This window comes from Ovis canadensis, chromosome 22 (assembly GCF_042477335.2).
Source record: "Ovis canadensis isolate MfBH-ARS-UI-01 breed Bighorn chromosome 22, ARS-UI_OviCan_v2, whole genome shotgun sequence".
NCBI lineage: Eukaryota > Metazoa > Chordata > Mammalia > Artiodactyla > Bovidae > Ovis > Ovis canadensis.
In genome coordinates this window covers 46,005,504-46,149,682 of record NC_091266.1, presented here as the reverse complement: position 1 = coordinate 46,149,682, position 144,179 = coordinate 46,005,504, and the positions used below count along the sequence as shown (strand labels likewise).

Here is a 144,179-nt window from a genome sequence, read left to right as displayed (position 1 = left end):
TGGCTCACCTGACTCCAGCTCTGTACCCACCCAGCTCTGGAAGATAGAAGGCGGAGTGGCAGCAAGAGCAGGGATGTTCGAGAGGACAGCTCAGGCGGGGATGGCACAGAGGCATCTCTTCAAAATTAATCACGACTCACACCTGTTCAGCATGGTGAGCCAAATCTTTCCACAGGTTCCATCTTTCCTGGTTCAAGTTGGTCTCTAAGTTCAGAGAATCACTTTCTTAGTATCAGTTTTACAGTTTTCTCTTCATGGTGAATCTGAAATCAATAATGCTGATGAGCTGGAAATGACTGCAAGCAAAATACAATGTTTGGAAGACATTTGGACCTTGTTTAGGCAGATGAGTTGCTTAAACCCAACCCATTCTAGATAGACCCATATGCTGCTACTGCTACTGCTAAGTCGCTTCAGTCGTGTCCAACTCTGTGCGACCCCATAGACGGCAGCCCACCAGGCTCCCCCCGTCCCTGGGATTCTCCAGGCAAGAACACTGGAGTGGGTTGCCATTTCCTTCTCCAATGCATGAAATGAAAATTGAAAGTGAAGTCACTCGGTCGTGTCCAACTCTTAGTGACCCCATGGACTGCAGCCTACCAGGCTCCTCTGCCCGTGGGATTTTCTAGGCAAGAGTACTGGAGTGGGGAGCCATTGCCTTCTCCAGACCCATAAGGGGGTCTACTAAATCTAGGTTAGACGAAAAGACCCAAGAAATATGAATGATGGGCATGAATATCCTTCTTCCTCCTCTTCCCCAGTGTTTTCATGTTTCTGTTGGGTTATTTATCTGTTTTCTTAATGATACACAGGATTTTTTTTAAGTCACTTCTGACTCTTTGTGACCCCATGGACTGTATAGTCCATAGAATTCTCTAGGCCAGAATACTTGAGTGGGTAGCCTTTCCCTTCTCCAGGGGATACTCCCAACCCAGGGATTGAACCCAGGTCTCCCGCACAGAAGGCAGATTCTTAACAGCTGAGCCACAAAGGAAGCGATACACAGGATTTAAAAAAAAATATTCTGCAAATATTTTCTTGTGGCCTGCGGCTTGTCTTTAACTTTGTAATGCTACTTTTGGTTGTACGCATGATTTAAATTTTAATACAGTCATACTTTTTCAATCTTTTTGAGAATGAATTAACAGATTATTTTTAGGTGTATGTGCTGGAGGAGGAAGTTATCAAAGAAAATTCTTGACAAATGACCTTTCTTTTCTCTGTAAAATAAATAGAATCAACTCTTAATAGATAGCTGCAGAGTCCTTAAGCTTCCTCCTTCAGCCAACACATATGAACTGAGTCTACAGCAGATGCCTAGACCTGGGAGTTGGCCAGGTTGGGGGCATGGAGGCAGGGGGATGAGATGGGATTTCATACATGGAACCCTGCCTTACTAGAGCTTATCATCAGAGGACTAATGTGTGTTAGATTGTGTAGCTTTGATATACTTCAGTAGAACCTCAGAGGAAGGAGAAATGTCGATAAGATTGAGTGATTGTATATGGACTGGATCTATCAGGGAACATCATACGTCAGCTTTCTTGACTTCCTGATGGTGGCGGTGGTTTAGTCGTTCAGTCACGTCTGACTCTTTGTGACCCCATGGACTGTAGCCCACCAGGCTCCTCTGTCCATGGAATTCTCCAGGTATGAATACTGGAGTGGGTTGTCATTTCCTTCTCCATAAACTAAGAATCGCAGAATCTCAGAACTGAAAGGAAAAATGGAAATGGAGGCTGGACAAAGTTAAGGTCTTCCTGCCGAAGGCCTCACAGCTAGTGAGAGGCAGGATCCACACTAGAACTACAGATCCTAGGTCCAGGGTGCTGTTTTACCTGCCAGTGAAGCAAGCTGTCGTGTTTTCCTTTGATCATAAAACAGAGATCCGAGAGCAATGCCAAAGAAAAACCAAGTCAAACAAGACAGGGCATCAATTACAACCAAAACAAGCCCACGGCCGTTTACTCTGGGCTCGCAAACTGCTAGAAGCAGCTGTTATATTCACATCAAATGATTGTCTTATGAGGATACAGCAAATATGTTATCTTTTTTTCTTTTTTAGATGGGACAGAAAAAAGTAAAGTGGCTTAACCTGGGCCACTTTACAAGTCACAGCAAAAATGAGAGTAAATAAACATGTGCTCTGTGTTCAATATTTTTCTCTTCATAAACCATAAAACAAATGGCCACATATATCTGTAAACTGTAGTCACTTTCTCGTATCAGTTACAGGAGTCTTGCTCGTCCACACTCAGGTTAATTGGTTCTATTCACTCCGCCTGTGGAGCAAGCATCAAATTAGGCACCAACTCGGTAACACTTAAAACAACAACAAAAAAAGAGAGATACTTTGATTGCTCATAATCAAGCAATTACAGTCAGGTTTTTCCTACCTAGATACTTAGCAGCAAACACAAAAGTAAAAATCACTTTCAACTCCCTGCAAAGAGACACATCATTAATTAGGATCAATCAGAAGTTTCTCTCCATCAAGAAAATGCCTCAAAATATTAATTCCTTATACCTTACTGTAGTAATAATCATATGTGGCAACTGATATTATGGGTCTATGTGTCAGAGAAATACCACAATGCTAATTACAAGAAATCTTTAGGATGCTCTCCAAAGTCAAATATAATGTTCACTGCTATCAAAAGTTTGCTTTTGATATCAAACTCCATGTTTCTCAAGGAGACCGAATTCTACTAGTCCCAGGCACACCTTGCCAAATGTAGACAATGCAAAGAACAAGATTAACCACTGCCCCTTAGACACGATGTCCTGTGTGTGTGCATGGTGAGTTGCTTCTTTAATGTCCCTATAGAGTAGCCCGGCTGGCTCCTCTGGCCATAGGTTCTCCAGGCAAGAATGCTGGAGTGGGTTGCCATGCCCTCCTCTAGGGGATCTTCCTGATCCAGGGATTGAACCCATGTCTCTTACATCTCCAACACTGGCAGGCAGTTTCTTTACCACTAACGCCATCTGGGAAGCCTGAGGCCCAAGAGTTGCTCCATTCTAAACACCAAGACTGAGCGACTTCACTTTCACTTTTCACTTTCATGCATCGGAGAAGGAAATGGCAACCCACTCCAGTGTTCTTGCCTGGAGAATCCCAGGGACGGGGGAACCTGGTGGGCTGCTGTCTATGGGGTCGCACAGAGTTGGACACGACTGACGTGACTTAGAAGAAGAAACACCAAGAGCCCAGGATGTTTGCTGCTGGATGCAAAACACTAAGGGAGCAGACATGGGAAACAAGGAGTTCTGGAAGCTGGTGAGCAGTCACCAAAGTCCCATCAGAACTGGGTTATTAAAGGCATTTTTCCAGGCAGGAAAGTGGGAAAGGCATGTGACGCGAATCAGACACTAGGGGCAAAGCAGCAACGCATGAAAGGAAAGGGTAGGTTCCTACATGGCGAGTATGGTCCATGCTCAGGCTGAGAAGCATGCTGTGACCATATTGCCCATGGCCTTCTATGCTAGGCTAACAAATGGGATGTTAACAAGCAGGTATGAGTATGTTTGGAAGATGCAGAAGGGTGGGCATGTGGAAGACCAGTCTGGGAGCCAAGTGTGGAAGATGCATCTTGGGGAAAGATTCCCAGTCTTAGGCGACTGCCTCAGCCTAGGTGAGAAATGATGGATGACAGCTTGGTCTGCAGCACTGGCACAGAGAAGAAGAAATACACCCAAAAAGACACTGAGAGGGTAGAATTAATCAAATTACTATAAGGGTGGGGGGAGTGATTCCTTCTGCTGGAAAAAAATAAGAAGGACATCAGTATCACAGAATACAAAAGAAGGCAAAGTCAGGCAAATTAGAAAAATTTTAAAACTTCTTCATAAATAGTTGATCATGTATTTTTCTGCCTGCAAAAAGGCTATTTTCAGGACATATCATTTATTCCTCCTTTAAAATAAAAAAACTTACCCTGAAGGCTTTTCTTTTTATAAAATTTGCCCTATTGGCTTTTGGTGTGCCAGAGTAAATGATAACCAGTCGTGCTAAAAACTTTTGGAGCATCCTTCAACAACGGAAATCCTTAATCTTTGTACCTGGAATGCTTAAGCATGAGCAAGCTCTCCTATAGTGTGCACGTGTGCACACACACACACACACACACACACACACAAGAAATCAATTCAAAACAAACATCATCTGCAGGAAGAGCTAAGGTATTGTTCCATGAGCTTTTAACACAAAGAAAACAAGATGAGAAGGTGGTTTCATGGCTTCTAAAATGAGTAGCTTCTGCAGGAGGGGCAGCCTCAGAGGTGCCAAAAATGAGGGTGCAATGGGGAGAGCACACCTTCTTCTCTAATGTGGGTGCTGTGGTGTGCTGCCCAGATTCCCCCTTCAGGACGGAGGGGGCTCGTCCTCCCAGAGGCAGGGAGTGTCAGTGGTTGACAGCTTTCAGCTTTTAGCCCCCTTCACAGGGCAGCCCATATCTGTGGCTGATTATATGGGATTGGGTGGGTATAAAGTTCTGGCTCCCTTGACTTGAGGTGAGGAGTATCTCTGCAGGGTCACCCTAACTCCAGAGCTCCTACAGGATTGGTTGATGCCTTTGTTGCAACTGTTTTGCAGCTCCTCCTTTCTCCCTCTGCCCCATCCTGCTCCTGTCACCTCTCACAGGTGATGTTGCCAAGGGTTCAGTTTCAGTTCAGTCACTCAGTCGTGTCCGACTCTTTGCAACCCCAAGAATCGCAGCACGCCAGGCTTTCCTGTACATCACCAACTCCCGGAGTTCACTCAAACTCACGTCCATCGAGTCTGCGATGCCATCCAGCCATCTCATCCTCTGTCGTCCCCTTTTCCTCCTGCCCCTAGTCCCTCCCAGGTAGACCCCAGTAAACCTTCCACACAGAAATCTGAGTTCTTTTCCCAGGGACCCTAACAAATGACCCCTATGAGGACCACAAAAAGCCCTTCGTGATCACTAATCACAGAGAATGAAGGTGTCCCTATAAAAGCATGTATTAAATGTTCTGAGTTTCGAAAAACATGAGCCACACTTCCTACTTATATTCCAGCTTATATTCTAAAGCTGACAACAGAGAGATGTTGTAAACAGCACACAAGTGATCTAAAGGACTTTGGATATAAACTATTTTATTAAAAAATTATAGCAAGTACACATAAAAATGTGTATATTAAAACCAAGAATGGAAGTTGAGTACAGATGACCAGCAGGCCTTCATCACTTGGATGCTATAAACCATAGTTGCTGGGTTTTTGGGTTTTTTTTTTGGCTGTTTATTTTTCCCTTTCTCTTCCCGGACAAAGCAGTTCGGCAATGTTGTTTCACTAAGGCTCCATCACTGGGGGAGCAGGGGAGAAAATCGGATATCAAAGGATGCTTGTATCTGAGACTTCCCTGGTAATCCAGTGGTTAAGACTATGGTTCCAAGGCAGGGGGCGTGGATTTGATCCCTGGTCTGGGGACTAAGATCCTACACGCTCCACATGTTCCTCGGCCAAAATGAAAAACCAACCAAACAAAAAAATATGTGTGTCCCTGCTGCCACCTAATGGTTCTCTGAGCATTACCATCTCCATTGTGTAGGGTTTTTTTTTTGTTTTTTTTTTTTCTGACTGCTGACACTATACCAATAAAACGGCTAAATGGGACCATATCAAACTACAGACCACTAGTCTTGCTGTGGCTAAACTCTGGGGCTCATTCTGGCTTCTGGAAAGAGTCATGCTGTCTCCTTTTTCCTCTTTACGTCTGGGAATGTATACCCACCTACCGCCCATTGTTGTTTGGTCTATGATTATCCTTTTTTTTTTTAAAAAAAAAATTGTTTTATTATCTACTGTGCGATTAAAGTGATGTGGGCTGTACCAGGTTTTTCCTGCCTTTTTTGGGATAAGCTTTTTCTAAGATAGATAAATAAACAGGCAACTTGAATCTGGGAGTGGGAAACACACAGATAATAAGGGTAGCTTCAGGGGCTGTGATGCAGATGAATCCCATTAACTCTGGGTTTAAAAGACCATCTTAAGACCACTGATGGAGGCTATATATAAGAAAGCCAAATAGAACCAAAAAATTTTAAAAAGCTCCTGTCACCACATCAGAGGGCAAGGCCCATTGGACTCTCTCCTGCCTGTGGGGAAGTCAAAGCAATTCTTTCTCAAGTTTTCCTTCCTGACCTTCAAAGGGCTCTGGTGACTGCTTCCGCCTCCACTGCCCACACCTTTCTGCTAAGCTTTGACCCATCCAGCTTTCTGTGACCTTCTGTTTCCGATAATCACATAAGCTTTTGAAATCTTGTATATTACTTCCGAGGTTGCTAAACTGCTGCTGGCTCCTAGATTTCCCCTAACCTATCCTGTCTGCTGCTTTTCGCCACCATCCCCCTTCAACACACGCAACACACAACAAAGCTATTCTAACTACTCTATGAACACTGTTTTCCATCTTTTGAAAATTTTGAAACACAATTCTTCAACCAAATCTGAAAGACTAGTACCATCAGCAGAAACATACATCCTCCACAATGACTGTTCAATATTTTGCCATGTTTTAATTCTTTATCTGTCCATGTGTGTATGTGTATGTATATACACAAAATGAATTTCCCAATGTTTTATATAATTTTTTGATGGAACTATTTGAAGGTAAGTCATAGATGTAATGGTACTTGGCCCCTAATTACCTGAATAGGACATTCTCCTAAGTAACTTAATTCCACAGTAATAAAATGAACCATAATTCAGTATCAACTGATATCCAGTCTATAAAGAAATTTCCTAAAGCATCCTCAAATATTCTTTTAATAGCTTCATTTTTCCACACCAAAACCCAATCAAGATTTACTCACTGCATTTAATTATTACATCTTTTGTCTCATAATCTAGAGCAGTACTCCACTCTTCTTAATGACAGTACTTTCTGAAGGATTTAGGCCAGTTTTTGTACGTTACAAATTCTGAATCTGATTCTACCATCATGGTCATTTTACTTGTTTTTCTCTCCCTGTATTTCCTATAAACTAGAATTTGGGTCAAAAGGCTTCATTATGTTTAAGTTAAGCATCTTGGGCAAGGTTCCTTCATAGGTAACGCTGTTTACTTCAGTTTGGTTCAGTCGCTCAGTCATGTCCGACTCTTTGCAACTCCATGGACTGCAGCACGCCAGGCTTCCCTGTCCATCACCAACTCCTGGAGCTTTCTCAGACTCATGTCCATTGAGTCAGTGATGCCATCTAACCATCTCATCCTCTGTTGTCCCCTTCTCCTCATGCTGTCAATCTTACCCAGCCTCAGGGTCTTTTCAAATGAGTCAGTTCTTTGCATCAGGTGACCAAAGTATTGGAGTTTCAGCTTCTGCATCAGTCCTTCCAATGAACATTCAGGACTGATTTCCTTTACGATTGACTGGTTGGATCTCCTTGCAGTCCAAGGGACTCTCAGGAGTCTTCTCCAACACCACAGTTCAAAAGCAGCAATTCTTCGGTGCTCAGCTTTCTTTATGGTCCAACTCTCACATCCATACGTGACTACTGGAAAAACCATAGCTTTGACTAGATGGACCTTTGTTGGCAAAGTAATGTCTCTGCTTTTTAACATGCTATCTAGGTTGGTCATAACTTTTCTTTCAAGGAGCAAGCGTCTTTTAATTTCAAGGCTGCAGTTACCATCTGCAGTGATTCTGGAGCCCCCCAAAATAAAAGTCTGTCATTGTTTCCATTGTTTCCCCATCTATTTGCTGTGATGAGACCAGATGCCATGATCATGGTTTTTTGAATGTTGAGGGTTTTTTTTTTAATGTATTAATTTATTTATTTCTGGCTGAGCTGGGTCTTCATTGCTGTGCACGGGCTTTCTCTAGGTGTAGGAGTGGGGTCTACTCTCCAGTTGCGGAGAGGGCTTCTCCAGTTGGGAGGGCTTCTCTTGCTGCAGATCATGGGCTCCAGGCACAGGCTCAGTAGTTGTGGCGCATGAGCTTAGTTGCCCTGCAGCATGTGGGATCTTCCCAGACCAGGGATGGAACCCATGTCCCCTGCATTGGCAGGCAGATTCTCAACCACTGGACTACCAGGGAAGTTCTGAATGTTGAGTTTTAGCCCAACTTTTTCGCTCTCCTCTTTCACTTTCATCAAGAGCTCTTCAGTTCCTCTTCACCTTCTGCCATAAGGGTGGTGTCATCTGCATATCTGAGGTTATTGATAATTCTCTTGGCAATCTTGATTCCAGCTTGTGCTTCATCCAGCTTGGCATTTCACATGATGTACTCTGCACATAAGTTAAATAAGCAGGGTGACAATATACAGCCTTGACGTACTCCCTTCCCAATTTGGAACAAGTCCGTTGTTCCACGTCTGGTTTGAACTGTTGCTTCTTGACCTGCATACAGATTTCTCAGGAGGCAGCTAGGGTGGTCTGGTATCCCCATCTCTTGAAGAATTTTCCACAGTTTGTTGTGATCCACACAGTCAAAGGCTTTGGCACAGTCAATAAAGCAGAAGTAGATATTTTTCTTGAGCTCTCTTGCTTTTCCCATGATTCAACAGAGGTTGACAATTTGATCTCTGGCTCCTCTGCCTTTTCTAAATCCAGCTTGAATATCTGGAAGTTCTCTGTTCACATACTATTGAAGCCTGGCTTTGAGAATTTTGAGCGTTACTTTGCTAGTGGGTGAGATGAATACAATTGTGCAGTAGTTTGAACATTCTTTGGCATTGCCTTTCTTTGGGATTGGAATGAAAACTGACCTTTTCCAGTCCTGTGTCCGATGCCAAGTTGTCCAAATTTGCTGGCATATTGAGTACAGCACTTTCATAGCATCATCTTTTAGGACTTGAAATAGCTCAAGTGGTTGGGACATAGACTTGGATTACGGTGATATTGAATGGTTTGCCTTGGAAACGAACAGAGATCATTCTGTCATTTTTGAGACTGCACTCAAATACTGCATTTTGGACTCTTATTGACTATGAGGGCAACTCCATTTCTTCTAAGGGATTCTTGCTCACAGTAGTAGATATAACGGTCATTTAAATTAAATTTGCCCATTCCAGTCCATTTTAGTTCATTGATTCCTAAAATGTCGATGTCCACTCTTGCCATCTCCTGTTTGACCACTTCCAATTTTCCTTGATTCATGGACCTAACATTCCAGGTTCCTATGCAATATTGTTCTTTACAGCATCAGACTTTACTTCCAACAGCGTCACATCCACAACTGGGTGTTGTTTTCACTTTGGCTCCATCTCTTCATTCTTCATTTTTCTGGAGTTATTTCTCCACTGATCTCCAGTAGCATACTGGGCACCTACGGGCCAGGGGTGTTCATCTTTCAGTGTTGTATATTTTTACCTTTTCATACTGTTCATGGGATTCTCAAGGCAAGAATACTGAAGTGGTTTGCCATTCCCTTCTCAGTGGCCATTCCCTTCTCCAGTGCCCCAAACACTAATGCCAAAGAAGCCGATGGTTCTATGATGATCTACAAGACCTTCTAGAACTAACACCGAAAAACGATGTCCTTTTCATCATAGGGGACTGGAATGCAAAAGTAGGAAGTCAAGAGATACTTGAAGTAACAGGCAAGTTTGGCACTGGAGTACAAAATGAAGCAGGGCAATGGCTAACAAGAGTTTTGCCAAGAGAAGGCACTAGTCATAGAAAACACCCTCTTCCAACAACACAAGAGAAGACTCTACACATAGACATCAACAGATAGTCAATACTGAAATCAGAGTGATTATATTCTCTGCAGCCAAAGATGGAGAAGCTCTATACAGTCAGTAAAAACAAGACTGGGAGCTGACTGTGGCCCAGATCATGAACTCCTTATTGCCAAATTAAGACTTAAATAGCAGAAACTAGGGAAAACCACTAGACCATTCAGGTATGACCTAAATCAAATCCCTTACGATGATGCAGTGGAAGTGACAAACAGATTCAAAGGATTAGATCTGATAGACAGAGCGCCTGAAGAACTATGGACAGAGGTTTGTGACATTTTACAGGAGGCAGTGATCAAGACCATCCCCAAGAAAAATATATGCAAAAAGGCAAAATGGTTGTCTGAAGAGGCCTTACAAATAGCTGAGGAAAGAAGATATGCTGAAGGCAAAGTAGAAAAGGAAAGATATATCCATCTGAATATATCTTCTTTCCAAAGAATAGCAAGGAGTGATATGAAAGTTTTCCTCAGTGATCAATGCAAAGAAATAGAGGAGAAACCATAGAATGGGAAAGAAAATCTCTTCAAGAAAATTAGAGATACCAAGGGAACATTTCAAGCAAAGATGGGCACAATAAAGGACAGAAATGGCTTGGACCTAATAGAAGCAGAAGACATTAGGAAGAGGTGACAAGAATAACTAGAGAAGAACTACACAAGAAAAGATCTTCATGACCCAGATGACCACAGTGGGGTGATCACTCACCTAGAGCCAGACATCCTAGAGTGCAAAGTCAAGTGGGCCTTAGGAAGCATCACTATGAACAAAGTTAGTGGAGGTGATGGAAATCCAGTTGAGCTATTTCAAATCCTAAAAGATGATGCTGTAAAAGTGCTATACTCAATACGCCAGCAAATTTGGACAACTCAGCATTGGACACAGGACTGGAAATGGTCCGTTTTCATTCCAATCCCAAAGAAGGGCAATGCCAGAGAATGCTCAAACTACTACACAATTGGATTCATCTCACATGCTAGCAAAGTAATGCTCAAAATTCCCCAAGCCAGGCTTCAATAGTATGTGAACAGAGAACTTCCAGATATTCAAGCTGGATTTAGAAAAGGCAGAGGAGCCAGAGATCAGATTGCCAACACCCGCTGGTTCATTGAAAAAGCAAGAGAGTTCCAGAAAAACATCTACTTCTGCTTTGTTGACTATGCCAAAGCCTTTGACTGTGTGGATCACAACAAACTGTGGAAAATTCTTCAAGAGATCAGAATACCAGACCACCTGACCGGCCTCCTGAGAAATCCCCCAAGAAGCAACAGTTAGAACTGGACATGGAACAACAGACTGGTTCCAAATAGGAAAAGGAGTCCGTCAAGGCTGTATATTGTCACCCTGCTTATTTAACTTCTATGCAGAGTACATCATGAGAAACGCTGGGCTGGAAGAAACACAGGCTGGTATCAAGATTGGCGGGAGAAATATCAATAACTCAGATATGCAGATGACACCATACTTACGGCAGAAAGTGAAGAGGAACTAAAAAGCCTCATGATAAAAGTGAATGAGGAGAGTAAAAATGTTGGCTTAAAATTCAACATTCAGAAAACCAAGATCATGGCATCTGGTCCCATCACTTCATGGCAAATAGATGGGGAAACAGTGGAAACAGTGGCAGACTTTATTTTTTGGGGCTCCAAAGTCACTGCAGATGGTCACTGCAGCCATAAAATTAAAAGACGCTTGCTCTTTAGAAGAAAAGTTATGACCAACCTAGACAGCATATTAAAAAGCAGAGACATTATTTTGCCAACAAAGGTCCATCTAGTTAAAGCTATGGTTTTTCCAGTAGTCACGTATGGATGTGGAGTTGGAGTATAAAGAAAGCTGAGCGCCGAAGAGTTGATGCTTTTGAACTATGGTGTTGGAGAAGACTCTTGAGAGTCCCTTGGACAGCAAGGAGATCCAACTAGTCCATCCTAAAGGGTATTAGTCCTGAAAATTCACTGGAAGGACTGATGCTGAAGCTGAAACTCCAAAACTTCGGCCACCTGATGCAAAGAACTGACACATTTGAAAAGACCCTGATGCTGGGAAAGATTGAAGGTGGGAGAAGGGGATGACAGAGGATCAGATTGTTAGATGGCATCACCGAGTCAATGGAAATGAGTTTGAGTAAACTCCGGGAGTTGGTGATGCACATGGAGGCCTGGCATGCTCCAGTCCATGAGGTTGCAAAGAGTCCAATACAACTTAGCGACTGAACTGAACTTACTGAATGATTTGATAATTGATCATAGTCATTATTCTTTTAATGTCAAGACTGACTCATCTTTGGCCAATGCAGTTCCCTCAAGCTGGGTTCTGTTAGTTTTTGACTTGATCCTAAGAATTTGGGGGCATTTTCTTGTTTTATGGCAAGATGTTTCAGGCTCACGTTTGTACTGTTGTACTTTTCTGGCCTGAGACCCTAACTCCATCATTTCTCCAAGAAACACTGTTTCTTTCATGGGGAATGGTATTTAGATATCAACATATGGGCACACTCCACTAGGATAACATTACCTCTAAGATATATAAATATATATATATTCAAATTTCAAATTTAACACCAGAGGACTTTTCACAAAAGAATTTTCTTTAATATTTGTTCCCTCTTATTAGAGTTTTAACTAACAAAATTACTAATTATTCACTTTATCTAGAGTAGACATAAAAGTTTTAAAATTATCTTACCTTACCAATACTACTATTAGCAATAAATCTGTGATGTTTGAGACTTTTTTTGGTTCTCTTCTTTTTACCCTCAGAACATATTCTGAATATGTTCTGAATGCACTGTACCCCCAAAACTACTCAATAGGCAGAAAAAGCCAGTAGCTTGCCCTGAGACAAATCCCCATGTAAACATTCAAAACACATCTTATGATTAAAAAGGGCAAAGGGTATAGTTATTATTACTATGTGCACATCTCTCATCACATTAGGCATCTGTATAGATAGCAAAAATGTAGGAAAATTTGGGGCTACTTCAGTGAAGGGATATAACAAAAGCTAAGCTAAAGAATGCAACCTCCCATTTAACCAACATGTATAAATATATGAATTTAGCGCATAGGTTTATGCTCTGCAAAGAGTTAGTGCATTCCAAAGGCATGGCTATGCTTTAATTTTCTTTAGGAGTGAAAGGAAATAGCTGTGGCATCTTTAAACTTTATTTACTGAGTTCAATAAAATAAATACCAGGTTTAAAGAACTAAAGGTTTTTGATACTGTTGTTTTTGAAAAATAAACATGATTAAATTTTGAGTCAGAATGTTTTAAGAAAAATCCGACACTGAAAGAGGATTTTGACACTTCAAAGGAGGTGGTAAGTCAGAACACCTATTTGAAGTAGCAGGCTTAGTCAAAGCTTATACTTGCTTCAGTTTTGTCTTTAAAAATACACCAAATCATAGTGAAAAATAAATGAATACATGTAGTTTATAATGCTGCCTGGCACACACAACTGTTCTCTCTTTGTGAGAACTAATAACATTCAATATAACTTTTCTTTCCAAATATATTCTATGTTGCACAGAAGGAGAGATGAAAGGCAATCCTAAAAACAAAAAGTTATCAAAAAACTTTACTGGAGCTTATACATATTTTCCTATTCTCTGATCTAGGGGTTCATGAAGAGTTCTTATGTGGCAAACTTACACAGCTGTAAAATTTATTTTCAAGGAAGATCCTCCTGGCGTTAGTTCTTAAAATATACAATTAAAATAAGAGCAACTGTCAAAAACTACATCGTGTTTTTAACATTTTTAATAAAGGGCATCCCCTCTGGTTTATCTTCCCTCTTCATTCCAGCTACAGGTGGCTGCCCTCTGCAGCAGTTTCAGTTCTTACAAGTTGACTGCCACAAACCTGACCTAGTTTCATCTCTACAGGTTCTCTGACTCAGTGAGGAATGTGTGCGTTTGTACAAAACAAAACAGGGAATTTTCTTTCCTGGCATTCATAGAGCCTCTTCGTGTCTCAGGTCTTTTTAGTTGTTGTAGTTGTTTTTTTTTTTTTTTTAATTGGAGAAAACTACATGCGTATGGGGGAAAGATTAAAAGTAGGAAGGATAATCAGTGAAAACATTTGGGTTCCACTGCAAATCTCTAGATAGATTTGTATATCCGTCCCTAAATAGTATATATTATTACACTTAAAACACATCTCTTTTTAAACATTAAGTGCTTACACAATCTGCTTATATTCAAGATTATAACTTGGAGACTGTTCCCTTGCGGGTGGCATTATATAACTTAATTAAAACCAGGAAGTGCTTATAAAAGGTATATATATATATTTTTAATGGTAGGAAAGGCCTTTGTTTACAACGGTAAACGGAAAAGGGGAGGATACACAGCTCCTGCTCCTGGGGCGGTCCACAGCCTGGGTAACCGCCCTCGAAAAGTCAAAATAGGTTTTAAATAATCTAATCTACTGTCCAATAGGTTCTGCCACAATCTAATCAGCTTTCTGATGCCATTAGGACTTTTACTATTCTATTAATATGAAGCAGTGGTTCTCACACTCGAGCGGACATTGGTATCCCCTACAAGGCTTACTGAAATAGGCTGCTGCGCCCATCTTCAACGTTTCTGATTCAAAGGTCTGCGGTGGGTGTTGAAAGTATGTATTTATAGTGTATTATTTTTGCAATAAATTATAAATTACTGTAAAAAATAAACACCAGGCAATGCTGATGGTGCTGGGACCAAATTCTGAGAACCAGCCTCTAGGAAGAATTCTGTATTAAACCTGGTTCTTTCCGCCACCCAGTACCCTGAGAACCTCAGGATCCGCCGGACTGAGCCCAGACCTAAAATAACAAACGGACTCCCCAGTCCGAGCCGGAACTAACAGAAGACGAACCTACATCCGGCGCCTGGCGCATCCCAGTACGTCATTTCCTACCTAGCCACCCTTTTCCCCCCTCCCCCCTCGTCCTCCCCGCTCCCCGTCCCCCACCCCGGCGCGGTCCACTTCACGTCCCTGACGTGATTAAGGACCGGCGGCTTAGAGGGCGCTAGGAATCACGTGAATCGAGAGACATCTCGCGAGGAGTTTTAACCTCTCGCGAGACTTCACCCGCTTGTTCTATACCTCTTTCCAGTCCCCGGCTTTAGTTCTCCCCAGTTCACTCCCGGCTGAGACCCGAATTTCTAGCCCGGGTTAACTAGTTGTCGACGCGGACTGTTTTGTTGCTGCTGCTGTTGCTGTTGCTGCCACCGCTGGGCTCATTTGCCCCCTACCCCTTCCCGCCGCCACTCTCCCAACCCCACACAAGGTAACGCGATGAGGGAGACAGTGAGGCCTCGCTGGGCCTCGACCTCTCACGAGTTGAACCGGAGGCCAGAGGCCGAGGCCGCAGTGGAGACGCGCGGGCGCCGGCCTCCTCTTCCACGCAGAGTTGAGCCCGAGCGTCCCTGAACGGGGTTGGGCTGGGCGCGGGAGGCATCTTAAGGACGCCCTCGGCCCTTCTGTGCGGAGCCTGTTTGCGGGTGGGGCTCCGGTTCCTGGGGCCTCGGCTCCGTTCTTGTTTTCGGTTTCCTTGGAAGTTGTTGGAATTTCGAGGTCTGAGATGGTCGAGCTAGTTGTGGCGGGCTTTGAGGTGTAGGGTGACTGAAGGGAAGCAGCCTGGCTTGCACCAACCCTTTTGAAGTACTTCCAGGTTCTGGGCTGCGGTTGGCCGGGATTTGTTACACAGACCGGTCTCGGAAACCCTGTACGTTTGCTAATAAAGCGAGAAAGAATTCTCTCCGGCCTTATTTTCAGGAGAAGTACGAGCTGGATTTAGTGAAAGGCCCGTAGTTTAGATTGCCTAAATTGGAGAGCATCTGTGATGTTTCTTTTACTGCAGAAAAATACATTGGCAGTATTTTAAGTGACTGCGTGAAAAGATTTTTGCAGTGTGGAGAAGTTTCTGAACACACGCATTATAACTCTTGTGGAGAAAGTCATTTGTGTAGTTAATCCAAAAGCCATTTATATTTGGCTTTCGAAGTACTTTTTAGCCCTTAAAAATTGGAAGCCTCAAATCTTTCAACAGTTTAGTGCCTTCTATTTTAATTTTTGGTGATGTGATATAACAGTCCTGTTCCTTGAGCCTAACACAATGTCTCTTCCCTGTTAATAGTTTAAAGAAAATTAGAAATTATTCTCCCTTTTCCTCTTATCTCGTTTTCTGTTTCTATATGGAATGTATCTTACATGTTTATAATCTTCAGAATACTTGAAGTTTGTGGTTTGGCGGACAGCTTTTCTCTGAACTGAAAGTAAAGGTAGTAGTAATAAATTATGCTGCAGTGAATTATAATGAGTTGGGAACAAAATGGGTAAGGGTTAATTCAGGCCGACAGGAAAAAAATGTTTCTCTTATGTTTTGTTTTTTTGGTTCTGTTTTCATGACTTTATTCTTTATTTTCACCAGATGTCAGAGGATCTAGCAAAGCAGCTGGCAAGCTACAAAGCTCAACTCCAGCAAGTTGAGGCTGCGCTGTCTGGAAATGGAGAAAATGAAGATTTACTAAAATTAAAGAAAGATTTACAAGTAAGTATGGGGCAATACATAATAGCTTCATTGCTTGAAAAGAGTATTTCTGTGGCTTATAAGTGGCTTATTGCCTAGAATCTATGGGTACCCATAATACCTTTGGAGGGAGTGTTTCTCCCCTTCACACCCCTTGTGTGTACATGTGTGCACCCACAGAGGCATACTTGGCTTCTAAGAGAAGGGTTGCTTCTTCAGTTTGTGTACATCGAAACAGCTGAAACATTGTTCTTTGTTGTGTCATCCTTATATGCTCTTATAATTTTTAAAAGTAAGAGCTAATAAGTCACTATCACTCTAGAAAAAGAGGTACATATAATTGACAGTGGATAACGTTTCTGTTTGTAAAGACTTGGAAAAGTAATTTTACTTCAAAGGGTAACTAAAATTAAAAGAGGAAAATATAGCTTAATCAGATTATATCAGATTCTTTTCAGTGCCACAAGATTTCTTTGAAAATGAAATAGAGCACCCATGCCAGAGATCCTGTGTGTGTGTGTAAGTGTAACAAAGCTAGCTCTAGTGCCTGTGTTGAAAACACATTATAAAAATGCCTAAAGAGATGTTTGTTTTCTGCATAAATGTTACATAATGTTTGAACTTAAGGCTAGGTCTTATATGTAATTATTGACACTTATTAGCAACTTGAAATTAAACTGAATCTATGTAAAAAGACGACCTGAATTTAATGTGTTCCTTTTGTCCTGGAAGAGCAGTAAGTATGAAACCGGCTTTTTAAAACTTCCTCTGGGGTTTCAAGACAAACATAAAGCCATAGAAGTAAATATCTATTATTTCTCACAACCCTAGGTTGATTAATAAAAACACCATATATAATATTTGTAAATATCTATGGCTTTTCATCTAATTCTGAATCTGATTTTTTGGAGAGTTTTAAAAGATGTTTTGATTAGATGACTTATCTTCACTGATTCAAAACAACTCGAATCATCTTCATACTACATATCATTTCTCTCTGTTTATATCAGCCTCTTGCCAATTAAAATGATCAATATTTTAGGGATAGTAGAACTGCAAACAAGCAAAACTTATTTGAAGTGGGGTCCAGATTCACAATTCTAAAAGCTTACCTGGGCATAATTTAAATGAGTTGAATATTTTTAGGTTCAATTTCTGGATTTAGGATAGATGTGCGTGAAGTTGCAATAGTATGTTATTTAAAAACAAACAAAAAAACAAACCAAAGCCTCTCTTCAGTATGTAGCAGTCAGGTCAGTGGATTTCAGGGAGCTAGTCAGTAAGAAAAAGATGTTTTGGGAGCAGTTTCTCCCATCTCAGGCCAACTTTCTGCTTGTCTTAGAGAGCCTGACCTACCCCCATCTCTCTCTCTCTCTCTCTGTCTCTCTGTCTCTCTCTCTCTCTCTCTCTCATTAAAAACCAACTTAAAAGCAGTCCTTTTTTCCTTTGAAGAAAGTGAAACATTGTGTCAATGTTGTATACATTGCTTCCTATATTTAATTGGCAGTAAGAAGGAGGGGTATATGTGGAACTGGTGGAGCAGGGAGTTGGGAGTGAAGACAGCATTATTATGAGTCTTGGTATTTTAGTATTTCTGGAATATATTTCAGAGTCTGGGCAGAATTGTGTTAGGACATGATCTATAGTGGAAGTACTGTAGGGAGGGAGACCATTGCTGTAGGCATTGTAGTAACCAGGTAAATGGCTTACTTAGGGTTCAGTTAATAATGACCTGGAGGTCATTCTGTAAAATATTCTTTTTTAAATAACCATTTTGAAAGACATTGTCCAATAGAACTTTCTGTGGTGATGGAAGTACTCTATATCTGCTATTTAATATTATAGCTGCTAGGTACATGGGGCTGTCAAATACTTGGAATAAGACTAGGATGGCTGAAAAACTGAATTTTTAATTTTAGGTAACCATATGTGGCTACCATATCAGATGGCACAGATTTAGAAGTGCACGTTCTAACACTTCAGTTAGCAATAACAGAGAATGTTTTTCCCGACCAATCTTGACCTCAAATTCTTTTCCTTTCATGGAAAAAAAGCAGTCATTTTGGTTACTAGATACAGGTTTGTTTTTGAACTGAAAACTACTCAAAGATGGAACACATCGTTTAATATTAGAGAAAATTCTGAAAAATATTTTGCTATCTGCTTCCATCTAGTAATTGTTATCTCCATTGACTATAGCTACAGTTTCTATTTTGTCATAGGTTTTTGTTTTTTAAAAAATCCTTTTCCTTCCTTGCTTTCTGGGATATGCCTTGGGCCATTGGTATTTAATTCTATCTTTTATATTTGCTGAAAAGTCTTCACAGACTGATGACCGAGTTTGTAGTCTCCTTTATTTTTTTGTGTTGCTTTTATGGAATATCCTTACTCTGGTTAATAATTTGTTTGCAGTTTCATTTATGCAGAATCCTTTTTCTGCATTTTTTCCAGTGACTTTCATTTTGCCAGTAAGACTTCTATGTTTATCTCTTAACACACTATCTTTCATATAAAGTTACTCAATAGGCAGCAAATCAGTCTTCTGAAATCCTAATTTGTTTTCTTTTTTCACTTTAAAGAAGTGAGTTTAGTAAAATCCAGGCTAGCTAGTTGACTAGCTCCCCAGGCAGTCTATGATAATCACAAAAATAATCAATTTATTAGGCTGTTTTGCTGAATAAACTGGTTCTAAAGGAGGCAGGGGTCAAGTCACTTGTCTCATATATTACAGTGGCTCTCTGCATCCCCGAAACGCCTTCCTTCAGTAAGCAGAGTGCTTGAGTGCACCCCCTTTGACCTGCTGATATGTAGATCACAACATCTGATGCTTCCTGGAATTGCCGATAACTGTAACTGCTGCCCATCTGTCAATGAAGGAGCAGTTTCAGAACTCAGACTTGGGGGAGGAAAAGTAATTAATGGTATGTACCTTTAAGAACTCCCTCATACATGAAATCATATTTATAATACTTTGGTCCATATGCACATGTGAATAAAAAAAAGACATTTAGAAGGGTCTTCATAATTGTTGGGAGGGGAATGTACAACATGGCAAAGTGAAAAGACAGAAATAAATGCTCTGGATTTTTTTAAGTGTCTTTTCAGTGCAGGGCCTTGGAGATTATAACTGCACAGCTTTTCAGGACCCTTCTCTTTGGTGAAAATTTATTTTCTTATGAAAACATAGTGGAAAGATGTTTTATTCTAAGAGATCTCTAAATACTGAGATCTAAAAACACAGACTTCATGTTTGTATATTAGTAGTCCAATGATCCCTAGTTAAATGGATTTAATGCTAGGAATTGCATAGGCTTTTGAGTCAGACTTACTGGATTACATTCCTAGTGCTAAAAGTGGTTAATTAAAAACAAGACTAGATAATTTATTCTCCTTCTTTGTATAGTACATCATCTATTTATTTGGACATCCCTTGCTTATTTGCAAAGGATTATCTAATTAAAAGGTATTTGAATGGCTATTTGGCACCTAATAAAATTTCATTAAAGATATTAATCTGAATTTTTAACTTAAATCTGAATCTTCTAGTATTTTCATTCGTAAAATTTTTTTATTCATAAAACTGATCTTTCTCCAAGGGCTTTAATAAGTCTTTTTTTTTTTTTTGTCCTTAAGGCTCAAATATAAGTTTTTAAGAACCAGCTGGGAAAATTTAAAATTTTTAGGAGAGAAGTAATATTTCACTTGCTTGGCTATTATTAAACCTCAGTGGGAGCCAGGAGAAATTGAATAGAGTGTAACTTCGCTCATTTTTCTCCCAAAACATACAGTGTGATGTTTAAGGTATTTTATATGCAACAGCAAAGGATGGATGAGTCTTCATCAGAGTAAAAATATAGTGGATTGGTAGCAGAATCTATCAATTTGTTTTTAAGTTTTTTAACCAACTCTACCAAACACCTTTGAATGAAGTCAGTAAGTGTAAGTGGAGAAGGCAACGGCAACCCACTCCAGTGCTCTTGCCTGGAAAATCCCATGGATGGAGGAGCTTGGTAGGCTGCAGTCCATGGGTCGCTAAGAGTCAGACACGACTGAGCGACTTCATTTTCACTTTTCACTTTCATGCATTGGAGAAGGAAGTGGCAACCCACTCCAGTGTTCTTGCCTGGAGAATCCCAGGGACGGGGGAGCCTGGTGGGCTGCCGTCTATGGGGTCGCACAGAGTCGGACACGAATGAAGCAACTTAGCAGCAGCAGTAAGTGTAAGCCTAAGTTAGAAAATGTATTTGTCACACAGAAAGGCTTTGCCTACCTGTGTGTTATATTTATTTTACTTTTTCCTTTTAGTTGAAGCTGTGCTAATGTGTTTAACATTATAGTATTGGGATATTTTAAATCTGACTTGGTAATTTGCTTACCCAGATGGGGTAAGTATTATAATAAATGACTAGAAAAACTACTGTTTTTTTATACATACCTATAGTATTTTAGTAGAAATACATATGAGCAGGATCATTTTTATTACTAATAATGCTCCTTCAAGTTTTTTGGGGCTTATTTTTTTTGCAGGGTGAGCATCCCTGTTGGCTACACAGTTAGTACTACTGCCAAGCAATGCCCTATTAAAAGTTCATTGGAATTAAATACATGTGACAGTGATAATGAGATAAAAGGGATCTTGAATCTAGTTCAGTGCCTTAGAGTTGACTATTTCTCACCTTTAGAGAGATCTCTTTAGCTAAAATAGGTGCTTAAAAATAATGTACAGTGTAAATTCAAGTTCACTGTATTTCTGTTAGTATTAGAGGCTAATTAAATTGAAAGGCAAGTGCCTAGGTTTAAGTCCCACCGCCACTGTATAAAATGTTTTATCTTAGTTTCTACATGGGGATAATCACAGTATCTATATCATAGTATCGTTATGAACTGCAAATAAATATGTGTAGAGTAGTTTAATGAGTGCTACATGGTATGAGAGCTGTTATCAAAAACTGAAAGAAGTTGCTTGTTGAAAGTAGGTGACAATGTGAATTATAAAGATAATGGTTTTTGTTTTTCCTTTTTAGGAGGTTATTGAACTAACCAAAGACCTTCTGTCAACTCAGCCTTCTGAAACTCTGGCAAGTTCAGACAACTTTGCTTCTACTCAGCCCACTCATTCATGGAAAGTAGGAGACAAGTGTATGGCAATCTGGAGTGAAGATGGACAGTAAGTGTAGAAAAAAACTGTAACTTAACATGAACTAGTAAAGTACAATGGTAAGGTGATTTTTATTCAGCTTGAACTACTCTATTTTAGTCTTTATATGGCTGATATGACTTAAACAACCGATTTGATTCTTGGGTGGTTACCATTCCTATAGTTTAGTTTTTAGCTTTAGAGTAAGTTTTAGGGCAGAAGAATGGCTTAGATGCTAGAGGAAATAGACATGAAATAGAGGAAAGTGAATGGATTTTCTTTATTTTAATACAGTCTATAAGTTCTTTTCTCTTTGGGTTGCAAGTTGAGTAATGGTTGGCTCTCTTAGACTTCCATGATGCACATATACTGAAATGATTCATATAAGAAGTATGTGTTCTCACAGAAATGACTAAAACACATTTAGTAGATGTGTCGGAGACTTCTGGGCAATATTTTGGTTGGGACTTCCTTCCTTAAAAACCAGTGGCTAACTCTAGCTGCTCTTTTGTATTATCTTTGCCAAAGGGACGTTTGATTGTATAAGTTTCATTTTAGACACATTTAATAGTTGAATCACTGCAGTATAAGTCTTATAGGCTGAGTACTAAACCTTTACTCACCTGCTTACAGCCATGATATCTTTACAGGTGTTATGAAGCGGAGATTGAGGAGATAGATGAAGAAAACGGCACCGCTGCAATCACTTTTGCTGGCTATGGCAATGCTGAAGTGACTCCACTGTTGAACCTCAAGCCTGTAGAAGAAGGAAGGAAGGCAAAGGAGGACAGTGGCAACAAACCCATGTCAAAGTAAGTGACTTTGACTTTAGCATTTTAAATGTAATCTTCCCCATTTGGGTATTTGAGGTTGTCTGCAGAATCTGTGCAGGCTATATTAGGGTAAGAAAGTTATAATACTGTTTACAATTATTTTGAAGGTTAGCAGTGTATGGTTAACAGTGTCTGTTAATATGTATACCTAGGTAAAGTGAAGACATTTTGGGGTTCCTGCTTAGGCATTTAATACCTATTTATTAAGAGGATATCTTAAGATTAAAATTAAGAGTATATCTCACTAAACCAGGTTCTGGGTTCCACCACAGCAAAGAAGACCAAAATAGGCCTTGTCCTAACTGTGTTTACAATCTGAAGAATAGACACATAATTAAAGAAGAACTTTAATGTAGAAGTAATGGAGGGAACACAACAGATAGTTTTAGAGAACAAAGAAAAGGTAACAAGCTGCATTTTTGTCATGAGGGCAAATTTCTTGGAGGAAATGACATGTAAACTGAGATTTGAAAAGGACAGATGTTGGCCGGTTAATGAACTAGAAGGTATGATCTTGAGCAAGCTGCTTACCTTCTGATTCCTCATCTATAAAACAGGGATAGTAGTATCTCCATTATGGGGTTGTAAGGATTCATTCATAGCTTGAGTAAAACATGTGGCACAGTTCTTGACACATAGGCTTTCCTGGTGGCTCAGTGATAAAGACCCACCTGCCAGTGCAGGAGATGTGGGTTTGATCCTTGGGTCAGGAAGATCCCCTGGAGAAGGAAATGGACACCCACTCCAGTATTCTTGGGGGAATTCCATGGACAAAGGAGCCTGGCGGGCTGTAGTTTGTGGGGTTGCAGAGAGTCAGACATGACTTAACAAGTTAAACAAGAAGTACATTAATGGGGGGGAACATAGAAGTAACAGAAAGAAATCCTTTGGTTAAAAACTTGGGGCTTGAGGGTGGGTAGCTTAACAAGAGAAAGAGGTTAGAAAGGTAGAGGCCAGATCATAAAGAGCTAGAAAGCCACTGATGCATTTCAAGTGGAGAGCATTTGATATGTTCATATTTGAACTTTTGAGTGATTACTGGCAGCAGAGAGAAGGCAGCTGCTGCTATCATCCAGGTATAAGATGATGGTGACCTGAACCAAGGGAGCAGCAGTAAGGATGGAGCCGTGCATGGTTTGAGAGTTGTTTAGAAGATGGAATTAACAGTTTTCAGTTAACTTCTGCATATTTATCACAGTTTGCCATCTTTTGGTTTGTCTAGGTGTTTTCAGAACTTAATTTGCTACATAAATATATTTGAATTTGGGAAAATTATATCATCTATTAACAATAACATTTGATTTAAGCATTCCAATAAGAAAAATAGATTGTAGGACAACATGCGATTTCTACTTTTAGCCTTTGACATTGTGTAAAAACCATACTTCATGGAAGTGATTATATGATACAGAGAAGTCTGAATCATATTACCTCATTTTGAATACCTCCGTATTCATTCCTTTGGTGATAAGTCTTAACTTAGCAGGAATTACTGAGAGAACTTTCAGGCTCTGATTGGAAAACCCTAGTTGTTTTTGTTTTAAGAATTGCTAGCTGTGATTTCCCTTTGTGCTGCTGAGCTCTTCCAATCAAGATGAAATAATTTTATCTGCATTGAATCTTTGCATTTTCCAAATGCAGCATATCATACTTGCTAACTGCCCATTTAAAAATTGATAAAGGTTTAGTTAGCTTTTCATGTTGAAACTCATCTTTTCTTGAAACAAAACTTGTAAAAGCTATGTAAATGACAAATTAAAAGTCAGTTGAAATATTGGATTTAAATGGGTAATAGATTACTACAGTTGTGTTTAAAAGCTTCCAAGGATACTGTATATTCCAAATAACATTTATTTTTTACTAGTCCTGAGTGATTGGCATTGGTGTTAGAGCTGGCATTGTTAGTGCTTTTATTTGTGGAGGGAAAAGTGTGTAAACTTACTCGATTTTGGGGTTTCTTTGGCGGGAGAGTGGTTGCACTGAAGTCATCTTTTAGTTGAGGTCATTTTGAATTGACATTTACCTGTTTTGTCCACACAGAAAAGAAATGATTGCCCAGCAGCGTGAATATAAAAAGAAGAAAGCTTTGAAAAAGGCACAGAGAATAAAAGAACTTGAACAAGAAAGAGAGGACCAGAAGGTAAAATGGCAACAGTTCAACAACAGAGCCTATTCTAAAAACAAAAAAGGCCAGGTTAGTAAATTCTTTCATCATACATACTTTGTAAATTTGCAGAGTGTGGCTGTCATTAAAATAACTTTAAAATGAAAAAGGAGGTTCAATGAGATTTAAAAAAATACAACTGGATCTTGAATTCAAGAATCCTCTTTAATCTTCTTTTTGACTTACTGAATATAAAATATCCCCATTAGCCACTGTCTCTGCAGTGGAAGCACTGTGAATGAATTTATATTAGGAATTTTAAAAGATCTAGGTTATTTTCTTTTACAAACTATAATTTGAAAACCTGTGTGCTATCTTACATACCACTTACTTACGTTGGGTATCACTGGAAGATTTTTTGATCACTCAAGTTTTCTTGATGTACTTTTCCTTAAAGGTGTATTTTGAAATTTTAGTTTTTTCCAAAACCAATCAAGAATTATTTTTTTTTCTCTCTCTAGGTAAAGAGGAGTATTTTTGCTTCACCTGAGAGTGTAACTGGCAAAGTTGGAGTAGGAACTTGTGGAATTGCTGATAAACCTATGACACAGTATCAAGATACCTCTAAATACAATGTTAGGCATTTGATGCCTCAATAATCAGAAAAACTGTTGGATTTCATCTCTGCAGGGCTTTACATTTACCTTTTTATCCTTATATTTTTCTAAAGGTAAATTATTTGTTAGATGAGTAAAGAAGATACCATTGTTGTCATTGTTTGACTTCAATAGAATGAAACTTGAAATTGCATTTAATAACTGCTACTCATTTAAACTTTTTTTTCATTACTACTACCAGTTTCCTCAAAGTTTATTGGATAAAGCAACTTTTCTAGATAAATGCTGCATAAATACAGCACTTAAATGAATTATTCATCTTCCTAGTATCAGGTACCCACTTAATGGATGGTAAATACTTTTTGTAAAGTTCTAACTGGGAATTTTCAGATGCTTTGAACTTGCCACATACTCTAGCAATTCCCTGGAATATCAACACAAAATACCAATGTGCTAAAAAGAATTTCTCTTCATTGTTTTTCTTATCTTCAGCTTAAATTTATCTGTTGCCCAATTAACCTAAAACTAGATTAATTGGTAAATGGCAAAGTTTTCTCTTTTGAGGTTTTTCTCAATAATTTGCTTCCTAAGCCTATTAGGCCATCTCTAAAATTGATCCAGCTCTTTATTCTTTTCATTGAATTTTAGTTTTATGTAAGAAACCATGTTTAGGACCAGCTACCTTTTCTAATGTTCTTTTTTTTTTTTTGTACGTTTGCTTTCCTCCTGTGTTGATTTTCACTTAACGGTAGTGGTGACATTTTTTGGATGTGTAATGTTTATATGAGAAAACAAAAAGCTGATGTATAGCCCTGTATACAATGTAGATACTATTTTTGTAAAAAACCAAGGCTAAATTAATGAACAAGAGTACTGAATGTTTCATCATTAAAAATTTACTGTATTTCTTGTGCATTAATCTGACCATAATTTCCCTGTATATTATGTTCATGTAGCTGAGTTTATAATTTTTGTTAACTAGATCAAGTTGTCAGGATTTGTTGGTAAGTGAACTTCACAGTTATCCTGAGTTGAGTTTAAGCCAAATATATGCATAGAAAAGGGTCCTCCTATTAGTGGAAGAAGATGATTTTTAAGATGTGTGTTAATTTCAGTTTTTGTATGTTTAACTTTTATTAAATAAAGTGTTTTTAAAATCTCCAGGGTGTGTTAACCGATAGGTAAAGTCTTAGCTGCCAGCATTGATACAGTGCTTAAGCATACATCATTTCCACAGAAAAGAATATTGAGTAAGTAATTAAGGTTTCGGTAAATCTTTATGTACTCCTTATATTGGACATAAGAAATTGGATCCTAAAGGACAAACTAGTTTTCTTTTTATTTTAAGGGCTGTGTTTAATAGAGATGTTTATAAATTTTTGGTAGAAGGAGAAAATAAAAATTTTCATTTCATGAATTTTAATTTTTTGGTAGACCTGTGCCACCTTTGGCCCTATGGGCCTTCCTTTTACAAATAGGCATATGGAATGAAATCAAGAGCTCTTCTGTCAAAGATCTAGATGTGACCCTTTGAGAAATCCTATTTGCAGGATGATGATAGTATCTCTGGACTAAACTTAAAAATTAGGAATCCTGGGGAGACCTGTCTCATAGTGGGAAGCTGAAGTTGAGAAATGCTTAGTGAGAATCATGATACCAATAGTATTTTACAAATGCAGGTGGTTAACCTCTCAGTTTTCTAAAATCAAATGATTCTTGGTCTTATGAAGGGTTGTTACAAAATTTAATGTAGAGTTTCCCTGCTTATCAAGAAAGGGGACTTGAAACTTTGAAACTGATGGACTGAACCATACTTAATGGCCCCCATGTGGCTATGGTTGCAGTTGTCTTCTCAGAACTTAATATTTGACTTTGCATTTGACTTTGTTGTTGACTGTTTCAAGGGAAGGACAGTCTTAACCGCCAAAAAACAATTTTAAATTTTAGTTGTGGCAATTTTCTGAGCCCAATTATGAAGACTTAGGCATCAAACCAAAATGAAATATTCATTTAATGTAACAACTCATTTTTTAAAATGCTTGTTTTTTTTCAGTGAAGGGTGTGCATATGTGTGTGGCTTTCCATTGCAGTGCAGTTTCAATGCTGTGTCTGCCTTTAAAATAGCAAAGGAAAACTTAAGTGACAAAGGAAATTCATAGTTTTTAAGTTGTGTGATGTCTGTAGATTGAGCCAAGTATTTTTAAAGCTTTGATTTGAATTTTTGCTTCAACTTGGTATTAACTAAAATACAAAAGAAGGAAGAAAATCTATTAAAACCATTAAGGTTTTGTATTTGTTAAAATACTTAGAGTTCAATAAACATTCACTGGATTGTATTAAGTATTTGTATTATACTATGAAACCACCAAGTAGTATAAATGATAATTTACAAGTTCAGTAGTAAATGTAAACATTCTTTATATCTAGGATTTTTGAGTTGCAAGTTAAACTGAATTTTTACTACAGTGGAGAGGAAGAGCATAGCAGGTAAAATAACAGGTAATACCATAGTTTAAACAAAACCAAAGTTACTGAATCCCCTTATACTATGATCTTTTTTTTTTAAAGCGTATCTGTATAAATGTACTTTTAAGTAACATCTCAAGAGGTTCAGAAACCAATACTGACTTTCTATGAATTTGTTTTGGCCTAGCCAGAGTAAGTATTAAAAAAAACAACAACACAGATGAAGGTGTTGGATTTCTGTGAGAGTCTTCACTTACCTTTCAGCTTATGTATATATTAAGTTGGTGCAAATGGAATTGCGGTTTCGGACCTTGAATTTTAAGTCATAACTAGGGTCAAACACATCTTTATTAATGAAAATAGGAACCATTACAACGAACACATTTTTGCCAACAAGAGATAAGTTTATTCTTAGCATAAAAATCCAAGCCTTGGGATTCAACGAGTTCTTGGAAAGCATTTTCCCTGCAAAAAAAAATTGTCAAGATTCTCAAAGTGGTATCGAGATGTCAGGTGAATAGGAGGCTGAGGCAAAACTTCATAGCCCAATTCATTCAACTTTTAAAGCGGTTGTGCAGCTTGACAGTTATTAGGCAGTTATTGGCTGTTGACCAATGCTAGCTATAGGAGTTGCAGTTTTTGGTGCATCTCATCAATTTGCTGAGCATACTTCTCAAATGTAATGGTTTCGCCGGATTCAGAAAGCTGTAGTGGATCAGACTGGCAGAAGCCACCGAACAGTGGCCATGACCTTTTTTGGGTGCAAGTTTGGCTCTGGAAACTGCTTTGGAGGGTCTTAGTGTAACCACTGAGCTGGTCATCACTGGTTATCATATAAAATCCACTTTTCATCATGTCACAATCTTGAGAAATGGTTCATTGTTGCATAGAATAAGAGAAGGCAATACTTCAAAACAATAGTTTTTATTTTGTGGGCAGTGCATGAGGCACCCATTTGCCAAGCCTCCTCACCTTTCCAATTTGTTTCAAATGTTGAATGACCATAGGATGGTCGACGTGGAGTTCCTTGGCAATTTCTCGTGTACTTGTAAGAGGATCAGTTTCAACGATGGTTCTCAGTTGGTCGTTATCAACTTCTGATGGCTGGCCACTGCGCTCCTCATCTTCAAGGCTCTCCTATTTTGCAAACCTTCTTAAACCATCATTGCACTGTAGGTTCATTAGAAGTCCCTGAGCCAAATGTGCTGTTGTGAGTTGTCTCTGTTGCTTTACAACCCATTTTGAACTCAAATAAGAAAATCGCTCAAATTGCTTTTTGTCTTAGTATTATTTCCATAGTCTAAAATATAAACAGCAAGTAATGAGTCATTAGCAAAAAAATAAAAGCATGAAATGCACGTTAAAATGAGTAAGAATGTATTCCGATGTCAAAAAAAAGTCAACAAGGCAGAATCGCAATTACTTCTGCACCAACCTAAGTTTCTTTGTGTGTGCCTTGAGCAGGGAAAAGCAGATCTGAGAAGAATGCTGGGCTTCTGGTAGTTGACAGCTGAACTTAACTAAAAATACCAAAGTTTGGATACTTAAGTCATCTTTTAGTTGCTGGAAAAAAAAACCTGGCAGTTTACTTCCACCAAGCACTTGACCAGTTCATTTTTACAGAACCAGTACAGACTTGTTGCTGGAATTATTAAAATTGTAATTTGTTTCCCCAGTTAATTTTAAAGAGCACAGCTAAAGAAGCCATGGTTATGCTCACTTTAGCAAGATGCAGTGAATTTCTGACAACAGAAACAATTCAGGCTTGGAGGAAACACTTGACTTTAGAAAAGTAGTGTTGAAGTCTGAGATCCGCAGCTAGGCTAGTCTTTAATAGATGGTAATTGTCCAGTTGTTCATTGCCCAGAAGTATGCGGGAAGGAGGAGTAAATATCCGTTTGGTTCTTTTGCCCAGAGTGTTTCCCTCCAAAAGCACTGTCAAGTTTAGTTGACCTAGCTTTCAGAGTGAGTGTGATGAAGCTGCTAATTTAGAAACAATTGACTTCTTAAATTTGTATTATATACATTTTAGAGGTATGTTATGGCTTTTGTGTTTTTACAATGCTATTCTGTGCCCTAGTGTGAAAATCTAGAATATCCCAATTATTGTCCTACTGGTAAAGACTTTTAAAAGCATCCTTCATAGCTAGGAGCTTGAGAAAATAGAAAATTCCAAAATTATAGGAAGTTGGCAGAACTTTTAAAAGAGTTTCATTTTCACTTTAAGTCATTTCCTGTAATAATTGATTACTGTATGAAAAGGTAAAGGGCTTCCCAGGTGGCACTAGTGGTAAAGAATCCACCTGCCAGTGCAGGAGACAAAAGAGACTCTGGTTCAACCCCCTGGGTCAGATTATCTGGAGAAGGACATGGCAACCTGCTCCGGCATTCTTGCCTGGAAAATTCCATGGGCAGAGGAGCCTGGCAGGCTACAGTCCATGAGTCTGCAAACAGTCGGACACAACTGGGTTACTGAGCACAAAGGTAAAACAGAAGGAAGAACCGAAGCTGCCAACCAGTACTCTGTTTTGATCTACACGTATTTAAAAGAATCAGATGTATTCCATAAGAAAACTAGTTTCCTGTTAGATGTAGTACATAGGCCAATAAGATTCTTTTTCATGGTGAGACCAGCACTAAAATATTAACTGGGGCACTCAATTTATTATGCAGCAGTTACTATCAGTGTATAACATACTCAAACTCAGGTCCTTTTTTTTTTTAGGAAGACCAGGTAATCACTAAAACCAGTGATAACATGACTCTTACAAAGCTTTTATTTAAAAATTACTATGGGATGTCAAAATTTACATCTTACAATGTATAACCTGCCACAGAATTTTGTGAAAATGAACCATTTTTAATAGCCTTTTTTGGGAAGACCCAGAGTCAGAATAACTATAAAGTTCAAGATTAAAGATGAAGAGATTAGAAGGTTGCATTCATCAGAGAAAGAAGAGGAGTATATACCTCTTAATCTAGGTGCTACAAGCCCCTAGATTGTGGGGGTGGGGTTGAATTACCTATATCAGTTTTAATCCTTCACAGTCTTTCAAAATAGAGGTAGTATTTTTAACAACTTTTTCAGGAGGAAACAGTCTCCATAAAGTAATTTAATAACTTGCCCAGCATCCTTAGCAAATGTTAGAACTGTTATTTAAATGTAGCCAAAACCCTTGTTCTATTATGCAATTTTTGGAAGGGCTACAGAATATTTTGAGGTGGAAGGATAATAGAAAAAGGACTTAAGTGGAAGAAAACAAACCCTTGAAAAACCCTTTACCAAGAAGGTAAACAGTTGGTAAACCTTTACCTAGAGGGTAAACAGTCAAGAGAAATGACCCAGGAAACCGTCCGTGTGGCCTTAGGTTTAGAAGCTTTGCCTCAGTAATTCTCACTGCCTTTTAAAATCCCTTCATAGTACTAAAAGCTGTTGTTGCTTCCCAGGTGGCACTAGTGGTAAAGAATCCACCTGAAAATGTGGGAGACGCAAGAGAAACTGGTTCAGTCCCTGGGTCAGGAAGATCCCCTGGAGGAGGAAATGGCAACCTACTCCGGTATTTTTGCCTGGGAAATCCCATGGACAGAGGAGCCTAGCAGGCAACAGTCCTTATGGTTGCAAAGAGTCAGCCATGACTGAGTGAGTGAGCACACATCACAGCACGCAGGTCTCTTATATAGGGGGCAGTGTTAACTCGGTTAGTGAGGGTTAAATGGTACCCTCCAGGCTGGTTTTCAATTTGAATAATAGTATATAGCCAAAGGGATGCCCTAAAAAGTTATTTGGAGAATAGATAATGATAAATGGCTTTGTGTCCTGCCCGAAGAAATTATTTGGTACATTAAACCATCTGCAGTTAGGTTACATGGAATTATCAGTCAAGAAGGTACCTGTTCTAAAACTATAGAACAAGAAATGGCAATGATTTTAAACTGCCATTAATTCTGACCACTGAAGTGTAGTATCAACATGGACACTGAAAGAGATTTGCCTCTCAAGGTGTGGATGTTCATATTTTTTCCTTCATAGAGAAGGGTGGTTCAAGAAGCACTCGGGTAGTCTTCATTCACAGTTTTTATTTCTTGCGGTTAACTTTTTGTATCTTCAAAGTCAGTTTGTCTTTTAAAAAATTAATACTTACTCATCGTACAATCCATCCCCTTCCCCCAAAGAAAACAAATTCAGGGAAGGCGTAATTGACGGGGCAGTTGAAATAGGTCCTATAGGTTTGTGACAAAGGCTTCCCAGCCCACCATCCTGTACATATACAGCAAAATGGCAGCGCCTCAAGTTCACCTAAATGAAGTCTGAAATTCCAGCCCTAGGCAAGTGATTCAAGTGAATGCCATGGGAATAACGAAACAGAAACTTTGTCACTGGCTTCCATTTACTTTCCATGGTAGTTAGCAGTCTTCAAACTGTCTCCCTTGGGAAAGTCAAAAGTAAGCATGTAGAGGAATATTTTGACTTGGCCAGGAGTAATTATAAATGAAACCAGAAATAATTTACTTGGGCCACAGAAACAAATTTCTTTGACCATGTTTTGCATTAAGTCCCCAGCACCTGAAGTAGCAAGTTCTAATAATGGGCTTCTAAAGGCATGCAGTTTTTCACACATCTACTTCAAAGAATTTCTTTCACTCAAACATACCACAGTCGAGGATAAGATATTTCTGGAGGCACAGGAAGAGCACAAGAACAAACAAGTATATGATGAGGCCTTGTGTATGGCCAAGATAGTTCACTTCATATATAGAAACAGAGCTGTTAAAAGTGCTACTTACAAAGGATAGTTTTAACATACACACAACTCAACTGCACTGCTAAATATGGTTGTCTTTATTTTGTTTTTCCTTGCCCAGCCCTATCTAAACAAAATAAAACTACAGGACTGAAATTAACCCATTAAAATCAGCAATAAGTTATGAAAATCATAAAGCTTTTTTTTTCCTTTTTTAAGTAATTAAGGGTAGTTAAATTATTTAAAGTATACAAAGTCCAAAGAGTCAGGGTAAAGTGTCCAAGGCTTCCCAGGATAAGGGAGAGGGCCGGGGAGAACCTTGGAGCTTGAAAGACAAAGGGAACACATGACATCAAAGTGCAGGCTAGAAATTTCACTTAAAATAACATTTCTGAAAATATTGACAAGAGCAACAATAGCACCTGCACAATGGGGCTGTGAGGAAGGAGAGAGACTGCCTGTAGGAAAACGGAAGCAAATCTTTACATTAAAATGAGACAAGTGCCAAACTTAACTATGTTAACTATGATAGTGTGTCTACTATAGATAATCAGATGGTTAAGAGATGATAGAAGGTAATGATTCTAAAAACAAAAACAGCACTGACCTTTTTTCTACTTAGCCCAGACCTCATTCATTTTGTGCACTATAAAGAGTGAGGTGTGAGGTGTTTTATCATTATCAAATGCTGCATCAAAATAGATGATTTTTTTTCCCATGTGTTTTACACTATAAAAGACGTCTATGTATTTTATGGACAAGCTTTAAAAAGATGTCATTTTGGTTTTCAACACATACAAACAGTTATCAAAATCTGAAATAAAAATGCTGCCGTGGCTCAGACCTTGGCCTGCTAATCTGCGTGTACAACTTTCTGGCCCACGCAGACAGAGAGGCACGTGGAGCTTTTTCCTTCTGGCCCCTCAATCCGAAATCAGGCCCTGTGTGGTAGACGCTGTCACACACACGGACTGCCCCATGTGCCCAAGGGCCTAAGGGCGGCTGACTGTAGAGCTGGCGATTGGGTGCCCTAGTGCTAACAATGCAGGATAAGGTTAGCTTGCTTAGCATGGAATCCAACAGAAAGCTGAGCTGCATGATGATCCCTTTCAAAAGGCTTCATGGGAGTCTCCTTTTGCAGAGCATGAAATGAGTTTTTTTTTTTTCCTTTTTATAAAGAATTGATCATCCACAGGCTTCATGGTAAGCTGTCCTAGGCTGTTTTAATAGCTTTTTAGCTATCCAAGATTAATGCCTGATTATCTTGTCTTTACGATAGGTTTGATTCTTGGTTTTAGGACCAAAGAGTTCGGGAAGGGTTCATAATCCCATCCTTAAATGTGTCTACTCAATCAGTATGATAGGAGCAAACTAGAAAAGAAAAAGAGGATGTAATCTCCAGTATCCTCTTTCAAATCACTAAATCAAATTGAGAAAATTTCACACACATTTTCTGCTGCCATTAGAAACTGTGATTTTCAAATATGAATATTATGAATATTTGTTCTGCAGGGGAGGCTCTGCCCCACTTTTTGCTAAGTATTTGCTTAAATAGAGGTCTCTCGACCCTTTTGTTCAAGTATAGTTTTGCTTAGCTTTAAAGAGGAGACTGCATCATGAACCCAATTTAAGAGATTGTTTGGATTGAATTGGCCCAGTGAATATTTTGCCCTGCACTGTCATGTCATGCTGGGTTCTAGGAAGTGAACGAAAGTTTGACACTGGCACTGGAGTAACCCTCGTCACTCCCAATACTCTGCAGGCTGCTGTGGTCATCAATGTCACTGATGCTGGTGGTACTGATATTGTCCACTTCTCCATGGGAGAACTCTGTGCTTTCAACATCCACTTCAATCTCCTCTGCCAAAGGGAAAAAAGGAGGAACATTAGTAATCTAGTATTTGTGCACTTGCAAGAACTAACAGGGCATGAGGAAAAGTAATTACTTTTTGTAATATAAAGGAATTATTATACAAACTGTTATCAGCGCTCTCTTAGGAACAGAAGGAACCAAAGATGAGAAATGAATATATTTGCAAAGAAATGTCTGGTATACAGTGGTGGTCTCAATTTATGCAGCAAGTTTACTAAAGCTTTTGACACCAGTCTGTCTAGACCTCCCACCAAAAGCACTTGACCTATTTGGGAATTAAGTGTTTAATATTGAAAGATCCCAATCCGGAGTGGTTTAACATCTGTTTTGCCTTAAACTAGAAACTAATTCTCAGTGATGTTTAAGCAGAACTCCCTTCATGGGGGTTGGTGGGGAGGGGGAGCATAAACTTAATATAGATGAACTAGAATATGATTCCATCCAGGCCTTTGGTGGTATAGTTCTATAGATTTCCAGGATTCATCATAAAGATCTCTGACTATTCAGTAACCAAAATAAGCCATCATTATCAAGTGCAAAGAGAACACAGATTTGTCTTCAAATTAATTTTCTTTTATCAAATATAGCTTGAAATGAGGGTGTGAGGCTTGAGTCTCTGGTTTATAGTTAGATCTATAGTAAAGATTATAGTAAAGGCATTTTACTTTAAATACTGGTGGTATTTCACTTTACTTCAAAAACAAAACATGATAAAATATAAATATGTGACCCATATATCTATATATACATACTGTAATTGTTTAATACTACATGTGCAATCAGCAATAATACATAAAAAGCAATACTTTTTTTTTTTTTTAAACGGAGCTGAAAGACTATTTTCTCCCTTCAATTCTCTTAAATTCAAAAGCCTGATGTTTCACATTGGCACTGATTTTAACGGTTCACACTGATCACAGTTGCTTTAGAAAAGTGGATTCTAGCTGAGCACAAGAAGACAGAGCAAGTTATTTTGAAGAATATAATTTTGAAGATGGCTTATTGCTTCAAAAGGTTTTAGCAGTCTTTTTAAAATGCACTCAGTTATCCAAACAAACTGTACAGATAATCCTATGAATGCATAACTATTTTCTTCATATCCATTAATTCTTCATAGGCTATTTAGTGTTTCCTAGATCACAGAACACTCATCCGACCTATACTTGGGAAACAAAATCAAAACACCCTATCCAGAGCATGCTGAATTTAAAAGTCCCTAACACTGGGAAAGAGGGCTGCCAGGTAAGAACAGGGATGGTATGATGAAGACATTCTACCTCTGAAATTTGGAGGTGGGGTGGGTACGAGGAGGAGACAATAGCAGTAGTAGCCAGCAAAAGAAAGACGAGGACCAAGGTCTACTTCCTTACGCAGGGTTATTTCTGCTATGCCTCTCACTCGTAAATGCATTATGACCTTGAGGCTTTTGCTGCTGCTTCTGGTGAACTTACTATTCTTCAAAACCAAGTGCCACACACAAAAAGTAAGCTTTTACATAACGACAACAAATCCACGAACTCCTAGGGTTGTGTTAAAAACTAGGGTTGTGTTAAAAACCTATTTGAAATGTTCCCACAGAATATGGGGGATTCGGGTATTTAAAAAGAACAAGAATGACTATAGTGGATTGGGACATATTTAGTACATGAAAAAATACGAGTTTACAAGATAATCAAAGAGCTAAACAAAAAAGTTACCTCTGGAGGTTGCTAAGGTACCAATTCATTACTCAGAAAATTGATAAAGCAAAAACAAGCATTTATCCCATCTTTCCAGTAAAGACTTTATTTGAAGGTAACCAGAAAGTTGATGAAAAATGTTCTTTAAAGAAGAAAAAGTTAATTAACACAACAATGATAGAAAATCACTATTTTGGAACACCTAATAAAATAATGATCAGGGCAACAATCATCAATAACTGTTAAACTATTAAGCAAAAGGTTGATACATTTGCATTAATGTATCTGATGACATCATCTGAACCCAGTGACCAATGTTATCACTAGTGTGGGACAATTAAAAATACTACTGATGCACAGGAAGTACACAGCACCACCTAGGAAGTATCTGTGCCTCCAAAAAAACAACTTGAATATAATCAAACCTCTAGACCTATCAACCAGTTTACAAGAAATATGAGGGCAGAACATGTTAAATGACACCATGAAGATTCATTCAGCCACATCTAGAATGTGGGAAACGGTAAGAAAATTCCAATTTCCCAGGTTCTACAACAAATAAATGGCATTAAAAAAAATGGGAAAGGGAAAACTACAGAAGTATAGTTGACTCTTGAACAGCATGGGGGTTAAGGACACCAACCCTCCACACAGACAGCAATCTGAGTCAACTGTTAGAGTCAGCCCTCCCTATCTGCAGATTCAAACAACCATGGATCATGTAGTACTGTAGCACATATTTAATGAAAAGCAGTTCACACTTGGGCTGTTCAAGGGCTAACTGTACCTTAAAAGGTACAAACAAATGTAGACTTTGGATTCTTTTTCAAACACACCAATCGTAAGATGCCTTTTTTGAGAAAAATTGATGAGACTGGGTGTTAGATGACATTAAATAGGATTATCTGATTTTATTGGGTTGGCCATAAAGTTTCTTTTGTTTTTAAGCAAAAATACAAGACAGATTTTTCACTTTCACCAAGCAGTTTACTGAACAACAAATTCAGTTTTGTCCCACTACCTTCTGCCGTTTTTCAGGCGACTTCATAATTCCATCTTCCTAAAACTTGGTCTTTTTCAGTAAAGAACTGTTCCAGGTACCTTTTACAGTCTTCCAAAGAACTAAGATTTTTTCCATTAAAATTTTGTAAGGGGTGAACTAAATGGAAATCAGAAGGTGGACTGTCTTGTGGATATAGCAGATGAATCAGAACTTCCCAGTCAAACTGTAACAGTTTTTGCCTGGTCATCAAAGAAACAAGCAGTCTTGTGGTACCCTGATGGAAGATAATGCGTTTTCTGTTGACTAATTACAGAGGCTTTTCATTGAGTGCTGCTCTCACTTGGTCTAACTGGGAGCAGTACTTACTGTAATTAATCATTTGGTTTTCCAGAAGGAGCTCATAATAGAGGACTCCTTCCAGTTCCACCATATACACAAGATAACCTTTGGATGATGTGGTTGGTCGTGGTTCATTTTGCTTGCTCCGCGATGTCTTCCATTCCAGATTATTGTACAGTATCCACTTTTCATTGTCCGTCAAAATTTGATTTAAAAACCGTTATGTTTCAGGAGAGAATCGCATGCAGAAATACAGTCTTAAGAACGTTTTTTTCCCACTTATGTGGAACCCAAACAAAGTAATTAACATAATCAAGTTGATGCAAATGATTTTCAGTGCTTGATTTGGATATTCTGAGTATGTCAACTGTCTCCTATGTGGTATAACGTTTATTGTTCTCAATTAATGCCTCAATCTGATTGTTATCAACTTCAACCTGACTGTGAAGCATTGTCCAGCAAGAAATCTCCAGCACGAAACTTCACAAACTACTTTTGACATGTTTAAGTAGTCTCGGCAACTTCTCCATACACTGCACAAATCTTTGTGTTTCAGTTGTATTTTTACCTTTCTTGAAATAATATTCTGAAAATGTTTTTTTCTTCCATCTTCAATATTAAAATGGCTATGTGAAAATTCACTGAAGTTTTTAAAAATATGCACACGGATAGGAGAACTATCACAGTACAATCTAATAAAATTGTTGTGAATTGGAAGGACTGATGCTGAAGCTGAAACTCCAATACTTTGGCCACCTCATGTGAAGAGTTGATTCACTGGAAAAGACCCTGATGCTGGGAGGGATTAGGGGCAGGAGGAGAAGGGGATGACAGAGGATGAGATGGCTGGATGGCATCACCCACTCGATGGACATGAGTTTAGGTAAACTCGGGGAGATGGTGATGGACAGGGAGGCCTGGCGTGCTGCGATTCATGGGGTCGCAAAGAGTCGACAGGACTGAGCAACTGAACTGAAGCAATACTAGACCCATCTTATGGAAAAAATCAGATGAACTTTTGGCCAACTCAATATTAATTTTATGGGACGTTATAACAGTATTATGTACTTTTTAAAGTCCTATTTATCAAAGATACATACTGAAGTATTTAGGAACAAAATGAAATGTTACCTGAGATTTGATTTTAAAAACTTCAGAAAAAATGGTCAGGGCATATGGGTGGTAGAGAACAGGTGAAAAAAGAATGACAAAATGTTGACAGCTGTACAAGCTGGATAATGGATACATGAGAGTTCATTATTCTATTTAGTATATGTTCGAAATTTTCCATAATAGGACTTCCCTGGTAGTCCAGTGGTAGGAACCCACCTGCCAGTGCAGGGGACATGGGTTCAATTCCTGGTTCAGAAAGATTCCACATACCTCAGGGCAACTAGGCCCATATGCCGCAACTGTGAGCCTGGGCTCTAGAGCCCAGCGAGAGCAGTTACTGCAATGAGAAGCTTGTACACTACAGTGAAGAGTAGCCTAGAGGAACCTCTGGACTACAACTAGAGGGAAGTCCTTGCACAGCAATCAGAAGTAATAAAAATGTCAAATTTCCATAATAAGAAATTTTACAAAATTTTCTTTTTTGTTTCAAAATTCTCAAAATCTTGTGAGCTCTAGTTTCCCAAATATGAAGTGACCGGAGTTCACCTCTGGGATCTTTTATTGTGGTGTGAGGCCTGATGTGGTGGGAGCTGTAGATGAACAGATGAGTAAAATCCAAACAATTACAATTTCTTTTCTGGTTGTTTTTTGTTCTTTAATTCTGCCAAAGACAAATGTTCTGGGACAGATGTTACGAGAAATGGAGGGTGTGTTACTTTAAAATACAGATACAAAAATTAACATCACCAGTAATAAAACATACCAACATCATGTATCTTCCTGATACAATGAACTAAGAAGGGCACAACATCACTTCTGTGGCATTTCTTCCCTCAAATGTGTAACACCTCAGTCTAATAGAAAACATCAGATAAACCCAAGTTGAGGAACACTAAAATAACTGACCAATATTCTTCAAATGTGTCATGGTCACGAAAGAAAGACTGAAGAAATATTTCTAAGGCAATGGAGATCTTACACTGGATCCTGGATTAGACACAGAACATTATTAGGAACAGTAGTGAAATCTGAATAAGGTTAATAGATTAATAATATTGTATGAATGTTAATTTCTTGGTTTCAATAGCTGTATTATGGTTACATAAGATATTAACATTAGAGGAACCTGGGTGAAGGGTATATGAGAACTCAACAATTTTCTACAGAAAACTTACAACTTTAAAATTTTTTCAAAGTGGAATATTTGAGATATATATGTGTGTGTATATATATATAAATCAAGAAAAAATGTTCTATAGTTCACACAGGCATTGCTAGACAATGTTGTGACTGCATAAAATCTAGAATGCCACATACAGTGTTGGTGTAGAAGAAGGAAGCAAACACAATGCCACCCATCCTACCCTCTAAATTCAGAGACAGGGATGCTTTGTGTTTCATTAGGGAAGAAGCTCACTGCCTACCTCGCTCTGAATCAGAACGATCTGAAGAAATAGTTGATCCAATGCTGTCCATTCGTATTCGTTCCATCTCTTGAGGACCCTGCAGCTGTTCCAGTCGCCGCTTTAAAAATCTCTGTTCTCGTTCCAAGTTCTCTAGCTGGTGCTGGCTCTTCCTTTCAGCTTCTTCAAGTTTCTGAAATGATACAGTGATATTTAAGTTTGTGTGTTGTACAGTACAAACAGTAAGATTAATTCCTCCCTAACATGGTAGCAGATTTCTTTGTTGACAGAGAAAACATGAATGACTATAAGTATATGTGTGTGTATAAAAACATACATAAATATGTATTTTTAAACATCAAAAATAGTTTTTTCTTCACTGTGTGTGTGTGTGTGTGTATAATGAATGCTACATTACTAGAACAATATGGAATTTTCAAAGTCTGTCAAGTTATTGCCATAAAAGAGAAACCAGCTCTGTAGTATAGTTTGATGGAAAAACACTGAGGGACACACAGCCAAATGAAGTCATCTCCACCAGGGGGCACAACTGCCTGCCTTTGGGTATCAGCAGAGTAATTGTTATTTTCCTAGTATTCCCAGCTCTTCAAATGGCCATGCTGTCAAAACAATTTAGCGTAATCAGGTTATGTTGCTCCTATCAGATTAGCATTAAATTTTCAGAAAATTTCTCTTGAGGTCAGTCATTAAAGGAGAGTATTGTGAGCTAGCTGATATATGTGGACAGAAATCACTACTAAAAAGACAGCAGGACTGAGACAGTCATGTGAAAATATAAAAAAAAATTCCTACCTTGATGTGTGCTTTGGCTTTGTTGAGCAAACCAAGTGTTGTGTGCCTGGTGCAATCTGGTCCTAGTGGAATAAGAACTTTTAAGCGTTCTAAACACAGGCGAAGATGAGCTCGTCTAAGAAAGACAAAGATAAGTCAAATCAGCAGTCTGAATATTCCACTAAAAACACCTTAAAGTCTATTTTAAGACAAATAAGAACTTGCACATTATTCAGTTTCAAAAAAGTATCTGCATGCAAGTGCAGGCGTGCCTACTGGCTTTCAGTTTTCTGCTACTTTCGTTGTACGCTGCAGACATCGGTCACTTCAGATTATTATCCCCAATGGTAATCTCTGTCACAGGTGATTTAATTTTAACCAGTCCCATAAACTTTCTCAACTGTATTAATGTAGAAGTAGGAAAACACTGGGCAACTGTATTTAATTTTGAATGTATAAAACCAAAGGCTAGGTTAGAGGTTTTCAGCTTCACTACTCGAAAAGGCTCATGAATTTCCATTTCCTCCCTTCCACCTTTCATTCACACACACACACACACACACACACACACACACAGACACACTCCTCTCCACAACTGCAGCCATCCTACAGTGTATTATTATGCATTAGTTTAAACCATATAAAATTTCTGATACTAAGCCATTTCTCACATAAAAATGACAACTTCATATGATCCAACACTACAAAAACAGCAAAATTCTGTGGCCAGTGAGCACAGGGTGAGACAAAATACATGGCTCTACGGTCAATTCCAGACACTGAGTCAACGACCTATAAAATAGTCCCCTGCTTCCTACTATCTAAGTGTATCAGCTGTCACTAGCTTTTCCTTTTTATTTCTCTGTCTCCCTCTCCCCTCTCATACTACCCACCTCCAATATTCTACACCTGGAAAAAAGCCAGGTGACAGAATTCTTCACCAAAAGTCACTGTGTTCTTTAACACACTCATCCTGTGGGCAGGTTAGGGAAATGTTTCCTGTATATGCTAGCAGAGAGCCTCATGAATTTACATTCCATGTACCCTGTGGGTTCTGCTGTGCTGTGCTTAAGCTGCTCAGTCGTGTCTGACTCTTTGTGAGTCCCTGGATCGTAGCCAGCCAGGCTCCTCTGCCCATGGGGATTCTCCAGGCAAGAGTACTGGAGTGGGTTGCCATGCTCTCCTCCAGGGGATCTTCCCAACCCAGGGATCGAATGCAAGTCTCTTCCATTACAGCAGATTCTGTACTAGCTGAGCTACCAGAGAAGCCCATGTGCCCTACAGGAACTATGATCACCATGATGAGAATTCTGGACACATAATTTCACCCTGAAACAATATTAATTTACATATCTGGTTCTGTGGTTCATAATGTATAACTTAATCCAGAAGTTAGTAGTATATCTGAAAAGAAAGCCCACAAATGTGTTCACAGATTAGTCCTATTCCTTAAAGAACTATAATTGAACAATTAGCAACTGTGTCAACTGCCGGAGGAACAAAACACTCCATTTTCTCCTCAAAGACGGTCAGATGGTTTACTAGCTCACCCTTCAAACTATGCTTTCTCTGTCTTAATACATAAGAAATAATGTCAAGAGATATTCTCAAGTGCTAGCAAGTTCAAGGAGGGATAGCAGAAGGCAACCAATTATGTCACTGACAGGCAAGGATGTTAAGGGCAGTGAAGTGAGGTTTGGCTGATGAATTGTCAAGATTCTTCTAGTACCTACTAGCCAGCATAGTTAGAAGTCTGTTAGCATTTCCATTCCAAATCTATTGAGTTCAATAACTCAAATCTAGTAATTGGCTCCAGGCTGAAACCTGACATATCTGATGTGGATAAAAATAATTCTGTTTAATTTTCTTTAAAAGTTTATCATGGATTCCTGGTTAATGAGATTTAACAATTTTAAAGTCACTCTCCTCCCCTAATGTGCAAACCAAAATCATAGAATTTTAATTTTTAATTGTAAAATCTCTTAGGTGAGGACTCTCACATAATCACAGACTAAAACTAAACAAAATAAGGTTCACAGTAAAAAGGGCCTTTAAACTCTTCATTAGGATTATTATGGTATATGCCTAATAACTGAACTCATATGATATGACTGGAGGGTGGAGAGAGGCTGGTGGTTCTCTTAAAATAATTAGATGCTCCCAAGAGGGCTTTGAATTCAATCATCTAAAAAAAAATTGCAAAGTTAACAAGTATTTTGCCAAAGGAATAACTTGTCATATTTAACCCCAGATATTCAGTACATATATACAACTTTTAGTTTAAGAAGTTTCAAATGGCTCCTTACTACAGTTGCATATCAAGAAAAAATGGCAGAGGGCGGCGCAGAAAAAAATGGGTGGGTCAATTTCCTGTGTTGTAAAATCTAAGTTAAAGTCATATTAAAAAATAAGCAGAATGTACAGCAACATGGATAAAAGTAGAGATTATCATACTAACTGAAGTCAGAAAGAGAAAGACAAATACCATGATATCACTTACATCACAAGTTAATGTATCTACATATAAAACAGACTCACAGACACAGAGATCAGACTTGTGGTTCCCAAGGTGGGTGGTCGGGGGGGTGGGAGAGGGATGGACTGGGAGTCTGGGATGGTAGATGCAAATATTACATTTAGAATGGATGTAACAAAGTCCCAGGTATAGTACAGGGAACTATTTCCAATCTCCTGGGATAAGCCATAATGGAAAAGAATATTTTAAAGAATATGTATATATGTATGTATAACAGTCACTTTGCTGTACAGAGATTGGCATATCAGTGTAAATCAACTAGATAAATAAAAAATGATAAAGATGAATAAAATGAACTACACTATACTGTGAAAAAATAAAATCTAGGCAGAAATCAATTAATAATATTAAAATATTTTTTTCTTTTAAAAAATCATTCAGTTGTATATTTATTACATGACTTTTGTGTACTCAGCAATGTTCTTGACGCTTGAGTGGGAGAAGTAAAAAAAAGAAAGGTAAATTTTAGCAGTTTATAATCTAGACTACAGAATGAAACATATTTTGTTTCAGTTGGTTCACAATGAAATGAGTCATACAGGTATCAAGGGTGACAGAATCTAAATGAAAGAAGAGATTATAATTGAAGATAGCTTAATAAAAGAGGTTGAAACTTAAAGGATACTGAATTTGTTTATGAAAAAAGCACGGTAATTAAAACAGTAAAATTTAAAAGTCAAATATTGGGAGCAAGTTTAAACCTAAAATTAAAAATACTTTAGATTTCTTCATTCAAAACAAAACAACTGAGTTGGAATTCTATAAGGAAACATCAACCAAGTTCAGCAGTCTGGTGATCTGCAACAGCACTGTCAATCAGGAATTGCCCAGGCCAAAGGAGTCACGATGCAAGCGATGTCTAAGTGAACCAGGAAGGCAGACTCCCCTCCAAAGTACTGTCACTACTGAACATTTCTTTAGTCAAGTCAATTTTTTAGACCATTCTTTAAAATTGAAGTGTAATTTACAATGCTGCATCAGTTTTCAGGTGTACAGCAAAGTGATTTGGTTTTATATATATATATATGTGTGTGTATATACATATATATATATACACACACTTTTTTTTCAGATTCTTTTCCATTATAGACTACAAAATACTGAATATAATTCCCTGTGCTATACAGTAGGTCCTTGTTTGTTTTATATACAGAAGTGTGTATATGTTAATTCCAAACTCCTAATAAGCTCCCCACCATAATTTTATTTTCTATGTCTGTGAATCTATTTCTGTTTCATAAATAAATTCACTTATATTACTTTTTTAGGTTCCACAAATAAGTGATATCATATGATGTCTCTCTCTGTATCTGACTGACTTCACTTAATCTGATAATCTCTAGGTTCATCCATGTTGCTGCAAATGGCATTTCATTCTTTTTTATGGCTGAGCTGTGAAGAAAGCTGAGTGCCGAAGAATTGATGCCTTTGAACTGTGGTGTTGCAGAAGACTCCTGCGAGTCCCTTGGATTGCAAGGAGATCCAACCAGTCCATTCTGAAGGAGATCAGCCCTGGGATTTCTTTGGAAGGAATGATGCTACAGCTGAAACTCCAGTACTTTGGCCACCTAATGCAAAGAGTTGACTCATTGGAAAAAACTCTGATGCTGGGAGGGATTGGGGGCAGGAGAAGGGGACGACAGAGGATGAGATGGCTGGACAGCATCACGGACTTGATGGACGGGAGTCTGAGTGAACTCCAGGAGTTGGTGATAGACAGGGAGGCCTGGTGTGCTGCGATTCATGGGGTCGCAAAGAGTCGGACACGACTGAGCTACTGAACTGAACATTCCATTATATATGTGTGTGTGTGTCTATACACACCACATCTCCTTTATCATTCATCTCTTGGTGAACATTTAGGTTTTTTCCATGTCTTTGCTATTATAAATAGTGCTGCAATAAACATTGGGGTGTACATATCTTTTTGAATTAGAGTTTTCTCTGGATATATGCTCCAGGAGTGGAATTGCAGGATTATATGGTAACTCTATTTTCAGTTTTTTAAGGACCCTCTATACTGTTCTCCAGGCTTCCCAGGTGGTGCTAGTGGTAAAGAACCTGCCTGCCAATGCAGGAGATCTAAGAGACGTGGGTTTGATCACTAGGTCAGAAAGATCCCCTGGAGGGGGGCATGACAACCCACTCCAGTATTGCCTGCAGAATCCCATGGACAGAGGAGACTGGTGGGCTACAGTCCACAGAGTCACAAAGTTAGATATGACTGAAGCAACTTAGCACGCGTGCATGCTATTCTCCACAGTCCCTGGACCAATTTATATTCCCACGAACAGGGTAGCAGGGTTCCACTACTGAACATTTCTTCAGTCAAGTAGTTTTAAGTGTGTTCCAAGATACAGTTTATACCAAGAAAACATACCCTGAGATATGTCTCACAAAGGCCAGTGATGCCATTGTCCATATTTTGTAAGTAGAGTCCTCATGAAGGATGAGTGGTGAATGATGTCCTCTGCTCTTCTAAGGGGACAGTATATGTGGGGGAGGCAAATGTTATTTCCTCCAGTTTTTGTATTAATACTTGTAAGTGAATCAGGCATTAGGAGAATAGAATAACAAAGGGTTAATGGAAGTTGAACAAGGCGGAACCACACTTTTCAAAGTGGCCATTTAAATATTATACACAGTTCTTCCAGGTGCTTATATGCCCCTTTAAGTAAATGCAATGGATTCCCTGTGACTGTAAACTGGAAAGTTAAATCAGAAAATCCATTATCTTCCATATGTAAGTTTTTTCTGTCCAGCAAATTACGGAATGAATTGTATGACAAAATTCTTCTTCCCTTACAATGGTGCTGAGCTGCTCTTCACCCTTTCCCCCATTCTCCCTGCTGGTAACCAGATTGCAAGCTTAACCACCAATGACCTAGAAAGGCATATCTTTTGATGCCATCTGGTCCTTTCTTTTCTTGCCTTCGTTCTCATATGACTGGTGGCTCTGGAGTCTCCTGTACGGAGTTGCCAAATCATGAACTGTGAGACGCTGGCAGAAGAGAAGAGGACAAGAGACAGAGAAGAATAAAAGCCTGGTTTGATTTGAAAATCCTTATGTACTGAGAAGAAATTTGCAAGTATCATAACATGATGTTTTTCAAGTCATCAAGGAGTGGAGGAACCGACATAAGAATTCATGAAAGGCATGGTCCTGCACCGATAGTCGAAGTATAAGAAAGTTGGGGAAACTTAAGGCTGTTGTTCTGAATATTCTGATGAACACTAGACTAACAACCAATAGGAAAAACATAACATTGTAAATTTACATGGTTAAACCTGATGGAAAAAAATTTAGCACCCTGGTTAGCGTTTACTTAACTTTTCACAACACATTGATAGCTCAATAAAAACTATACAACTAAAATCTTTCCTAATTTAGCATGTGTGACTGTAAAGCAAAATTAGGATTAGACTGTAAAGCAAGATTAGGATTGTAGCAGGAGATGCCCTGTGAGAAAACTGGAGTCTCCTTGCAGAGAGTGAGGCAGCAAGACAATGAAAAGATACCAAAGTAATTTTATTTTCAAAGACACTGTGAGGTCTGTTTTAAAGTGAGATATAAAAGTGGGTTTTTCCCAGGGGAAGAGGCAATTCCCACTGACTAACCCTGTTAGAGAGAAGGTCCTATCAAAATTACCCACACCTTCCAAAAGGGCAAGCCCCTTGTGGGAAAAGGAACAATTAGAGTCTGTTTGGCTTTTATTTTGGTAGATTGGGATCATTTTTCCCTAAAGGACCCAGTGCTGCTTTTGATTTCAAACCTTGTAAACTTTACTGCCAAACTGAAATATCACAGGACATGAGGGGAAATGATTTTGCTATAAAATGGCTCCTGCTAGTAGCTATGATATTTTAAAGCATAGGTATATCAACCAGAAGAGGCACACACAGTGTTGAGGGAATAGAGAGGAAAGAATTCCCTTTCAGAAAAAAATTGCAAGTATCATATGATGATGTTTTTCAAGTTGTCTCTTGAAACTCTTATCCCTCTGCCCAACAACAATAAGAAATTTAACACCTGCCCAGCCTCACAAACCATCCGTTGGCTGATGCCCTTGGAGGCACGGTCCTTCACTGGAACTTGCTTGTCTTTCATTCCTCCACTACGGGATACCAAGACTTTGCCAAGTAACTAAATAAAAATGGAAAACAAGTCAAGTGATAGGGACAGTACTTGTATTTTCCTCTCTGTTGAACGTTATGCAACAGGCTGACTCCTCCCTTGGGCCACATTCTTCAAAGCTGCAGTGGCTCGTGGCCAGGTTTCCCAACTACACAACACTTTTGTACATGACAGCAGCTAGCTGCTTATCCTACACATTTTATATTCCAGCATTTCTTTAAAATGTAACATGTTGAGAATTTTCTAAATCTTCAAAGTTACCAAAAAAACAAAAACAAAAACCTGCCTGCTTCCTTTTATTAAAAAATGACATTAAAGATATTATAGATCCAGAATCTAAGCACAATCATGCTACTCATGAATTTTATTTACAAAAACTGATATCATATGCTGCTGTTCAGCTTATCCTATTTGTGAAATAAGCTTTAAACACGCTATTCCCATAAAATGGCACATGATAATTATATGTTTCATTTACAGTTTATATATTATCTACTTCATAAAAAAATAAACAGACTATTAACTCCCAGCGAGTAACATGGTAAGTGGCATTTCCCTAGCATCAGAATTGACAGTGGTATCATGGGGTTTAATGAAAACAAAATTAAAACTTAGGAAAATAGCTAGGACACTCTTCTCACTCTTCAAAAAAAAAAAAAAGGGGGGGGGGCTTTCATTAATATTCCTCTTAATTCATTTGGTATCTTATAAAATAACCAGATAGGAATATCAACAAGTGCTATGATGAAACTGTAAATTATATATAAACTACATAATATTATTATAATATAAATTATTCTATAGTCACATTATCCACCTCACCACTAACAGGCTCATCTATATACAAGATAAGGAATAAAATCAGTAAGGCTGAGATACACATTACTCATTCTTCAAAGATTTTTTTAAAATCACCTTCTCCCAGTAAAATAAAAGTAGTTCTACTCTAGGTTAGGGAGCCAGACAGTATTTAAAGCCAGAAAGTTAAACACCGTATGCCTTCCAGAAGTCATAGTTTTCCTCAAAGATTTGGGAAAAGAACACTATTTTATAGAGAAACAAACAGAGATAATGTAAAGTGTATTTTTAAAATAAAAAACTTCAAACCAATCTCGCATTATTTCACACTACAACCTAGGACCTCCAGGAATCTATGTTAAACTATTAAAGCAAATTACCACAGATCACTATAAGAGCCTGGGACTTCAGAACACCAATTCTGGATTACTGTTGGGATTGTGTTTTTCAAAGGTTTAGAGAGAGAAAAAGTTGGGGGGGAGGCAAGTGAATGGGGGAGAAATGTGAGTACTCAATAAATTAATGATGACAAATAGTGGCATATTCTTTCTTAAGCTACACAGATTCTATATAGGCTGAAATTTCATTTACTCTTCACAACTCAGAGATATGAAGACAATGAACTGCCAGTCAGTCAATAACAATGACCATCAGCAAACAACAAGCTACACCCTATTATGCCACTGAATTACACGTTGTAAAAATTTTTTAAAGATGACAGTAGTAATCTTTATCTGTCTGAAAATGCTATAATCTGACCTGCCTACCACCCTTCAAGCCCCACTGGTCATTATCCATTACCTTTTGCAAAACTCTTGCACAAACTAAAGGTTCCTGTTTTCTGACTTCTCTACCTGGAATGCCCTTTCCTCCACTGTTCACTGGGCATCTAACTCATTCATCAATCCACAAACTACTGTTTCTTCCATGAAGGCTTCTTTGCCATATCACCTTTCTCAGATAATAAACACTTTATTTTTACACTAATCACATTATATTCTAATTATCTTCCAGATTAGAATGAATCCATACTTTTTAGTCATTTCAGTTCTTCCAATAACCAAACAGAAAAATGGCCCATAGTGGGGAGAAGAGATGTAACAATTTCCAATGGATATTTCTGGGCCTCTCTAACTCACTCAGTTCAGTTCAGTTCAGTCACTAAGTCGTGTCCGACTCTTTGCGACCCCATGAATCACAGCACGCCAGGCCTCCCTGTCCATCACCATCTCCCGGAGTTCACTCAGACTCACGTCCATTGAGTCCGTGATGCCATCCAGCCATCTCATCCTGGGTCGTCCCTTTCTCCTCCTGCCTCCAATCTCTCCCAGCATCAGAGTCTTTTCCAATGAGTCAACATTTCGCATGAGGTGGCCAAAGTACTGGAGCTTCAGCTTTAGCATCATTCCTTCCAAAGAAATCCCAGGGCTGATCTCCTTCAGAATGGACTGGTTGGATCTCCTTGCAGTCCAAGGGACTCTCAAGAGTCTTGTCCAACACCACAGTTCAAAAGCATCAATTCTTCGGCGCTCAGCCTTCTTCACAGTCCAACTCTCACATCCATACATGACCACAGGAAAAACCATAGCCTTGACTAGGCAGACCTTAGTCGGCAAAGTAATGTCTCTGCTTTTGAATATACTGTCTAGGTTGGTCATAACTTTTCTTCCAAGGAGTAAGCATCTGTTAATTTCATGGCTGCAGTCACCATCTGCAGTGATTTTGGAGCCCCCAAAAATAAAGTCTGACACTGTTTCCACTGTTTCCCCATCTACTTCCCAGGAAGTGATGGGACCAGATGCCATGATCTTCGTTTTCTGAATGTTGAACTTTAAGCCAACTTTTTCACTCTCCACTTTCACTTTCATCAAGAGGCTTTTTAGTTCCTCTTCACTTTCTGCCATAAGGGTGGTGTCATCTGCATATCTGAGGTTACTGATATTTCTCCTGGCAGTCTTGATTCCAGCTTGTGTTTCTTCCAGTCCAGCATTTCTCATGATGTACTCTGCATATATGTTAAATAAGCAGGGTGACAATATACAGCCTTGACGGACTCCTTTTCCTATTTGGAACCAGTCTGTTGTTCTATGTCCAGTTCTAACTGTTGCTTCCTGACCTGCATACAGATTTCTCAAGAGGCAGGTTAGATGTAGTAATACAGGAGCCTCCAAACAGTATAATCAGATGGCAGGCCAACATTCACAAGTGACCTGCTTACAGATGTCGGAACTCTATATTCTGGTGTGCAGCTGAGGTCACCACCAAAGACAACTACATGTAGAGTAACTGACAACTCTCCAACCAACTCTTGCTTAGGGTTGACATCTCTCTTAATAGTGAAGCAGAGGGCTGGGAATTGCAGCCATTACAACAGAGTAACTTATTAAAGTATTGACAGTGATGGGGACTAGGACAACAATGTCAAATCCACAGATAATTTTTTAAAATCCAATTTTTTTGGTCACCAATATCAACTTTCTGACCTTACTGACAGGCCTCCTAGCATGCAGATAATCTGACTGATTTAAGTTTGGCCTCTGTTCCAGCTGTTGTTCAAGACATGGTGGCAATGACAACTATGATGACAGGAAGGCAATTATTAAGGAAAAAAGAGAAAAGAAAAAAAAAGGTAAGCAAACCCAAGTATGAGAGCGAAAAGTCTAAAAAGAAATACTCCACACTGCAAAGGGGGAAAAAGTTAAATGAATGTTTTTTAATCTCATTTGATAATATGAGAAACTCATGTTTGTATAGTTTTATAAGATCCCAGGATTGCTGACCACTTGAAGCCTACCTAACAGAAGCAGAAGATATTAAGAAAAGGTGGCAAGAATACATGGAAGAACTGTACAAAAAAGATCTTCATGACCCAGATAATCACAATGGTGTGATCACTAACTTGAGCCAGACATCCTGGAATGTGAAGTCAAATGGGCCTTAGAAAGCATCACTACGAACAAAGCTAGTGGAGGTGATGGCATTCCAGTTGAGCTATTTCAAATCCTGAAAGATGATGCTGTGAAAGGGCTACACTCAATATGCCAGCAAATTTGGAAAACTCAGCAGTGGCCACAGGACTGGAAAAGGTCCGTTTTCATTCCAATCCCAAAGAAAGGCAATGCCAAAGAATGCTCAAACTACCACACAATTGCACTCATCTCACATGCTAGCAAAGTAATGCTCAAAATTCTCCAAGCCAGGCTTCAGCAATATGTGAACCGTGAACTTCTGATGTTCAAGCTGGTTTTAGAAAAGGCAGAAGAACCAGAGATCAAATTGCCAACATCCGCTGGATCACGGAAAAAGCAAGAGAGTTCCAGAAAAACATCTATTTCTGCTTTCTTGACTATGCCAAAGCCTTGGACTGTGTGGATCACAGTAAACTGTGGAAAATTCTGAGAGAGATGGGAATACCAGATCACCTGACTTGCCTCTTGAGAAATCTGTATGCAGGTCAGGAAGCAACAGTTAGAACTGGACATGGAACCACAGACTGATTCCAAATAGGAAAAGGAGTACGTCAAGGCTGTATATTGTCACCCTGCTTATTTAACTCATATTCAGAGTACATCATGAGAAACACTGGACTGGAAGAAACACAAGCTGGAATCAAGATTGCCGGGAGAAATATCAATAACCTCAGATATGCAGATGACACCACCCTTATGGCAGAAAGTGAAGAGGAACTAAAAAGCCTCTTGATGAAAGTGAAAGTGGAGAGTGAAAAAGTTGGCTTAAAGCTCAACATTCAGAAAACGAAGATCATGGCATCTGGTCCCATCACTTCCTGGGAAGTAGATGGGGAAACAGTGGAAACAGTGTCAGACTTTATTTTTGGGGGCTCCAAAATCACTGCAGATGGTGACTGCAGCCATGAAATTAACAGACGCTTACTCCTTGGAAGAAAAGTTATGACCAACCTAGATAGCATATTCAAAAGCAGAGACACTACTTTACCGACTAAGGTCCGTCTAGTCAAGGCCATGGGTTTTCCTGTGGTCATGTATGGATGTGAGAGTTGGACTGTGAAGAAGGCTGAGCACCAAAGAATTCATGTGTTTGAACTGTGGTGCTGGAGAAGACTCTTGAGAGTCCCTTGGACTGCAAGGAGATCCAACCAGTCCACTCTGAAGGAGATCAGCCCTGGGATTTCTTTGGAAGGAATGATGCTAAAGCTGAAGCTCCAGTACTTTGGCCACCTCATGCGAAATGTTGACTCATTGGAAAAGACTTTGATGCTGGGAGGGATTGGAGGCAGGAGGAGAAGGGGACGACAAAGGATGAGATGGCTGGATGGCATCACGGACTCAATGGACGTGAGTCTGAGTGAACTCCAGGAGTTGGTGATGGACAGGGAGGCCTGGCGTGCTGCAATTCATGGGGTCGCAAAGAGTCAGACATGACTAAGCGACTGAACTGAACTGAACTGATAGCATAGAACATATAAATTTCTTTTACTGACCTGCATTCATCTCTAAGGGAGATGACTACTGACAGCATTTGAAAAAAATAAAAATCTGGCTCCAGAAGCATATGTTCTCTCCTGAAACTCCTACAAGGAACCCAATCTCCAAAGTGACTTAACAGATTTTATTTGCTTGATGTCCATTCTACGCTCAACTTAGCTTCCATGCATACATCTCATTTCCTCTCTTACCTGTTTAAGAGGATTTGGTTTTTCCTTTAAAACAAACAAACAAACAAAAAACGATCACTCATTCACCATATTTCTTTGGTCACACAAGAACTTTTCTGTTTTCCAAGTTTCAAAGTCTGGGAAATAGGGCTACATCACTGGTGAAAACAGTGGCAATTTGTTCTAAATACAAAATAGCTTATTTTCCTTTGGCAACTCTCCAGGGTTTTGGGTGGAGGGAAAGGATACTTCTCTCTGGAGAGATCAGGCTCTGAACCTGGCCTAATGTCAAAACTTGGCTGTGGATGGGAAAGAAATTTTTTTAAGTTATTTATCTTTCACATCAGTTTGGAAACTGATTAAAGATTTTTGCATTATTAACGGTTTTTCCACTCTCCAGTCTTTTGTTGGTGTTCATCCCTATTCTGGCAGCCCCCATTGGCTGATTTAATGGTACCAAGGGGCTGAGAAGTGTTGCTGTCCAAAAGAAAAAGCATTCTCTCACAGGGACTGGGAAGGCAATCTGCAATCACAACAGTAGCTACTTGTTAATTTTCTATTTGAAACACAGTGATGTCAATAGCATTGTACCCTGCCAGCCACCATGGGGTAAAAGTACATTTTGAAACCAAAACAAACTTCCTACGTGCTGGTAAGTCAGATTTGAGACACGGAGATAACGTTCTTTAAGACACTGCCCTAGTTTTATATACAAAAATGCATACAACCAGCATTAGTCTACTATTCTACAAAAGCTGAAGTCTAACTCTCACAGCTGCATTCATACCCATTGCCCAGTACAATTTATCAAATCATAGTCCAGGATGGAAGAGGGAAATGAAGAAATATTGTTACTCATCTCTAATAAAGTGGCGATCCTATTTAGCACAAACAGCACGCTCCCAGAGTGCTTTGTTATGTAAATGTTCACTTGGAAGCAGAAAATGAAAACAGCATAACACCTTTAAAAATAGCCCCACTATTGATGTGATTAGTGTAACAGTTCACTTTAAGGAGGTGTATTCACTTAGGAGGAAAGACATCTTTTCTTAAATGGAACAGGAACACTCCAGCATCCCTGGAAGATGAATATTCACAATTTGTACTGAATATAAGTAACCTGAAATAGAGCGCTGAATGATTGAAACTGGTGACCAGGCTTGCCACTGGCAGACGGCACAATGGTTTGATATTGCTGGACATCTGCCAATTTAGTCAATCCAGCTAGGGATTATTTTTAAAGACCCATTTTAGCAAAATTTCCCCCAAATCAAAATGCAGGGGTTTCTGATTTTGTTTTTGATTTGGAGAGGCAAAATTTGGGGCAGGAAAAGGGTAACAAAGAGCAATTGTTGGTCAGTGTATAATTTTTAAAATATTAATCCTAAAGTATTTGTAGGACATTTGGAATCTCTAGAAGAATAAAGATACACAGAATTTTAAACATGCCACAGTCATGACAATGACAGAGAATTAATGTTTTTATTTCAAAGTTACTTAACTCTTCTGATCTTTCTCTTTCACTATACTATATCACATTTTCTTTTCTTATCACAAAGGGCCCAACTGAAGAGTAGATTTTGAGAGTTGCTTTTGGAGGCAGCTTCACATTACACCTGGCACCAATCTTGGGCATGCTCTCTTCTGATAAAACAGAAATTTTTTTTTATTGCTGTATTAGGGCACTGACAGATGAGCATTTTTAAGTAGGGAGAAAATGAACATGCTTTTAAAACTACTTTTAAAAACCCTTCTGAAAAGGAAAGGTATCCAAAGAATTAACAACAATTACAGTAGTCTCTTAAAAGACAAACTTTTACCAGTAAAAGACTGGGTTCAAATTAAGACTGGGTTGCAACACTACACTATGCGACTTGCTTCTATTTGTCTAAATCTTAGTTTGACTCTCCTCTGGACAAGCCCAGAAAAAAAAAATTAAATGAGAGAAGAATCAGAGAGCTAATATTTATTTTGTATGATTCCAGCCACAATACCATTATAGTTTTCTGTTCAAGAAGAACTACTACAAGAAGCGCCATTACACTTTGATTCTGGAGAACAGAGCTGAAAAATCTATATTGTTCAGTGGATTTGAGAAGGAAAAGTCAGGCTGAGCGAACATGTTCCATTTTGTTAACACTGCCAATCAAAATCCTGACTGTTCATCAGGGGAGGCTGTGTGGCTCTCTCGCCTAAGTATACTCCAACAATAACATAAAAACTGTTGATTCAGCCAAAGAAGGTGGTAGAGTTTGGAGGTTAAGTTTGGTTATAATTCCTTTCAGGTATTAGAAATATTACAAGGTGAAAGCCCTGAAACATCTTTCAGGATCACCAACATCTCTAACCTCAGGAAACAAAAGATACATGAAGGATCCTTTGAAATGAATAAGACCCCAAATTTTATTCAGCATTCTTCTAAACACACCAATATTTCCTGAATATTGCAAGCCAAAAAATACATGTTTCTTCCTTCATCTGACCCAATACACACAGCAGTAAATGCCAACTGCTTTCAAGGGAGTTCTAACAGCCCAGTATCACCAACTTGTTCTTTAGGAAAACCCTCCTCCATTTCAAAAATAGCAGTTTTGCAAAGTCGTTCAGCTCTATCTAAACTGTGTTATGTTTACAAATGTTTTAACTGCAAAGATGGAATTTCCAATTGAAAAAGAACCTTACTTAGAAAAGCCTGAATTTTTTTACAGCTATGCCAAATACAAGCTGTTCTGTAAAGAAATAATTGTGAATCAGCTTGGAATAAAGTGAATCAAGACAGAAAAACCACACAGACATTACAGCCCTAGAGAAAAATTCAATAATTGGTCACACCAATGATTCAAATGCCAAAAAGTAAGTTTTTGTCAGTGATGCCAACAGGCTTGGCAAAACTTAAATATGATGGTTGTCCTCCATGACAATACCTATATATTACAGAGACATATCCCTAACATCTTCCTACTAAAGTCCAATAGCAATGTTCTTTCAAAGAACTGATCTAAATTGGTTTGATTTTATTTTCATTTTTTATTAGGGTAATAAATAGTTAGCATTCACTGGGTAAAGCAGGCCTGTCCTTGTTTTTCTTTAATCTGAAAATTCTTCCTTTAAGGTTTCAAAATTTCAAAGGAGTATACTTTCTAATTCTATTCCATTGTGATTTTTGGTGAAAAAAACCTTAGCTGTACTCCTTAATTTCCAGATATCTCCCTTGTTCTAATTTAGGTATTGTATTTCCAGATTAAAAAGATAATTTCTCTCATCTAATTTTAGATTATTTGAAGGCTCAGCATTGTTCTTATTTCGGGATAAAAGTACTAGAAGATAAACGAGTCTACAAAATCAGATTCTTTGGTAGTGGCATAAAATCCTATATCAACTTCCCAATCAGTTTTCAGGTATACTTAAAAGTGACAGGGTTGTATGTTGAAATTTGTAAAAGTCAATGATCTACAGCTGATGTACTAGAGCAGGCACAAAGTTTACAAAGGCACAGGATTTCTCAGATATATCTTGTTCAGGGTTCTCTGGTAAAGGATAAATTGAGACACATTCAGATGAAATATAAGTTACAAGGGTAAATACAGGATTGCAAAAGTGACTTGGCTCTTCATCATAAAGGGCTTACTAGAACAAAATGAGTACTTCAACAGTACTCCAAAACAAAACGACATCTAGGAGATTCTAGAGAGCTAAGAAAACAGGCCTTCGGTGTTATCCTTATTTCCCCGAAGCTATAGCAGATGTATCGTCTCCAGCTGAAGGTCTTGGCTGTTTTCACAGACACTTGGGCCTTCGCCTACACTGCGCTACACAAGAGGGAGAGCCCAAGTAGACATCCCTTCACAGGGAGAACGCAGCATTAACAATGACACTGTATTTTAGCTGTCATTAGAGACATACCAGGAAAGCAACTGTAGATTAAGAGAATAAGAAGGCCTTATCATATTCTCTAAATGCGGTCCCAGGCTCATATCTGTGGAGAAGGAAATGGCAACCCACTCCAGTATTCTTGCCTGGAGAATTCCAGGGACAGGGGAGCCTGGTGGGCTGCTGTCTATGGGATTGCACAGAGTCGGACACGACTGAAGCGACTTAGCAGCAGCAGCAAAACGGTCATACCTATCTCATCCATGCTAAATAGCTAAAAAAGTCTACTTTCACCCCAGAATAAGTGACAAATCATACTTTAATGACTAAAAAACAAGAAAGTTTCAGATGCAGCATTTCTCTTGAAAACCCTTTCAAACATAATGACAATGTTTTAAAACTAATTCTGGCAAACTCCTACAGAGAATCATGCAAGTCACAAAAATAATCACTTCTAAGATGTTCAGGGCTTCCCTGGTGGCTCAGAGATTAAAGCATCTGCCTGCAGTGCGGGAGACCTGGGTTCGATCCCTGGGTCAGGAAGATCCCTTGGAGAAGGAAATGGCAACCCACTCCAGTATCCTTGCCTGGAGAATCCCATGGACAGAGGAGCCTGGTGGGCTATAGTCCACGGGGTCGCAAAGAGTCGGACACGACTGAGCGACTTCACTTTCAAGATGTTCATACCAACTTCAGCCCATGATAACCCCCTGCTTTGAGTTTACCTCAACTCCCATCTGGGACACACATAACTTAGCAATTAATTACATATTATTTGTAGGGGCTTTATAAAATCTTTTGTCTTCTACCTAACTGGACTAAAAATCCTCAAAAGCAGGGCCTGGAATTTCTCCTCTTATCCTATCCCCAGTACCAAGCACACAGTCAAAAACTAATAAATGCTTGTCAGCTGATTTGCAATTATCTTTATTATCTTTAAGAGTCCACTGTCAGTGCCAGGAATTAAGCCACTTCAAATGAACTCCCAGGCTTCTCTGGTGGCTTACTTGGTCAAAGTGTCCACCTGCCATGCAGGAGACCCAGGTTCATTCCCAGGGTTGGGAAGATCCCCTGGAGCAGGGAATGTCTACCCACTCCAGTATTCTAGCCTAGAGAATCCCACTGACAGAGGATCCTGGCAGGCTACAGTCCATGGGGTTGCAAAGAGTTGGACACGACTGAGCAACTAACACTTTCACACTTGCACAAATGATCTCCCATTTCCACACAAATATTTTTAATTAGAAAACATGAACTTGGGGTTAATAGTATGTAAGACTGTTAAAGAGACATTATCATAGACGTCTATTACCAATAACTTCTGTCATCCTAGATTGATATTCAAAGGAAGATCAAAACAAATTCTAAATTATCAAGATCATAGAAGTCTGAAACAAATCCTAAGCCTAAATTTTCAACGTACTTCTGAGTTAAAAGTGCAAAGGGTAGAGGAGGGGGGAGAGAGAGGTCAAGCTGTATCTTGTTGGAAACAGTAAAACTGCTACTAAAAGACAAAAACTGTTTATCCCCAACCACTGTTTGTTGGACCTGTCCTAGCATCCACCCAACTCTTCAAAGTACTCAAAGCTCTACCCAAAAATGTTGGGAAACCTCCAATTAACTTTCACTTTCTCAGCAGAGGTAGGCCATTTTGCACATCGAAGCTGCCAAGTTTAAACACATATCTGAGTTTCAGCTTGCTAACTCTAAATCAAGAAATCCTAGATAGAAGTAAAATATGGTTCTTTATATTATTTCTAAAAAAATTTCTCCATAGAGGACTACTATCTGAAAAAAAATTAATTTTAAAGTACTAACCAGAAAATAACCTGAAGTTAGTTTAAAAATCCATTTTTCCTATTCGATTCAAATATTACTAAACTAAGTATGTTGACTATAATTTTTTTTCTTTTTAATTTTTATTTTTACTTTATTTTACTTTACAATACTGTATTGGTTTTGCCATAAAATTGACATGAATCCACCACGGGTGTACATGCGATCATTGTAGCAAACTGTAAGACCAATTAAAAGTTTAGAAAATAGCAGATATCTACTAACTTTATCATAAGTAAATTAACCTACATATCTTTGTATGAAAATAAAAAATCTAGGATCTCAAGAATAGGGGATAACTAACACCTAATATCTTCCCTTCCAAGCAGAACAGATCCAAGTGTGATAAACCTGATTATTTTTAAAATTTCTTTTTAAAAAAAATGCTCAACAGAGCAAGAACAAGTTTTAACACACCATATTTGAAATTCACTAGTTACAGATCACTTTCTATTTAATAAATTTGTTATCTCTACTTTAATTACTTCACAGCTTTCAGAAGAGCCAAACTCATAGCTAGTTTTTAAACAAATCTACACATATAGACTGCTGCTAAGTCGCCTCAGTCATGTCCGACTCTGTGCGACCCCATAGACAGCAGCCCACCAGGCTCCCCCGTCGCTGGGATTCTCCAGGCAAGAACACTGGAGTGGGTTGCCATTTCCTTCTCCAATGCATGAAAGTGAAAAGTGAAAGTGAAGTCGCTTAGTCGTGCCCGACTCTTACCGACCCCATGGACTGCAGCCTACCAAGCTCCTCTATCCATGGGATTTTCCAGACAAGAGTGCTGAAGTGGGTTGCCATTGCATTCTCCAACACATACAGACACACATATACATATATGCTTTTAAATTCTCACATAACAGAAATGGCTCTAGATGAATACCCTCCAGTATTCTTGCCTGGAAGAACAGAATAGATGCAGGTTTGATCCCTGGGTCAGGAAGATCCCCTGGCAACCCACTCCAGTATTCTTGCCTGGAGAATCTCATAGAGAGAAGCCTGAGGGGCTACAATCCATTGGGTTGCAAAGAATCAGACACAACCAAAGAGACTTAGCAAATTCAATACCAACTGGCCATATTTGGCTAGAAGCATTTATGGAAATTCTCAGCATTCTGCAATGTTTTTCTAAAGCTAATAATTCTAAACTAAGAGAGACATTAGCCTTCCAAAAAAGAAGAGAAGCAGCCTAAATGTCCCTCAGCAGAGGAATGGATAAATATGTAGTACCTATATACAATGAACTATTATAAAAAAGAATGAAATAATGCCATTTACAGGAACATGGATAGACCTAAGAGATTATACTTCACATACTAAGTCAGACAGAGAAAGACAAATATCATATGATATCACTCATATATCTAATTTTTAAAAAGGGATACAAATGGACTTATTTACAAACAGAAACAGACTTACAGATACTGAAAACAAACTTATGGTTACCAAAGGGGAAATGTGGGGTGGAGGGAGGAGGGATAAATCAGGAGCTTGGAAGGAACATAAATATAATATTAAGAATAAGACAGATAACCAACAAGGACCTTCTATATGTCACAGGGAACTCTACTCAATATTCTGTGATAAACTTTAAGAGAAAAGAATCTAAAAAAAGAATGAATATATGTATATGTATAACTGAATCACTCTGCTGTACACCTGAAACTAATACAACATTGTAAGTCAACTATACTCCAATAAAATTTAAAAAAAAAAAGTACGTCTTCCCAAGGTGCCACCCAAGAACAGTGTTCTAAAAGATCATGGAAACTTCCATGTAATTTATTCAGATAATTCTACAGGCTTTTAATGATGTCAAATTAAACAGCTATCAGAATAAATCAAGTTACCAAAAACTCACACAACTGTAAATAAACATTTATGGAGACAAGTATGTATCACAAAAAGCAAGCTAATATGTAAAAGATGTTAATATCTTAGAGCTATGTAGACAGAAAATAAGGTAACACATCAATGGCAAGACACTTGTATAAAATTTTACACAAGACACTTGTATAAACATTTTGAGGAAATGTTTTCATAATAACAACAACAAAAGGACAGTCTCCCATGGCTTCTAGCTACTTACAGGAAAATTTTAAGTCATAATTGAGTTTTTTGGTCTGCTATACCCAATTCAGGTATATAGACATGTACGTGCATCTGTAAAAACATCACACTCAAGAAGCATTTTCCCATGGTACAACTTTAGTAGAGGGCCCATTATGAAGCACAATCACCACATATTTCCTAAGTGGGTCATATTACCTAGAATATCCTATGAGGACAAACTGTTCTCTCTGAAGCAGGAGTGGAGAACAAAAGTATTTTCCTTGGAAAGGGAAGATATTTTCAGGGCAGCAAGTATCTCACTATGTGCCTTCCTAAAATATTTTCTATCTTGAAGGGGCAGGTTTCAAAAAAAACCCAGCTATTTATTTGACTTGGCATTTAACTTTTTTTCCTCTTAATCTAACACAATGTGCATAGCCAGCTATAAAAATCAAACAAAAATGGAAATTACTAATTCACTAAGCACCTGTTACATGCAAGACCCTGGTCAGATATAAAGACATTGAGTTAGAGTCTCCACATGGGCTATATGTGATCCAGAAAGGAAGGACATTACAGTATTTATGGGTTAAAGTTCACATAAGTGACAATGAACAGATGGGAATTTCGAAGAGATACCATTTTAGACAAACAGAAAAGACTCTGTGAAAAATGTAACTTAGCTGTACCTTGAAAGCGTGTGAAAAAGTTCTGCTCTGGGAATTGGAAAATCTAGACTCTCATCGTGACTTTGTTGTTAGCTTGGTGGAGCTAATAACACTTGGAGGAACTTAGTTTTCCTTATCCATTAAAAGAGAATACTAGACTAGATGATTTTTAAGGATCCTTCCAGCTTTATTATCTATGGAAATGTACAGACAGAATTACATTTATCACCTTTCACAAAAATCTTTCAGTTCATAAGTAATAACTCTTACTATAAAAATTCTAACAAAATCAACAAGATAGCTTCTCCTTGTTTGTCACTCCCTTCCCCAGAGGCAACAAGTGTTTCAGTTTGACATGTATCTTTCCTATGTATTTATACATTTAATTGTTATTAACATCAGTCCAACCTAAAGGAAATCAGTCCTGAATATTCACTGGAAGGACTAATGCAGGAGCTGAAACTCCAATACTTAGCCACCTGATGTGAAGAACTGACTCATTTGAAAAGATCCTGATGCTGGGAAAGATTGAAGGCAGGAAGAGAAGGGGATGACAGAGGATGAGATGGCTAGATGGCATCACAGACTCAATGGACATGAGTTTGAGTAAACTCTGGGAGTTGGTGATGGACAGAGAGGCCTGGCATGCTGTGGTCCATGGGGTCACAAAGAGCTGGACATGACTGAGTGACTGAACTGAACATAAATGAGATACTGGAAATACAATTTTTCTATTTGCTTTTTTTCATATAGCTTTGAAATCTCCATATATACATATAGAAATCTATATCATTCTTTTCACCCAATACAAAGTACACGTTTTATCATTTAGCCATTTCCCCTTTGATCAGAATTCACGTTACTTCTTTTTTTTTTTTCCTTTTTTTTTCACATTACTTCTAACCTGGAGTTATTATAAACATTTTTGTTATTCTTATTCATACCTTACTGTGCATTAGACGTTCAAAAGAGGCGTGTGGGGGTGAGGGCGGGGTGGGGTGGTGGAGTAAGGAATTTGAGCTAAAAACACAAAGGTAGAAAATAGAGGAAGATGAAGTTCAAAACAGGCATTCTTATTTTCAGCAAAGGAGGAAATGGGAGTCACAAAATATACTAGAAGTATCTTTAGACTAGGATTGAGAGACCTGGGTCTTAGCCCTTGGTTCACAAACTATATCTGACAGTAAAAAGTAGAACTGGGTATTTTCGGACCAGAAGGGATCTTCAAGATCATTCACATACATTACCACATTTTGGAGAAACTAAAGTCATATCTGAAAATTAGAATGTGATTTTGATGACCCCTAGCTTTGAGTTTTTACCCCACACTCTGCTGAAAGGATTTTTTTTAAAGGGTTTGAAGAGTCACTGGTAAATGCTATGGAGACACAAGAAGAAGCGAGAATGTTACATTTAAAGACAGCATATATTTCTATTGGACTCAGTCAGGACAGCTCTAATTTCCAGCAAACCTTATCAACTCTGAAGAGGAAAAAAATAAACTATGGAGATGTCCCAAAATTAGGGGTGGGTTTGGCAGACTATCAAAGCAGTGAGGACATTATTAAAAACCTACTTTGTCCAAATGGTAAGGAAGAAGGATCCCAATATACCAACCTATTTCAGATTGTTTAGAGATATATGTTTTTAAATAAGCTAAGCTGTCCTCTGGAGACTACCAACAACAGTGTGCATTTTCCTCCTGGTACGGCACCCTCATTTAATGATCATTGGAGCCTATTAAAGTGACTGATTAGATACAGCAATACAGTACAGTTATAATCATAAAACCAGATTTCTGGAGCATGAGCAAATATAAACTTAAATGTATCAGAGAATATAAAAATATACATATAACCAGGATTTAGCACATCAATGTTTACGGATTAACTTGTTACATTTCCTAAGTGAGTCAGTGGTAAGTATTTTTTCAAAAGAGACAAGGTCTTAATATTCATTAGTAGTAGTAGTGTTAGTTGCTTAGTCAAGTCCGACTCTTGGCAACCCGATGGACTACAGCCTGCCAGGCTCTTCTGTCCATGGGATTCTCTGAGCAAGAATATTGGAGTGAGCTGCTTTTCTTTCTCCAATAATATTAATTAGTATTTGTGTATAAAGCTTTGAGGAATGTGTTTCTATTATTTACACATAAAAAAACACATATGCTTCTTAGGGAAAATTCTCAGTTCAGTTCAGTCACTCAGTCGTGTCCGACTCTGTGACCCCATGGACTGCAGCACACCAGGCTTCCCTGTCCATCACCAACTCCCACCCGAAACTTGCTCAAACTCCTGTCCATCAAGTCGGTGATGCCATTCACCCATCTTATCCTCTGTTGTCCCCTTCTCCTCCTGCCTTCAATCTGTCCCAGCCTCAGGGTCTTCTCCAGTGAGTCACTTTTTTGCATCAGATGGCCAAAGGATTGGAGTTTCAGCTTCAGCATCAGTCCTTCCAGTGAATATTCAGGACTGATTTCCTTTAGGATGGACTAGCTGGATCTCCTTGCTGTGCAGGAGACTCTCAAGAGTTCTCCAACACCACAGTTCAAAAGCATCAATTCTTTGATGCTCAGCCTTCTTTATGGTCCAACTCTCACATTCATACATGACTACTGGAAAAACCATAGCTTTGACTAGGCAGACCTTTGTAGGCAAAGTAATGTCTGCTTTTCAATATGCTGTCTAGGTTGGTCATAGCTTTTCTTCCAAGCAGCAAGCATCTTTTAATTTCATGGCTGCAGTCACCATCCGCAGTGATTCTGGAGTCCCCCAAAATAAAGTCTCTCACTGTTTCCATTGTTTCCCCATCTATTTGCCATGAAGTGATGGGACCGGATGCCATGATCTTAGTTTTTGAAATGTTCAGTTTTAAGCCAATGCTTTCACTCCCCTCTTTCACTTTCATCAAGAGCTCTTTAGTTCTTCTTCGCTTTCTACCATAAGGGTGGTGTCACCTGCACGTCTGAGGTTATTGATATTTCTCCCAGCAATCTTGACTCCAGCTTGTGCTTCATCTGGTGTGGTGTTTTGCATGATGCACTCTGCATAGAAGTTAGATAAGCAGGGTGACAGTATACAGCCTTGACATATTCCTTTCCCAATTTAGAACCAGTCTGTTATTCCATGTCCGGTTCTAACTGTTGATTCTTGACCTGTATACTGATTTCTCAGGAGGCAGGTCAGGTGGTCTTGTATTCCCACCTCTTTAAGAATCTTCCATAGTTTGTTGTGATCCATATACTCAAAGGCTTTGGCATAGTCAATAAAGCTGAAGTATGTTTTTCTGGAACTCTCTTGCTCTTTTGATAATCCAACGGATGTTGGCAATTTGATCTCTGGTTCCTCTGCCTTTTCTAAATACAGCTTGAATATCTGGAAGTTCACGGTTCACATATTGTTGAAGCCTGGTTTGGACAATTTTGAGCATTACTTTGCTACTGTGTGAGATGAAGTTTAACTGTGTGGTAATTTGAATATTCTTTGGCATTGCCTTTCTTTGGGACTGGAATGAAAACTGACCTTTTCCAGTACAGCGGCCGCTGCTGAGTTTTCCAAATTTGCTGACATACTGAGTGCAGCACTTTCACAGCATCATTTTTTAGGATTTGAAATAGCTCAACTGGAATTTCATCACCTCCACTAGCTTTGTTCGTAGTGATGCTTCCTAAGGTGCACTTGACTTCGCATCCCAGGATGTCTGGCTCCAGGTGAATGATCACACCACTGTGGTTATCTGGGTCATGAAGATCTTTTTTGTATGCTTCTTCCGTGTATTCTTGCCACCTCTTCTTAATATCTTCTGCTTCTGTTAGGTCCATACCATTTCTGTTCTTTATTGTGATCATCTTTGCATAAAATGTTCCCCTGGTATCTCTAACTTTCTTGAAGAAATCTCTAGTCTTTCCCACTCTATTGTCTTCCTCTATTTCTTTGTACTGATCACTGAGGAAGGTTTTCATATCACTCTTTGCCATTCTTTGGAAAGAAGATATATTCAGATGGATATATCTTTCCTTTTCTCCTTTCTGTTTAGCTTCTCTTATCAGCTATTTGAAGGCCTCCTAGACAAGCATTTTGCCTTTTTACATTTCTTTTTCTTGGGGATGGTCTTGATCACTGCCTCCTGTAGAATGTCACAAACCTTCATCCATAGTTCTTCAGGAACTCTATCAGATCTAATCCCTTGAATCTATTTGTTACTTCCACTGTATCATCGTAAGGGATTTGATTTAGGTCATACCTGAATGGCCTAGTGGTTTTCCCTACTTTCTTCAATTTAAGTCTGAATTTGGCAATAAGGAGTTCATGATCTGAGCCACAGTCAGCTCTCAGTCTTATTTTTGCTGACTGCATAGAGCTTCTCCATCTTTGGCTGCAAAGAATATAATCAATCTGATTTTGGTCCTGACCATCTGGTGATGTCCACGTGTAGAGTCTTCTCTTGTGTTGCTGGAAGAGGGTGTTTGCTATGACCAGTGCTTTCTCTTGGCAAAACTCTGTTATTCTTTGCCCTGCTTCACTTTGTACTCCAAGGCCAAATTTGCCTGTTACTCCAGGTATTTCTTGACTTCTTACTTTTGCATTCCAGTCCTCTATGATGAAAAGGACATCTTTTCTGGGTGTTAGTTCTAGAAGGTCTTGTAGATCTTAGAACCGTGCAATTTCTACATGTAAATTCTACTTTTACATGTAGAATTACTACAGGGAAAATTCTACTTTTATACAAATATCTACCATTTTTCAATACAAAATAAGTATGTGTGTGAAAGTCACTCAGTCGTATCCAACTATTTGCCACCCCATGGACTATACAATCCATGGAATTCTCCAGGCCAGAATACTGAAGTGGATAGCCTTTCCCTTCTCTGAAGGATCTTCCCAACCCAGGGATTGAACCTAGGTCTCCTGCATTGCAGGCAGATTCTTTACCAGCTGAGCCAAAACTGAAGTTTGAATGAGACACAGTTCTAAGCTCATTTTTCCAGCTGCTCTTTAATTCTGTGTGTTGGGGGGGGGCATTTACATACATACATATATATGTGCATATATATCAAGGAAAACGCTTTGGAGACAGCAGAATAATATTTAAGTTTTTAATAGGCCTATAATTACTGAACTTAAAAATTCACAGAACTATAAAACTTTTCATGTAGGAAGGGAATCAGAGATCATCCAGGTCTCCTCCTTTTTACAGCTAAGGAAAACAAGAATTCAGATAACTTGCATAATGTCTACAAGCTACCAGTAGTAGAGATGAGACGAAAAATTATTATCTTCTAACTTCTGGTATAATTTTCACACCAATGCATTACATATTCCCAAAGAAGTCATCTGTGTTAGACTACAGGTATTCTTTTTGACAATTTAGCTCCTAAATCACATTTAGTATTAAAATCTACCTTCCTCTATTGGCTTTCCCCTAAATAAAACCAAATAAGGAAATTATTTATACTTATTAGTTTATAAAGTTTCAACTTTTCTTGATTTAGAAGCTATGAATATAAGCAATAATGTCCCAGGGCTGAATTAATTATTTTCCAAGCAAATTTGTCTTCACCAACTGATTAGCAAGTAACCATATAAGCAAATTCTATTCTTATTACTGAATTCTTCTTTAGACCTGTAGCTTTTCAATCCCAAGACCCGTGGGACTTGCAAATGGCATTATTCACTAGAATTAAGCACAGAAAAAGATAAGCATGTACGATAACTATCCTCTTCTCTCCAACAGCTGAAACATATCAAATGGTCTGAATCTCTTCATTTTTAGAATGGAAGATACTAAAAGAAGTAATCAAAAGATTTCTTACTAATGTACCTCTTGGGCATGCTTTAAGTGCCAAAATTTGTACCAGAATTGAAATTTCTTTACATGAAGAATACAACAGTTCAACAAAACTACTTGAATTGCAATTATTAAATCAATACTTATCAGAGCATTTACATAGCTTTAATTACTGTACACAACAAAAGAATTTAGCAAACTAACACACTGCCTTAAATCTAGTGAAATTCTGCTGCTGTTTAATTACTATGAACATCAGTGTAAAAGGTATAGTCAATTTTATGGATTAAAAACATTCTTTAAAGTTGATATAAAATAGATTTTTGTATACTGTATCACCTAAAATATATCAGGAAAATCTATTAAACTATTCTTTTTAACTGATAAATTCATAGTTTTAGAGGAAGTGTTTTCCTAAACAAGTTACAGTTGCACTGAGATACACAATCTGCAATCACTTGGATAAAAAGCTACTACACCCTCATTATAAAACATGTCAGTTATCTAAAGTCTGATATTTATATACATAATTTTAGAATCTGAGTTTCAAGTTAAATATTTCTTGGTTATTTCTGAAACCAAGAGATGATCTCATCTCTTCCCAGGTATCCACTGTAGAATTCATTTAAACTTTAGGAATTGGATAACTGAAGTTCTGAGAACACTTAGTTTCTAGAATGCAATCCTTGTCTGAGTCAGCCTCTGTCACCTTGCAGCCTGGGTCAGCTTAGCCTTAATGAGCTATTTCTGACAAAGGTCAATATAGAAACTGTGAATATGACTTCACTGCATAGGCTGCATTTTAGATGTGTAATTTTATCCTGGATATGCTTCCTCTATTAACCATAAATTTTATCTCAAAAACCCACCCATTACTTCATCTCTATCTCATATAACATTCAATTCTAACTCTAACAGGTGCCTATCTCTGCACTTTGATAGCTATTTTTAGTTTTTCTAGTTTTCAGCATTCCTACCCCTATAAAACTAAAGTTAAGAAATATTCTTGCACACAACAATAAAGGAATCAATTACATGTCTTTCTGAAAAATGATGTTACTCTGTACACTGTTTGATGTTAATTTCTATATTTATCTGGTTCTATAGTTTCATAAACAGTCAAATTTGAATATGTGTCCCTTACTTTTTTTAACTTAGTACTGTAACAGGGCTCCTACCGTCTAAAAAGTACAAAGAATAAAATTAACTTCTTTAGGACTTACACATGAATTTAGAAAACAAGGGTGTCAGTTTTCCATCTGTAGACTAAAAAGAGGAAACAGTCATCATTTTATTTGCCTATCAGAAAACTAGATCAGTAGCTATTTCCTGGTCTCTGGACAATGCTGTTTCTCTTTCCCTCCACAGCTACACTTTTAAAATTTTGTAGTTCAAAGTCTAACAAAAACAATCAAGTTATATTTTAATATCCTTAAGTGAAACAAACAATTATTATATTCTTTCAACATATGATTTTAACTTTGTTAGACTTCATTGTTAATTAGGGGCTCTTAAAAATCTTTATTCCCTTTTTATATGCAGAACTCAATCTTTCCTCATTACCAAGTACTCAAAGCACATTAGGTAGTAGCAGCATACAATACATTGGAAACTTATCTATGGTTAATAACATGTCTTAAGTAACTGTTAAGTGTTAAGTCATATGTACAACGCCATCAGACAGTGATGAAATCAGCACTTTTTAAGTGCCAAATCGTGAGGTCAGTGGACTTTTTCAGACTTTTCCCCCAGACAATGGTTACTGGTATGATGAATGGATGACCAAAGTTGGTGAGCAATTAGCCACTTTAGTGAGTGTGAAGCGGTATCTTATAGCTTTGATTTGTATTTCCCCAGGGATTTTGATGCCGAGCATCTTTTCATGTACTTACTGACCATTTGTATATCAGTTCAAATCCTTTGCCAATTTTTATATTGGGTTGTCTTTTTACTGTTTAGAGTTCTTTATATATTCTGGATATAAGTCTCTTACCAGATATATGTTTGCAAGTATTTTCTCCCATTCTGTAATTTGTCTTTATTTTGCTTGTGGGGCCTTTTCAAGAACAAATGTTTTAAATTTTGATAAAGCCCAATGTATCTGTTTTTCTTGTGTTCCTTGTACTGCTGGTGTCTCATGTAAGAAACTACTGCCTAGGTCAAAGTCACGAAGATTATTCTCAAGTTTTCTTCTAAGAATTTTATACTTTTAAACCTAGACTCAGGCCTATGATCCATTCAGAGTTTACCTGTGTATACAGTGTGAGACAGGGATCTAACTTCATTATACCACATGTAGCTACCCAGTTGTGTCAGCACCATTTGTTGAAAAGACACTGAATTGTCTTGGCACCCTTGTTCAAAATTAATTGACCGTAAATGTGAGTGATTATTTCTACAATCTATTCCATTGATCTATAAGTCTTATCTATAAGTATATGCTTATCTACAAGTATAAGCATACTTAGGCCAATACCACACTGCCTGGTTTCATAGTTTTATTGTGTTTTGAAATTGGGAGTATGAGCCTTCCACTTTGTTCTTTTCAAGACAGCTTTGGCCACTCGGGGTACCACGCATTTCCGTATGAACTTTAGGATTAGTTGTAAATCCCTGCTAAAAGAGAAGCAGAGATTTTGACAAGGCTTGCATTGAATCTGCAGATCAATAGAAGGTGTGCCACAATATTAAGTCTTCCAATCCATAAACACAGGGTCTCTCTCCATCCATTTAGGTTTTAATTTCTTTGAACAGTGTTTTGTAGTTTTCCATGTACAAATCTTTCACCTCCCTTGTTAAGTTTATTCCTAGGTATTTTATTCTTTTAGATGCTATTGTTAATAGAACTATTTTCTTAAATACATTTTCAGATTGTTCACTGCTTATCTACAGAAATTCAATTTGCATGTGTGTGTCAATCCTGCCCTGCAACTTTGCTAAATTTTTTAATGAGCTCTAGTTCTTATGTGTATTCCTTAGTATTTTCTATACATAAGACTACGATATCTGCAAATAGAAATGGTTTTACTTCTTCCTCTCCTATCTGAATGCTCTCACCTTCATGTCTTGGGTAGAACCTCCAGTACAATGCTGAGAAGAAGCCAAAAGAGCAGACATACCTGTCTTACTCCTGATCTTAGGGGAAAAAATTTAGTCTTTCACCATTATGTACAATGTTCAGTTCAGCACAGTCGCTCAGTCATGTCCGATTCCTTGCGACCCCATGAACTGCAGCACGCCAGGCCTCCCTGTCCATCACCAACTCACAGAGTTCACTCAAACCCACGTCCATCGAGTCGGTGACGCCATCCAGCCATCTCATCCTCGGTCGTTCCCTTTTCCTCCTGCACCCAACCCCTCCCAGCATCAGTCTTTTCCAATGAGTCAACTCTTTGCGTGAGGTGGCCAAAGTACTGGAGTTTCACCTTTAGCATCATTCCTTCCAAAGAACACCCAGGACTGATCTCCTTTAGAATGGACTGGTTGGATCTCCTTGCTAGCTGTGGGTTTTTCATAAATGCCTTTTATCAGGCTAAGGAAGTTATTATAAGGTATTTTCATAATAAAATGTCTATCTTAGTAATAAATCAAGGCTAAAAAAAATTTAAACTGAGGGTTCCAGAATTATTGGACCTAATCTAAAACTGTAGATGTTTGATCCAGCTGCAGTTACATATTTCAAACTGACAGTACAGGTTTAGTTTCCTTAACTCCATAACTTATTTTTAGCACAAGCAAATATTCTTTAGGTACTATTAGTTGAGCTAAGAGTTTTAATGACCTTGAGAGCTTGTTTGGAGGTTCTAGCAGGGGAGCGCAGCTACTCGTATACCCTCGACTGAAGACTGGTCCTCCTCTATCAGGGATGGTTGTCCTCTTTGACCGAGCACGCAGCTTCGGGAGGGACGCACATGGAGTGGTGAGGGAGGAAGAGGACACCTGCCTAGCCAGCCAGATCAGCTGAATCAACTCTAGCGATCAATGGGGTGACAGATGTCACAACCAGATCGCCCAGATGACCCAGAGGGATGGGATGGGGAGGGAGGTGGGGGGGGGTTCAGGATGGGGAACACATGTACACCTGTGGCGGACTCATGTCAATATATGGCAAAACCAATACAATATTTTAAAATAATTAGTCTCCAAAAAATAAATTAATTATTTTAAAAATAAATAAAAATTTAAAAAAGTTTTAATGAAAGTCATGACAAACCAATTTTGCAACTTGTTTTTTCCCTAACAAATATTCATTTTTTTCTAGAATGTATACACTGTACAAAGAAGTATATGTTCTTTTTAAACAAGTGTCATTCAAGCACCCCAGATATGCAGCTAAAACCAGTTCAGATATGCTCTTCCTACCATAGAATCCTAAACAGTCAGATGATGTACTAAGAAACAATTGCCTATCCAATGGTCAAAGGCTTACTCTTATATTCTGTTCCAAGATAAAGTAGACCAAAACAATCACTCTGTCAAAATGTCCATGCCAGAGTACATGTACATAGTCTAAAAAATATATTGTATTCATTGTCATGTCCAAACCACTAGGATAAACATAATACATCAAAACTTCTAACAAAAAAGTTGAAATTATTTACGATATTCTAGTCTCCAAGTATATATAAATCTTTACTTCAAAAAATGCTTAACGATTTTCAACTCTTAGAGTGAGAAAAGCATAAAAACCTCACAAGTTGAGCTTGAACTGTCAAGTATTTACTCTTTACAAAATTACTTGTCTTTTTCTTAGTGTGCAATATGATATCTTAATGAACTTAAAGAGTTATTAGCCTTTTTAAAAAAAGAGCATTGGTTCTCTTCTTATGAGCAAAATAAAGTTCTGCACAGTAAACATTCTTTGATATGTCACCAGGTATCAACTTTTTTTCATATAATTTATTTACACTTTAAGAATTAAGTTTTTTATTTACCTATGACACTGTTTTATTATAATAATATGTCTTTTGAGCTAAATAAAAGAGTATTTTATATATTGTCATTTTTCAGTTCAGTTCAGTTCAGTTGCTCAATCGTGTCTGACTCTTTACAACCCTATGGACTGCAGCACGCCAAGGCCTCCCTGCCCAGCACCAACTCCCAGAGTTTACTCAAACTCATGTCCATTGAGTTGGTAATGCCATCCAACCATCTCATCCTCTGTTATCCCCTCTTTCCCAACTTCAATCTTTCTCAGCATCAGGGTCTTTTCAAATGAGTCAGTTCTTCACATCAGGTGACCAAAGTATTGGAGTTTCAGCTTCAGCATCAGTCCTTTCAATGAATATTCAGGACTGAGTCATCATAATTCAGTATGCAATATTATTGATTATATGTATGCTCAATATATAGCACATATAGTCATGTTTTCATTCAATGAACATTTACTAAATGACTGTTATGTGCTAAGGGTAAAAAAGACCAAGTCCCTGTCTTCCTGAAACTGATATTCCAGCAAAAGAAGTCAAATAACTCAAACAAATAAATGATTTATACAGATATAAATAAATGTAAGGTGACAGAAAAGGCAAAATGGGATAGAGTGACTGGTGGGCACATCCTGTTCTCTAAGAAGATGACCTGAAAACTGGGAACTAAATAATGATAAAGGACTAGAGCAAGGGTCTTACAAGTAAAAGAAACAGCAGGTACAAAAGCCTTAATAAGATGGAAAGAAACAACACAGTGTATTTGAGGAAAAGAAAGAAAACTGTCATCCTAGACCATACGAGATGAGGGATGGAGTGGGAGGACTTTGTTGCCATAGATTTTATCTAGTTGCAACAGGAATCCAGTGGAAGACTGTAAACAGAAATGGCATGACCTGACATATACTTTAAGAAGATCACTCTTACTGGTATGTAAAGAATAAAATATAAGGAGGAATGAACAGTACCAGTTAACAGAAAATAATGATCTTTTTTCTTTGTATTCTTTCTTAGTCTTCTCTCTCCCTTTCTATTCCCAATTCCATCAACTGAATACTGGTTCTTATATCCTTCTCCTATCTGGGCTATTTCAAAAATATCCAAACTAGTCTCCCTGCTCCCATAACTAGTATATGTGTGTGTAAGTGTGCATACATGTACATGCATGCATGTGTGTGCATGCGTGTGTGTGCATGCATGCGTATGCTTTGATCAAAAGCCTCAAAAACTCACTACTACCAACAAAATAAAATCCAAATTCCTTGCTTGACATTCAGTAACATTGCAGCCTAATATCAAACCACCTATCTGGCCTCACTTCCCACTACTAATGTGATAGACTATGTTGTTGTTGTTGTTCAGTTGTGTCTGACTCCTTGCTACCCCATGACTACAGCACGCCAGGCTTCCCTGTCCTTCACCATCTCCCGAAGCTTGCTCAAATTCACGTCCATTGAGTCTGTGATGCCATCCAACCACCTCATCCTTTGTCACTTTCTTCTCCTCCTGCCCTCAATCTTTCCCAGAACCAGGATCTTTTCCAATGAGTCAGCTCTTCACATCAGGTGGCCAAAATATTGGAACTTCAGCTTCAGCATCAGTCCTTCCAATGAATATTCAGGGTTGATTTCCTTTAGGATTGACTGGTTTGATCTCTGTGGAGTCCAAGGGACTGTCAAGAGTCTTCTCCAACACCACGATTCAAAAGCATCAGTTCTTCAGTGCTCAGCCTTCTCTATGGTCCAATTTTCACATCCACACATAACTACTGGAAAACTGATAACTCTGACTATACAGACCTTTGTCAGCAAAGTGATGTCTCTGCTTTTTAATATGCTGTCTAGGTTTATTGTAGCTTTTCTTCCAAGGAGCAAGTCTCTTTTAATTCATGACTGCAGTCACCATCTGCAGTGATTCTGGAGCCCAAGAAAATAAAGTATATCACTGTTTTCACTTTTTCTCCATCTATTTGCCATGAAGTGATGGGGCTAGATGCCATGATCTTCATTTTTTGAATGTTGAGTTTTAAGCCAGCTTTTTCATGAATTTCCTCTTCACCCTCATCAAGAGGTTTTTAGTTCCTCTTCACCTTCTGCCATTAAGAGTGCTATCATCTGCATATCTGAGGTTGTTGATATTCAACTTAGTACTATGACTATGTTAATCTTGTTAGCATGTGAAATGAACACAATTGTAAGGTAGTTTGAACATTCTTTGGCATTGCCTTTCTTTGGAACTGGAATGAAAACTGACTTTTTGCAGTCCTATGGCCACCACTGCATTTTCCAAATTTGCTCTTACTCGACTCTTTCACTCTATAAGGTCTACTCAGTTTTTCCTGGACAGAGCTAATGACCTCCTGCTTCCATGGTCTGATCCCTTTCCTTAATCTTTCCTTAAATTCAAAGTCTCTCTCTTCTTCATGGCTCAGGATACATTCTCCTTGACTATCCAGGCAGTAGCTGTTAACTATAACCATAGCATTTTACATCATGACCCAGAATATCCAAGTTTCACAAATCTACATTTACCTTTACTTCAAGCAATGCTCTTTGGTATTTCCTATCCTACTCTATTTCTTTTTCAAATGACTCACTAAAATGACTGCATAGACTACTTAACGGGTTTCAATCTTCAGTTTAAAAAACACTTTAAATGCATCTTTCTAGACACGCATTGGTAACTTAACCAAATCCTGGTATTGAAAGAGGAAACCTATAACTATCAGACTACAATGGCCTTAATCTTAATGGTAAGTGCATGCATGCCAAGTCACTTCAGTCATGTCCAACTCTGTGTGACCCCACGGACTGTAGCCCACCAGGTTTCCCCTGACCATGGGATTCTCCAGGCAAGAATGCTGATGTGAGTTGCCAAGCCCTCCTCCAGGAGATTTTTCCCAACCCAGGGATCAAACCTGCATCTCTTATGTCTCCTGCATCGGCAGCTGGGTTTTTTTTTTTTTTTTAACCACTAGTGCTACCTGGGAAGCCCAATCTTAATGGTAGGACAGGGTATTTTATATATCACTTTATCTACCACAATGCCAAACACAGTATGTATTAATCCTTACTGAAGAGAAAGACTTTACAATCAGACAGGATCATGATTAAGACTGTTTTGTGTTCCCATCATCTTGTTTCAAACTGTAGTTATGATGGTCAAAATGGTTAGTTTTCAACAACACTTTGATCTATTTCTGCTTTCCTACCTTACAGGATTAAATAATGGTTTTGCAAGGTGAGAGAACACAATAAGTATTCAACAAACACTCATTTTCACCTTTTCATCAGAGGTATGAGAAAATCTCTATATGGAGGACACCTACTACCATTCATCGGGCATGCTTCTCTTTTATCACAGATACTCGGGTACTTCTGCGCTGCCTAGGAAGGCATTGTAAGCCCAGTGTCCTCATGTGGTCCTTTTAGATTTGCCAAAGCTGGGATAAGAGTAAGCCTTTTGTTTCAATGGAATGACAGTTATTAAGGTTGAATGGCCTCTCCTGCTGTCAGCACTAAGGTACTTGACCATTAAAGTTCTATTAAAGTTGTTGACTCTTTCAAAAACATCTTTAGTAATTTGAATTAAGAAAATGAAAAAGCAAGGAAGTAATCTAAAATCTGTACTGAATGGTTTTTTCTCTGGCAAAGGACCCAACTTTTAAGATAAGCCAATGGGGCAATGTAAATTCCTAATTCTCAAATCTCAAAGACTCAAAGGTAAAATTAGTTTTACCATGAGATGATTCCCATAGGCTCCCGAGGAATGCAAATCATCTACAGGCATTTCACTTCCACCTCCTGAGTCTTTTACAACCCACTGCAGGTCTAGGAAGACAAGGCGAACACACAAGTGACAAACGCTCTCTACCTCCTAGACCAGGCTCGGGCTTTTGGGCAGAAATAAGCCTCCAGGACCTATCCAAGAAAGAATCTGAATTTCTTTATCAGGTCTGAAACTACCTAAAGGCTGCAGGCATCCTGGGGTAACTGTGGGCCAGAGCAAACTTCTCTGTGCTCCAGACCCTCTGAAATCTAGAAGTATGAACCTCAGCATTCACTGGCAATTGTGTCCTCAAGGCCAGACCCAGGGCTTCAGCAGCGTTAGGGCTTGGTTTAAGACAGCCATCTGGAATTACTCTATCATTCACTAACAATTTAAAATCATCTACTCTAATTCTCCCTGCATTGCTCCAGTAAAAAACACGTAACTCAGAGAAGCTTTATATGCAAGATTTTAGAACTAAGCCCCCCTCCACAAAAACACCCAAACTTTTGACATAAAAGTATTATATCTAGAATGGCAAAATTTCAAAAATATGAACTGTTTCAGGATCACTCTTTTGACAGTGAATTACTCTCCTCATTACACTGAAAAGCAAATGAAAGGTAAAGCCAAAATTCTATTTATTTTAAAAGATGTCAAATCTAGGTTAAATATTTTTAAAATTTCAAATAAAAACAGCGCCTTGGAAAAAAGAGCTATTAAATAGAACTTGGTAGGGCCTTAAAAAGTATAATAACAATACAGGCTTAAATATTAACAATATTCTTATGCTACTTTCCTGCTATTTGGCTAAAACATCTCCCTCCTTTAAATCATCCTGTGTCTACCAATATTTTTGCTTTTTTTTGTTAGATCCACTTTTCAGAAACAGAGCACAGGTTATTAAACTGAATTCTTCCTTTAGTACTCATCCTCTGACACATTCCACTAAAATAGAGATTTATTCATACTGATAAACACCCCTTTTAAAAATAAATATATCTTGGGGGGAAAAAAGGTTAATTCTATATTATGTTTCAACCTCAAGGAAGAGAAGGATGGAGGGAAAAAGAACAGGAGAGAAGGGAGAAAGAAGAAGACCTAATCTGAGGCAAAAAGACATTAGGACTACCAGAAGAGGACAGAAAAGGATGAGTGAACCATGCCTTAAGAGAGGTAGACTAGGAAACCAGCCAGATAGCCTTAGACCTAAGTAAGTAAAATGGAAACAAAAAGCCTTCACGGACACAGCAGAGAGATTGTGTACAGTTAAGGCGATAAAAGCTATGTATGTTACACAGCACTACAGATAAACAAGTACTCGATTAAACAATTTACAAGGCATATCAAAGTAATACTATGAGTGATACGGTTATCAATAAGTCATAACTGATATACAGAATGCATTAAACAAAGTTTACTCAAAGATTTTAAAAGCTCCATTCCAAATAGTTTACTTAAAAAGTCTCTTTAGGTTTAAATGTTTTTGCTAGATTTCCAATGAGGGTCTCCCAAGGACCACATTCAAGTAGGTGAAATAATTATAAAAGCCACATGTTTATTAGTATTTAAAACATATGGCTCAAAATACACTCTGTGCTCTAAAGGTCAAAATAAGGTTTTATTTTTAGACTCTTCAAAGCTGTCATTTCTTGGTCTTTTTGCCATGTTTAAGCTAGCCAGATACTTCTTTTAATATGATAGAAATATAAGGCAGAAAAGAGATTCTTTAAAGCATTTCCTGCCAAACTGCTTTGCCTCAAACTAGCAAAATGTCTTTGACTAGACCACTGAACTATGCTTCAGTTTTATCCTTCACTTAATATTAAAGCTAACACCTTCTGATATATGTCAAATGCTAGACACCAAGGTTACAAACTGAACAAAACAGAACCCCTACCTTTGAGGCAGTCAGAATCATTTGACAGAAAGAGACATACAAATAATTATAGGACCACCTGACTAAGTTTCATAATAGGAGATATGAACAGAGCATTGTGCAAATAAAGTAGTAAAAGCCACTAAATGAGCCTAGAGGACTATGCTAAGCCTTTTCAAGAGAATTTGACATTTAAATTCATATGCAGTGAGGCAGTTGGGTTAGTCAATCTGTAAGGACCCTTCTATTGTAAAAAGGGCAGGACAAAAAGTTGAAGGTCATAGAGATCTTATTTGTCAAAAGGGCTGGTGTACCTAGCTATTCTATTTCTGGGTATTTATCCGAAGGACTTCCCTGTAGCTCAAATGGTAAACAACCTGCCTGCGATGCAGGAGACCAGGGTTTGAACCCTGGGTTGGGAAGTTCCTCTGGAGAAGGGAATGGCAACCCACTCCAGTATTCTTGCCTGGAGAATCCCATAGACAGAGAACCTGGCAGGTCACAGTCCGTGGGGTCACAAAGAGTCAAACATGACTGAGCGACTAACACACTCACACACATCTGAAGGACAGGAAAACACTAATTTGAGAAGATATATGCACCCCTATGTTCACTGGAGCATTATCTACAATAGCAAAGACATGGAAGCAACCTAAGTGCCCACGGATAGATGGATGGATGGATGATATGCTATGTGTGCGTGGTGGCTCAGACAGTAAAGAATCTGCCTGCAATGTGGGAGACCTGGGTTCAATCCCTGGGTTGGGAAGATCCCCTGGAGGACAGCATGGCAACCCACTCCAGTATTATTGCCTGGAGAATCCCCATGGACAGAGGAGCCTAGCAGGCTACAGTCCAAGGGGTCACAAAGAGTCAGACACAACTTAGCGACTAAGCACAGCACAGTGTGTGTGTGTGTGTGTGTGTGTGTGTGTATACATACATACATACATACACATTCATACGTATGTGTGAGCACGCACATGTGTGCACATGATGGAAAACTACTCAATCATAAAAATGAATGAAATCTGCCATCTGTGACAATAGTAATGAACCTTGAACATATTATGCTAAGTGAAATAAGCCAGAGAAAGACAAATACCTATGATTTCACTCATGCAGAATCTAAAAAAACAAAATAAAACAAAAACAAACTTACAGATACAGAGAACAGATTAGTGGTTACCAGAGGGGAAGGAGGTTGTGGCACACGGTGAAATGGATGAAGGGGGTCAACAATATGGTGATCACTTTTTAGTGCATACAGGTTCAAAATATAGTGCTATATACCTGAAACTAACATAATTTAAAAAACAGTTGATGTAAATAATTCCAGTTTGTTGCTTATTAATTTAACCTCTGTATCCAAAAGAGAATATTTTACTTGTACAATCCCCATCATCTCTCCCAAACTTGTCCTCTTACTATATTCCTTTTCTTGGTAAATAGTTAAAACTTAAGCTTCTATAGCCAACTAATCACCAATTTCTATTGATTATATTCCCTACTATTTCTACATTCTATTTCCAATCGCTACCACTATCTCTTACAGCGGAGGCTTCCTATGGCCTCCAAAAGAGTTTTCCTGTCTCTGAGATCTCTTCTGCCAATCAACCAATTCTTTACATGGTAGCCAAAGTGATTCTTTCAAAACATAAATCTGATCATATTTTAATTCACCTTAAAATCATACAGCCAATTCTATTGTTCCCAGAAAAGTCCAAACTCTTCAGTAAAACTGTCAACATCTGGCTTGGCTTGCCTCATGCTATAGTCTTTTATACTCACATTGAACTTCTAACATGTGCGCATGCTTCTAAGTCGCTTCAGTTGTGTCTAACTTTTTGCAGCCCTACGGACTGTAGCACACCAGGCTGCTCTGTCCAAGGAATTCTCCAGGCAAGAATACTGGATCCCCTCCTCCAGGGGATCTCCCCGACCCAGGGATCAAACCCACGTCTCTTACATCTCCTGCATTGATTGGCAGACAGGCTCTTTACCACTAGCATCACCTGGGAAGCAGTTTCCTCAATAAACAAAGCTCACTATCCTCTGAAAAGCATTCCAAGATTCCTTCAAGAGAGAATCAGGTGACCTTCAAAAATGATCTTTCAGGATCCTCTGCTTCTCTATCATCATATTTACCACACTACACAGTATTGTAACTACTTATCTGTCTCCTGCAGGAAGCTATAAATTCCTTAAGGTCAGAAACTGCCTTACACATTCTTGTCTTCCTTATGTAAAGCATTATACCTGCCTGGCACTGACATATAGATGGTACTAGATAAAGATTTGTTGAATGCATGAATAAATGAATGAATGAAAGAACAAACTGCAAGGAAAGAGAAATTCAGTGTCCTACAACTTGCCATAACAGTTATTAGCAACATTACAGAAACCTAATCCTTTAGCAAGACTGTATTTAAGCCATGAGCCTATCACAATTAACCTGTTTCCAAAGACAGATATAAAGAAGGCTCAACATAAACCCAAAATTCAAATGAACTTGAAGTGTGTTTATGTCTTCCAGTTTAGACAGCATAAACTTACTACTTTTGGGAGATAATACACATGTATCAGAATTATGATATATTACACATGTAAAAAAGTTTTAACTACATATGTAATATTATATTTTCACAGGTCAAGTGCTGAGTTTGCTTTTTAACATATATGAAAGCTACACCTCATCATTGACTCACCGATTCTTTTCCAGCTCATTGTGTGTAGACCTAAAAGGGAGGGAAAAAAGGGGGGAAAAGAGAGTTAGCCATGATGTGTTGCTAAGGCTATAAAAAGGGGGGTTAGTTTAGGTATTGCTAAATAAATTCACTGAGTGAATTTAACAATGCAATATATGGACAGACTTCTAGCTATCTCACTCATCAAGAAGTAGTAGTCTATGTTCATTAAGACTTCAGATAGAGCATTTTTAGTTAACAACTAAATATTTTGAAATTAGAATCTCACTGTTATTTTTAATAAAATTAATATGAGCCCATGTTCTCTTGCCCACTTCCAGGGTTCTACATTTTAGTGGTTTGTAGACATTCTATCAGAAAGTTTAATTCAAACATAATCCCATTCTTTCATTTTTTAAAAAAAACAGTGTGTGTACTTCCGTGTCTTCTATCTCTATTTACCCACTCATAAACAGGGAGAGAAAAAGTTTTGGCCAGCACAGAAGCTGAAACAGGCTTGCCTTATTGCTAAGCGATACAGACAAATTCAAGCCTCTTTCTGTATGAAACATAAACCAAAAATGTCATATAAGGAAAAAACAACATCAACAGAAAAGATATATTACTAAAATAAAAAAACACAGTTTTAAAAGACTGGGAGGATATACCTGAAAATGCTAACAATGGTTGTCTTTGTGACTTTTTTCATTTTACTTACAACTACTTGTTATAATAATATTACTTACCATCTATTGAACAAGTTGAGTGTCTGCTCAACAGTAACATACATTATCTCATTTTATCCTCCAAACACCCCTTGTTTTATAAACAAGAATGCTGACACTCTGAGAGGTAAAAAGACATGATCTTGTCCTAGGAGTTTTAAGTTGCAGCCATGATTTAAGCCCATGTCTTTCTTACTCCAAACCCCAACTTCCTTTTTTTTAAAATTAATTTATTTCAAACTCCAATTTCTTAACTTAGTGACAAGCAAAGATTAAGAGCATGGACTCTAAGGCCAGACTGCCTTGGATCAAATATTGTATGGCTTTTTAAAAATCTCTTCATTTCTCTGTGTTCAGCTTTATCATCTATGAAATAGGAAAATAACAGTATTTGCTTCATAAGATTGTAATGAGAAATATACATGTATACACTGAACAACAAAATAAACTCGATCTAAAGTTAACTAATAGAATGTCATACTAAATTCTCCTGAACAAACATTTTTACAATAATTTAGCATTAACAATAACAAAATTTTATAAAGAAAAATTTAAGTTCTTGTCATCAAAACTGCAGAGAAGGCAATGGCAACCCACTCCAGTACTCTTGCCAGGAAAATCCCATGGATGGAGGAGCCTGGTGGGCTGCAGTCCATGGGGTCGCTGTGAGTCGGACACGACTGAGCGACTTCGCTTTCACTTTTCACTTTCATGCATTGGAGAAGGAAATGGCAACCCACTCCAGTGTTCTTGCCTGGAGAATCCCAGGGACGGGGGAGCCTGGTGGGCTGCGGTCTATGGGGTCACACAGAGTCGGACATGACTGAAGCGACGCAGCAGCAGCAGCAACAACATCAAAACTGAAACTTCAATCATTTAGTGTATTCTGATTAACGTCAAAAGCCTTCAGAATATTTCATTACTGATTACTTTAATCTGATTTATTATTCTAATGGATATTTAATAATCAAATTCCTAAACTTCAACAATATTTTTATCAGTCTCATAATTTGTGGAAATTTTACTCACTGTCTTAGTTCAAGAGCCAAAAGGCTTCTTTGAGTTACTGTCTACTGTCCACCTTTTGCTTTCTGACCATTACCGTAAGGTCCAAGTGACACATGATGAAAATGACTGATTTTCAACAGATTATCTTAATAAGAAAACACCTCTCTCAAGAGAGAGAAATTTTAAAAAATTTTCAGGATGCTTTAAGAGTGCAGCCAAATTAATGGCAAGGATATGTACGATTTAGAAGAAGCTATAAAAACACAGGCTTCTTAGTATAACACAAACTCAGACTTCAAAACTCAATAAATAAATTACATCCAAATCTCTACCACATATAATTATTTATAAACAGGTTTAAGTTCTTTCTTGTTTGAATGAAATGTCAAACTAAATAAGTTAGAAGAGGTAATAGGTATATTTTAAAGAGATTTAAAACAAAAAACATTGTTCAAAATTTGAAAGGGTGATCAATAATAAAATTTTCCCAAAATAAGACATCCCCACTTGGTGAGTAAATTTTGGTTTAACTGCCTTTTACTGAAAAGAAAACTCAGAACAAGCAAAACAAAAACTATGAAATTCTAAAGTAATAAAGGAAACAATCTATTTAGAGAGAGGTATTTATCATATACTTATTCCAAACAGTATGGCATCCCACATATGGCGTTAAATGCAAAAGATACATACCCAAAGATAACCAATTGCTGAATTCCAGTATTATACTGAACCTATTATCAAAGCTAGCACCAAAAGAACGTTATCTGAATCACTGCTGTGAACAAAATTAAAACAGCAGGTTCTTTCCACCTCTCTCGGATTTTTATTATTTATCTTCTTCCTAAAAAATATTAAATGATAGCTAAGAATATGAACTTTTTCACAAAACCAGAAAACACATGCCATATCTAGTTATACCACTAGTAAAATTTAACAAGATTTCCAAATACCAAGAGGCAAAAACGATCACATATATACTAATCTTTATCATATTGCCATGTTCCCTCAACTTTTAAAAAAATCCATCAGTAGTGTTTACTCCTATTTTGATGACATTTTTGCCTCTAATATCAGGTCAACAAATACTGCACGTTTTCAATGTTCAAAACTATCTTAGGCTGCAAGGAATCAAAGATAGTCTCTAGCTGGTAGATTAAGATATATACAGGAATAATTATGTAAAATAAATTAGGCAAAATAAATATACGAAGAAAGGCACAAACTATTCTGGGAGTTTAAAGAAGGGAGTGTTTACTTACAAATGGGGCTCTCAGAAAATGGGGCTTTAGAAAAGGGAGCATTTTGTCTGGGGCTTTTGCTACTACCAGAAACTAGACCTGGTAGGGAGAAGACATTTCAAGTGTGGAAAGGATACAGCAGAAGCAAAACAAGCTGAGTTGTGAAGTCCAAAGCAAAGCCACAGAATAAAAATGGAAAAAAAGTTCTGAGTTTAAACATTAGCCCTATCACTCACATTTGCTGTAGAACTTGGAACAAATTATTTAACTTTTCTAGTTAACAGTTTTCTCATTTGTAAAAGTGGAGTAACACCACATGCCTTGACTGGGTGGGTTACTCTGAAAATTAGAGAGTAATGTAAAAGCATCAGCATATAGTAAGTATTCAATAAATGCTAGCCCCTGCAAATATTCTTATTATTTTTAACAAGACTGAAAATATACTACCTAACACAATGTTAAACATATTACATGGGGCAACAAATTGACAGTTCTCAGTAACACTTGGAATTAGCCTGGAAACAAACAAACAACAATAATGATTTAAAAAGAAACTAAAGGAAAATATAAGTGTTTTGATCATTTAGTTGACTGTGAAGACACTAGAAGACTGAAAACACGATAGAGAGGAAGGTGTCTAACTATACATACATGGAGAAAATAATGATCCAAACAGTGCTGGCAAACAGAGTAGCTGAATGCGTCACATCCCAGCACACGCAGAAGCAACCTTCCTGAGGTTGCTTCCCTGAGCCTATGTGTCCAACCAAGCCTTTCCAATAATATGCCATTAAAATAGTCCATTATGATAAATTCCCTATAAAGCTGGAATGTTCTGAATAATTCATCTGGTTAGCACACTTTTCTTCTCCTAACAAAAATGCACCTCTGAGAGTAAACCCTATGAACTGTCTTCCTTTCAGACATCATTCCTCTGAATGCTTAACAACTTCCAAGGACAGGAATAAAGACATTTCTATTATTTATCATCAAATCACAGATAATCTTTTTCACAAATAACATCCCTTTAAGAGACATGGTAGCACATTCCCCATTTGAATGGGAGTCATTATCTCAACCAGATCTGTGATTTTTCATTGACTACAACACTGCTCTAATACATAAACTTTTAATTCTTTAGGGTGCAGTTTGGTGGCAGTCAATGAAACGACGCATAGAATTGAAATTGCACAAAATGGTACTGTTTGGCTCAAGACTAGTACTACCACAGAAGGAAAATAAAAGACCCCATTCCCAGAATTAATATTCTCTTCCAACAAAAGAAAAGACCTCTATCTTTGTTGGATTAATGAGCCAAGCCCCAATTTGTTAACATTCTCATTTCACTTACTTTCTAACCCTGAAGTGCCTAAGGGATGGTGTCCTCCACACAATGGGAAAAACACATTCTATGAAGCTAAGTAAGTACTTTCTAACTGTATCCTAAAGCTTGTACTTCAGCTCTGTTAGAGCAGAGGTCTCCAAAGTATATACCTGAAGGGGGTTGAAAAAGAATTAGCTGAATAGTAAAACTTCTATTTCTGTTTATTCTTCTTCTTCACTTTTATATGTAACCTTAATACTCTGGTATTTATAAAATACTAGTACAGCAATACATGTATAAAATTGTGAATACATACAAATATATTAGGTATATTTTTTGCTGCTAGTGGTATATAAGTGGTTAATAAAGTTTGAAGAACACTAGAAGAAAATCATGCTTACTGCCAATAAAGTAATTATTTCAAAGAAGTAGTTTTATACATTTGTTTCTATCATTTAAAAAAATGTTTTAAATACATATTCTTAAAAAACCATTTAAGACAGTAAAACTTTAATACTATAGATAGGGAAAATAAGAAATATACTACTACTTTCATAACAATAACAAAAACAACCACAATAACTAAGACCATAAAAAAGCAAGTGCCTAAAAAGGATGCATAGCAATAACTCCAATTAATAACTTACATATCAAAGTTGAATATAAGCATATCTTATGACTCAGCATTTTCCCTTGCAAGCATATACCAATCTAATATATATATATATATACATATACAGACACACACATACACACACACACATATACACATATGTTTGTTAAAGGACACAAGAGAATACTCATTCTTTTCATACTAGCCAAAAACTGGAAATGTCCATCAAGAGTATTAGGTTGGTACAAATGTAATTACGGTTTCTGATCATAAATTTTAAATCATTATAACTAGGTTCAAACACATCTTTATTACCAATACCAACAACCAATACCATCAACACATTTTTGCCAAATGAGAAATAAGTTTGTTTATTCCTGTAGCATCAAAATCACGCCTCAGGATTTGACAAACTCTTGGAAAGCATTTTCTGCATCCTTCTGGTTATGAAAGCAGTTTTCCTGCAAAAAGTTGATTGGCGAGAGCTCAGTTGAGTAAGGTGGATGAGGCAAAACTTCGTAGCTCAATTTGTTCAATGTTCAAAGTGTTGGTTGTACAGCATGCAGTCAGGCCTTGCAGTGGAGAAGAATCGGGTCCTTTCAGTTGACCAATGCCAGGTGGAGGCGTTTTAGTTTCCAGTGCATCTCATGGATTTGCTGAGCATACTTCTCAGATGTAATGGTTTCGCAGGAACTCAGAAAGCTGCAGTGGATCAGACTGGCAGCAAACCACCAAACAGTGACCATGACCATTTTTCAGTGTAAGTTTGGCTTTTGGAAGTGCTTTAGAGCTGCTTCTCAGTCCAACCACTGAGTTGGTCTTTGGTAGTTGTCATATAAAATCCACCTTTCTTTGCACATCACAATCTGGTTGAGAAATGCTTCATTGCTGTGTAGAGTAAGAGACGACAACACTTCAAAATGACAATTTTCTTCGTTTGCAGTCAGCTAATGAGACACCCACTTATTGAGCTTTTCCACCTTTCCAATTTGCTTCAAATGCCAAATGACAGTAGAATGATTGATGCTGAGTTATTTGGCAACTTCTCATGTAGCTGTAAGAGGATCAGCTTCAATGACGGCTCTCAATTGGTCATTTCTACGTTTGATGGCCAGCCACTGCACTCCTCATCTTCAAGGCTCTCTTTCCCTTGGCAAAACTTCTTGAACCACCACTGAACTCGATGTTCGTTAGCAGTTCCTGTGCCAAATGTGTTGTTGATATTGTGAGTTGTCTCCTCTACTTTACAACACATTTTGAACTCAAATAAGAAAATCACTCAAATTTGCTTTTTGCCTAACATAATTTCCATAGTCTAAAATAAATATAAAATAAACAGCAATGTCATTAGCAAAATATAAGAAGTGAGAAATGCACATTAAAATGATGCATAACATAATGACATTTATTTAATAATGTATTCCAATATCAAATGGCAAATTTCAACAATGCAAAACTGCAATTACTTTTGCATCAACCTAACAGAATGGATGAATAAATTGTGAGACATTCATATAATACTATAGAGCAGTGATAATGAACAACTATCATGGAATAACATGGATGACTTTCATAATTTCAACACAATGCTGAATGGAAAAGGACAGACACAAAAATACATACTGCCTAACTCCATTCAAATAAAGTAAAAAACTGGCAAAACTAATGGTATCAGAAGAAGATTGGTGGTTACCTGGGGTAGGGCTGACAGTGAGTCTATAATATCTTATTTCTTCACCTTTGTGAAAATTTATCAAGCTATACACTTAGGATTTATACTTTTCGATGTACATTTTCAAAAAAAGATGAAAAATTTTCAAAAACAACATGATTCAAATTGAGTAAAAATCAGCTGTAAGTACTAAAATCATACAGAGTAAGTTCTCTAAGTAGAAATCAGTAACAATAAGATAACTAGGAAAATAGCAATACTTAGAAAATAAGCGACAAAGAACAAATGACAGAGAAATCAGAAGATATTCTGAACTGAAAAATGAAAACACAACATACTAAAATTTGTTGGATGTATCTAAAACAGTACTTTTAAATATTTAGCATTAAATTCTTCTATTAGTGAAAAAAAATGCTAAAAATCAATGGTCTAACTTCAACCTTAAGAAACTACAAAAAGAAGAGCAACTTAAACCCAATGAAATACAGGAAGGAAATAAGATGCAGGTTAAAAAAAAATCACAAAGAAAACAAAGTATCTTCAGTTGGATGATAAAGAAATACAATATTTCAAAATTTGCAGAGTGCAGCTAAAGCAGTGTTTGTTTTTTTTTTTTTTAAAAAAAGAAAAAACACATGTTTTAATTCAAGAAATGAAAGTTCACACGCAATCCAGAACAGGTGCCAGGAATATGCTCTAAACAATCAGGTACACGTGCTGCAGAAGGTCAGGCTCCGCAGAATCACTTGGACCAGTGCTTCCTGAGATGCTCCTTCAGCTGAGGGATGGAAGGCAGCAGCTGCTGGCACTCGTGACAACGGAGGGGCAGCTTCAGGAGCTCGGGCATCCCATCTCGGACGGTCACTCTGCCAGCCTCTTGCACCATCTCAATCACAGCTTGTGATTCAAGGAAGTATTCAGTATTGAAAGAATTCCAGTGTTTTTTGTTTTTAAGGCAAGGAGAATCAAAATCCTGGCTGATCACATGGAGGTGTACATGGCTCATGCTGGGAATGGCATGGTAGCCCAATCGGAAGCGGAGTTTGCTGGACCCAGCGAAGTCAGCAATCACTTTTTCCCCAACAGCGTGCATGTGTCTGAGGAGCTCAAGATGTTCTCTGGTCACAGCCTTCAGACTGGAAATGGAGGCCCAAGGTAAGACCAGCCAGTGGAAACGAGCCTTGGGGTATTTATCCTTTATCACCACCACCTGCTCATCTTTGTAAACCTGCACTTTGGGGTCCTCCATAGAAATCTTCAAGCCTTGACTCCAGTGGCCCAAGGATTCCTTTTTGGCGGATGCATCTTTCTCCTTCTTTGGAGGCACAGAGCGCTGGTGAGGATTGCTCCCAGGTTCCAGTCCTGTGCTGGGCTCAGCTTCCGGGGAAGCACCCCTTTCTGTAGGATCACTATTGCCTGACCTCTTTCTCTTCCTGTGTGTCCCCAGGCCAGGACTCTTTGCCTCTTCCTCAAACTCTATAATATACGGATAAAGTTCATTCACCAGGTAGAGGACCTGGCCAGGCTGCAGCTTCACCTCCTGGTCCTTCCCAATTATGACTGAGTCAATGCTGGTGGGATTGACCCCTACCTGCTTTACCTTGACATATCCTTTGTTACACTCTGCTTTCAACTGTACTTGCTGTCGAGAACACTTCTTGTCGGCGATCTTGGTCTCTGGGCTGCGTCCAACCATGACTGTTTCCAAATGTGGAAGTTTGATTCGCTGGTGCCGGTTGTCCTGTCTCACCAACCAGCACACCCGCATCATTATTTGCATAATTTGAGGCCAGTTATTTAAACTAAGACTTCTTCAGCTGGAAAACGATATTAATTATGGCTCTACACCACAATGTTGTCACAAAGGCTAAATTAAGATGTAAAAAGTTCGGCATCTCCAGACGGCTGAGGCCAACAAGCTCACGTTACTCCTTCACTTCCCTAAAGCAGTGTTTAGAAAAAAAATGTTTCTAGCTTTAAATCCTTTGGGGTAGGAGGCAGGGGTGGACTACAAAATCAATTCTTCCACCTTTCAGTTCAGTTCAGTTCGGTTCAGTCGCTCAGTCGTGTCCGACTCTTTCAACCCCATGAATCGCAGCACACCAGACCTCCCTGTCCATCACCAATTCCCGGAGTTCACTCAAACTCATGTCCATCCAGTCAATGATGCCATCCAGCCATCTCATCCTCTGTCATCCCCTTCTCCTCCTGCCCTCAATCCATCCCAGCATCAGGGTCTTTTCCAATGAGTCAATTCTTTGCATGAGGTGGCCAAAGTATTGGAGTTTCAGCTTCAGCATCAGTTCTTCCAATGAACACCCAGGACTGATCTCCTTTAGAATGGACTGGTTGGATCTCCTTGCAGTCCAAGGGACTCTCAAGAGTCTTCTCCAACACCACAGTTCAAAAGCATTAATTCTTTGGCGCTCAGCTTTCTTCACAGTCCAACTCTCACATCCATACATGACTACTGGAAAAACGATAGCCTTGACTAGATGAACCTTTGTTGGCAAAGTAATGTCTCTGCTTTTGAATATGCTGAAAAGAACCAAACTAAGCCTACAGAAGGTGAGCAATGGATCTCAACTGGGGGCTATTTTTCCCACCAGAAGATATCTGGTCATGTCTGGAGATATTTTTGGGCTTCCCTGGTGGCTCAGTGATAAAGAATCAGTGTGCAATGCAGGAGTTGCAGGAGATGCAGGTTCATTCCCTGGGTTGGGAAGATCCCCTGGAGGAAAGCATGGAAATCCACTCCAGTACTCTTGCCTAGAGAATCCTAAGGACTGAGGAGCCTAGTGGGCTACAGTCCATAGGGTTGCAAAGAGTCAGACACAACTGAAGTGACTTAGCACACATGCACATACAGAGGTACTTTTGGTTATCATACTGGGGAGATACTACTGTATTCTGTGCGGAGAGGCCAGGGATGCTGCTAAACATCCAATGATGCTCAGAACAGAATTATTTGGTCTATAATGTCAACAGCACTGGAGTTGAAAAGCTCTCAAGTAGAAGAAGAAATAAGAAGGCCAAAAACAGGAATTAACAAAATAAAAGACAAGAAACAAGGCAGAGTATCAATAAAGCCAGGAGTTGATTAAAAAAAAAAAAAACCCACAGTAAAACTGATGAACCTCTTCAAAGACTGATGAAGAAAAAAGGCAAAAATTACCAATACAAAAAATCCCCAAACAAACCAATTATCAGGGATGAAAGAGAGCACATCACTACAGAGCCAACACACAATGAAGGATAATAAGATACTATTATGAACAGCTTTATGCCAATAAATTCCACATTGAGATGAAATGGACAAATTTCTTGAAAGATAAAAATTATCAAAACTAACTCAAGAAGAAACAGAAACCATGACAGAAACCATGAATAGTCTTGCATCTATTAAAGAAATTGAATTTATAATAAAAAAACCTGCCCACAAAAAACAACCCTCCAAGCCCAGAAGTATTCATTGGCAAATTTCACCAAGCATTTATAGAATAAATCATACTAATTCTACAGAAAGTATTTCAAAAGATAAAGGAAATGGTAACATCTCCCAAATCATCTTCAGGATTATATTACCCTGATATCAAAATCTGACAAATTACACTGAAAAACAAAACCACAGATTACCATTCCCTTGTGAACACAGACACAAAAAATTCTTAACAAAATACTAGCACATTTATAGAAACTATCAGTTTTACAATTAAACAAAAAAGCTTGCCTGGTCTTTGTCTCAACTTTTAAGGACAGAGCTTCTGAACTCTTGAAATTTCCTGTTATAGGAATTTCCTCAGAGCCCTTGGACCACAACTGAGTTTGTGCTAAAGAAATGATTTTAAATCAGGTGTTAGTTATGCCAGAAAGATCAATCATGTAATTAGAGTATTTGGGCTTTAAGCAACTGATAGCAGCCAACCTCCAGGGAGAAGAGGGTCAGAGAGATGGAGTTCAATCACATGATTAAGGATTCAATCAACTGTGACTGCATAATAATATGGGGGGGAAAAAAATCCTCTAGAATCCAAGGTTCAGATGAGCTTACTGGTTGAGGAATACATGAATCTGCCAGGAGGGTAGGGCATTCTTATTCTCTAGGAAGAGGACACAAAAGTTTCATGCCCAGGACTCTCTCAGACCTCACCCTATGCATTTCTTCATTTGGCTGGTCCTGATTCATATTATTTAAAATAAAACTTGAAATCATAAGTATAGTACTTTCATGAGTAGTTCTAGCAAACTACTGAACCTGAGGGGGCTGTGGGAACCCCTAAATTTGTAGCCAATTGGTCAGAAGTTTGGGTGGCTGGGAACTCTTGAACTCATGTCTGGCATCTGTGGTGAGGTCACTCATGTTGGGGAGTGCACCCTTAAACTTGTGGAGTCTTCTAACTAGAGATGGTTAGCAGCAGTATTGCAAAATACACCATGATCAAGTAGGGTTTATTCTAGCAATGCAAGAAGTTTAAGATTCAAAAAAACTCAATGTAGTTAACCATATTAACAGAATAAAAAAGAAAACCCATAGTATAATCTTAAGAGATGAAGAAAAAGCATTTGACAAAATTCATACATCCATTCATGATAAAAACTTTCAGCAAATTAGGAAAGAAAGGAATTTCCTCAACTTGTTAAAAGGCATCTACAAAAAAACTACAGTTATACTCAGTGGTGGAAGAATACATGTTTTCCCATTATCAGAAGCAAGGCAAGGATGTTTCCTCTCATCAGCTTCTATTCAGTAATAGAAGTCCTAGCCAATGAAATAAGGCAAGAAAAATAAATATCATACAGAATGGCAAGGAAGTAAAAATGGCTTTAATGTGCTGTGCTGTCACTTCAGTCATGTATAACTCTTAGTGACCCTATGGACTGTAGCCCTCTATCTATCCATGGGATATCTATCCAGACTCTTCTATCCATGGGATTCTCCATGGAAGAATACTGGAGTAAACAACATTATATAGTGTATATTTAGAAAATTCTAAGGAATATGCAAATTACTAGAAATAATAAGTGAGTTCAGCAAAGTCAGTTTATAAAGGCCATATACCAAATTCAATTGCTATTTACAACAGCATCAAAGAATATTAACTACTGTAACAAATATTAACTCAACAAAATATGTGCATTACCCATACTATAAAAAACTACAAAATACTGTTGAATTTAAAAAAAAAAAAAAACACCCTACATAACTGAGTAAATGGGGAGATATACCATGTCCACACAACAAAAGATTCAACATTGTTCGGATATGTCAAGTCCCCCCAAATTAATCTATCAGTTCAATGCAATCTCAATCAAAACTCCAGTAGGCTTTGTGGTAGAAACTGAAAAGCAGATCTGATAATATATGTGAAAATTGAAAAGACCTACAATAGTAAAAGGAGCTTTTGAAAAAGAAGAACCAATTTGGAAGACTTACACTACCTTATTTCATGACTTATTAGAAAGACTACAGCAATTAACATAGTGTGATATTGTAGTAAATATAAATATTTAGATCAATGGGACAGAATAGAGAGTCCAGAAATAGATTCACATATATGTGGTCAATTCATTTTTTATGAAGATGCCAAGGCAATTAAGTGTAGAAATGATACTGAAACAACTGGATGGCCATTTGCCAAAAAATGGAATTTCAACTCTTACCTTACACCTTCTATAAAAATTTAACTCTAAATTAATCTTAGACCTAAATGTAATACTGATATTATAAAACTACTAGAATAAAAACATTAAAAAAATTTTATGATCTTAAATTATGCAAAGATTTTTTAGGACATAACAAGCATGTACTTTAGAAGGTAAACATGTAAACTGAACTTCATCAAAAAATACAACTTTTGCTTTTCAAAAGACACTATTAAGAAAATGACAAAGGCAAACCACTGAGAAGAAAACACCTGCAAACCACATATGTAATAGAGAACTTGTATCCAGAATTTACAAAGAAATCTTACAATAAGAAAACAAACAACTCAATAATATAAAAAGCAAAATATATAAACAGATACCTCGCCAAAGAAGATATATCAGTGGCAAATAAACACATAACAAAATGGTCAGAATTCCTTTGGAAAGTGCAAAGTAAAACAGTGAGATACTATGACACACCTACTAGAATGGCTAAAATTTAAAAGACTGAAAATACCAAGTGCTTTCCAGGATTTGGAGTTACTGGAAGCACCCTACACTGCTAGTTAGAATGGAACATGGTCCAGCCACTTTGGAGAATAGTTTGGTAGTTTCTTTATAAAGTTACACACACAGTTACTATGAGACCCAGAATTCTAGGTAGCTAAGAAAAATGAAAACACATTTCCACAGAAAGATCTGTTTGTAAATTTATATAGCATCTTGTCTTATGATAGCTAAAAACTATGCACAACCTAATGTCTATCAACTGGTAAATGATTAAACCATGGTAGATTCATACAACGGACTCAGCAATATAAAGGACTTAACTATTGAGTCACAGGACAATATGAATGAATTTCAGACAATACTACACCAAGTGAAAAAAGTCAGACACAAAATAGTATATAAATGATTCCACTTATATTAAATTCTAGAAATGGAAAAACTATAGTGACAGAAAACAGATCAGAAAGTGGAGACAGGAAACTGACTATAGGAGCATGAGATAATAATGCTTGAGGTGATAAAAAAAAGTTCTGTATCATAACTGTCTTGGGAGTTGTATGACTTTATACACATCAAGTCACTGAATCATAACCTAAAAATTGAGGAATTTTATTGTATAGAAATTATACTGCAACAAAACATTTTTTTTAAGTTATAAATCTCATCCTGCAATTGGGGCAATACTCTAATCTACCGCAAAGTACTCAAGAATGAGACTAAGACATTATTTTCTTATTCCAGAAAACTAATAATAAAAATTACTAGAAAGTGCATATTTTTAAAACATAAGTGATTTGGAGACTATCTGGACTTTTCATCTACTTAATTTTTTTTTCATTTCTGGCATATGATTAATCTGCTGTCAGTTTAGAGTACAAACAGTCAAATCTTCATCTTCACAACAGGAAGTCAACAGATAACAGGCAGGATAAGTTTATAACTTAGAAATATGAAGGCAAACAGCAGAAGAAACTGTTAAACAATTGGAAGTGGCAGCCTCTAGGAAGCAAAAATTGGATGAGAGATGAGGCAGGGGAATGTTATTTTTCTTTATAATCCAAGTAGTATTAACTTTTAAAACTATATACATATACTCTTTTTTAAACATTAAAAATAAATGTAAAATAAAAGATAACAGCTCTCTATTCTTAAGTGTCAGAAATTAAGATGCATCTAATACATACTAAAGTTAAATAATATTTGTGAAATAATCATTTCTTAGGTTAAAAAAAGCAATAATGGAAACCACAGAGGATTGTGAAGATTAAAAATAATGCTCTTAAATGTATTTTCAAAAGTTCAAACAAGACACTTAAAAGACAAACAAAAAAAAAAAGACAAACCACTAATCATCTAGACTGTTTCAACATTCTAAAAATCCTTAAAAATGGAAAAAATATCAGTGATTTCCTAAATCATTTGACTTCCAAATTGTAATTCAGTATTTTAGGAAGGACTCAGGCATGAAATAAACATTTGGTAGATACTTGTTGAAAGAAAAAAAGCCAAGTGGTACCATAATTAATAGCACTACTCATAACAGAAAGCCCATAGATACTAATTTCCATTGTTAATACACTCCATTCTTTGCTATAGTACCAGAAGCAAACATAGATGTTATACGTGTATCTATTTCAAAGAACCTTCCTGTCTAAAGGAAATATATCACATAAAAAAGTGATTCTCAAAGGGAGTAAGGGAGGAGAGGTTGGCAGGAGAGCTGAATTCTTGCTCTGGTTGCAGCAGGAGAGTGGAGGTGACACTCCCCACTCCTTACTGGTTTATTTCAAGTTTTAAAGCAATCACTGCTGTGGAGATCATTTTGTAATGTATGCGTGCCTGTGTGCTCAGTCGCATCCAACTCTTTGTGACCCCGTGGACTGTAGCCTGCCAGGCTTCTCTGTCCATGGAATTTTCCAGGCAAGAATACTGGAATGGGCTGCCATTTCCTACCCTAGAGGATCTTCCTGACCCAAGGATTGAACTCCTGCATCTCCTTCATTAACAAGGGGATTCTTTACCACTGTGCCAACTGGGGAGCTCTTTGTAATGCATGGAAATAATAAACCACTATTTTGTACACTAGGAATTAATACAGTATTGTTAGTCAATTATACTTCAAAAAACAATCAAGCTCATAGAAAAGGAGATCATATTTGTGGTTACCAGAGGCCAGGGGTGAGGGGAGGGATAATCAGATGAAGACAGTCAAAGGAATAAATTTCCAGTTAGAAGGTAAGTATCAGGGAGGTAATGTACAACATACATGAAAATTGTTAAGACAGTAAATTCTAAGAGTTCTCACCACAAGAAAACAAAAATTCTTTCTGTTTCATTTTGTATCTATATGAGATGAATGTTCCCTAAACTTACTGTGATAATTAATTCATGATGTATTTAAGTCAAATTATTAAGTTGTACACCTTAAATCTATATAGTGCTGTAGGTCAATCATATCTTAATAAAACTGGAAGAAATAAAAAAGGAATCATCGCTTAATATTCATTAATCCATTCCATCTTTAGTTCTTCTTAGCATCTGTCATATGTTCAAGATCCTTCACTATTTTACTGCAATAAATAAGACAGGTAAAGAGAAGAGTGAAAAAGTTGGCTTAAAGCTCAACATTCAGAAAACTAAGATCATGGCATCTGGTCCCATCACTTCATGGGAAACAGATGGGGAAACAGTGTCAGACTATTTTTTGGGGCTCCCAAATCACTGCAGATGGTGACTGCAGCCATGAAATTAAAAGACGCTTACTCCTTGGAAGAAAAGTTATGACCAACCTAGATAGCATATTCAAAAGCAGAAACATTACTTTGCTGACTAAGGTCTGTCTAGTCAAGGCTGTGGTTTTTCCTGTGGTCATGTATGGATGTGAGAGTTGGACTGTGAAGAAAGCTGAGCACTGAAGAATTGATGCTTTTGAACTGTGGTGTTGGAGAAGACTCTTGAGAGTCCCTTGGACTGTAAGGAGATCCAACCAGTCCATCCTAAAGATCAGTCCTGGGTGTTCATTGGAAGGACTGATGCTGAGGCTGAAACTCCAATACTTTGGCCACCTCATGCGAAAAGTTGCCTCATTGGAAAAGACCCTGATGCTGGGAGGGGTTGGGGGCAGGAGGAAAAGGGGACGACAGAGGATGAGATGGCTGGATGGCATCACCAACTTGATAGACATGAGTTTGAGTGAACTCCAGGAGTTGGTGATGGACAGGGAGGCCTGGCGTGCTGTGATTCATGGGGTCGCAAAGAGTCGGACACGACTAAGCGACTGAACTGAACTGAATCTTTTTTTTCAAGTTATACTGATACATATTATAAAATTCACCCATTTTTAAGTGTTTTTGTAAAAAATCCAATGAGTTTTTGTAAACTTACATATTGTGTAACCATTACCAAAGTCCACTTTTAGAATACTTTTATCACCCCAAAAATGCCCTAATGTCCACTTGCAGACAATCTCCATTTCCACCCCTCATCTACCACTAATCTGTTTCCTGTCTCTATAGTTCTGCCTTATAAATACAAATTTCATATAATGGAGTAATGCAAATATGTACTCATATATTTGACTTTGTTCACATAAGCTTTTTTTGTGTTTCATCTATTTTGTCATATGTATGAACACTTTTTTTTCATTACTGGGTAGTATTCCATTGTATAATGCACTATATTTTGTTTATGCACTCACTAGCTGATGGACATTTCAACTGTTTCCAACTTTTGCTGATTATGAATTAATGCCGTGACCATGCATGTTCAAGTCTTTCTGTGGACTCTTGGAGAATAAGAGATCTTCATCTTACAGAACAGTTGCCTTACACTTGTTACACTTTACCATTAACATCCAAGTTATTTTTCACATTTGTAAAACGGTCAACAATATGAAGCACATAACAATACTTAATAAATATTAAATTCCTACTGATATTTAAAATGTTTGTTAAAAGAAAAAAAGAAACATGTTTCTCAGCTATTTCTGATAATATGGGTCTTAAAATGTTAAAAAAAAAATTTAGTCTCCAGTGAGTATATGTGTTACAAATAAACTGACAATGAGAATAAAGCTATTAAACATCCCTAGATCCATTTCATACAAAGCAATCAATTAAGCCTAAGTTTTTCTAAAAGTCTTCTCAAAATTATGTCAACATTGGTTTAAATGTTACCTTCAGGTCTACATAATCATGCTCAAAGTATTCAGTCATTCATTTACTTAGTATTTATTGAGTACCTACACTGGAAATATAAGTACTCTAAAATTTCAGTCTCTTCTCTCATGTAGCTCACATTCCATCATCTATTTTTTTTGTTAAAAGTAAATAAATAAGGCAGGATTTATTAAGAAAATTGCACCTATACACCATACCTGGGGCACTATATTCTTACAATGTTAGATAACCACCATGTAACTCTTTTAAACCACGTGCATATGTATGGCTGTCCTTTTGCTGTCCACCTGGAATTATCACAACATTGTTAACTGGCCATATTTCAATATAAAATAAAAAAAATTTTTTAAGTGTTTAAATTTTATACAAACAAATCATTCTGTTTCTTTAAACAGTCAGTGGACTAAATACAGTGTTTGGTAAATTCCATTAAAATACAGACTGAGCTTTAGGTAAACACCCTCCCCCCTTGCCCAATAAACAATGGTTCTATAGAAAATTGAAATTCAAAAACTTCTTTTTGACATATAGTGCTATTTATAGGACTGTAACCTGCCTTCCAAAGAACAACTGAGTGGGTAACATGTTAAAATGATAAAATGAAGTACATTGAACCTTTAGAGCCAGACCTAGAAATCTACATTTTAAATTGTAACTTACATGCATTTACTGTTACCAACAAAGACTATAAAAATCAACCCAACAGGCTAAGTATTAATGACAGTATATTATCTAGAGTTTTTGTGAAGACTGAAGATCACTTGTTCTGTTATTCACATAGAAGACATAGAATTACGGTGATCGAAATTAAAAACCTAAAAATTTACTTCTAATACCACGGCAAACTTAACACATTTTACTCTCCAGTCTCTTTTATTACATAAAAGGAAAATTTCCTTAAAGTTCCTCAAAGAGAATCCTAAATTGCCCCTAATTAATCAAAATGAGAGTAAAGGAAAATCAGTTGCTTTATCAAAATATATGACTGACTAAAGACTAAAATTATGTTCTTCTATAATTTAAAAATGCTCATTTCAAATGGCTTCAAAGCTCTCATTATGTGGCCTCCACAAATGGTGTTTACATAGTGTTCTCAAAGACTATCAAAAGTATTTCCCATGATAAACAAAGACAAGGAAATAAATACCACATGGAAATCCTTTTATACAATGTCATAAAACTAATAAAAAGAAAATCCGTAACACTTTTCCCTGAAAAGTATGCAGTAATGTTAACAAAATTGTCTACTAAACCAAATAATTTCTCTTATAATAAATTCATTCAGTTCAGTTCAGTTGCTCAGTCGTGTCTGACTCTTTGCAAGCCCATGAATTGCAGCATGCCGGGCCTCCCTGTCCATCACCAACTCCCAGAGTTCACTCAAACTCATGTCCATCGAGTCGGTGATGCCATTCAGCCATCTCATCCTCTGTCATCCCCTTCTCCTGCCCCTAATCCCTCCCAGCATCAGAGTCTTTTCCAATGAGGCAACTTTTCGCATGAGGTGGCCAAAGTACTGGAGTTTCAGCTTCAGCATCAGTCCTTCCAAAGAACACCCAGGACTGATCTTTATTATTTTTTTTAATTTAAGAAAATTTATTTATTTTTAATATAAATTTATTTATTTCAATTGGAGGTTAATTACTTTACAATATTGTATTGATTTTGCCATACATCGACATGAATCCACCACAGGTATATATGTGTTCCCCATTCTGAACCCTTCTCCCCCCTCCCCCATCTGTACCCTCCTTCTGGGTCATCCCAGTGCACCAGCCCCAAGCATCCAGTGTCATCCATCGAACCTAGACTGGTGATTCGTTTCATATATGGTATTATACATGTTTCAATGCCATTCTCCCAGATCATCCCACTCTCTCCCTCTCCCACAGGGTCCAGAAGCCTGTTCTATACATCTGTGTCTCTTTTTCTGTCTCGCATAGACACGTGTACCCCAATGTTCATCGCAGCACTGTTTATAATAGCCAGGACATGGAAGCAACCTAGATGTCCATCAGCAGATGAATGGATAAGAAAGCTGTGGTACACAATGGAGTATTACTCAGCCATTAAAAAGAATCAGTTCTAATGAGGTGGATGAAACTGGAGGCTATTATACAGAGTGAAGTAACCCAGAAAAAAAAATACCAATACAGTATACTAACGCATATATATGGAATTTAGAAAGATGGTAAGGACTTTAGATCTTTAGAATGGACTGGTTGGATCTCTTTGTAGTCCAAAGGACTCAAGAGTCTTCTCCAACACCACAGTTCAAAAGCATCAATTCTTCGGCACTCAGCTTTCTTCACAGTCCCAACTCTCACATCCATACACGACCACTGGAAAAACCACAGCCTTGACTAGACGGACCTTTGTTGGCAAAGTAATGTCTCTACTTTTGAATATGCTATCTAGGTTGGTCATAACTTTCCTTCCAAGGAGTAAGCGTCTTTTAATTTCATGGCTGCAATCGCCAACTGCAGTGATTTTGGAGCCCAGAAAAATAAAGTCTGACACTATTTCCCCATCTATTTCCCATGAAGTTTTACCGTGGGAACAGATGCCATGATCTGTTTTCTCAATGTTGAGATTTAAGCCAACTTTTCCACTCTCCTCTTTCACTTTCATCATCTCCTCTTCACTTTCTTCCATAAGGGTGGTGTCATCTGCATACCTGAGGTTATTGATATTTCTCCCAGCAATCTTGATTCCAGCTTGTGCTTCTTCCAGCCCAGCATTTCTCATGATGTACTCTGAATGTAAGTTAAATAAGCAGGGTAACAATATACAGCCTTGACATACTCCTTTTACTATTTGGAACCAGTCTGTTGTTCCATGTTCAGTTCTAACTGTTGCTTCCTGACCCGCATACAGGTTTCTCAAGAGGCAGGTCAGGTAGTCTGGTATTCCCATCTCTTTCAGAATTTTCCACAGTTTATTATGATCCACACAGTCAAAGGCTTTGGCATAGTCAATAAAGCAGAAGTATATGTTTTTCTTGGAGAAGGCAATGGCACCCCACTCCAGTACTCTTGCCTGGAAAATCCCATGGACGGAGGAGCCTGGTGGGCTGCAGTCGATGGGGTCACTAAGAGTTGGACACAACTAAGTGACTTCACTTTCACTTTTCACTTTCATGCACTGGAGAAGGAAATAGCAACCCACTCCAGCATTCTTGCCTGAAGAATCCCAGGGGCAGGGGAGCCTGGTGGGCTGCTGTCTTATGGGGTCGTACAGAGTCAGACACAACTCAAGTAACTTAGCAGCAGCAGCAGCAGCAGCATATGTTTTTCTGGAACTCTCTTCCTTTTTCCATGATCCAGTGAATTTGATCTCCGGTTCCTCTGCCTTTTCTAAAACCAGCTTGAACATCAGGGAGTTCACAGTTCATGTATTGCTGAAGCCTGGCTTGGAGAACTTTGAGCATTACTTTACTAGTATGCGAGATGAGTGCAATTGTGCGGTAGTTTGAGCATTCTTTGGCATTGTCTTTCTTTGAGATTGGAATGAAAACTGACCTTTTCCAGTCCTGTGGCCACTGCTGAGTTTTCCAAATTTGCTGGCATACTGAGTGCAGCACTTTCACAGCATCATCTTTCAAGATCTGAAATAGATCAACTGGAATTCCATCATCTCCACTAGCTTGGTTCATAGTGATGCTTTCTAAGGCCCACTTGACTTCACAATCCAGGATGTCTGGCTCTAGGTGAGTGGTCACACCATTGTGATTATCTTGGTCATGAAGATCTTTTTTGTACAGTTCTTCTGTGTATTCTTGCTACCTCTTCTTAATATCTTCTGCTTCTGTTAGGTCCATACCATTTCTGTCCTTTATTAAGCCCATCTTTGCATGAAATGTTCCCTTGGTATCTCTAATTTTCTTGAAGACAAAACATAAGAAATTTCACCCTAACACTATGTTATGGAATCCCTATATCTCCTTGAATGCACGTTAAGTTTAATCAGTGAACAAGTATGTACTGTGAATCTATAGCATTTTCACAGTAAACTACTGTAAAAAACTAAACAACAAGCGCACTCTCAGAATGGAACTCATTCATATGCAAGAGACTTCCTATAGGAGAGAAGTCTGCAACTCAGAAAAGGGCCCTCATCTGGCCATAGTGCTACCTTGATCTGGTACCTCTAGCCTCCAAAACTGTGAGAAATAAATTTATGTTGTTCACAAGCAAAAAAAAAAAAAATTGTAAACAAATTTAAGCTATTTACTTATTCTCTGTGCCAGCATCTGACATAAATAAAAACTGCCCTGTCTATAATACCTTACTGACTTGTATTATTTATCATTTTTACTATATACACTCTTTCCAAATATATCACAAACACGCATAACAACAATTCTATGTATAAGTTCAATAAATTTGGTTACAAATTACTTTAAGGGAACAGTTTCAATAGCTAGCAAATAAGGAAGCAAATTGCAAAGGGTTAAAAAGAGCTCTAGTGGGAAAACATTAAAGCAGGAGGTACAGACCACACACTTCAGGCATTTCCTAGAGCAGACAAGGAGAACACTAAAACACATATAATTCAGGTTGTAGTCACTGAGTCTTAGTTTTTAGGCAGATTATCACTATGGACTGTTTGCTAATTCCAGAGAAACAAATCCCAGGGATTTCACTCATCTTCTAGTTGTACCTATAAAAGTTACTTTGCACATCAGTCCAGTTTCCTTATTAATTAATTAATTCCACTTTACCTCACAGAAATGTTCTGAAATTCAAAAGAAATAATAATGTACATTAAAGGAATCTGTACACAACTAGTATATTAAATGCAAAGTGTTACTGTTACTATTATTGAAAATGAATTCCATCCTTTGATATAGCAATTCTACTTCTTCAGGTCTATCCTAAGGATCTAGGTGGACAAATGCACAAAAGTATCTATATAAAGATGTTCACAGTAGCCCTGTATGGAATGAAAAATTAACATTTTAAATGTTATTAACAGATAATTGGCTTAACAAATTATGGTACACACATGAAGTAGAGTATTATGCTATAATCAAAAATGATTTAATAGACATGTATGAACTTGAAAAAATGTTCAGGATAAGTGAAAGCAGGATTGCAAAGGTTCACAATCCCAAGATGCCTTCTTTCATCTTTCAAACTTGATCAGGTCCTCTATTATGACCTTCATAGGATCCTCCAGCTTTCTATTAAGCTCGTCATAATTTTAAATAATATATTTATATGTTTACTTGAATAACATGTGTTAGATGATAATGAAGAAGGTATATTAATATATATGTGTATATAGATACATACATACACACACAGACGGAGGGGGAAAAAAGTCTGCCAGTATTTTAAAATGTCAGAAGTCAAATTGAAAATAAAAATATACAAGCTTAAATTACATTAGCACTATCAAATAGAAATGGGATCTGGATACGTATTTTGTCAAAACCACACCACAAAACCTCTTTGATTAGATTAGTATTTGGGAAACTGTCTTCACTTAAGGAAAAACAAAGAATCATGCTACAATATATCCAAAAGGAGGCAATGCTGTTTCATTTGTAAGGAGAAATCCAGAAGAGAAACCTTTCTTCAGGCCAAAAGTCCTGCCTGGTTAGAATTATGCATATACTGCTTAAAATCAGGCTTGATATTAAACTCAGTCACTTAGAGCTATAAGGCTTGGACAAATCACTTAACCATCCCTAGTATGAGTTTTAACCATAAAATAAATGATAATATCTTACCTTCATAAGGCAGAGAGCTATACCAGATGAAATCCAGAACTCCCTTTCTGTGGTTTGTGATCTTTTATACTTTAGCATCAAACGACTATTCCACCAAAAAGCCTTTTATCAAATAGGAACAGCAGTTGTTCCACCAACTTACAAGCCATGATCATGAAAGTCTCCTTCAATTATACTTCTACAGGGGAATATATTTCTTAGCAATCCAGCAACCACAAACTTATGCTTCAATACATCTGAGTTTGTTAAAGTACATAAATAATTCTTCAGAAGTTTTCATTTAAACTTGGTTTTAGTGGAAGACAAAATATCACAGAACACATCAGATCACATCATTCAACATACAGAAAGTACTTGAAGAACAATACTAATATCATTAAGAGTTTAACTACTACTAATTTCTACTTTTGGCCTTGAAACTTTGAGCGTTCTCTATTGGACAAAGATCCAGTTCTTTAAGACAGAATAACTGAAAAATAAAGACTAGTAATAAATTTCTCAAAAAATAAAAAATAAGCCTTCATTCAATTATCCTGTGAACAAACAGGTACATGTTTAAGAATAAAAATAGAAGATACACGTCAAACTACTTCCCCTAGGAAAAAAATCCTCTACAACTATCCTAGAAAGAGAATTCACCCTACTCCTGAAAAACGAAAACAAAAACCCTAAAAATCTAAGAAGATGACAGACAAAAAGCATATAAAGCTGAAAATGTAACAATATATCATTCCCTCAAAAATAAGACTAAAACATTTCATTATTTTGTAGTTTAAAAAAGTTAGTCTTAAAAGCAAAAGAAAAGTTGTTTTGTTTTTTATGTCCTCAATCTTAGCAGACAGTACTGAAATACTGTTGCTGTTGTAAGATTCTTTAGTATCCAAAGAATACTAAAGAAATAATGAAATTCAACAATAAACTGGTAAAGGTATACCTCGGAGATACTGTGGGTTTGATTCCAGACCACTGCAATAAAGTGACTCACAATTTTTTTGGTTTCTCAGTATACATAAAACTTAGGTTTATACTACATTATAGTCTATTAAATGTGTGACAGTATTATGTCTAAAAAAAACAATGTGCATACCTTAACTCAAGAATATTTTATTATTTAAAAATGCTTACCATCGCCTGACAATGCAGGGTTGCCACAAACCTTCAATTTGTTAAAAAAAAAAACAAACAAACAAACAGTATTTGTGATGAACAATAGAGGGAAGTACAATAAGACAAGGTATGCCTGTATTTTCTACTTTATAGATCATCTTAAAATAAAGAAAATTACTGTATATGTGTCACAATCTCATACCAGTATTCACTGCCAATATTTGACAGATTTCTGGTTCTTTGCATAGACAAGTTTTGGTATCATTTTACTCTCATGACACAGGATGATAACAATATTCTTTAATATTAATTGTAGTATTTTATACATGTAGTATAATATTAATTGCAGTATTTTATACGTGTAGTCTAATATATGTGTTTAAAAGAAGTGGCAGATTGAAGATTTTTATTCTTCAAATACTGTACATTGTTTTCCTTTCCAAATGTATTGTCAGTAATATCCTTCCAAATATAAAGCAATCAGAGTTTGCCAAAGCAGAAGTTGCACATTCTTACATTATTTCTATTCAGAGTCTAATATAATACTTGGCACAAAAGAAAAACTCAGTTCCAATTTCAGATAGTCTACTTGGAGTTTGAAAAACCTTTAATTCTTCAAAAACCTACTGTTTAAAGAGCACTGTGATAGTTAGTGGGGATAAATCTCTAAGCAGAAGAGATTCAATCCTTGCTCCCACGGGGTTTTTAGTCCAATAAATGAGACATGAATTTATCAATCATATATTTCCTACAAACTGTGATAAACATTGAAGGAAAAGTATGGATGCCATGAGGTATCTGACCACCTGATCCACTTTGGCAGATGAGAAAATGCTTTCCTGAAGAAGTTATTACTGAGCTGAAACAAGCATGTAATTAGCGATAACTTGGCAAAAGGGGAAGAAAAACAATTCTCAGAAGAGAACAGAGTATGTGCAAAGACCCTGAGGTAGGAGGAAACGTGGTGTATTAAAGGAACTGAAGGAAGGCTAGCCAATTTAATTCATCAGAATTGCATCTGGGAGGAGAGTGGTTGCAGGGATACCAGTTAGGAGGTCACAAGAGCTGTTCAAGTAGAAGTAATTGTATCTTGGATTAGGAGGGTAGTAACGAAGCTAAGAGAAAAGGCAGGTTCAAGAGATATTTAGGAGAAAATTGGTGTTACACCGAAGCCATGTAGAGCTGTATTAGTAGAGTTTTAAAGATGAGAGATCTTGGTATTTTTCAGTTGTGAAACCAAACAGTAAAGAAGCTGGGAATTTATCTGATACTACTCATTAAGCCAGAGAGCAATTGTTGCCAGTTCTCTAATAGCAGTTAATACCTTAGCAAGGGTGATTTTAGGAAGTGTGCCAGAAGGCCATGAACCAAGACTACAGTAAAGTCAACCATGAATTTAAAAAATAATTATGTACTATATATCCCACACCCTAATTCAAAAGGATCCCAAATGATGAAATTAAATTTGCATGGTACATTGTTTTAATGTCACACTGTATCACTCATTTTCTCTCCTTTATACTTCTATGAAAGCAAGGTTTCAAGACTTGGGAGAAAGAAAGAATAGGAATTTATAATATTATGAGTCAACTCTCAGCACAAGTTTATAAAGTAACATTTTATATCAGGAATATCATATTATACCTGAGAATATTAGGGGGGAGTAAATCAACATTGTATCTTAAGTCTGCTACAATGTCAGGGAAACAAATGTTACTTTATGACATACCTTCAAGATGCTTAATAGGAACAGCAACTTCCATATAGGTACATATTTGATAGGAAAACAAGACACATAGATTTATCAACTCTATTCCTTTCCTTGTTTCAGATAACTAACATATGAAAAATTTTACCATTTTTATTTATGTAACCAGTATAATAAAATCTTTATTAAATGTAGTAATAACAGGGAGTCTATAGTGTTCCCTTACAAATGAAACAACAACACTATCTCCCCAATACCCCAGTACTAGAATTTGATCCTTTGCTCCCTACTCTATGAAGCAAAAATCTTAAAATGTAAAGAGAAATAATTTCTAGTGTTCCCCTTTAACATACTAGTTCTCATCTAAAGCTGCTGCTGCTGCTGCTGCGAAGTCACTTCAATCATGTCCGACTCTGTGCAGCTCCATAAACAGCAGCCCACCAGGCTCCTCCGTCCCTGGGATTCTCCAGGCAACAGTACTGGAGTGGGGTACCATTACCTTCTCCCTCTCATCTAAAGGCTCAACCCTAAATCCCACATATGGGCAGACCTTTAGATAATATATCCTAAAATCTTTTTTCTTTCTCTCTTTTTGTCTTTCTTACTATTTATATTTCCATGAAAAATAAGTCTTAGGTCGTCCAATGTACATATAATTATTTTCTCTTGAGTATTACTAAGAATAAAGTGGCATACTTGTAGTCTTATAAATTTTCTGACATGCTGTGCTAAAATACACAGTAATTACCAATGTGGTCTGACACACAATAGAAGACTCCTAAAAAGAACACTAGCATGAAAGAGAAATTCCAAGCTAAGCAAAGTGTAAGTCAAGAGATGACAAACACATTAATGACCTGTAACATAACTGGTAAAATCTAGAAATACACATCTAATTTATGCCTTCGTAATTCTTGAGTTGTCAGTAAAAATGTCACATCTGCAATGATGGGATGGTGTACTGAATAACCACTATAGTAACGTGAAAGTGAAATCGTTCAGTCGTGTCCGACTCTTTGAGACCCCATGGACTATAGCCTACCACGCTCCTCCATCCATGGGATTTTCCAGGCAAGAGTACTGGAGTAGGTTGCCATTTCTTTCTCCAGAAACTGATCTCTAAAACTGTCAATAAATCAGTGTTACAGAGCTTCAGGGGAAGAAGAGACCTTGGTGAGGATGTAGTTAGTCCCCTCAAACTATGACAACAGTTAAGGACAGAGAAAAAAATGTAATGAGATCATATACTTGATTTTTAGAAAGTAGGAAACAATCAATATATACTTATACCATGGCAGAACCCAGGCTTGATTTCCTATTTAGTACTCTTCCCATGCCTCAAAGAAAAAAAAATTTTTTTTAGTCTATCCATGGATTGGAAAACTCATAAGCTCCTGAATATAGGTTTTAATTGCTGATACCTTAACCAGAGAAACTGTGAAGGGCAGGAAAATTTATAAGTAATTCTTGTTTAATGCTGTCTATTTTGTTTAATATGCCTACATATTTTCATCCCAAACCTGCCAAACCACAACAGACACTGTAGACACACACATAAACATAAATACAGCATAATACACTTATAGCTAAATAATTTTACACTTCTAAAAATTATTTAAAATGTACAGAATAGTCTTAGTGAAGAAAAGAAGCCAAAAAAGGAGACACAGATTTAAAGATATTAGTGACTTGACACAGTAATGTTAGAAAGTCAGAGTGGAAAGATCCAACGTTCTGAGTACTGTTATCTACAGGAACCTCAGGTTTTCTGCATCAATGAGTAAGAGCCCCTACTCCTGCTCCCTCCCAACCCACATCTTCAAGTGCTACCCAACTTCCTGTCTAGAGTTCTCCATAGTCTCCCAGCAAACTTAGTTACTCAGAGAATGTTCTATGCCCCTCCAAAATCAACACTTACACTCTCTAGAAAAAAACTTTGGAAAAAACATCTCATTTAAATCCTTTCATCATGGAAAAGGCAAGCACCAGCTGGTTTTAAGACAGGCTTTTTGAAAATTTCATGAGATGAATCTTTAGAATACATAGGCCCTCTAGAACAAAAACACTGAAAAGACAGCCAGACACTACCAAAATTTTTCAAAAAAACAGAAGTCAACTATGTCTGAGTATATATCCAAGTAAGCATTTTCTAGTATCTGTTTTGATTGAAGGATAAACATCTCCTTTCCTTTTTTTTTTAAGAGCTCCCTTACCAATTAACTCTTATCATCCTTAAAAAAAAATAGACCGTGACCAACTTCCGACTACATCTAAATATTCTTATTTCTTTACCAAAACCCTTGATTCTGCTTTATATCCTCCTTATTTCTGATTTTTAAAAATTCTTGCCTCTCTCTAGTTTAAAGCTGGCCCAAGATTACTTTTAGCATATGGCTGCATGCATGGACACATGCGGCCAAATCTCTAAACTTACTTTCCCTCTCAGTCACAGACATCTCCGCTTGATAATCCCCAGCAAGAACTTATTTGGTTGTTTTGTCAGATTCTATTCTTTCCCTTCTACACAAAGTCGGGTTAGGATTCCTAGACTTAATTATTTTAAAAGGGCCAAATTCTGAGGGATGGTGATAAAGGCACCTGCTTGGCTGATAGTGTTGCTTTAGACTTGATATTAGAGGTCAGTTGGGTCAGCGCTTCTGCCTGAGTCTGTGCTCCCTCCCTTCAGCTGCCCTTTCCAAACCTCTGCAGCTCAATACCTGTTGGCAGTGCTGGTGTTGCTGCTCCCGCTGCTGTGTTTCTGCGCCCGGCTCAACCTCCGTGGGGGCTTTGAATGCTGCAGCCGGGGGCTTGGCATGGAGGGGAACGTTGAGGCGTAGCCATGTTCACACTCTAAACAAATGGCAAGAAAAAAGGAGGAAGAGGTAAGAGGGTAAGAGGAATATACCTAAATTCCTGGATCTACAGATCTCTAGTCCTTTCAGTAACAGGTTGCTGAAAACAGACAAGAAAAAGAGGTAAATTTTTTCCATTCTTTCTGATTGGAATATAAGATTCCCAGTCCGTGCCTGGTCATCAATCCTGTGACATTATATACAGAGCCAACTCACGCTTGGAAGGTGTACTAACACCTCCTCTAAACCAAGGAACTTCTCCCTCCTCTTCAAAATCCTTTTCTCCAAGAATTCTTGACTTAAACACCTTCATTTCTGAGACCAATTACCATTCACCTAAATTATTTCGTTTCAAAATCCCTTTTGGTATAACTGCACCCCTTCAAGGTGTCTCTCTAAGCCCCACATTTTTGTGTACTTCAAACAATTCAATCACCTCGTTCTAGGAAGGCATTTTCTCACGACACCATAATTTTCAGGGGTTGCACTCAGCACCCCAATCTCTTTACATCGCCCTTAATCTCTGTTCCTAAGGGAATCCCAGTGCATCCTATTTGGATGTGCAGAGGTCACTTCCTCACAAGTACCTGTCCACCTCCCTGCTCTTCAGCAGGCATCCCCGGTCCGGGCTCTGGGTCCGGTCTCCCCCACCCCGACACGCATTCCTCCCGCCCCCTCCTCCGGTTCTTCGTGTTCTCTTTCCTCCCGGGTCCTCAAATCACCTCCACTCTCAACACTCCTCCCCTTTCCTCCCCTCCCGTCCACCTCCACTCAGGGCAGCCTCAGGTTCCAGCCTGACGCCTCCTCAGTCTCCGCAGGATACAGTGTCCTCCCCTGCTCCCCATCCTGAACATACACACACCCACAGGTGCCCCTCACACACATGCACACGAACTGCCTCATGTACCCCTTCATTCACATGTTCACTCCCTCTCACATGCTCCCCCCTCACACAGGCACAATTCTCCTGACACACGCACCTCCCTTACCCCACCCTCCTCACACACGCACCCCTCCTCACACACGCACTTCCCTCACATGTAACTCCTCCTCACACGCACTTCCCTCACACACACACCCCTCCTCACACACGCATCCCTTCCTCACACGCACACCCCTCTTCACACGCATCCCCTCCTCACACGCGTCCCTTTCTCAAACACGCAATCCCCTCACACACAGTCCCTCCTCACACACGCACCCCCCCTCCTTGCAACGCACCCCCGTCTCACACAAGCACCCCCTCCTCACAGACACTTCTCCTTACACACACACCCCTCACACCAGCCGCACCGCACTCCCCGCGCGGAAGAGGAGTGCGCGGGTTCAGGCAGTGGCAGAGGTGGTGGCGTCCAGCCGTTACCTCGGTCCCGGCGCTCCAAAAACTCGGCAGCCTCCAGCAGGCGCTGCACGTTGATCATCCGCACCTGCTCCATGGGCACCGCGGGCGGCAACCCGGGCCTCTCCGCGCTCCCTTCCCCAGCCAACAGGAGGCGCCGCAAGCGGCTACAGTCCGGCGCCGCCCCGGGACATGTGCGGCGGGCCGGCGGGCCAGCCCCGCCGCGGCTCGGCGCGCTCTCCGCCGCCCCCACCACCCCAGCTGCCCCGGCCACCCCGCCGCACCCCGCGGCTCCGCTGGCAACCCGCGCGGGGTTTGTTTACCTCTCCGCGCGAGCACGGGGGAGGGGCGGGGGCAGTACCGCGACCCGCCCCCTCCCGCCCCTTCCTCTGTCTCCTGGGAAATGTAGTCCCGCCCTGCCCACTGCTCGCCGGGACTCGTAGTACGCACGACGCTTCAGTGCGCCTGCGCCTTACCAAATTCCGCAATGGCCGCCGGGAAACGTAGTCCGTTTGATTTTCTGCCTCCCAGGTGGAAAGACCAAGAGGTTTTCTGGGCTTTGCTTCTTGGAGGGAAGGATTTGAAGGACTGTGGGTCTACTCCCGGGGAACCCTTTTCTCAGTGACTCCTGGAAGGTGCCCAAGAGCTGAAGCATGTAGTTCCACAGTGCCCCGCTCCAGTTCTCCATCTACTACCACTTTCTCCTGGAACTTCCGCGCCTTGGTTACCCTATCTGCAGAACAGATACTTGAAAAGCCAAAAGTCCCAGCTGAGGAACACGAGATGATCCCATCAGAGGCAAAGAGAGCTCCCATAGGCCCTTCTTCACTTCATAGTTCACAAAGAGGTAGTGTTTTGTTTTTTAACCTTATTTTTAAAAACTCCTTTCCCCTCCCTCAGCCCCTCAGTTGTGATTTTGGAGACTGGCAAACCTCCCTGGTGCTGCAACTGAGAGATACAGTTCGGTCGCTAAGTGATTTGGTGCTGGAGTCACACAGGGCTCAGTTAAAATCCTGGCCCTTCTACTTACACTAACTCTGTGGACTTTTCAGACCTCATGTGCCTCGCGTCTATATCAGATGTAATGACTCCATTTATCCAAACACTGAGGGCCTGACATGTACCAGGCACTGTACTAGGCATAACATGTACAGTAACAGATGAAATAGACATGGGCCTTGCTCTCAAGGAGCGTATAGTCAGCAGGGCTTATTGTGACAATTAAAGGAAATAATACCAGAAGTTAGTACGTGGCGTTCAATAAATGGAAGCTATGATGATCGTTTCTCTCATGTTCTCCTCCACAGAGAGGGAACTGAAAGCAGAGGCTTAAAATTGCAGGACCACATTAAAAGACTGCCAATGACTGCCCACACCCAACCCTAGCCCCACCCCCACACATCGTCTTTCCGAGTCCTCAAAAGTCTAGACCAGAGTTTCTCAACCTCAGCATTACCGATATTTGGGGTGAATAATTCCTAATTGGGGGAGGGATGGGGTTGGTGGAGACCTGTGCATTGAAGGATATTCAGCGGCATCCCTGGCCTCTACCCACTAGATGCCAGCAGCACACCACCAACTCAGGTATGACAATCAAAAATGTCTCCAGACATTGCCAAAAGCCTCTTGGGGCACAGATCACCTCTGATTGATAATCTCTGGTCTAGGGCAAAGAAAGGCAAGAAGATCATAACTGTTGAAAGCTCTAGAAGCAACCTAGGAATTGTGTGAACATCCATAACTTTCCCCACCCTCATTATTTTATCCTGCCCATGGACATCCAGAGTAACAGGAAGCTCTTGGTGAGGGAAGAATTTCCCCTTCCCTGTGGTCATTCCAGTGGCTACTGCAGAAAATACCATCTCAGAATGAAAATGTTATTCTCAAAAATGTCATGGGCTTCATGCTGCATTCTGATATTCTCTCCCCCTTTTTTCCCCCCAAAGTGAACAAGATTTCCAGTGAGGTCAAAAGCTGCAAAATTCTGCCAACCTTTTAAAATATTACACTTGGCACCACATTTAAGAACCAAATAGATGTTCGATCAAATGCACGGAGACCCAAAATGAGAGATGTTCACAAGCTACAAGATAATTTTTTTTAAAGGCGTTGAAACAGGAACTGTTCTTTTTCAGCTGTTAGCTAGGTTGCTTCAGATCTGGGCTTTCCCATTGGGTGTCGGTAACAACCACCCTTCATCCAACAAGGGACATGTTGGATAGGGGGAGAAAGGGATTATTTAAAAGAAAATACCTATTCACTCAGAACATCTGTAAGTTGAGGGTAGAAATTATTAGGTGGAAAGTTTCTACCACTTGCAAAACCACTTTAAGCTTTAGATCCTAAATTGCTAAGGGCTACCGCAGGAACTTAAAAGAGGTAGTTTTATAACAAATAAAATTCTACCCTATGGGAGGTAAACCTTGTGACATGCAATCTAGGAAAAAAGTACAGACTGAAAATACACATGGGTTCAAGATGGGTTTAAATCCACACATCATAAGCCCTAGCAGGTTATTAAGAGAAAGCAGGATGCTTGGTGCACATGCCTGACCTTTCACAGTTGACCTCCAGATGAATTAACCAACCTTTCTTTTAAAGCTATGGCCAAGATGGAGTGGAGGAGATGGAAAGTAGTGTGAGAATCACCAAAAAGCTACCTGCATATGCTGAAAAAGAGATGTGGTGATGGTGGGCAGTGTTAAGCACTGGTTTCTGTACAAAAATATCCAGCCTCTTCTAACAGCAGTTGAAGGTGCCACTTCCTTCGTCCTGCTCCAGCTGACTCCCAGAGTTCTTGCGTGGATAGTGGCCACAAGGGCCTCCTACAGCACAAAGCTTGGGGCTCTAGCCTAGAAAAGGATGTCACTCACAAACCATCCTAAGCACCAGCCCAGCCTGTGGGAACCCAGAGGCAGCCATGGCTTCTCTTTTGCAGATAAATCCAAATTGCACTACAAATACAAATGGGGAAACTGAGGAAAAGCAGGGCTTCTAAAGTCTACTGACAAAATAACCTGGAATCTTACTCATAGTCTCTGGTTCTTCTGTCCTCTCCCTCAAGGAAGTATCTCACTCAGGGGAGTCTCATTTGATGGTGGAAAAAGTCCTCCAGAGTCCCCCAGCCCTATAACAAACACAGCCTGGATGGGGACAGTGTGCCTTCTGGAGGAAGCAGGCAAAGTCTCCATTCTTAGGGGTCCTTTCCCTGAACGGTTTACTCAAGGTAAATTTTCAGAGCCTTATTGCAGATTCATGAACAGAGGAGGAGCCTGATCTGTGTTACATCACTTCTGCAGACAGAAAAGAGGAAAAGAGGGGAAGGGGCCCTGAGGTTAAGGTACAAGTCACTATTAGTGCAAAGTCACTATTAGTGACACCTGGTGCTTAAGTGAACTTCCTTGAAACTGCAGTGTTTACTGTGCAGGGCACTTTTTCCCAAAATTATCCTTAAGGGTGGGGGGGGGGCAGTGGGGGGGGTCTTCAAATAAACAAGGTTGGGAACAGGGTGAGTCCTGAGCTCCTAAATAAGAATCATAAGAGTTATACATCTTTCTATCCCCTACCCCAGCGTGGCAACCGCAGCGTCCTTCTGGCCTCTCCCCTCGGAGCCCAGAAACGTGAAGAGCAGCAGAAAACCTTTTCTTCTGCCGAGTGAGTCAGCCTTGCCTAACTTCATGCGTAAGCTCTCCTCGAGTCAGCGGCAGCTCAGAGCTGCGGGTCTGTGTGCAGCCGAGATAAATTTGGGTCTAGAAGGGATGACGTAATGCTAAATCCGAGAGGTGGCTGCCGCCTCCCAGGGCTCCAGTCGCCAGGGCTGCCGGCTGACATCCCAACCACACGGAAAAGCACCACGACCCAGGTGCCTGAGCTGGGGAGAAAGGGAAAGAAAGGACATGGGGGTGGGAGGAAATGGCAGGGGGAGGCAGCGATACTCTGAGATCGCTGAATCTGGAAGTTTGTTGTTTTTTAACTTTGGTTTTCTGGTGAGATCAGGACACTGGCAGAGGCTCAAACAGCTGCACTTGACTTCCATCCTGGCCTATGTCTTCTCTCTTAGAAGGGCTTCTTACACTTTATTTAATGGCCCTTATTACAGCAGCCTATTTAGGGGATTATAATGAATGTGTTAATCTCTGGAATGTCCTTTTCCTTCTTTTTTTGCATTAACGTGGGTCCAAGAAGAGATCTGCATTGCAGGACTTAATTAATATGCACACACAAAATTCTTGCTTACCCTGGAGCACTTCACTTGAGGCTGCAACTGATGGAAGATCTTGCTTGGGCCATCCCAAATGAATATTCCTCCAAATAACATTTCATGGTTTTTTTTTCATAGAAGTTTGTATCATTAAGCTTATTCTGCAATCCAGCCTCCATTTTTCAGACGAAAAAACTGAGGCTCAGAGAGGTATGGTAACATACCAAGGCCACACAGCTATCTATCAAACTGATAGAGCAAGGGTTAAGATTCAGTCCTCCAGACTCTCATCCAGTGCTGTCTACCCATCTCCCTAATTCTTTTTCTAGTTGATCTGTGGTTTTAGGAATAAACAGATAAATAAATTAGAATACATTATATGGTCTTTTAAATTTTATGGAGCCCCAAGGATTAATCCTCTCAATATCAAGATCGAGTTATATTCCAAGGGGATCCAAAGCCTGTTCTGTTTTGTTTTTTGTTCAAAGGTCTTAGGAAAAGGAAAAATCAACTCCTCTGCTGGTGATGACCACAGACCATGGGCCCAGCCACACTACCTCATTTTAATTAGAAGACCAGCACAGGTAAAATCTCTGTTGTATGGAAGTAGCTTCCTTCATTAGGAATGTCTCCTGAATACTTTTTTCAAATGACATTTCATCTTGTGTTGCTGTGGTCATGTATTATTCTCCTTAATTTCTGATTACAATCCTCTATACTGATAGATTTTGTGACTTTCAGCCATCTCTGGCATATATATCCTGGTCAACCATTGTATGTTGTTCTTTAAAAGACTGCTCATTCCATGAGTGAATATTTTATTCAGAATGTTGCATCCACATTCAAAAGCCAGAATGCACAGTAATTTTTTGTTGCACTTATCAGGTTTTGGAGGTAATGACCTAGTCTTTCAAAGTTAGATGCAACTTGATTTTAAAGCCTTAAAAAAAAAAAAAAAAGAAAAGAAAAAAAGATTACCAGAGGCCTTCCCCTGCTGTTAAGAGGATGGCCCACGTTCTTACACAGCCCTGGGTAACCCTCTCTCCCTTGGCAGGAGCCTGCCTACAGTAGTCCTGCCTCCACCCCTTGACATCACCACTCCCTTCCAAGCAGCAGAAACTTGTGGCGGTCACTCTTAGGGCCCAGCCAGACCCTGGATACATCCAGCCTTGCTATCTTGTGACTGTTTTCAGCTTCAGGTACAATAGTTAGAATAAAACACCAGGCCCTTGCTTGCCCAAGGACGTGTGTGATCTCACCATCTCTCCCAACTCCAGCATGCTGATTCCAGGATTCTGGGATTCTCCAGAGATCCAAGAATAACATGCCTCCATTTGCCTATAGCTGCTGCATAATAAGAGCCAACTATGTGTGTGGTGCCACTCGTACAGTCAATTCATTTAATCCTCAACATATTCTGAGATTCCTGTTTCCCATTCAAGGCCCAGAAAGGTTAAGCGATTTGCCCAAAGTCATACAGGTAGCGAACAGATTCAAACCTGGATTTCCTAACTCTTGGACCCCATAGAGTACATCAGGGTATGTTTTGTCAGACAAGGTCAAACAAAGTTGGTTAAGGCAATGGCCTCAATCAGGATAATACCATCCACCTGGAGGCTTTGGAAATGTGTAGAAGTGTCTTTCTTGAGTGTCACCATGACTTGGGAGTTCTACTGACATTTAGTGAGTAGGAACCAAGGATGTTAAATCCAGCAGAATTCCAGATTAATCTGCTCAAGAGGAACTGTCTCATCAATAGTACCATTGTTGATAAGCACTAGGTCAGAGGGTTAAAGGCAGAGAACTCATCGTTTGTTCAACAAATATTTCTTAAGCCTCTGTTACCTGCTGCACACTAACCTAGATGCCAAGGAGAACAAAGGATAAAACTACTTGTGGTCTCTGTCCTCAAAGTGCTTGCATTCTAGCCTGACAGACCGATGATAAGCAAGTAAAAGCATTGTCAATTGTGACAAGTAGAAATAAGGGATAAATAATAAATGAGGGGGAGGATGGTTTAGGTGGATGGAGGGATCAGGGCAATCACAAGGGTGTTTGGCCAGCTCCTCAGACTTTCATAAGCACATAGGTCACCTGAGAATCATGCTAAAATGGAGTTTTGGGTTCAGCAGTTCTGGGGTGGGACCTGGGAGACCCATTTCTGACAAGGTCCTAGGAGACACCAAGGCTATCCATCTTCAGACCACATTCATGCCAAACTGTAGGGGTGATGGCCATGCAGGGATTTGGGATTTTATTCTCAGTGAGACAGGAAGGAAACTATTGAAGGGCTTTAACCAAGTAAATGATGTGAACCCAGTTCTATTTACGATCACCCTGGCTTCCTAGATCTCGACGGAGGAGAGGAAGAGGTTGGACCAACGCCGTTCGACCAGAACCAGCTGGCCCTTGCTAGTAAGGTGGCAGCCAGGGCCTAAAGCTCATCTGTGTGGCTCACACTTGCCAGGCACGGGCCAGACCAGTTTCCCTACAAGCTCAGGCGCCTTTGGGAAACCTAGTAGAGTCTGACAGGGTGTGGATTCACACCCCGACACCCGAGCATGCAGAGCCTCAGGAGCCCTACTGGTTGGGTGAGTTCCCCAGGGGGTGCTAGGCCAAGTGGTACTGCAAGGGCAAGCAGAACACCCTCAGCCAGTGCCCTTGCAGAACAAGGGCCCTGTCTGCTTTGGTGTCGACGCCTGAAGAACCCCAGAGGCTCTGGCTGTCCTCTCTCTGTTCTAGGATGCATGGGAAGTAAAGGGACTCACTCCAGGGAGGCTTCCCCAAGGGGACCCTCAGCCTCGGCTTCAAACATTCCACTTTCCATGTCTTGCCTCTTGCTCTCTGACACTTCTCTAAGAGCCCTGAAGTCTCCTAGGAAGAAGCTGGTTTTGAGTCTCAGCCCCACTTTTTGTTAGCAGGTAGCCTTGGGAAAGTTAGCTTGCCTTGCTAAGGCTAAGGCTTTCCTCATCTGTAAAATGAGGATAATGATAGCACCCTCCTATTACATGAATGTCAGGATTTAATATACAGCACTTAGCATTGTGCTAATGCATAGTAACTGCTCATTAAAAAGGCACCGTTATCACTGTTCCTTTGGAAAACAGAGACAACAATACACTTGTCAGCAGCAACCCACCCCCACCCTGGGGACAGGCTATCAGACTCCCAGGAAACAGGCAAGTATTATTTACTGATTTCTATTTGTCTGTCACTTGCACTGGCATATAGAACTCGACCTGGAGATCATACACATTGCACTTCGGAAGCACCAAGCTCCTCACAGGTGTTAGAAATTACGTGTTGTATTGAGCTAAACTTTACAGCTGGTGGAAAAAAGCAAATAAAGTTGTATGCAAGGCACTCAGAATCTTGGGAGTCAAGAAATATAGTAGAGATGGTCAGGTATGGTTGAAGTAAGAAGGAGATAACACAGGATTGTACAGTAGTTCTGGGCCCCTGTAGAAATAAAAACAGGCTCACACTTGCCACTCTTGATCAGAAACAGAGCGGCCCTGGGCATGCCCTCCATTTCAATACAGTGGTATTAAAATGATCCCAAATCATCTTTATTCAAGTATACTTGCTAATGGCAATAAAAATACAGAGTAAAATATCTCCAATAACAGGTAATCCAAATCCCCTTTTATTAGCTTTAAACGTCCCAATCTTTCTCTCCCTCAGGACACTGTGTTTATCTTTCTAATTTTGCTATGTTTATATTTCCTCAGCAGACACTATAGTTGGATATTAGAGAGATGAGGCCAAAGGCACGTTCGATGGGACAGCAGGCATGGTAGAAACATTGGTACGGACAATCCTCCAAGTGCAGAGTGCCCCAATCTGTAAGGAACTAAGAATGGACTGTGTTTATTTACAAGGTTGCTTACCCAGTACTTGATTTCCTAGGCTTGGGCAGCTTAAAAAAGGGCGCGGGGGAGAGTCAGATCTGTAAAAATTATAAGGATAAACACCAAACACAAAGGATTTTAAACATCAGGCTGGGGGATGGCAGGGTACATGGAGGGAAGAGAGAGACTATTCTCTCTCTTTTTTTCTTTTTGAAGCCCAGTATAAATTTTTGTTCTATCTGTAATGATGGCTAGAACCAAAGACACAAAGCCCATGTCAGATGCAATCCACATTGTTGAGGTTTACTTTAAGACAAGTGAAACTTCTAAAATCTGGCACTGGAATAGAGTTTAAGTCCATGATGGCAGGGACTGTATCTCTGGGCCCTAGCACAAAGCCTGACATAAAGCAGTGTGTACACCTTAAATACCAGCTTGATGAATGGATGGATGAACAGACTCGCAGAACACATTTAGGGAGAATTCCGGGCATGCAACATAATTCCACATTTTATAAAATTATTTGCCATGCGGGCCTTTTAAAAGAGAGGGTCACTAACCTAAATTTAAAAAAAAAAAAAGAGAGAGAGAGATCCTATTTACATATATTTCCTGGAGATGTATTGCTCAAAATGAGGGTCACCTGAACTTTCAAAATATTTCACAAGCGAGGGGCCCAGCAGAGCATTCTGCCAAGATGAGGAAGCAAAGAAGGAACCTCCAGCTCAGATGGGTGGTGGCAAATGCCCATTCGTTTTGGCCAGAGAGATCAAGTCAGCTGCTGACAGTTTTAACACCTCCAGCCAGGCCACTCAGGGACAACAGTATCAGAGAAAATGACTTCCCTTTAGTTTAGCACAAGAGTCAGAGAGCAGGTGTCGCTCCCGTTGGAATCAAAGCTTCTTCTCGCCAGTGGAGCCAGAACTCCACCCTCCACCCCCAGAGGGAGGCCCCTCTGGGAAGACCTGAATGCCTCCTCCTCAGTTAAGGCTGGAGAGCCGTCCAATCACTGTCATCACCTTTGGGTTCCACCCACTCCCCCTACCATAGATGTATAAGAAAACATTTTTTCTAAATGGTGAATTCAAATTATCTTCATTTTGAAAGACTATTGAGAATGTTGCAATGACCTTTGCAATAACCGGACACACCCTGCGATCAGTAAACCAGGGTTGAGAATTGCTGACTTTATGAGCACCTGACCTGTAAAACAAAAGCCCAGTTTGGGGCTCTGCCTGGGACCCATTCTCACATCAGGCAGGACTTGGTTCTGCCTCTGCTGTGTCGTTTTGGGCAAGCCACTGTCCTTTTCTGGGCCTCAGCTTCCACATCTGTATAGTGAGGATGATGGAAGCTCTGTGACCTCTGGGGCTTTTTCTGGCATTGATGTTCTGTCTTACCACCTTGCCTCCTTCAAAAACACAACTGAAAGGGAATGGAAGGAAGAATGGGAAAGGGAAGAGAACTACTGGTTCAGAAGGCCAGGCTACCGTAAACCTCCCCTCATTTCTGCCTGCTGAAAATGGCTTTCTTCATTCTGCAGGAAGATTCCCATTTTTTGCTGGGTTATTGCCTTTTATACTTCTTTTTCTGTCTCTCTCTCTTTTTTAACTCAAAAGTCACGAAACCATAACTCACCTTCCCAAAAGGGGTCATCTGGAAGCCAGAGCTGTCAGGGGTTAGGTGTGTCATGCCTGGCATACTGGTGGTATCTAAGTGAGGACCAGCCCAGTGCAACCATGTGCTTCTCCTCCAGAAACCCAGTTTAAATCAATATTTATCCAACTGTATTTATAGAAAGTGGTGGTGGCAGGGAAGAGGGGGTGGGGTGGGGAGGCAGGGGGATCTAAAACAGAACAAGCCACAATGACTGATGCAAATCTTTGTGGCCAATTCGTTTCTGCAGGGCCAGGCTTTTTTTTAAAAAGGCAAAAGACTCAGCTTTTGATGAACCTGCTGTTGGCCCCAGTACCATAGCAACAGCCCCAAGTCCTCTAATATGTCCAGAGGGCAGACTTGGAAGAGCAGCGCGAAGGGGGTGGTGTTTCCTAGGAGCCTAAACTTGAGTTAGGGCCAGGAGAGTTGAACAACTCTGAAAAACGAAGACAAAAAAGAAAAAAAAAAAACAAACCCTCTCTGGTTGGCTCTTCTGTCTCCAGCTTCGTTTCTAAACCTTTTCTAAGCAGGGTGTGTGTAGGAAGACCTTAGACAATCAACAAGGTGTTACAAACACCCGCTCTGCTTCCGATTGTTGGGCGACCTCAAGCCAGTCATTTCACCTCTCTGGACTTCATTCCTTGACTGGAAAATGCATACACGCATATATGGTTATATAAAACTGCAGGCTCAGTCCAATCAGAGGCCTCGGTTCAAAACTCAGCTCCACCATTATTATGTGATCTTTGGGCAAGTTACTCAGTTACCCTCTCTGTAAAATGGGAGCAATTAAAGTACACATGCTATGTGGTGGTTGTGAAGTTTGGGAGGAGATAACACATCTTTAGCCCCATGTTTTACCAAGTATAGTCAGTGCTCAGTAAATGGTTGCCAGTGTTGGTATCACGCAGAGCGATTAGTTGCTGCTGCTACAATGCTGACACCCTCTTCACTTCCTTCAGTTCTACCTCCAGATTTTGCCAGCCATTCTCAGATGAAAATCTCCATTTCTAAGTGTGCCAAATAGGAGAGTGTTTTGGTCAAAGAGGGCAGGTAGGTGAGCAGCTCTTGTTCTGTCTTGGATCTGATACAGCTTCTTTTCCCCCACCAAACCATGAATGACTCAATTCAGCTTCTCTAACTTCGTAAGGTCCAGATGCTTTTCCTGGGTCCCCTCCACAGGGTACCCAGTCCCTGGGAGCTCTGGGACTCTGAAAGCTACAACAGTATCCCCAAAAGTCCACTTCTGGCATTTAGCAATGGGCAGAGATCAAAAAGAGTTGAATCTGGGGAGCATAATTTAGGATATAGAGGAAACAGAAGCCTAAGTTAAGAATGCTCTTTATACAACTTCACCAAAAACAAATACCTCACTCCACTCCCATCATAAATCAACTTACAGAGTTTTCAGGGGGGGAAAAAGCAAATTGCACATCATAAATGCTCAATACATAATTTGGGGAATGAATGAATGAATGAATCGTAAGATGCTTGCCATGCAGAAATGTGATCTACATAAACACTAGTTGCTATCAAAGCCCTCAATTTTAGCATAATTTGCTCTGTAAACAAATAACTGATCCATCTGCAGGGTCACAGCTGATGCAGTTTCAGCTCTCCGGGCCTGACCTACCATCTCTGTATAGGCCCTGATCTTTAAAGCCCAGGAGCAGTCTGCATTGATTATGGGAGACATCTTCCGTCCTTGGAAGAGATCAGTTATTTCCAACTCCAAGTCTTCAGAAAGTCTATCATGTGTCCTTTCTGCCTTCAAAACTGATCACTGTGTCATAGCCAGTAAATGACAATCCAAGCAATCAAGGGATGTATATTAATTGTCTCATGTATGTCCAGTGTTATGCAATGGTGACATATACTGAAATACTGTTGAGTGATCTTTTCCCTTAAGATGCTAATCATCTCCCTGTGAGGATAAAGCTAATGTACAGCAAGCAAGTAGAGCATTGCTGATTATCAAAGCTCAGAGAAGTGACTACTTATTGAACACCTACTATATTCCAGGTACTTTAAATGAAGTGCCTCAGTTAGTTGTTCAGCAGTGGCAGGAGGCTGATGCTATGGTTATCCTCATTTGACAAAAAAAGAAATGAAACCTCAGGTTAGGCAACTTGTGCCCAAGGCCACACAGCCAGTAAGCAGTGAAGGAGTAACTTGGGCCCTGCTCTGGGTGACTGTAAAGCTTTCATTCTCTCATTCATTCCCTGACTTGAGAAATATCCAGGGGAGGCTTCCTGGAAGAGGTGGGATCTGACCTCGGCTTTGAAGCTAGGTTAGACACAGATAATCCCAGGAGAGTAAGAGAATGAGGGCATGCTAGACAGAGGAAAGAGTCTGAGTCAAGCACAGAGGGATGACTGTAAAGGCTGCTTGCTGGTGGACCTGCTGGACAGGAGTAGAGGAGATTAAGTTGGGAAGGCAGGGTGGGGCCAAATGACACCATACCGCCACAGCTTACTCTGTCAGCAGGCAGAGGCTGTTCTTTGGCCTGTCCATGCCCCTAGGAAAGCACCTCACCTTCCAACCCAGGTAATGCACTCCAGAGAGCCACCCAAGGCTTCTACTCCCATTTAATCATTCTTTTCTATCTTAAGCATTGCCCCCAAGCCACCTTCCCTAGACACTGGGAAGCCCTCTTGTGTCCTGTAGATTCCGCTTGCATGCTTAACAAGTTTTATGCACAGAACACCCCTTTGTGAATTAATTTCTTTTTCTCTTTCGTTTTTCACCTTTTCCAAAACAGGAAGTAAATTTTTTTTTCAACTGGTCAGTCCTAAATTGCTACCCCTTCACTGGACCCTATGTCAGGTTATTTACATATAATTTCTGAATTTGTGATAACAGGGTCACAGTATCCATAATTAATATTTCTGGAGGCTTTTAATTTGAGGTTCTTAGGGAGGAAGTTGGAAGTTTGGGAGAATGTACTTACATCTTCTAGGGAATCCTTGCCTTGCACAGAGCAGTCAGTGCTGAGTCAATTTGAACACCCCAAGAAAACTCATCATATATACTGAGAATAACTCACCACTGTGGACACACTTGCTGAGCTCTCCTAGTACGGAAACCTCAACGAGGCAATGAAAAGCAGTTCTGGTGACAATGGAAAATAAGGCAAGCTCCTGCCAAGTAAGTACTTTTTTGCACACAGTAAAAGCGGAACGTGTGAACTCGTGACCAGGGCCTATCGGTGCATTTCGAGAATGTCTCACAGAACCCGAAATGGAGAATTGAGGTTCAATACCCTTCTCGGGGTGAAGAGCGTCCCTTTAAGGAGGGATTGAACCAGCTGGCCGCACTACAGCTCCCAGAGATTTTCTGGCTTGCCTCCAGGCTCCACCCCCCAGTCTCTGGCCTCAGCAACGCATGACGTCAGGGGAAGCTGAGGCTGCCGATTGGCTGAGCGGTGCTGCTAGGTCAAGTCCAGTCAGAGGAAAGAAGTTTGTCTCCATGTGGAAACCATGTGTCTCTCGCTGGGAGGGGGAAGTGGTGGAGGCGGAGAAACTGAGATCAAGTGATTACAGGAGAACTGTCTGAAATGAAAGCGAGGAGGTTGTGCACCTGAGCCGGCCAGTATTGTCGTTTGCAGTAGTGACCTAAAACCAGAAACAAACCTTACCCAACAAACAAACCTTGAGTCCCGCCACCATCATAAAAATAAACAGCTAGGGTCCTTGCTTCCTTCCAAAAACCAGGGAGGGACCTGAGAAATGTTGGAATCCTATCGGAACGCCTAGATTCCCCTCCCTACCCTAACGACTGAATGATGTAAGCGTTTCGGGGCTCTGAAGCAAAACAAGCCCCGCGCGCGCGGAGGAACCCTCAGTGCCCGAGCCCGGCGCACGCACGACCCGCCCCCACACTCGCGTTATTGCTGTGCACACGCGGACCGCCGTGACGCGCGGGCATTGTGTGCATCGAGCAGAAAACAACCGCGAGCGCCGCCAGCGCGAAGAAGCACCCCCGATTAAATGAGGCAGATGTAGGGCCCGTTGTTTTCCGTACGGGGAGACCTAGACCCGGGCCGGAGCGGAGGCGAGAGTGGGGAAAATAAAGTGGCCCCCGTGGGCCGCTCCAGTTTGCAAAGGAGATAATAGAAGGCCCTGTGGACGGTCGCCCCATAGTTTGCTGCAGGTCCCCCTCCCCTGCGTGAGTTCGTGGGGGGGGGGCTAGGGCCTAGAACAGGGTCCCCACTCTCGGGGAAATCTGGGGGCCGCTGGCATCACGTCATGCTGAGCCAAACAGCGGCTGCGAAAAGAGGCAAGAGAGCTAAAAATACTCCAGCGGGGAGCCGGCCGGAGGAGGAGGGCAACCGGGCCGAGGGGCTGATTATGCACACGAAGTTGAGGGCGCCCAGGTTCCCAAGCCCCTCTCGGGGGGTGGCAGCGCGGACGCCTCGGTAAGGGGACCGGGAGGAAGCCCCTTGGCTTGCACGGTCCCCGGAGCCCGGCTCCACTACCTCTGGCCCGCCCCGTGCGGGGCAGTCCGGCCCGGCGCGCCCGGCCCTTTGCTTACGTGACTGGTGGCCACGCCGGAGCCCCGGCACCGGGTAAACAAGGAGGTGGTGGCGGCCGAGGCGGTCGAGGAGCGAGGGTGGGGGCGGCGAGGTGGGGAACAGAGGTCTCCGATTGTCTGCGAGTGCGAGGGGCGGGGGACGCGGGACGCGGAGGAAGCTCCAGCAGCTTCTCGTACACCCCTCTGTAGAGGGGACCGGGCGGGGGCAAACCAGGTTTGCCACTCACTGCCAAGGTGCCCTTTTTGGGTGCACCCCCCCCGCCAAAGCCGGCGCCACGGGACAGACTCGGGGGAATGGGGGACCCGGGCGGGGGGGGGGGTGGTTAGAGTAAGAAATCACGCCCCTCCCCCTCCAACAAAAGCAAACACACCAAACAAAACCATGTCTTCACCCACCTCCCCACCAGCTCTGACCCTACAGGCGAAGGCATACTGCCCCCCACCCGACACCCGGAATAATCGCAAACTGATTCGGCTGCAACCGCCGGCGATGCGCCTTTCTCGTAACCCAGGCACCCCGAGAAAACAGGGACAGAAGAAAAGAAAAGAACGCACCACCAACCTCCCAACACAAATCCTTGTTTTTGCCTTAAGCTACTGCACGATTTCGCTGCCATCACGCGGTTACTTTAACCCCGAAGGCCTGGGGTGTCGGTCATCTAGGGTGTTTTTGTGTTTGAGGGTTGTTGTTGTGTTTGGGGGGGTTAGGTTGCAAGACTTGACACGTTGCAATCGGACCATTTTTCTCCCTTTCTCTCACCCCCCCCCTCTTTTTCTCTCATCTCATTGATCTTCCTACTTGCTCGGACAGATTAAACAGCTAGCTTTTCTCTAGTCTGTGGCCTGTCCGCCTCGGCCCCTTCCTCCTCGCAGCTATTATTTGTGAGAACCGTGCTGGAGACGCCGCACTCGCGTGCCCCCGTTAGCGCGCTGAGGCGACGGCGTGGGGAGGATTGGGGGACCCAGGCAAAAATGAAACAAACAAATATGAAAAAGGAGGCCAGGCCGGGGTGGGGCTCCCAGCCCGCCCCCCCCCCACCCCCGCCCGCAACCATCTCTCTCCACCTGAATCTGGGGTGGGGGTTGGGGGAGCAGTAGAAAGCCACCAGGAAGGCATCTGCCTTCCTCGCCCAGCGCGCTCACTCGGGAGCCGTATCCCGGAAAATAAAGAAACAGCACATAACAGCCCACACCTTCTTCCACAACTATTGTTTCCTGCGAGATCCCAAAGTTTCCTTCTCGCTGAATCCCCCTCGCCAAGTTTCCCGGGCGCAGCACCGCGGGTCCCGGGCGAGCTGCTGGCGGTGCTTGGTTTTGCCGGCCTATTTCTTTGGGGGTGGGGGAAGTCGGGGGCAGGGGCACCTAGGGCAGCAAGGCGCAGGGGCACTGTCTCCGTGGACGCGATGGCCTGAGCCCAGCCTTGCAGCGAGAAGAGAGGAAAAGGCAAAGTAGACAGGAGGAAGAAGCAGAGCCGAGCCAGCCGGAGCCCACGCCGTGGAGGGCTGTTTGCTTGTTGTTATCGTTGTCGTGTGTCTATGTGTTTTCTTTCTGGAACCGCCGAGCTCTGCCTACAGTTTCCAACTTTCGTCTTGTAATCCCCACCCCACCCAGGAACGAGCGACGGAAAAACAACACTTGTCTGCCCGAGAAGGCTCCGGGGGAAAAAAAAAAGGAGAGAGGAAAAAAAAAAAAAAGTAAGAAACGCGACCTCGAAGAGATGAGCTCTCGGTTCAGTTGTCAGCAAACAACAACACTCCCCCGCTCCTCGGCCCAGCGGTTCTCCCACCCTCCCGGAGACGGACAGACTGACGCACCGACAGCACCCCCCCACCCCCACCCCCACCCCCCCGCCTACCCCCTGCTCGTCTTTGTTACATCTTTAGCAGCTTTGTGCGTGCGTGTCCTTTCTCCGGTGTCATCGGCTTTACTGCCGAGGGCTAGATGTGAGTGTGTTGGGGAGAGGGGGGCTAAGCAGGCGTCAGGGGTCGCCCAAGTGGGCGAGGAAGAAAGAGCCCGGCGCCGAAGAGGAGCCAGGGCCCCCAAACTTACTTTTGTTTTCTTTCTCGATCTGCTCCAGGTAGCTGGCGGCCTCGAGCAGAATCTGCACGTTCTGCAGAAAAGTGTTGATGTGCTTCTCCATCGAGTTCTCGCTGGTGTTGAAAATGTCCGAGAAGGGGCACCTGAGCTTGGCCCCCGCGGGCTCCTCCGGCTGGGCCGGGGGCTGGGGCGCGGTCACGGCCGGGGGCGCGGCGGGGGCCAGCCCCGCGCCCTCGCAGCGCGCCTCCTTGCGCGGCCGCCCGCGTTTGCCCATGGAGGGACCGCGGGGTCCGCCGAGCTCGTCCTCTTTCGGGGCTGCGCGGCCCGGCCAAGCTCCGGGCCCCGGGGGAAAGCCGGCTGGCTGGAGCGAAGAAGGCGCCGAGGCAAGAAGGCGACCTGACTTCCCGAGCCTCGCTGCGTGCTGTTGTGTGTTTGAGTGTGTGTGAGTGTGTGTCGGTCTCGCTGTGGGTCTGTGTGTATGGGAGATTGAATGAACCTACAGGACAGACGGAGGCGCTCTGGCGCCTGGGTCCTAGTGCGAGCCTGTCGCCATCGGACTGGTCAAAATGAAAGGCGGAGACAAGCGAGGCAGGGACCGCCCCCTGCCAGTCCTGGCATACTACCCCGCCTCTCCCCAATCTTATCACATTGTAGAGCGTAGTATTTAAACCCAAATGGAAAAAATACTCGAGGGCTCCGAGCGTACCCACAGAAAAACAAACTATTAAACTGTTGTTCTTTTACTTCACGTGAAAATAATACCGATGCCTGGCACCACATACTAGATTCCAACGGTAGCTGCTATGACTTAAAAAATAAAAGTCCAGTCCAAAAAAATCATACACGTTACCTCAAGTTCTCTCCCCTCAATAGACACACTCCTACATACACACACACACACACACGTACACGCACACGCACACACACAGAGGCACAGAAATCTGCCTTCACAGGGCCAAATGAAATCCCCAGGCCACCAAATCCCAGTTACAAATTTACTCACTCTTTCTTTCTCCCTTCAAATGCAGAGTTATTTTCCAGGAAGGGGGAGGAGATGGAAGCGTCTCTCCCCACACTCCTCTTCCCAGCCTTAGTCCAGCTGTGCAAAGCTCACAGTAGGGAGCCTCCACACCTGGCTCTCTTTTATTTTATTTGGCAGAAAGGCGGATGTGGCAGCCCAGGAACTTCCCACCCCTACCGTGGCTGAATTCCACCTTTTGGTTCTGAAGACCCCTACCCTAGGCGACACTGTTCCATTGCCAGTGCAGACCATTCAGGGTCTGCAGGAACCATGGATGCTTTCCAGGCCTGGGAAGTGTGGTGGCAGTCAGGGCCGTTGGGGAATGCCATAGAGAGGCATTCAAGCCCCAGCTCTGCTGCACACAGACTGGACTGTGAGTGTGCCTGGGCAAGTCCCCTAACCTCTCTCAGCCTGTTTCCCCATCCATGAAACCTCTGATAAGATTCATGAGTTGATTAAATTATATCTGCAGTCAGCATGCTCATAGTATGATCTTTTTCTTCCAATACAGACCCAGATAAGAACCTGAGTCCCCTACTTGGCAGCTAAAAGGAGAAATAAGTTATAGGAAACAAGACTCTCCTGCACTTTGTTGAAAAACATCTGTGCAATAAGCCTATCTAAATATTGTTGCCTTGCAAGGTCTCCTGGAGGTTTCCTCCAGGGAAACCATTTATACAGAAGACACAGTGAATGCTGCCCCCTGGAGTTGTGCAACCCAGCCACTCTGCTTAGAGACAGCTTCACACACACTTGTCAGGAAGACTTTTCCTGGAAATGAAAACTTTTGGAAAAAAGGAGAGAAAGTGTGTTTCTTTGTAGAAAACACTATATATATATGTAAAATAAATTCATGCACCCTCATTGAAGTATTGTGTATTTTTAGACTCCAATAACCTGCTGCTGAATCAGTATTTGGCATTTTAAAGCCGATATATTCACATTTTGGACCATAATATGATCATATTACACATATTCCCTGCTCATCTTCCATCTTGATTGATCTCTGCATCCTTTAGCTAGGGTAGAGAAGAAGCTCCTAAAAGGTGTGAGATAAAAGTTCACCTTCACTGGTGGCTCATTCCCTGGTAAGGAATCTGCCTGCAGTGCAGGAGACCTGGGTTCGATCCCTGGGTTGGGAAGATTCCCTGGAGAAGGGAATGGAAACTCATTCCAGTATTCTTGGCTGGAGAATTCCATGGACAGAGGAGCCTGGCAGGCTACAGTCCATGGGGTCACAAAGAGTTGGACGTGACTGAGCGACTAACGGTTTCACTTCACTTTTTTTCCATCTTCACAACAGCTATTTACTTTTTGTTCTGTTGGAACCACAATCTGACTTACTCATATTTTTAAATCTATAAACATCAAAGGACTTTAGGAAGTATAAACAAGTTTTATCCAATGCCATTTTGCAAAAATTGATCTCCCTTGCCCCTGGTGAAAGTGAGACAAAGAACTTTCTAAGCCCAGAGAAAACCTTGGTTTCCGATTCCCTGGTGGAGGTGTGGGCCAAATGTGTACATATACTGTACTGCAATCTGCATGTATACACACCCAGCAAGATAGGCACACCCCACACATGAGTGCCAGGGCAGGGGTAGAGTGTTTTGTCATTATTTATTTATCCCTGTTTCATCTCTCATAGGTCTGTGAGCTTCAGAAAGCCCAGTGGGAATCTTCAAGCTGGGCCACGGATCTGACCAAAACCAAAATAAACAATGGCTTGAAGAAAATCTACAAAAAAGTGCTGATTTGCACTATTCCCACAGTCAGCCACAGCCCCCACCATCATTCCCATGGAAAACACCACTGCTGGTGCCAAATCAAGTCTTCCCTCCCATCATAGGGGCATTGTTTTTTGTTATTATGTGAGTTCTTAGCATCAGACAATGGCACCACAAGAGACACAGTGGAGGCAGGAGAAATGCCTTTTTGTTTCACAGAATCTAGGCTATTGTGCCCCAGAGTCTCACATACAGTAGAGTTGCATACATTCATTTTGGTAACGTGTCTTTGGAACGATGAATGTGCTAAAGCTCAAAGGCTCTTCCTTATTTTTTTTAGAGCCCATCAAGTGTTAAATCATGTGAGCATCCCTCCTCCCTAACCATTCCCCAATCAATAGATTTCTCTAATAAAGTTGGCTCCAAACGTAAAGAGGGGTGTTTCAGAAGTTATATCACAGGGTAGACTGAGCTGGCTCACAAGCTCAGCGCCATTCCTGACTACCTTTGCTTCCTAGGAGGAGCTGTTCATACCCTTTTTCTTTCTCTTGGGCCTTTTTGTTTTCGTCTGCGCCGAGTCTTCATTGCAGAGCACTGGCCTCTCTAATTGTGGCGCACGGCGTCCAGAGCGTGCAGGCTCAATAGTTGTGGCACGCAGGCTCCTCTCTAGTTGCAGCGCATGTGCTTACTTGCCCCATGGCATATGGGATCTTAGCTCCCCAACCAGGGATCGAACTCGCATCCTCTGCATTGGAAGGCAGATTCTTAACCACTGGACCACCAGGGAGGTCCCTCTCTGGAGCCTTGATCCATAAATAAACAGGCCTCTTTGGAAACTTGCTGAGAATATCTGCAGAGAACAGGGAGGGAATGAGAAGGCAATCAGCCTGTAGGAACATGGGAACTATGTTAAAGAAAAGCAGTGAATTTTTGCGGTGCCCAGTCAGGCCAGCCATGATGTTCCCAAGGACCCTAAATGTCTTGGGTGCCCACTCAGCCTGGGTCATATTTTCTCAACCTTCTGTTTCTTTGCTTGGCCTATTTGGCAATATTTTTCCAACAACCTTATTTGCATATTAAAGCAAAATCATTCTTTATTTGTCCTTCTTCCCCCCCAGACTACACTACACTCTTACATCAAAGGAGTTGTTTTGCCTGTAATTATGTCTTCAGGTACACAGAGGCTAGTTAAGTACTGAAGCTGTGATATGAGAGCTTCCCCCAGACCTGCCCATCCTGCATTTGGATGGGATGCCCTTCCCCAGCCTGGACCACTTTGGTTCTCCTGGGCTCCTTAAGCCTGCCCTTCCTCCTCACCTGTGCTCCCTTCACTAGACCTTTCTGCCTGAAGCTACCCTCCAACATCTAGCTTTTCCTTGGACCTTGTTAGCACAACCAGTCAGGTTCTTCTCTGCTCTTTGACCTGTGGTCTTTGCACTCAGGCTTGGTAAATACCATCAAGAGATCTGTCCCCTGCGTTGTCTCTTGAGTCCTAATCCTCAGAGCTTCCCTAGCCAAGCTTTTCCTGGGCACCTTTCCCTTTGAAAGGGATTGTCGGCAATGATCTGATGAGCTGGCTCAGGACTCCCTCTCTCCTTGGGAGCCTTTATCTTGTCTTTATCTATTAGAAGTGGCTTCAAGGGAAGCCCAGGAGTTTCGGAGTGGCGGTTGGGTGTCGGGGTAGGGGAAGGTTAGGAACTGTTAGGCACAAGCAGAATAGCAGGAACTAGAACTGTGGGACTCTGCCTCTCCCACTGGCTCCTGCACAGGCTTAGAAGTGCTGACTAGGCCTCCTTCAACCACTCCCCATGCCCCCACCCCCACCCACACACTCACCAGTGGGTGTAGACATGGGCAGAGGATAAAGAGCCTCCACCCTACATTGGAGCTCACCCGGATGTCATCTACTCCTGGGCATTATCTCTGCTCTTCTGGACTCTGCCCTCCCTTCTCTTGGACCTCTGAGGTTGGCAGGCCCTTCCTGTCTCAGGCAGCTCCTGGGCTTCTCCCATGCAATGCCCAGTTTTTAAAGGTTTTGCTAGACTATGAGCTCATCATGGGCAGGGAGCATGACTTGCTCCCCAACCATCCCCAGCCCCTAGCACCTAGCATGGCACAAGTATGGCCCAGAAGAGAGGCTTAGGCCATGAAGGTCAAAGAGATAAATGACCTTTCCTTGCCTGGCTGAACCTTGGTGCTGGCCTTTCCTGGCTTCCTTGCTCCAGCGTGGTAAGAAGAGGCATTGAACACTGCAAAACTATCCCTGAGTCATTCACATTAAAGTTTAAATATCAAAATGCTGCCTCTGTAGAGTAGCCAGAAACCCATTGAGCCAGATGGTGGAAATTCCCTTCCCCAAAAGTGCAGTGGCCCAGCCACCCTTTCCCCTGTTTTCTTACTGTTGTACATATCTGGGGACAAGATGAGTCTCCAAAACAATAAATTGCCTCTAAAGGAGAATCTTCCAGAATCTCCAGGCAATGAAGTCAGTGCCCTGCGACAAAAGTGAGAATCATACAGAGCTTACTTTCGTCACACCTTCTTATTCTCTTGTGTATCCTGGGGGTGGGGGCATTCCTACAGCAATCTATTTTCTTTAATGTCTCCATATTTTTTAAAATGAATTCAACAAAGATTCCAAATTCAGGTACTTTAAGGTACCAGTGACTGACACTAGCTCAAATATGATCATTTCCAGAGACATTTGGAATTAAAAGATGGCCAGTGCCTTAACCTAAAGGAATACAGCTCTAATGGTGAAATGTTAGGCTTTAGGAAATGGAAGGGGAAAGCAGTATGCAGGTGGCAAAGGGACTTCCCCCTAATGATGATCTGGTTGATTGTATAAGTCACTCAAAGCCTCAGTCTTCTCATCTGCAAAGTGGGAAGAACAATCTTTGCCTTGCTGAAGGGGTATCTATAAAAGAACTTTGGAAACTGTGAAGTATTGTGCACATGTCAGGATAGTAATGGGCTAAGAGAGTCCTGGAAGATTTTCAGGAAAACAGAAACAATGGCAAAAAGATGTGAGAATTTGGGGCCATTGCATGGCTCTGTCATTTTGGAGAAATAATCTCACCATCTGCAGGGTCAGGGGTCTCCCCTACAATGGGAGAGTGCCATTGGCACTCAGCCTACCTCTCTCCCCCAGTCTGAAAAGCATCCTCAATTCATCTCCTCCATGTTCAGTAATCACAGACAGGGATGATACTGTCCATTGGGGTTTGGGATCAACTTGAGAGAACCAGACGACCACACTGAGCTGGTAAAATTCTAGCCAGAAGTAAAGAAACTGGCAATCTCAGGTCTGGGAAAAACTTTCCTCCCTTTGATTCTCTTTTTTGGAAAACAAACAAGAAACACTTGGAAGAGACCCATTCCTGTCTTCAAAGAGGTCTGGGGGAACAGGAGCCCTGTCTGTGAACCGCTGGACTCAGCAATCTGGGAAGCAGCCCCCACACTGGGGGCTACACAAAATCTCCAGGGAGGAAGCAGCCTGGAATGGTGCTGCTTCTAGTTTCTGACCTTTTGCCTGGATGCCTGTCCACCACCCATGCTCTTCTTACCTCTGAAACCTTTTCTTTCTCTTCCTTCTTTTTTCATCTCTCCTGCCTGAGGCCTGCAGTTTGCACTCCCCCTTCCTAACCAAGAGCTCAATTCTCTTGGGTGAAAAGGCTGATGGGCACTGAAGTGTGTGTATTTATCAGGGATAACAGACATGTGAGCATGTACTAGACGTACAGATGACTTCATTCCATCAGAAGACATAGTCTCCCACACATCAGTCTTCTCCAAGGTGTCGAGACACAGCAGTGAGCAAAGGGTCCAAACTCCCACCCTCACAGGGCTTATTTCTTATCCAGGTATACACAGGACATAGGACCAGTGGGTGTGCATGCAAGTATACATATAGGCACATACAAGCACACAAAACCCTTTATTCTCGTGCTTTTCAGAAAATGAAAGGCAAACGCCAAGCTGGAGCCAGAGTAACAGAGATTTATACAGCAGGGCTGTTACATTCTGTTATGCACCATAGAAATATCATGAGAGACTATGAAGAGTTTGCCTTCACTGGAAACCCTTTCTCTTTTGCTTATGTGGGAAATTAACTTTTGTTTGCATACACTGACCTTTTGCGTGGTTCCACGTAGTACGGCACACTACATTATGTATCCGAATATTTAAATTTTAAAAAATTTTTGTGTTATTCTAATTCATAGAGTTCTAAAAACTCTCACAGGCATGTGTAGCCTGCCAAAGAGTCACGTCAAAACAACTGTCTAAAATTACAAGTTACCTGGAAAAGTCATAAACGTAATCAGAGGCTATTTCCATATAACTACACCCTAAAAACACCCATCCCAGACAGGCAGGCACATGAGAATAACATGTTGGCATATAGTCACAAGAATCTGCCCTAGACTTTTGATTCTTAATTGCGTCATTGTTAGCGTAAAATTGAGTAGAAAATCCCAAATACAGAGGCTAGAATTTGGACATTTTTCTCCACTTCCTGGTTCACTTGTCAAAGGCCTGGGAGAACTGGACTCTGTCAGATCTTAGTCTGACTCAGTGTTAAGGGCATATCTTCTCATCCTGTTAGTTTTTCATACTTTGGATGTGAGTGCTTGTAAGTGTACTGTACATACATGTAATGTGGTCCCATATTTTGTTAGAGACACTGTAAGTATAACAGCTAGTATTCACGGAATGCTTCAAGCCCTGTTCTCCATGCATGATTTTATTTTAATTTTTATTTTATTTCATCCTCAAAACAACTCCAAAAGCTATTGTCATCACTCCCATTTTACAGATGAGGAAATTGAGACTGAGAAAAAACAAATGCTTTGTCTCAGATGGCACAGCGAGCGAGTGCCAGGGCTGGGGTGCTCCCTGGTCTCCAGGCGACGAACACAGCAGGATGTTCCTTCTTCCTGTTTATGACCCACTTACTTTCATCCAGTTCTGTCCAGACATGTGGGTTAGGTATAAATTTATGCAGTCTCACTAGCTGGGTTTATGTACATAACAAGGGAGCTTGTGGCAAATCCTCGTTAGATTATAGACTGAACATTTCTCCAGGAAAGGAAACCTGGATTCTCCCTTCCTAGGTTGTGAGTTCTTCCTCAGCTTCCACGGCCTCCCCTGTAGTGCCTAGTAAGTGCCTTGCATAAAATAATAAAATAGAATTCCGTGGACAAAGGAGCCTGGCACATTACAGTCCATGGGATCGCAAAGAGTCAGACATGACTGAGCAACAATCACTCATAAAACAACTGTGCAGTACACCTTGTTCGGGGACTTTTCCGAAGTCCCAGGGCTAAGACTCCACTTCCAATGCAGGGGGCACGGGTTCCATCCCTCATTCGGGAGTTAAGATCCCACGTTCCATGTGGCATGCCCTTTCCCCAAAAAACCACACACACGCTGTTCAATTATTAGGAACGTTGTTCTGGATCAACTCAGGTGCAGACAGCAACTTTAGTGTTATTTATCAGACACTGTCAATCTTCCATTGGTGGCCAAGCTAACTTCTCATGATCTGTCCACCCTTTTCCACAATTAGCCTCACTGCCGGGCTAGAGGACAGACACCATGCCACAGAAGGTCCTAAGAAAACATATATATTGGCCACCCACCCCAGAGGTTGCAAAGCTGAGTGTAATAAACAAGTGCACTTAGAAGGATTGTTGGTCACGTAGGGAAGAGGTTCTCAGCCTGGGCTTGTGCCTTAGAATGACCTGGAGATAGGATTGCCAGATTTATGCAATGAAAACACAGGTATGCACATTTTAATTTGAATTTCAGATAAACAGCAAATGATATTTTAGTATAAGTATGACCCATGCAATTTGGGAAACAAGTGTGTGTGTGCACTAAGTCAATTGGTTGTGTCTAACTCTTTGCGACCCACCAGGCTCCTCTGTCCATGGGATTCTCCAGGCAAGAATACTGGTGTAGGTTGCCATGCCCTTCTCCAAGGGATCTTCCCGATGGAACCCGCATCTCTTACATCTCCTGCATTGGCAGATGGGTTCTTTACCACTAGTGCTGCCTGGGAAGCTCCAGTTTGGGGGACATGCTTATGCTATTTGTTGTTCATCTGAAATTCAAAGACAACTGAGTGTCTTGTGTTTTATCCAGCAACTAACTGGAGAGCTTAACCTAGTCAACTAAATTAGGTCTCTGGAAATGGGGTTCAGATACCAATAATTTAAAAAACTTCCTAAGTGATTCTTCTGTGCAACTGGGCTTGAGAATCACTGATAGAAGGGACCTAATATGCTGGAAGGCAAAGGAGGAGGAGTGGGGTTTGGCTTAGGGTGTGTAACCCCTGAGCAGAAAGTGGTAGAGACATGTGACAAACTTCACTTACCCCAGGGTCTGCTTCCAGGCCACATTCCAGCTGCCAAGCACTGGATTGTGCAGCCAGCATCATGTCTCCAGAGCCACACCAGGGGGCCCAGCACCATTTCCAAGGAGCTTGGTGCCCTCCAAAGGCACCAGTCTTCCCCCTACCACCTCCACCCTGATACAGCAGAGCTAGCAGGCATCAGATTTTATTTCCTGTGTGTATCTGAATTAAGCAGGCACCCAATTTTCAACTATGTCTTGAGGAACTCAGAGTATAATCTGCCTTTGAGAAGTGACACAGCACACGGGTTAAAAGCTTGGGATCTAATGCTAAGTAGAGATGGGTTCGAATTCTGTTTCTGTCATTTTCTCATATATATGTTTGGGCAAGTTACATAACCTCTCTGAATCTCAGTTTTTTATCTGCAGATGGAAGCGACAATTATACTTACCTCACAAGTTCATTGTGAGGCTCAGATGAGATAATGCCTGTAAAGTGCCCAATGCCTAGTATGGAGAAGCGTCCAATAAGCAGTGGTTTAGTCGCTAAGCTATGTCCAACTTTTACGACCCCACGGACTGTAGCCTGCCAGGCTCCTCTGTCCATGGGATTCTCCAGGCAAGAATACTGGCATGGTTTGCCATTTCCGCCTCCAGGGGATCTTCCCGATCCAGGGATCGAACCCTGGTCTCCTGCATTGGAGACAGATTCTTTACCATCTGAGCTATGACATAGCTGTTGTTTCATCACTTCTACCTTTCCCAGGTGGCCCTGTAGATCTTCCTCTCCCAAAGCTTGGCAGCAAAAATCATACAGGTGGGGCTACAGTCCTGTCTAGAGCTCCCCAAGGAGTCTAGCATACAAGCTCAGACCCTCTTGTTCTCAGCCTTCTGGCTTTGAGCCCTTAACCAGCCTTGTAAGATAGGATTACTGATGCCAAAGAGAAAGGCAGATTGCACAAAAAGGACCTGACTCCCTGAATTCCACTTATGACTTTGTCACTGACCAATCATGATCTTGGGCAGGTCATTGCACTTCTAAGTTTCTTCATCTATCAAATAGATATAGGTCAGACAGTCACATCTAGCCATAGTGCCCTGTGATCAGCTTGCTTGTAGAAATTCTGGCCCTGAGTTCCTAGCCACTCTCCTCAGAGAGCTAAGATTCTTTTTCACCTGTTCCCAGGCTTCTGAAGTAGAGATTCAGGGTTCAAGCAGGACAGAGAGCTCTGAATTGTGGGCTTCCTCCCTTCTCTTTAGGCACATACATACTCTGCTAAAAAGTCCAATAGATACTCTTCTTTATATTTTCCCTTCAAATAATGGAGGAAAACTTCCGTATTTATTCTGTCTTTTATCCTTCTTAAAGATGAGTCCAGACTCACCACCACTGGCATTGCCAAAGTCCACAGGTACAAACGGAACTGAAATGTGAAGGGGTGATTTTAAGGGTGTCATTCAAAAGCTGCAGTGCCCCCTCCAACTGGAACACCCTAGATACACCTGTCCTTTTTCTCTTAGGTAATCCCTTACTAATCCTTTTTCAAATTTCACCTGCCACTGAGAGTCCACTGCTGCTGTCATTTTTAAAAGACAAACATGGTTTTCAAGTGATAATTGCGCTGGCCATCTGTCTCCATTAGCCATCCCCCACCTACCATCTTTCTCCAACCCCTAAATAACTGAAATAATAGTACAATAGAAGAATCTGGTTGCGACAGACAGCATTTTGTCCATGTGTGTTCAATACAGGATGGACCTATAAATACACCGAGTTGCAACAGAAAAATCTTCTTTGGTTTCCCCAAGTTTTCTTGGCTCAGAGCTAGAGAAACAGTAGACTCTCATCTCTGATGAAGATCATTTTATGAGTGTGGATCCTGAGGAGCGGTTGTGTTACTTTTTTACAAGGGGACATAATTGGCTAACATCCATGCTGATGGATAGTCTGAGAACACGCCTATCTCCATTAGCGCTTGAGATAAAGTTCTAATCAAAGTGGTCATGAACTTCTTTTGAAGCTGCACAGGAAATCTCTGGGAAACATGGTTTAAAAGACTCTAGTTCAAAGGAAACTCCTCCTTTATTAATAATATTCAGAGATTTTTTTTTCCTGATTTGGTTTTGGTAACTTGCTGTGCTGAAAGAAACAAAGTAAGAACTGGGGCACTGTTTCTGGGAAATCCAACCCAAAAGGTTGGGAGGGGTTGCAGATAATTAATCTGGGGGGACTTTGTCAGCAACCTTGCAGTTTGGGCACGGTGAAGCAAGCCTTAGTAGCTGGTCATTTTGGTATTTTTTAAGACAGCCATCCTGGGTATGAAGCTATATTCACCTCCTCCCTTTGAACATCCTTTGATGGGGTTAATTTTGCTCTGATTACAGATTTACCCAGAGAGGATCCTTGCATAGTTCAAGACTGATTATCCCTTTGGAAAGAGAGTCACGAAATAGCTCATGAAGATAGTCTAATAGCAAAAGATTTTGATCACTTAAAAGTGTTGGTAAATTATGCTAGAAGTTAGCATGATACTTAAATTTCAGTGGGTTTTTTGCTTTTGTTAAGAGATGTAAGTAAACACAGTGAGGAAAGAATTTCCACTTCTAAGATGAGGTAGACATAAATCTTCTCTATTCTTTCTACTAAACACAATTAAAATCCCTGGGCATTATGTAAATAGCAAATAGAAGAAAACTCTTAGAGGTACAGAGAGAGGGGCAGACCAGGTAGGGATCTCAGGACCCAAGGAACAACACAGTGGGGAAGTCTCTGTGTTTTATTTTTCTCTCATTTATCCCAGACTTGGAGTTGAAAAAGCTAGTGCAGACAAGAAAAAAGAGAGAGAGAGACAAACAAAAGTCTGTCCTCTCTAGCCAAATGATCAGGAAAGGGGTAGCCTAATAAGACAAAAAATCTTCTGGATAATAACCACTCTACTTCAGCCAAACACCACAGAAAAAATGTGACCCCACCCACACTCACACCAGTAAAGGTCAACTGGGGAGAATAGACTTCCACCCTAGCTAGGCTGTAACAAGGCTCCCCAACATCCTCTGCCAAAACGGTCCCAGAAAAGGCAGAACAGAGAGCCAGGACTTTCACCCCTACCAGCTGGTGAAAAGGACCCCTCTTCCGCAGTGTTAGTGCAGTTCACATGGGGAATTCCTGTCTGCACAGCTTAACAAAAGGGCATCCTTATCAGGTGTCAAATGGACTGAGAGGGGAATCTGGACTCTAATCTCCGCAGAGTGGTAACAAGGCAGTGCCCTGCCTCTCTCTCTTCTCCTGCCACAGCGGTGTCAAAGGAAATCACATGAAACAGAGGTTTAAATAAGATGCAGAGTCTTATAATATGAAGATGACCAAGCTTCAACAGAAAAATCATCCATCATTCTAAGAACCAGGAAGACCTCACATCAAGTGGAAAAAGGACGCCAATACCCAGATAACAGAGAACTGGCCATGGTGAAAGTAGTTCAAGGAATGATCACAGACGCTTGAAACAAATCAAACAATGGAAAGGCTCAGCGCAGCAATCAAAGATCCGCAAAAGAGCCAACCGAGTTTTAGAACTAAAATCACAATAGCCGAAATAGAAAGCTCAGTAGATGGGCTCATCAGCAGAACGGAAGGGACAGGAGAAGTAATCACTGATTTAGAGGATGGCACAGTAGAGATTATCCTGTCCGAACAACTGAGAGAAAACAGGATGAAAAAAAAGAGGACAGAGACTCAGAACGTGGGACTAGAGAAAATCATCTAAGATTAAAGTCAGTGGAATCCCAGAAGGAGAAGAGAAAGAGGGCAAAGCAGAAAAAAAAAACAAAAACAAAAACCCAACTTGAAGAAATAATGATTGAGAACGCCCTGAGTTTGTTAAGACAAATACACTGATTCAAGAAGCTGAGTGAATCCCAGACAGGATAAATTCAAAGAAATCCATGACAAGACATACCATAATTAAATTTCTGACAACTGAAAACAAAGAAAAAATCCTGAAAGCAGCCAGAAAAAAAAGTGTAGATGTAAACAAGATTATTCTAAAATTTGTATGGAAAGGCAAGTGTAAAAGCTGAAAACATAAAAACTCTAGAAGAAAACATAAGGAAAATGCTCCTTGACTTTGACCTTGACAATGATTTTTTTGATACGACACTGAAAGTGCAAGTAACAAAAGCAAAAATAAACAAGTGCATCAAACTAAAAAGCTTTTGCATAACAAAGGAAGCAATCAACAAAATGAAAGGCAACCTACAGAGTGGGAGAAATTATTTGCAAACTGTACATCCATAAGGTATTAATAATCCAGAATACGTAAAGAACTCATACATCTCAAGAGCAAAGAAAAAAGAATCTAATTTTTAAATGGACAAATGCCCTAAATAAACATTTTTTTCAATGAAGATAGCCAATAGGTACACAAAAAATGGCTCAACATCACTAATCATCAGGGAAATGCAAGTCAAAACCACGATAAGATCTTATCTCATACCTTTTAGAATACATACTCGATGTGTCAGTTGTGTCTGACTTTTTGTGACCCCATGGACTGTAGACAGCCAGGCTCCTCTGTCCATAGGATTCTCCAGGCAAGAATACTGGAATGGGTTGCCATTCCCTTCTCCAGGGCATCTTCCTGACTCAGGGATCTCTTATGTCTCCTGCATTGGCAGGCAGGTTCTTTACCAGGTTCTTTACTAGTGCCACCATTTAGAATAGCTATTACCAAAAAGATAACAAGTGCTGGTGAGGATGTGAAAAAAAAAAGGCATTCATGTGCACTGTTGATGGGGAATGTAAATTGATGCAGCCACTATAATGGTATGAAAGTTCCTTAAGAAATTAAAAAGAGAATTATCATACAATCCAGCAATTCCATTCCTGGGTCTATATCTGAAGGAAATGAAATCACTGTCTCAAAGAGATATCTGTACTCCATATTCATTGCAGCATTATTTACAAGAGCCAAGACAAGAAAACAACTTAGGTGTTCATCAACAGATGAATGGAGGAAGAAAACGTGAAACACACACATACACGATAGAATATTATTCAGTCATAAAAGGAAGGAAATCCTGCCATCTGCAAACACATGGGTAAATCACAGGAGGGCATCCTGCTAAGTGAAGTAAGTCAGACAGAGAAAGACAAATACTGCATGATCTCTCTTACATGTGGGATCTAAAACAAAACGAAACAAAAAACCAAGAGCATCTGAACCCATAGAAACAGCGTAGATCAGTGGTCGCCAGAGGCAAGGTTGGGGAAAATGGATGAAGGTAATCAAAGAGGGCAGACTTCCAGCTATAAAACGAATAAGTTCCAGGGATCTGATTACAGCAGGGTGACTATAGTTAATAACACTGTATTATATACTTGAAAGTTGCTAAGAAATCAGATCTTAGAAGTACTCACCAAACATACATACAAAAAAGTAACTATGTGAGGTGATAAGTTAGTTAACCTGATTGTGGCAACCATTTCACAATACATATGTGTATGAAATCATCACATCACATGCCTTAAATTTATACAGTCTTATGTCAATTATATCTCCATAAAACTGGGAAAAGAGAACCATAAACATACACACTGACAAGTTTCTTGTTGAGAAAGATGTTACCACTGGGGAAAACAATAAACGAGTAGACGGGATCCATAATTGTATTAAAATAAAATATTTAAAATTAAAAAGTAGGGGGAAGGGATTAGAGTTAGCCTTAGAAGATACAGCCGTGTCCCCCATTCTTAAATACAGAAGATACGTATGTCAAATGTGGGGGCCACATGGCAGTCTGGCTGAGGAGACATTGTCTGCCCAGAATCAGAATGTAGCACATGTCCAGACAATTGCCTGAAGGAGACATGATTGTAGAAAAGATGGCCTGGCAATTGGTAACGTGGGTCCTGGGGCCTAGGTAAGGTCATGGGCATTGTCCTTGGGAGATCAGATTGCAGATGAGATTCAGAAGCAAGTGAAGCTTGCCAGGTTGCTCTCTCAACATGCCTCTCCTCCCTCCCAGCTCTCTCAGTCCTCCAGCCAACTAGCTTGGATTGCTTTTAGTCTTTTTTTCCCCGTCAACTTAGAAAACTTAAAGTAATTACCACAAAATGCAGAGAAGAAAAAAATAAGATAATAAAACCCATCAAAATCCCAGCTGCTACTTACAATATCTTGGTTGATGTCCTGTGTGTTCAGTCACCCAGTCGTGTTTGGCTCTTTGTGACCCCCATGGACTATAGCCCCCCAGGCTTCTCTGTCCTCACAATTTTCCAAGCAAGAATACTGGAGTCGGTTGCCATTCCCATCTCCAGTCTTGGTTGATACATACACACAAATACACCTACTTTATCCACTTCAGGCCCTTAATTTGTACCACCCTTCCCGCTTGGGCATGTTAAGTGATAAAGCTATATTATCATAATGCAGAAACATCCTGCATAAGGTCCTATATTACATGCGCCTCTAGCAAGATCTTCCCTAAAAGAATATTCTCCCAAGCTACCTTATATAAATATATGTACACTTTTTATTTTAATAAAAAATGAGATCATACTGTACAGGCTGTTTTGTAACCTCTTTTTCACTCAATAATGAATCATGAACATCTTTCCAGGTCAATAAATATGCTTTTACAATATTTTAATGGCTACACAATATTCCATTGTATGACACTACCATAATTTATTTAACCAGCCTCCCAATTGTAGGCATTTAAATTATTTCCAAATATTTTTTGCTGCTGTAAACAATGTTGCAATAAACATCCTGGAACAAAATCTAAGTCCTTAATTATTTCCTTAGGATACATTCCTGGAAGGGAATAGCTGGGTATATGTACATTTTTAAGGTTATAAAAGGTTTTGTCAAATTGTCCTTCAGTTAATTTCCTCCCTTTCTCTGCATATGAAAATATCCCACCCCCTCTTCCAATACACATGCAGCATCCTCATCACTTGGGTGCCATTCTGATTTTCAAGGAGCTGCCAATAATTTCCTGATCAGTTCTTAACTGATGCCAAAGGTTTAGGCTGAAAGTTCAGAGCTTTCCACGGCCATTTGCATTTTAGATGCAGGTACCTGAGGTGGGTGGTGTGGCTCCTTTCATGGACCCGCCTCTGCAACATCTGCTCTAGCACTCAGAGATCAGAGGAGGTACTTTGGGCTATCCCTGACTATTACTCACCACACTGGAAGGCAGTTTGCTGTGAGCACCCCTCTGTCCCTCCCCTTTTGGGAAAGAGTGAATCCATTCAAAACCAGCAGAACCTAAGTCTCTCAAGGTGGGTACCTTGAGACCAGGACAGGCACATATTGTCTCCACTTCCAGGATTATCAGCTTCAGGAATGGCAGCACCTGCTTGTAACACGGTTCTGGTTTCAAATTCAGCACAGAATAATCTGCAGCTTGCCATCCTCCCCCCAGGTGGGCACTCAGTCCACGTCCTTGAGAGTCTGACTAGGCTACCTGTTAGCCATGTGTCGAGAGAAGAGCATAAATATTTATTTATTCTTTTTTTTTTTTAAATTTTGCTGCACTGGGTCTTTGTTATTGCTCACAGGCTTCCTCTCTCTGCAGCAAGTGGGGGCACCTCACTAGTTGCCATGTGTGGGCTTCTCCTTGCAACAGCTCCCCCTGTTGTAGAGTTCGGGCTCTAGACAGTGGGCTTAGCAGTTGCGGAGCACGGGCTTAGTTGCCTCGTGGCATGTGGGATCTTCCTGGACTAGGGATTGAACCCATACCCCTGCATTGGCAGGTGGCTTCTTACCTACTGGACCACCAGGGAAGTCCCAGAGCATTGGTTCTGAAACCAAGGAAATGGGGGTCTTAGGTCCCAACTGTCCAGCAGGGAAGCTGGGGATCAGGAATAAAAACCTCTTCCCTCTGTGTCATCCATCGTGATAACTGGGAGAAGGGATGTTCTGTTTCACGACTCTTGCAACCTAGCAAGACAGGACAATGGAAAAATGTCTGGTTAGAAAGCCCTCAGGACGCACTCATCCTGTGTTTATTATCATTGTTATCCTTAATAGTCCCTGAGCACCAAAGAATCGATGCATTTGAACTGTGGTGTTGGAGAAGACTCTTGAGAGTCCCTTGGATTGCAAGGAGATCCAACCAGTCCATTCTGAAGGAGATCAGCCCTGGGTGTTCTTTGGAAGGAATGATGCTGAAGCTGAAACTCCAATACTTTGGCCACCTCATGCAAAGAGTTGACTCATTGGAAAAGACTCTGATGCTGGGAGGGATTGGGGGCAGGAGGAGAAGGGGACAACAGAGGATAAGATGTCTGGATGGCATCACTGACTCGATGGACATGAGTCTGAGTAAACTCCAGGAATTGGTGATGGACAGGGAGGCCTGGCGTGCTGCGATTCATGGGATCAGACATGACTGAGCCACTGAACTGAACTGAACTGATACCAAGTGCTACCTACCATGGGCCAGACACATACAGCTTAACAGATAATTAGCTCATTTAATCTTAACAAACCCTGAGAGGTAAGTAAGTACCAGCATTATCCCCATTTTACTGATAAGGCCCATAGAGGTCAAGAGACTGCCCAAGTCCCACAGTTGATAAGTGAGGGAGCTGGAAATCTGACCCAGGTGGTGTGACCCCAGAGCCCACGTTCTTAGCCACCATGCAGAACTGCCCATATAGTCATCACACTGCCACCCACCACTGAGTGGACGCACTGGGTGTCTGGCACGGTGCTGAGAACTTGAAACACAGAGTCTCACTTGATTGCCTCCACCTTTGGTGAAGTGGGGATGACAGTCGCTGGTTTGCAGATGAATAAACTGAGGTCCTGACAGATCTGACGGCTCGTCCCAGGGCCAGGAGAGCCCTGAGAATAATCCCACACGGCTTCTGCAGTGGCTCGCAGAGCCGCGATCAGCAGTGACCGTGGCACGCCAGGACAGCATCTGTGTACTCGCTCCCCAGGACCCCTGGCAAACAACGCCGCTCCCACTGCTCCCTGGCTTATCTCCTAATTAAGCATTTTGTCAGGGCAAGTGGTGTTTTGTCCTCAAAACAGAACTCCTCTTTCCAACAGAAGAAAGCAATTTCCTCCATGTCAAAGTTGCCAATATCTTTTCATTGTTGTTTCCCAGAGTGGGGGCCGAGGCTACATATCAGCCCACAGCCCTCCCAGCCCCTCCAGCCTTCCTAAGGGCTCTGGGCGTATCTGCAGGTGTAGCGTCAGTTTTCAAGGCCAGCAGGCTTTCTA

General features: G+C 40.1%; 2 protein-coding genes, 1 long non-coding RNA gene and 1 pseudogene across 5 annotated transcripts; 2 read left to right on the top strand and 2 right to left on the bottom strand.

Moving 5' to 3' along the window:
• Window positions 1–14,592: 14,592 nt before the first annotated feature.
• SMNDC1 (survival motor neuron domain containing 1) lies at window positions 14,593–26,073 on the top strand. 2 transcript variants are annotated; one of them, XM_069567082.1, is made up of 7 exons: window positions 14,737–14,977; window positions 16,121–16,240; window positions 18,951–19,140; window positions 21,244–21,386; window positions 22,007–22,168; window positions 24,230–24,383; window positions 24,815–26,073. In XM_069567082.1, exons 3-7 carry the CDS (start codon window positions 19,138–19,140, stop codon window positions 24,950–24,952), a joined length of 600 nt encoding a protein of 199 aa, XP_069423183.1. In that variant the 5' UTR covers window positions 14,737–14,977; window positions 16,121–16,240; window positions 18,951–19,137; the 3' UTR covers window positions 24,953–26,073. The 2 variants fall into 2 exon arrangements, with proteins under 2 accessions (XP_069423182.1, XP_069423183.1); XM_069567081.1 differs by lacking the exon at window positions 18,951–19,140 and having other exon boundaries at window positions 14,593–14,977.
• A 5,365-nt stretch (window positions 26,074–31,438) lies between these two features.
• On the bottom strand, window positions 31,439–127,716 carry MXI1 (MAX interactor 1, dimerization protein). 2 transcript variants are annotated; one of them, XM_069567079.1, is made up of 6 exons: window positions 125,848–127,716; window positions 108,084–108,216; window positions 79,922–79,951; window positions 40,342–40,456; window positions 39,550–39,721; window positions 31,439–33,978 (listed from the first exon to the last, which is right to left on the bottom strand). In XM_069567079.1, exons 1-6 carry the CDS (start codon window positions 126,107–126,109, stop codon window positions 33,815–33,817), a joined length of 876 nt encoding a protein of 291 aa, XP_069423180.1. In that variant the 5' UTR covers window positions 126,110–127,716; the 3' UTR covers window positions 31,439–33,814. The 2 variants fall into 2 exon arrangements, with proteins under 2 accessions (XP_069423180.1, XP_069423181.1); XM_069567080.1 differs by lacking the exon at window positions 125,848–127,716 and adding an exon at window positions 109,582–109,958.
• LOC138427542 (aprataxin pseudogene) lies at window positions 87,081–89,847 on the bottom strand (annotated as a pseudogene).
• Window positions 112,924–119,739, top strand: LOC138427546 (uncharacterized). Its single transcript, XR_011252048.1, has 3 exons — window positions 112,924–113,419; window positions 114,247–114,342; window positions 116,108–119,739. It is a non-coding gene; the product is annotated as an uncharacterized lncRNA (long non-coding RNA).
• Window positions 127,717–144,179: the final 16,463 nt, after the last annotated feature.

What these genes read in the sequence shown, in the direction of transcription:
- MXI1 (XM_069567079.1), bottom strand. Translation starts at nt 126,109, where the DNA reads ATGGGCAAACGCGGGCGGCCGCGCAAGGAGGCGCGCTGCGAGGGCGCG. An exon ending in GATCGAGAAAGAAAACAAAA is followed by an intron (nt 108,217 to 125,847) that starts GTAAGTTTGGGG and finishes CCATTTGTTTAG; the next exon opens with AGTGTGAACATGGCTACGCC. An exon ending in AACACCAGCACTGCCAACAG is followed by an intron (nt 79,952 to 108,083) that starts GTATTGAGCTGC and finishes CCTCCCTTTTAG; the next exon opens with GTCTACACACAATGAGCTGG.
- SMNDC1 (XM_069567081.1), top strand. Translation starts at nt 16,121, where the DNA reads ATGTCAGAGGATCTAGCAAAGCAGCTGGCAAGCTACAAAGCTCAACTC. An exon ending in ATCTGGAGTGAAGATGGACA is followed by an intron (nt 21,387 to 22,006) that starts GTAAGTGTAGAA and finishes ATATCTTTACAG; the next exon opens with GTGTTATGAAGCGGAGATTG. An exon ending in GGCAACAAACCCATGTCAAA is followed by an intron (nt 22,169 to 24,229) that starts GTAAGTGACTTT and finishes TTGTCCACACAG; the next exon opens with AAAAGAAATGATTGCCCAGC.